Below are 144179 nucleotides of genomic sequence, written 5' to 3' on the forward strand. Positions count from 1 at the left end.
TTTTGGCTGGAGTACTGCCATTAAGAACTATTTCAAAATAATGTAATGCAAAATGGGTTCATGCCAGAGAATGGTTTCTTTGTTTTAGAGAAAATGGTGTTACTGAAGGTCAGACTAAGAGGCCAGAAACCTCAGTAAAAATTAGTGTGATGCAGGAAAAGGATTGAACCTACTTGTCACATCAGTGTCCTAGCACAAGGACTTTACCTGCTGCTCTCAAAATACATTGACAGCTACTGGGAGAGAAGGACTCTGCAGCCTGGAGGTGAACATGACCAGCTTCTGTGACAAGGCAGCATCAGGCCAGGGGGTTTGAGAGCCCAGCCATCTGAGTATTTCCTGGTTGGCTGAGCAGGTAGCTCTTCTTCACTTCAGAATGTTCAAACCATAACTCCCGTCACCTGAGGGAGGTATCAGATCTGCATCCTGCATACTGAGCACTGAGTGGTCTGGACACTTCAGTAATGATTAAAAGCACTGTCATTGGCATTCACTGTTAAAAACTTAACTGTAAAAAACTTCAAGTTCTTAAAATTCACTCTTAAAAATATGTGAACTACTTGCATGATTTGCTTCCTGGACAGGCAGTCTATATGACTGTCGAAAGAGTAACAAAAAAAAAAAATAAAAAAAATCACTAAATGCAGTTGATCTAACAAATGCATACATTTTTGCTTTTTTTTGTTCAACAGAAGTTAAAAATACTTTTTTTTTACACAATATAATTAATGTTTAATTGGTATAGTGTCCATCACCTTGTTTCTCACATGAATATCCCTGCCACTGTATTCTTAAGTCTAAATGTAATACCTTTTGCAGTCACTGTTCACAAGCCTCTCTAATATGCCACAGAGTATGAAATTTACTTTTGCACATTTTGTGAACAAAGACAAAACCCCATCCTTTTTGAGGTTCAGTCACTGGACTCTGGCAAGATGCTTTGGAGGAATACTGTTTCAAAAGAATGTTACAAAAAATGTGAAAGCTTCTACCCTGGCATAACATGAGAAGACCCTACAGAAATTGAAATGCCAGACTAGTGAGCTGGAATTTGCCTGTGTTGCTAGCTGGGAAGGGAGCAGGGGGAAGAACAGCACACATTCCTACTCCAGAAGGAAAAACCTGGTTGTGACTCAGACAGGGGATAATTTTTCCAAGAACAGTTCATCCTAGTGAAACTAAGACACTCAGATCATGTTGCCAAGGTCATTGACATTTTTGTTTATCTGATTCTTAAAGGCAAATTACCAAGTTAAAAGTCGTGGGCTATATCCTCCATAAGGCAAACCACTGCACTCCACTGGAGCCACTTAAGGAACACACTGTGGGTTTCATGCTGTTTCTTAGGAGGTTCCTTTCTCATGTTATTTCAGTTTTGTATTACATCAAATTTTCAAAATCTTTTTACAGTTGATTTCTGACTTTTAACAGTCTGGCTTCACTATATGCAATCCTATAGCTGCATGGTCATAAACAGAATAGTGGAATGAAAACTTGCTTGAAATCAAAAACAGTGTCTAAAGCAACACTGGATCCCTGCCACTTGCTATCTCCTACCTGTCCCATTCCAAATCATCTCTTGTTAAATGTCTGCCTTTTCCCTCCTTTCATGTACCTGCTGATAAAAAGCAGCTGTCTAAGCCTCACAATTAACCATTGCATTTATTAAATGTTGAGCTCATGATCTCCCTATAGAATAAGCTGCTGCCCTTTTACAAAGGGCAACTCCTTTCTGGAGGCAAGAATTTGAAAATAACTTCTGCTCTAGGTAGTGCCATTTTTGTTATCTCAGTGTGATGAGTTCCATTCATAGTTTGAAATTGTGGGATTTAACTCTAGCACAGTATAAGTGCTGAGCTCTTGTTACTTGTCTTCTGAGTGGACAAGCACCCCTTGCTGGCCAGTAAGGCAGGTGTAAGAGTAGTCCCAGATTCACTGGGCATAAATTAGACCGAAGGCAACAAATTCTTTCTTGCTTTTGCTTCAGGCATTTTGCAGGCATAGAGTGAGCCAACACTCAGGCCAGATTCAGCAGAGTCCTGGGATCAGAAGTTATTAAACTTTTCAGTCGGATAGGTGAGTTTTAAGAGCAACATCTCTCTCTGACAAGAGTTCTCCACTTGTACATTTTGTCTTTAGTCACACCCAAACTGTGAACTTGAAAGGGCATATCTTCTCTCTACTATGACCAGGGTATGCAGGGACCTATTTCTCACTTGAAACTTGTGGATGACAGTGATATGATGCCATTAGTAAAATATTAAACGACTGTCAATAAGGAGTAACCTCCTGTGCAATTGTCTGCCTGACCAGATCTGTGAAATCTGATGTCCTTTTGATGAGGTTCTCTGGAAATGCAATCTTCCCAGGGGTCCCTGGCAAATACAGTGACACTACAGAGAGTGTAAGCAATACAAAAATATTCCATGTTATAATAGGATCAAAGAGTGATTATTCTCCGTGTGTTTGAGTCACTTATCCTACAGAGTGCAGCATGATAGTTCCTGGCAATACTCCTGAAGGAGAAGTATTGTGTAGGTTATCACTTCATCTTCTCATCAAGAATAGGGTCCAGATTTCCTCAACCACATAAAGCCAGTCAGTCAGAAGCCACTGTCATTTCATGTCTGACCTCAGCATTGCTTAACAAAACATTTTTCTGTTTTGGAAAACACTTGTCTATTAAAAGTACGAGCTGAGACCCTTGTAGTCCCTTCAAGCAGTCTCACTGTGAAAAGAATACTCAAGAGAAAAGTACTGAAGGTTCAATAACAAACGTATTTAGAAAACTGTAACTAATCAGATGGGAAACTACATATTTCATTCATTATGCTCTGCAAGATTTTTTTGTTACAGAAGAATTACTAAATCAAACTGTTGATTATTAAGAGAAAGACTTCTTTTATGACTAAACATTCTCCTTAATAAAATTACATATTCATCTACATGAAATACAAACTTTATCAGACTTCTTTGTCTACAAACAGCCTCTGCATATCCCTAAAAGATTCAATAAATTCTTTTCTGAATTTATTAAAATGCCATGTCCATTAAGCAGTCAATTTTTGTTGTTCCCCTGAGAGACTGCTTGCAGCAAATTTTACTGTATTTCCTTCCCTCCTGGTATTGACTTATAATAAAAGAAAAACATTTTTTCCCTGTTTAATGCATTTTCCAAAATTACATCAGTATCCATCCACTTCAAACAATTTCTAACAAAGGCCTGGTCCAGCTGGATAAACAAAATGATTTTACATATATTTCATTGTGCATTTTTTATCTTTTTTACTATGAAATATTAGAGTGAAACTTCTTGCCACTACTCAGACAAATAATCATTTGCATGTTTAAGCTGAGGTGTAGGTATTTTTACTATCACATTGAAAATTAAGAAAAACATCCCAGTGTAATGAACTTGCAACCTCACATGAAAATGGGGCATTAGTACACAACAAGGATATCTCTGGAACAATAAATACTGACTGAAAAAAGAAAATAAACTTCTCATGCACCTGTCGTAAAGATGAGAAGCATGTGATATCTGAGCTTGTTTTCTTTTTCGGCAGATTAAACACAGATCATTACCAAAGTTGATGGACAGATTTCTTGAGTGCAAAACTATTCCCAAACAAGTAGCAACACAAGCTGCCTACCCAGTGCCCCCTAAGATAAAACTGTTTTCATCCCCAGTTGTTGAGGGCACGTACCTGAATATGCTTAGAATGAAGCTTTAAGCATAAACTTTTGAGTTTTGTTTTCTTTTAATTAAAAATATTAAATCTAAGGAAACAAACCCAGTAGGAGCCATTTTTTCTTTCTTTGGTGCTTTGAGAAGTTTCTGTTAAAGCTGCATTGAGTTTCATTTGATATTAAGGAAATGAAAGCCTTTCCTGAGGACAAGCTGAGTGTCAGAATGGGCATGGGAAGAATGCCACTGTTTATGGATAAGTTTCAGAATCTCTGTTCTTCTTTTTTTTTCTTTTTTTTCTAAGGACATAAAGATAGCTGAAAATTAGTTGACAATACAGAGGAGTTTTGAGTTACTGCATAATCCTGAAATATTCTTCAAATCCAGCCTTCACTTCCATTATCATGATGTCAGTGGAGTCAAATTTTCTTGCAGTGTTCTGCTGTTGACTAGAGAAAATTTAAGAAAAGGGATTTTTTTCCTGTATTGAGGAATGCTCATAGCTGCCAGAGTTATCCTGACTACAGTGTCTCACCACAGAATGTCCGTGGAGTCCAGTTTTTTGAAAGCAGCAATGTACATAAGTAATTACTGGTTATATGAGCTACCAGTTAAGCGTGGGCGTTTTCTTTATGTCAAGGTTTCATTTTCCCCCAGTGACATGTATTTTAGAGCATCAGAGAAACTGGTGACTGTGTAGCTGATACATAAGCTTGTGGCACAGGAATTCTGGGTTTTGCTCCAGGGTGGTCTTCCTGCATAATCTTTACAGTCAAGGGTCATTCCTTGTCTAATGACAACTGTGACCTGTGCATGCCACCACAACACAGTAATGCATTGTGGTGGGTTAGCTCTGGCTAGCAGCCAAACTCCCACCTGGATGCTCACCATCCCTCTGCAGAAGAATGGGAGAAAAAGTAAGTTGAGAAAGTTTATTGGTTGAGATAAAGATAGAAGATTGCTTACCAGTTGCTGTCATGGGGAAAACATACTTGAGGAAAATAAATTTATTTTATTTTCAATTAAAATAGATTCAGATGGTGAGATACAAAGACAGTCAGTGGAACAGCTCTCCTACCCTCCATTCCAAGGCCCACACTGACTCCTTCACTCATGACTTCTCTATTCCACCCGAGTTGCACAGCAGGGGCTGCAGTAAATACACAGCAGTCAAACTTCCACCCAGCTGCTCCTTCCTCCTCACAGTGTTCCCATGCTCCTGTGTGGGTATTCTTCATGGACTCCAATTCTTCAGGATAAACCTGTTCCAACATGGGTTTTCCATAGTCTTCAGGGAATTTCTGCTTTGCTCTGGAGGCTCTCCTTCTCCTTGTCTGATCTTGGTTTTTCCCTGTGCTGCTTCTCACTCTTTTTGTTCTCTCCTTCTCATTTTGCCCTTTTTAAAGTAAGTGTTCCCTGGCACACCAGCAGCATGGCTGAAGGGCTCAGCCATGTCCTGTGGTGGATCCATTGTATCTGGCTTGAGCAAATGTGACCAGCATGAATCAGCCCCTGATCTCCTCTTGCAGAGACAGCTCCCAAACCTTGCTTGGACACAGTGCTATATTGTATTTCCTAACTGTACAAAGAAGTGCCTGCCATAATACTTGTTTTGTCATATCACTCTGTGCTGTGACATTATGCAAGGCAAAGTGACAAAAAATTGTGACTGGAATGTGGTATTAGTTTTGAAGATTTGCAAACGTTTTTGCAAAAAAAAAAAGCTTTTTTCCCCAGCAAATTTCATTTCTCTGCATCCTTCTCTCAGCTTCCAGAAAATATTATGAAAACTCATAGATTGAACCAGATTGGAAGATTAAACAGAGAGGAAATACTGTACATATAGCAAATATACTGTACATATATATATGTGAACAAATATTGTCAGCCAGTTATCTGTCTGTGTGCTTATGTAAAAGAAGAGAGGGATGATAAAATTAGACTTCAATGATCCTGATGGGGCCCTTCCAACTCAGCATGTTATATGATTCTGTGGTTCCTGAGGAGTGGCTCTTTCTTCCAAAGTATCCACATCCCCACTCAGTTTAGAGTCATCAGCAAACTTTTTCACATTGTACATGGTGCCATTTTATCAGTGCTATTAAATAGAGCATTGGGCCCAGTATTGATCCTTGGGGAATCCCACTTGTGCCAGGCTTTTGTTTTTAAAAGGAACTATTTGCCAACACCCCCTTGGTGCATTCAGGCAGTCCCTCAGCTTCCACATGGACCTCTTGTCTAGGCCATAACCTATCAGTCCTCCTCTAGGAGCAGTGCAGCAGCTACCTGCCACGACCTCAAGCAGTCGAGATGCGCCAGCTAGCACTGTCTGTGTGAAGCCGGGTGGCCGCCACGTGTGTGGGCACTCCAGGGAAATGGCGTCTGCCACCCTGGTAATGCTGAGTGCTGCGGTGTGGGTTACATAGCTTTGCTAGCTTCACATGCTGAGAGGAGATGAAGAGACGAGAGAAGGACACTTGTTTGCAAGCCCAAAGAGTCTTTATTCCCCCAGGTGGGACAGGAACAAAGATGTTCTCGGGGTGGGTGCAGTGACAAATGCTGGAGAACAAAAGATGGCAGCAGGTTAAATTGGGAGTGGGCGGACAGGGGTGGAAACCTGACTCGCCCAATGGGGACAAACGAGAGAGGGATGACATCAATTATAACAACCAATGGTAACATAACAGAGGTGGGCACAAAGTCAGTGGACAAATAGAAAGGCTAAGGTGGGGTGATTGATACAGAACTTTCTTGAAGAAGCTGGGGGTGGTTACAGGATTGACACTCAACAGGGAGTGAACAAACCCTGACTGATGGGACCAAATAAGGAGAAAACAGGGAGAGGTGAGAAGATTGACAGGCAACTGTGGAGCAGAGTGGCAGGAACTCTCGGGGTAAACAACTTGGAACAAACCACTGTGAGGGGAAAATGAGGGAGTACAAGGAACAAACCTAACTAACATTAATAAAACAACTGACTAAATAAAACCAAACCACAACAGAGTAGGCTGGGGAGACTATGATTTATTCACTTTCTTTAGATGTAAAGTGACACCTACTTCAATAAAAACTGAGCATTTCATTTTTTCTAGTTTTCCTGTTTTTGTCTGGTTTACCTGTTTTTCCCTTATTCAAAGAAATACGCATACAGCATCATGTCCTGTCCTAAAATGAGGTTAAGAATGACAGCTCTGTGCAAGACTGTGTGCTCCAATGTTTCTTGCTTCATATTGCTTTCTGGAGAATTTCCCCATCTCATCCTTGTAGATCTAGCAACTTATCCCTTACATCTAGCTGAAACAGTGTGTTTTGGTTCACAAATAATAGTTCAGCTTTGCTTTGACTCTAAATTTCAATGACATTTGGGAATAATATTCTCTTCCTGTTAACTTAGGCAGTCAACTGAAGTAAATACTACTTTTGTTTATATTTTGGAAGTGGTTCATACTGACTAAAAGCCTAGAATAGCAGAGCCACCAGCTGTGGCACCCTTCATTGTCAAATTGTGGGAATCACAGTAGTACAAAAAATGGAAGAATCATGTCCATTTAGCTGGGATAAAGTTGATAGAGGCTGATAGAATGGCTTAACAGAGATGCACACTTGGAGTGTGTTATTGCAAAGATTAGCCACAGGAAAAATGAGTGATGGAAAAACATAAAATGTGCAATACATTATGCCCCCAAAAAGATGAACAGTTCAGAGCAAATTTGCATTTTGAGCCAGGAGTGTAGAATCATTGAGCCACGGGCATAGAATCATCTTGATGAGAAATCACAGACCATCACATTGACTGCAGCTCCAGAAAAAATCTTAGTACCTTATTTACAGGTATAATTAAAGCTTTATATAGAGTTTTGTCTGGTTTCAACTCTATAAAAATTCTTGAATTTAATTTGGACTGGGGACATTTCAAGATGTAATTGAGAAGTGTTCTTCTAACTTACTCATTTGAATTAAATAATTTAGGTGACTATTTAGGTACATTTGTTCAAGTTGAATAATTTAGGTGAAGACTAATTGAAATATAAATACTACCATCTCATCAGCCTTGCAAAATTCTCTTTGTCTGCTTATACCTGATAAGTAATTTATTATTATATACATGTTATTCTGATAGGAAAATAACTTATAAATAGTTTTTTTGCATCAATGAGAATGATGCAAATATAAAGGGGAATTTATGTGGGTGTAGTTACTCATTCACATTATCACTTAGCTTTTATGCCAAGGCTAATATCCTTTCTTTCTTGAATACTTCTCGACATACAATGGTTGCAAGTTTTTTAAACCCTAATTCTCCCCTCAACTCATGTAACATGCTGTACCTTGAACAACACAGCACTTCCTACCTTTGCGCTGGACAGCAAGGTTAGTTAGCAGTGACCCAAAAGAAGGCTGTTTGTGGTAAGCACAACATCTACAACAGCTGTTATCACCATATAGTGTGGTACTTTCCAGCAGTATACTTCCATAGAGTCAGAGAGACGTGACCATATATTGTCTGCCTTCTTCTGGGCTACGGATAAGATATTGCTTCTCAACTATTCTCTTGTATTGTTTTAGCTAATCATCAGCTCTTTTTAAAATTGCTGTGCATTTATGGTTTCTTAAATACATTTAAAACACTTTTTTATCATAAAAGTATTTGCACTCTTCAATGTGTAGTGGGCTTCCTGATCTTAATTAAATAAATCATAACACTTAGAAATGAGTCTAGAGTGCAAAATTCTGTTAAAAATATATTTTTAAAGTATGTTGAAAATCTGTGCCTGATTATTAATTTGGTGCTACTATTTGAGAAATCAAATTAGTTGGTCTTACACACATGTGTGACCCTGAAGCTATCAGGAGAGTAGCAAGAATCAGTCCTGAAGGATGAAGGAGTCCAGAAAGGCTGGGTGTACTTTCAAAGAAACTGTTAAATACTCAGGAGCAGTCCAAATGTGTGGAAAGACAAGTTGTCGGGGGGAAAAGACCGGCCTGGTTAAACAGAGAAGTTAGGCTAGTGTTTAGGGGGAAGAGAGACTCTTATGTCTGTAAGGGGATCAGGTAGCTTGGGGGAACTATAATGATGTCCTGAGGTCACACAAGGAGAAGATTAGAAGGGCCAAAACTCAACTAGAATTTGATTTGGCAGCTAGAGTTAAAGATAACAAAAAAAGTTTCTATAAATACTTTAGCAGCAGAAGGAGGCTCAAGGAGAGTCTCCATCATCCGTTGATAGCAGAGAGTACTGTAGTGACACGGGATGAGGAAAAGGCAAAGGTGCTTAATGCTTTCTTTGCCTCAGTATTTAATATCAAAACCAGTTGTCCTCAAGATACTTATCTCCCTGAGATGGAAATTGGTGAAGATCAGTGAAGCCTGCACAGTCTGGGAGGAGATGGTAAGTGACCTGCTGTGCCTCCTGGAAGGAGGTTGTGGTGACGTGGGGATCAGTCTTCTGCACAGTGCCTGCAGTGGGAGGATAAATAGAAATACCTTAAACTAGATCACAGAAGATTCAGATTAGATATGAGAAAAACATCTTTCCCTGTTAGGTGGTCAGACACTGGAATAGGTTGCCCAGGGAGGTGGTGCATTTGCCATCCCCAGAGGTGTTTAAGAAGGTTCTGGATCTGGTGCTGGTTGTACTCCTGAAGATTTACTAAAGGAAAGACAAAGTAAGAAGACAATTTTCATGCATTAGATCTCCTTAAGAATCATGTAGTTTGTCATAGATTTGGATTGGTCAGAAGTATGTAGTGACATAACAAATACTCTACATATAACCACTGCTGGAATAGCTCCTTATTTTCAATTTAAACCACAAGGCTCTCTCACCTTGAACCCCAAGACACAGATGTGCCTTAGATAACACTCCCTGTGTGTGGCACATGATATAACCTCTTGTATACTCTGGCTATGGATCTACCTAGAACAACATAGAATATAATGTCTTGTGGATAGCATGCTAATAGTCACTGTATATTTTAGCTGTAGAACAACCAAAAGTTTTAACCCCTGTTAGTGTTACCATGTTATATAAAAGCCAGATTCCAGGATGTAGACATTTCCACTAAAACCTACCAGAACGTCTGTTAAAACTGGCAGACAGATTATTTTGGGAGCACTATGAAGTTTAGACAAATTCTTTAGTCGAAACAGTCAGTTAAAAGGCTCATCCATTCAGAAGTTAAAGATTTTTCTTACTCCTGGGAGGTCTTGAAACCACCAACATACCTCCTGGACAATTTGGGATCTGAATAGAATTATCTTCATATGTAGATTAATACATAACATAGCTAAAGGAAAAGTGAAATTTCATGAATGTCCCAATATTTTGGCTTTCACAATAACACTGCATCTGCAGGTTTGTGAGAATGTACAAATTTGTGATATCCAAAATTTTGCTTAAATAATTGTAGATGTTCATGCAAGTTTTCTGACAGAGCTGACTGGGGATTTGATGAATTAAAAATGCTGATTTTGCATTATAAAACACAGGGCCTTGCCTTTCAAAGGAGGAAAACTGGGGATGATTCACTACTATTTCTCTGTTACACCCCTAGGCTTACTGCTGATGTGACCCTAATGAAGCTGCCCTTGAAGACACCTGGTTTGCTCACTGTCGCACTTCCATGCCTAGGTGTGGGCCTTCAAAGGTTCCCTCAGGTGTGGGCCTTCAAAGTCTCTTTTACTACTTCAGCATTCTCATTTCACAGGAGCAGGACAGCAGGTCAGAGAGAAAATTTCTAAGTTAAATGTACTGATTGTGTTTACATTTTATATATGCACACTTGTATGTGTAACATACACACACACGCACAAAAGAAATGTGTGTAGAAATAAGATAACATTGTGCCCTCTACATTTCTCAGAAGTTCACAGGTAAGTATATGCTAGTGTAAAAAAAATTATGTTTTAGTATAAAATTGGCAATGGTCATATTTTTTAGTACTAAAAAAATATCTCCCTATTGCCCTTCTCTGCACCAGTCATGACTTTTAATTTGTATTGTTCCTCTGAAAATATCAGTTTTCTCCTCTATGAAATGAAAGGTCCTATTCTAAGGAACAATCTCATCAAATTAAAACATAGGAAACTTAATATTAAGAAAAATTATTTACTGCAGGCCCAGAAAGCAGGTGGGGTCTTCATCTCAGAACCAGTCTGGGCACTGACCTGAGCAAGCTGCTGAGGCTGTGCTTCATATGCTTCATGAAGAAACAGACACCTCTGCCCTCTGAGGAATCCCTACCTATAATGAGCTGTTATCTCACAACAGCTTCTTATTGTTGCAGATATTTAAGGCAGGATGTTTCCAAAAGTTTTTCTTAAAAAAAAAAATCAAGTATTGTCTGCATGCCCCAAAGTAAGTGTTGCAGACAGGTGTTGCAGCAGCTCGGGGAGCAGAGAGCTCTCAGTTGTGACTCCAGTGAAGCCTTTTAGCCTGGTATCTGTACCCTGATGAAAGGAGTTGTTTGTGCTACCTGAAAAAAGGTGTTCATGAGTGATACTTTTGACTGGCAAAGGCAAAAAATCTGTCCAAGGAGTGCTTAATGTTCTTAGGAAACCCATTTTGGATATATTAAACCAGAAAACTTACCAGAGGAAACCAGGAGAGGGCAATGAGCACACAGCTGATAGCTAGAAAGGCCCAAGTTACTGAATGGTATGCCATTTTTTTCTATCAAGGGATAAATATATATTTGCACCATTTGGCCCTGAAGAAGCTGCAGTTCTGGGGTTAAATATTACCACATTGCACACAATAGGTCTAAGGGTCTCTCAAAGCAAACCAAAGGTTTCCTCATTCATCTTGCTAAAATAAAAAACAGTTCAGAATTGCTGCTGAGAATTTCCTCTTGTGCTAAATGGAAGAATATGTTTAACTGGAAAAATTCCCAGAATTAATGCCACAGAAATTTGTATTAGAAAACAACAACAAAAAAACCCCACCCCAACAATCTGCATTTAGAGTTGGAAAACACATTGAAAAAGATCTGGTCTAAGAAATTGCTTTCACAAGAGTCTTCATATGAATGCACTCTTAAGTTGCTTCCTTCCCAGCACATATTCTTTTTAAGAGACCTATTTTGCTCATTTTAGTTACTTTCAGGAAGTTTAACTTTTGGTGAACTCTGAAAAATCTATGTGTTCATTAACAAAAGGAGGACAGCATTTGTTTGGTTTCCCCAGAAAAAGAAAAAATGCTTGCTGCTCTATGTGTTGCTGTTAAGTCCACTACAGACATAAACAACAATAAATTGTACTGCTGGATTGAGGCATATAATTTTCTTAGTTTAAGAAGACAGGGTAACTGTTAACTTCAAAGATGCTGTAATAAAAAAAAATGAAAAAAAAAAAAAAGAAGTTGCTTCAGCAGAAACAAAAATAACCCTCTCCAAAAGCAAATGAATAAGGTACATCATTATTCTCAGGCATAAACAAGTGCAGGGGTTTAAACTTGAGCCTTTTTATAGCTGAAGTGGAAAGATGTTCCACCAAAAAATATTCTTCTGAAGCTCAAGTCCTGACTTTTTATTTTTCAGCCTTAGTAATTTAGGTGGCATGTGTTGGATTCTGTTTTTGTCCTAAAGGTATTGGTTTAATATTTTATAACATAATATTTAAAGTCCTGAGGAATTCAGAATACTTTTAGTGTCCACAGGAGCAAACAAACACATATTGCCTGCATACCTAATAGTCTAGTGGTTTACTGCAGTGAGAAACTGCCCACCACTTTTTATGGTTTAACCTCAGTGCTTACTTTTTTATTGGTTCAGATGAGTTGAGTTCATGTTTCTCCAGGATATTGTTTTCTCACACTTAACCTGCATAGTTTGCTCACTGCTTGGAACGTCCTTCTGACATAATGCATTTTAAATACCTGTTTATAAAAACATGATTTCATGGGCTATTAAGAACAACATGACCATTTTTTAGTCACAGAAAATGACTTAATTAAATCTTATATTCTTCAAGAGGAAAAACTTTATTGTTTATGAGAGCATTACTTTTACAATTGGGGTGCTGCCACAGGGAGCAAAATAAAAATGAAGGCAAATTTTTCTCAACAGCATTTTAAAACCTAGAGATAAGAGATGCTTTCCAGATGCTATACAGTCACCAACAATTCAGAACAGGAAGGAATGTACCAGTAATCTCTATTTTGATTTGCAGGCTTTTTTTGGAGAAGTACTTTCCAGTAATGGTTTTATCACAGAGGTGGAGGTGCAACAGACAGGTGCACAGGACTCAGACAGGAATGCACAGGCAAGACAGGACTGCCTGGGTCACACTAACTGCAGTGGAAATCTGTACCTTGTTTCTGGCCTCTGTTTGATATCTTTTGACCCCAGAGAAAGGAACCTGGTCAATTTCTTCAGGTATGTTCAGATACAGTTTACCTGACACCTTTTAGCCCAGGCAAAAGCTGCAAATCATGATGTAAGACTAAACATGAGGAGCTCTGTGGTCCCCCAGTACAGGGTGGGGGGTTTTTGAGATGTCCCTCTACCGAGTATGCCTTTTGACTACAATGTGGATCCTAAATGTAGTTTTATAAACTACATTTATAAATGTATTCTGAATATAAATTTTGAATGGTGAAGGAATTTGAATTTTTTCAAGGGATGCAGTACTCATTCTGATTGCAGTGTTCAACAAGCAAAAGCCATGTAATAAAAAGAGAAGACTTAGCAATTTCTCCTAATTAATGTCTTTGATGACTCCTTGAGAAAAAGACATCAGAATGTCTTCAGGTTCATGTATATGAGAAATTCCCAAAATGCTTCTGGAGGATAAGTGGATCTCTTCCTCCCAGCTGACAGTTACTAGTGGTTTTCTCAGCCCAGTAGTACTCCATCATTTGGTAGGAAGAATGTAAAATTAGATAAATACATTTTCAGCACACCAGAGTCTGCATCAAAAACCTCCTTTACAGCAACATGCCCCTTTCTCAGTTAGAAACCCAGGGAAGGACAGTCAATCTGAAGACCAGATAATGGCAGGAGTATTTCCAAACTGCTGCAGCTCATTGTCAAAATTCTGATCCTCCCTCATGAAACAGGCAGCCAGGAGGGAAAAGTGAGGGACCTTATAAAAATGAGGGAACAAGAACAGTAAACAAAACTTTGCTTTCTTTTTCTTAATTTTCTAGTCAACACTTATCATGCTTAAAACATTTCTATTCATGCTTGTGTTAACAGATGTTTTCTTAGTACAGGTGCTGTCCTGAATGACAGCTTCAGTGAAGGTGTTCAATTCAAATTATAAACAAGGAACAGTTTGTTATGTTTTGTAGGGAAGGGAAGAAAGTATTGCATCAGCTGACTTTGGGATGTGGTGTGCTCTCTATCATTTGACCTCTTTAATCCAAGACTGTCTTTCTAAAAAGGATATTTTAGCTTAGATAATTATGATCTTTATGCAGAAATTGCTGGGTGAAATTCCATGGCCTGTGTTATGCAGAAGATCAGACTGTCCTGACAGGTCCTTCTTGGCTTTAAAATTTTGTAAATCCAAATTCTAACACATATAATCTTACTTACAGATTTCTCCAGGGATTACTATAAAAGGATATTCATTTTCTTTCTGTCCAACACTGCTCATTTACATTACTTCAACAGAGTTAACATGCTCTTCCTTGGTGTTGTGCAAAGATCAGCCATGGGATATATTTCTGTAAAATGCTTTTGAATCTTTCATGACATGATGCAAACCAAAGTTTCGTCTTGCTGTTTTTCAGTCTTTGACAAATACTAACCTGCAAGGAGAGTGCAGTAATGATGGAAAGGCAAGTAGTAGTTTGAGAAATACAGTATCTTGCCGTTGTAACTCATGACTTTTAGATTGTGCTCTGGTTTGACTTCCTATACATTTAAACTTAAATTAACCAATGTTTTACACCACAATTGTGCTATTAACCATTATAGTTTTAATGAGAAGCCAAATCCAAAGCTAGACCTACAAAAAATAGTTTTGGGCACTACAATATAGGAAGACATTGAGCCATTAGACAGTGCCCAAAGATGCTGAAGGGCCTTGAGGCCCTTGAGGGGAAGCCGTGTGAGGAGTGTCTGAGGTCACTTGGTCTGTTCAGCCTGGAGAAGAGGAGACTGAGGGGAGACCTCACTGCAGTTACAACTGCCTCCTGAGGGGAAGAGGAGGGGCAGGCGCTGATCTCTTCTCAGTGGTGACAGTGACAGGAGCCAAGGGAATGGCCTGAAGTTGTGTCAGGGAGGGTTTAGGCTGGTTGTTGGGAAAAGTTCTTCAACCAGAAGGTGCTGGGCACTGGAACAGGCTCTCCAGGGAATTGGTCACAGCACCCAGCCTGACAGAGCTCAGTAAGTGTTTGGGCAATGCTCTCAGGCACATGGTGTGACTCTTGGGGTGTCCTGTGCAGGGCCAGGAGCTGGACTTGATGATCTTTGTGGTCCCTTCCAGCTCAGCTTATTCTGTGATTTTATAATTCTGTGAAATAAGTGGAAAATACAATACCTGGAGCAATTTACATTATTTTAAAAGTACATCACAGGACACATAAAATCATGTTAAGTGCTCTACTCTCATCTGCAAAATCTCATGCTGGTGTAACTCAATTAATTTCCATGGGAGTTTTTCACTAGAACTCAGTATTATCCACAAAACTTTTAAAGGGAATCCAGACATACTGTATTCCTTTCGTGTCTGTGGGGGAAACACCTGCTTCTGGAACCAGACATTCATTCTCCTCAAGCAGCATCTTTGCTTCTTAAACCTGCCAATGCTTAATCAGGTTCTGTCTTTCTACGTGGTCTCTTCTGCTGATATGATTCCTACAGCAGCCCTATAGCAGTTTCTTAGTTTCTGCTCTTCATTCCTCAAGAGGTCCATGAGAGTGAGTTAAACAATGCCACCAAGTCAAGGTTTTTGTGTTCATTGTTGATTTCTTGTTACTCTTTGGAAAAATTCTTTCTGGCTTGCCCCACAACAACTTCACTGGAGCAGGCACAGAGATTTCCACTTGAAAAAACAGAAAACCTTGGAGCAGACACACCTTCCTAAAGCACTTTTACACTGTTGTGCTGTAAGGTGTAGTCCGTCATACTATGACTCCTAAGACACCCCATGCTGCAGAACAGCTGCCACCCTCCTGAGTTCCCTCTAACAAAGGATGGAGGTGATCAGAAGTATAAAATCTCCTGAAGGTGAGGATTTTATGTGGGTTTTTTTGATGGTCTATGTAGATCCAAGAATTTGATTTTGTTTGAGCTATGCCATGAAATTGTACTTGTACCTAGATACAATGTTATATATACAAATGCATAGAGAAAGTTGTGTTAAACAAAAGCAAGTAAGGAAGAAATTACTGTGGTAAAACTAGACTAAAAGAAACAGCACAATGGGTTTAACTGTAGATTTATTGGGGAGGATAAGTAAGGGGTGTAATTGTTCCTGTTTTTTCCCATCTTATGTCCTCACATCGTGCTTCCATGTCACCACACAGATAACTCATACAAACCCAGCCACTGTGTAAAACCACAGCTTTTCCCCAGAGCTTTCAATGCCACAGAGAAGTCAGTGTTGCACCAGTGTTGTCTGTGCACTCCCACAGCCCATTGCCTGTCCTGTCATGGGTCCCATCAGCAGCACCAGCCCAGCCCAGTGCCTGACCTGCTGCTGCTATCACGCCACCCAGACCCAGCACAGGGAGACGGCACGAGTCAGCTGGAGAGATGGAGAAGGGGCTTTGCTTTCCCAGTTAAAGGCAGCAGCCACCTCTGTCACTACAGTACATAGCTGGATGTACGCACTTTTAAATAAACTACCTCTTTCCACAGGAACTTCTGTTTGACTACATGACATTGAATGTTGAGATGATCTTGAATGCTCTAAAATGACACACATAAGAGCAGTTTAAACCAACTACTGTGTGAGACTTCAACTCAGAATAAACACAGTGGAATCAGCTCAGCCTACCATACATGTTCTGAGCTTGCCCTCAAAGAATGGTCTTCAATTAGGATCTGCTTGAGTCTGTTCACTGTGAGGGAAAAAAATTGTTAAACATCAACTTTATTTTAGCTCATTAAAGTCAAACAAGTTCTTTCTAATTATACACTTTTCTTCTACTCTTAATTGGTAAAGCAAATATTACAGTCATTGCCCTGATATACCTTCAGCATATTTTTATAAACATTCCTTTCAATCTAACTGCATGACTTAATGTTTTACTTCAAAAAATTTCCCCAATCACTGAGAATATCTAAAGCTAAATCAGATAATTATGTGTGGATGAAAATAGGGATTAGATTAGGAATGTATTTCAAAAAAGATCTACTATAAAGCAGAATAGTAAAAGAGTTCATAATATTGGTATGTAAGACAAAATATTATGATAAATTTAGACCAAAGGGAAAACCACCATGGGTGTTTTATTTGAGTCAGAATTGCTGAGTGTCCACTCTGTTCAATAACACACACAGCTGCATGAGAGTTTTCACATGTTCTAAATGTCACATTTGTTCAATGCAGCATTCTGTATTTGGGACTGCTCTTCATATTTTTAGCAGAGGCCAAAAGTAATAGTCAGACTCTCTGCCCTACTGTGAGCATCACTGAGCTGACACATAGGAAGCTGTGGTCCCTGCCCTGGGGAAAAGGGGACATAACAATTGGAAAAAAACAGGAGTAGCAAAGAGAAAATATAACAGAACCAGGATCATGTACTTGATAGGATGAGAATCTGAGCAACAAACAATTTCTCAATAGTTTTAGTGTTCTCTTCATCTTATAAGGAAGGTAAATAAATAAAGTCAGTTTTTCCCAAGACTTAGTCAATTAGATACTACTTATTTCAATTTTCCTGAAATAGTTTAATTAGTTATGCCTAGACAAAGAAATGCTCAGAAGCCAAGAAATACTCACCAGTCCAGACCATCACTTTAGGCAAACTGGCATATCTCTACTGTTGAATGCAAGCTTATTTGTTTCAGTATTGGAAGTATGTCTATTTTCACGACTCATATAATGGTTTGGATTGGAGGGGACCTTCAAAGATCATCAAATTCCAACTGCTCTGATATGGGCAGGGACACCTTCACTAGACCTGGTTGCTCCAAGCCCACCCAATCTGGCTTTGAATGCTTCCAGTGATGGAGCATCCACAGCTTCTCTGGGCAGCTTCTTTCCATGTCTCGCCACCAGCATTGTAAAAATTTTTCTTCCTTGTATCTAACCTGTATCTACCTTCTTTCAGTTTAAAAATATTCCTCCTTGTTCTGTCATTGCAGGCCTCAATAAGAAGCATCCCTCCATCTTCAGTACAAGCCACCTTGATAGACTAAGAGACTACTAGATCGTTTCCCTGGAGCCTTCAGTTCTCTCGGCTGAACAACCCCAACTCTCTCAGCCTGTATTCAAAAGCAAATCATCCAGCCCTCTGATCATTTTTTTGTCCCTCCTCTGGACCTGTTCCAACAGGTCCATGTCTTTCTTGTGCTGAGGACCCCAGAACTGAAAGCAGTACTCCAGGTGGGATCTGAGGACAACAGAGCAGAGGAGCAGAATTGCCCAGGATCCCATTGGCTTACTGGGCTGGAAGTGCATGTTGTACCCCTTCTCTCCACCAAGGAAAAGTACACCAGTCAGAAACTTTTTCAGGATGCCTTCAACCCCACTGCTTGTGTCATTAATAAAAATATTGAGCACTACTGGTCTAAATATGGACCCTTGGGGGACACCCTTTGTTACCGATCACCATTTGGACACTTTGCTGTTGATGGTAGCTCTTTGGATTTTGCCCTTGGTGAAGCCATGCTGGCTGCCTCTAATTAACTCCCTGTTATCCACATGCCTTGACCTATCACCCAGGAGGATATGTTTATGTAATCCACACAGAAAACCTTTTTCAGGGTTTACACATAAAACTTTCTGAACACAGCTGTCTGATAAGCAAAATAGAAATAATGGGTGTTAATAATATCAAACATTTTCTTACCAATACTATGCTAGTAACCAAGACTGAATTGCAAATGTGAGACATTTATTTTAGAAACATCCTTCCCCCTGGTCAGGTATTTCCATTTTGACATCAGGTACATCAAAGCACTGCTGTAGATGTTCAGGAAGGATAGATGCCTAAACAATAATATTTGTTCTGTAGGAGCTTGGCTAATAAAACTCACAAGTCGGAGCCTGCCTCCCTTACCAGATGACCTTTGTCAGGTTCCTGTGTCCTGCTAGAAGCAGATCTCACTCTGGAGAAGTTGGACCATTCAGCTATTTCTATTCTACCCTCATTTCTTTTTGAATACAAACTGCAAACTCTATTTTGAATGTCCTTGATGCCTCTAAACATTCTCCCTAATGCAAAGACACAGGGGGGTTGCTTGTTTCTACTGTGTACATATTCTCCAGTGAAAACAAAGTAGACAATTCAAATCCTAGACATAGGAGTTCCTCTGCCAGATCTTTATTTACCACCATCAGTGTCCCACTTTTTATGCATTCACATTCACATTATGAAGGGTAATACTGATCAGTGTTTTAATTGAGCCTTGTCAGTATAACACCAATTTTTTTCTAATGTCAGTTATGGAAATTCACCTTGGGGTTTGAAACAGACATTTTCTGTGGCATTTTTCCATTAGGCATTGAAGTTTTACAAATAAAGTCACCTGTCTCTGTGATGGCCATGCAAATTTGGGGATGGTTATGAAGACAGAGTCACTATTAAAAAAAAAATCACATCCAGATATTTAGGAGAGTTTTTGATGAGATGCATAGTAAAATCATATTCCAAAATTTCTGCTGACATGTTCTGTTCTTACATTATGTTGGGCAGTGTTCCCCTTTGTTAATGATTTACAGGCACTCATCCTCTGCTGAAGATGGAAGGAGAATGACAGATTTGGAAAGCTATCCATTTCTCTCCCTTCATACATAATCTCAACCTGGTGAAATTCAAAACTAATTATTCTCTCAAGCCTTCCTCGGTTTAGGCTTACTAGATGGGTTTTCTTGCTTTTGTGCAAAATATGCATAAGTAAGGACTAGTTTTGGAGCACTACCACAACAAAGATGTGCCTGTGTATAGAACTGTTCAGCCAGTTTGTGTTTTTCACAGTAACTTCTCCTCAGTATCCAAGAGTTTCAATAAAATAAAATTAAATTAAACACCTAATAAAAGTAAGTGTTTGTGCCTGAATGGTGGCAGTCCTTTAGCACCTGATGAGCTTGTGGAGATAATACAGGACTGAACTCCCTAAGCAATAAGGCACTGTTTACCCATGCACTGTTTAATCTAATCTGAATTTTATTGACCTTGCTAAATGAAGCTAACTCTAGTTCCTATCACAGGTGTTAATACATAGATCTTTACTTTGAGTGTCTTGGACTTCTGTTCCTTTTTATGTGTCATCAGACAACTTATATAACACTGCAATGAATACTACATAGAAAATAGGTAGGGAAGGTTCATTACAGATGCTGATGTATAAGAAAAGAAAATGCTTTGGTGGATTTTCAACTCTCTGAATAAATTTGCAGTAACTCCGTATTTATTTATCTGTTCATTTCACATATTACGAAATCTTGCTTTTATAGAAATCTTGAAGACAGAAAACAAATAGGAAAGTTAGAAAAAATATACAGAGATGGAACACATAAATTCAAGAAGTGAAAGGCTTTTTGTTTAATATTCACTATTCTCTTTTAAAATCTACATTCAAGAAAGAAACCATGTGACTGCATCCTGTGAAACCACTAATGTTCAGCTTTAGCAACACTTCAATATGCTAGGCTTAATAATACTGCTATTAAAACCTCATCGTAAACCAGGGATTTGAGAAATTCACTGATAGCAGAAGGCTTTGTCTTCAGCCCTCACCATGCAAGAAAAGAGCAGCATCTGTCTCAGGTCCTGATCAAGTTGTCAGCTCCTGAAGAGACAGACAAGTGCAATTAATTTACTTCATCTGGTGCAGGTTGTCATGGTTGGACACTGGCGCAATGCCAGCGCCCCCATGAAAATGCACCTTCCCTAAATAAATGCTGTGAGATGTTATCAGGAACAGAGCAGAGCAGGCCCAAGCTTAATAACAAAGGAAAAAAACTTTATTAAACTACTACTAATACAGAAAACACATAAACTAAATCTAGGATGAAGACCCTTTAAAATCCTCTTCCCAATTCCTAAACACTCAGCCATGAAACATCACCCGGGATTCTTGATCAAATTACCACCCTTCAGGTAATCTATACTTAAACTATCAAGGGAGAGAGAAGTCTCTCTTGCACCACAGACCCCCCAGGAAACACAGCTGCCCCCCTGTGTTTCCCTGTCACACATGGCAACCGCCCGGAAAAAAAAATCTGCCAGTGTGACACTCTCCATTTTATGTCACAGTGCTCTCACCACCGTGCATGGACAGACTGCTCATAGGGCTCCTTTAAGGATGCTTTGCCACAGACCCAAAGATACAACAGTTCAGTTTCTCATCCTGGGACTACAGTCCCCCCCATTTTCCCCTGGGGCCGAGGGGTCCAAACAGGACTCATCTTCTTCCCGAAGACAGAGGGTATCACCATTCCCTCTTCAGCTTTCTTCGTTTCTCGCCATTCTTGTGCTGTTCGAAGCTGAAACAGGTCTCCCTGGGTCACCACTGCATCCCCCTAAAATGCAGTCTCCATTGCAGGAGATTTTGGTTCAGTCCATGGCTAACAAGAAAAGTCCAGCCAAAAGCTACTTCATCATCTCCTCCCACATAAATATTTCTTCTTCTAACATCTCAGGTCCCGGACTATCTCTCTTCCACTACAAATCAAGGAGGAGTAATACTTTTAAAAAAGCCCTCATTTCCTGGAAAGGGTTAAAAGTTCAGACTCCCTGGACGGCTGATATCTCGGTCCGGTGTTCCGCCTCCCACGCTGGACATCCCCCCCCCGCCTTCTCCTTCTCCTCTGCCGGCAAATTTCCAGGTGCCGCCAGGCTCTCTGTCTCTTTCCCTCTCGGGGGGGGGTGGGGGGGCAAAGGCATCTCCACTTCTCTCCACCCTTCCGTCCACAGGAGCTGGCTCGGTTCCAGACCCTCAGCCCCTCGGCCTACCTGGACAAGGCCGCGTGGCTTCCCCTCCCCCACCCAGCCCGTGGCTGGGCAGGGGAGAGTCTGCACTCTCTGACGACCGGAACCAAAAGAGACAGTTCTCCTGGGAGTTCTTGCTTTTAACCCCCTGTGTTCTCAGAGGCGTGTCCATACTTTCAGTGGTCACTCCAGGTGCCAATATCCAAACCTGACCACTGATTGGTTTGACCCAACTTCCTGGAAAAAATTCACTTCCATGTCAAACCACGACACAGGTATTTGTTATTCAGCAGTTCTACCCATGGTGCATAAAACAAAGCAACCACAAACTGCTATTGTAATGCAGATAGATAAACCCAAAATATTAGATAAGAGTCAGGTGGCTGGTAACATTTTGGCTGTTAATTTTGATTTAAAGACATTACCTGATAATAAAATTATAATAATTTTCCTTTTTCAACAAATAGACAAGTTCATTGAATCAACAAAAATCTATTTGTTCCTTTATAAGTTCAGAGCAGAAAAAAAGTCTGAAAGTTTACTTTTGCATTTTACTTATGGTAGTGGAAAGTTGTCTGATTAGAGATTTCAAAATCAGCCATACAAAGGGTAGCTAAATTTAACTGGAAGACTAACTTTTGTAAAAATAATAACTGTCTATTCCAAAGACTACTGATGTCAGAAAAAGTCTATAAACCTTGCCTCTAATTAAGTTGGTTTGTTAAAAAAATCTCATTACAGACCTGAATCTGAAAGTGCTCAGTGTTCTTAGTTTCTAGTAAAGTTCATGTACCGCAAAGAATACCTTTACATCTTAATCCCAGTTGTTAAGGGGAATTCATTAAAATTAGGAACCTTATAATGCAATGGACTTACAAATGGCTTCCTAAATAAAGATATCTGGACCTTCTGTAAAATATGCTTCAGAAAAATCCACAGTGTTCTGGTGAGCAACAGAATTACACAATTTTTAATATTTGAATGCAAAAAAAATGGCGAGTTATAAAAAGTATTACAAGTAAGATCTACAAAATAAGATAAATTTGAATCATCTAGTTGCAACTCAGTGTTTATGGAAACTGAAGGATCAGAGCAAGTTCTTTGTCTATTCAAGCATAAATCAGTTTAGTACACTGAATATTTCCCAGGTAGAAAAAGCTGAAACCAACCCCTACTTTTCAAGATTTTTCTTGTAGTGGCTCCTCAACAAATAACCCTTCAATCCCAAGTGAAAATATATCTGTTTATAAATATACTTAACACATATTAAGTTTGTCTAGTTTCTTGTTAGTTAGGATTTTATAAAATTATTTCTATTTCTTGGTTTATGTGCGTGACCCTCGTCAGGTTTTGACTAAACAAGAACACAAATTATCCAACCCATAACTACAGAGCTGATATTTTTAAAATAATATTAAATGTAACAAATAATGCAGTTAATGTAAATTGCTTTCCCTTTTTTACACTACCATACTTTTTTCATACATACATATCAAATAGCAAGCTTAAAGAACCTTAAAATGTGTGTCTGAGGACATGTATTAAATTCAAATAGCTTTGGTTCTGTTTGGGGTATTTTTGTTGATTTTTTGTGGTGAACAGGTTAATATTTTTCCATTTCCAAGATTCACAACTGAATTAGCAGTTTAGCAGTAGTATACACATTAAAGTAACTCCAAATGGTGCTAATGCCATTGGAGACATTCTTCTATTTGTAACATCTGAATGAGGACTGCTACAACCTTACAATTAAATGTAAATTTAAATGTAAGTTACCACCTGATACCAGATTCTGAGACATTACTGCATTTACTTACTGACATCTGCTTTAACTAGTGTCATTTTTTAGTGAAGGAAGGTTTTATTTCTCAGTTGATATACACTGTATTTATTTCTGTAGGTGGCAGAAATCAAACTCCCCAGTGCAACAAATACCCAGGCATACCAGTCATTCCATACAAAAAAGAAAGGGGTAAGCAAATGCTTATGTAACTAAATTAACTGTGATCAGTATCAGACTGGACTTTACAAAGTAGCTGTATCAACCTCATGAGAAAGTTTAATACCAGAGTGCTTGATAGTTTTTGGGGCAGTCGCAGCACCTGACTTGTTTATGAGTCTTTTTAAAATATTGCAGAAATTTTCACCTCCACACCTCTGGTCACAGAGTTTTTTGATGGTCTTTTCAGACCCATGATGTAAAAACCTGGTGTAATTAGGCAGCCTGTTGGGAGAGAAAAGTAGTTAAATGGACACGGGCACCTAATGCTAAGGGAAGGACATGACTCTCTAGTGATACAAATAATGCTTTTCAGGCATTATGAATCCTAAGTTAATTAACAAATGAAACTTGTGGTATGGAAAAAATGGCAAACAGTGTGAATGGCTGATAGATGGGTGAGAATACCAGCCTCAAATATGCTTTCTTCAGTTTCATGAAAAATAGTAACTTAATCAGGCATAAGAAAAAATGGCTGGAATCCCACTGTGTGGAAACATTGTCTAATATCACACATTGGGCAACAACCTGCTGTTTGTAACATTAGTAAGATTTAGAGGAAGATTAAAAAGACAGAAATCTCATTCCTTCAGAGTTGCATTTTCCCTATCTTCAACCTTTCCATTTTACTCAGCTTGAGTCACTGATTGTTCCAGGCAAACCCTTAAATGGAGAATAATATTTTCAAAGCCACAATGAGAAAGATCATAGGGGATAAGCGCCTGCAAATGCAATGAATAAGAGAACCCAAACCAGACCACCTCTGCAGCAGATTGCCCAAACTAGCACAACATGCTTGTTGAAAGACACCAGTTACTCTTCTGGTAGGGGGCCCAGTCCAGCAGTTGCTCCCCACCATCCTGATGCTGGCTAGCAATGGTAACAAGTACCCACCCAGCTATTGGATATGTTTTCAGGTAAGAAGACTTTGCTGTCTTTGGAGCACAAGTGCCTTGTGTTCTGCAAACTGACCATTTTTATGGTTAGAGCACAGCCAGCAAGCCTAGCGTGGCAAGCCGCCGGTGCCAGTACCAGTCAGAGCCAATGACCCCCAGTCCACAGGGGGACCTTTGACATGCAGGGTGGCACCACTGATTTCAGGGTGGTGAAAGTATTTCAAAGATGAGCACTGCAACTATTAATTCTTTAGCAGTGTAAATCAGCATCCATCACAGCCACAATGCTGGACCACATTTTGCTGGTTTTCGGTTATTAAATGTGCACCATTTAAAGTAATATGCAATTAAAATAAACTACAACACAACAAATGGCTGGAGAACTGTACAAAACCATCAAAATCCAGTTGCAATATCCACCTGGCCAGTAAAATGTGGCCTGTTAACCTGACCTGGGGAAGCTGGCAGTGGTCCTAGGGTGCCTTGAATCTACCTCAGTAAGGTGAAAACCTCGAGCAAGCCCAGACTGATCATCATTGACAGGATTCACTTAAATATTCTTACCACCAAACTTTTGGTGAAGGAGAACTTTTGTGTATTCTCCTCAATTCCTTTGCAAGGATTCATAAGCAAACAGCCTTTAGAAAAATACACCCAAAAGAAGTTTTGGCTGAAATCCATGGGCCTTAATTCATTTGCCTTACTGGGTGATTGTACTTATCAAAACACAGCCGTGATGAACTCTTGTAAAAGCAGGAAGGAAGGGAGAGACTTTCAGGCTGCAGCCTGCTTCTCTTCCCCAGCACGATTTTGGGGAGACACTACCCAAACTGGGTTTATTTGTTCTCGTGATGGGGCTAAGCCTCTCCCATGTGAAATTTCACTTTTCAATGAAAACTTACTCCGAGAGGAGCATCGCCAATATATTTCTCGTGTGACTCATATGCACAAAACCCAAAAGTCAATAGCCAAGAGTTTATTTGATGAAGGTTTTCTCCTAATTAAGAGGTCATCAAGGGCATCCGACTGTTACTCAGCGCTGAGACGAAGGTCACCAGCAGCTGCTCCAGCCCGGGAGATGTGCCGGCCAGTACATTTTCCAGAAACATGTTTCCTCTCTCTCCAGCGGCCCCTTCCCCCACCCCGCCACCCCGTTTCTAGTCTCTCCAGCGCTGATGAGCTAATAGCATTTTTCCTTTGCATACTTTGGCGCTGCCCCACGGCATACTCTGGCAGCCTACGTGTGTCTGAGCGCGCCCGCCCGCCGCAGGCTCGGAACGGCTCGGCGCGGCGCGGCTCGGGGCGCGGGGGGAGGCAGGGCAGGGCAGGGAAGGAGGGAGGCAGGCAGGGAGGCAGGGAGGGAGGATGGGGAGTCTCCGCCGCCGCGCCGGCCTGAGCCGCCCCGTTTCCCCCGAGCCGCCCCCGCGCGGGGCAGGCGGCGGCGGGCGGGGGGCAGCCGTGGGGGGAACTGTCAGGTCCGCACGTTTCCAGCCGTATTACGTGAACAAATGGCGGGGGTGCAGCCAGCCCAGCCAGCGGGGCTTGTGTAACTTTGCGAGCGTGCCAGCAAGTTTAAAGTCCCTGGTCTCTCCTCCTCCTCCTTCCCTCGCTCCAGACACCAGCGCGGGCCGGAGGACGATGAGAGGCTGATTGTTTGCTCCGGCTCCCATTCGCATCCCCTCGCCTATAAATACTGGGGAGAAGAAAAGCCGCTCTCGCCGCCTCCCTCGGGCCGGGTTTCCTTTCCGACAGCCCGACCTGCCCGATGGCACATCCCGGGTGCAGCAGCGCCTGAGACCCCGCTGCCCGCCCGACCCTTCCAGAGGCGCAGTCCTCACCCCTCGGCCTCCCCGCACCGCCCCCCGGCTCCGTTCCGAGCAGGAAAGGCGCCCCTCGCTCTTCTTTCGCCCCCACCTCCCTCCTCCCCTCCCGGTTTCGCCCGTATCTCTACCCGCCGGCGCCCACGAAAGAGGGGAAGATGCGTTTCTCGCCGCCGGGGCTCCTGCTCGCCCAGCTTCACGTGTGCATCTACTGGAGCTGCCTCTGGCCCGCCGGCTGCCAGCAGCAGCCGCCGCGCCGGGATCCCCCGCCGCCCCCCGCCGCCTGGAGGCAGCGGATCCAGTGGGAGAACAACGGGCAGGTGTACAGCCTGCTCAGCCTGGGCTCCCAGTACCAGCCCCCGCGGCGCAGGCAGGCGGCGGAGGCGGCGGGCAGCCCCATCCTGCTGCTGCGGAACAACGGCACGGTGCTGCCGCGGAGAGCCGCCGCCCGCGCCGCCGCCGCGCAGCCGCCTCTGCTGCCGCAGCCCCAGCCCGCCGCCGGCAGCCGGGGGGGCTCCGGAGCTCGGCACTGGTTCCAGGCCGGCTACCAGGCTTCCTCCGGGGGTCGCGCCGATGCCGCGCAGCGGAGCCCAGCGGCCGCCACCTCCGCGGCCCGGAGCGCCTCCTCGGGGGCGCCGCGACCCAGCGCTGCCGCCAGCCCCGCCGGCGGCACTGGGACCGACGGCAACGGGAGCAGCACCGGGGCCGGCAGCCTGCCGCCCCTGGGCAGCTTCAGGCCCGGCCGGGAAGATGTCATGGTAGGAGACGACCCCTACAACCCCTACAAGTACACGGACGATAACCCCTACTACAACTACTACGACACCTACGAGAGGCCCCGCCAGGGCAGCAGGTACAGACCTGGCTATGGCACCGGCTATTTCCAGTACGGTAAGTGCCCTCCTTTCCGCCCGTCCCGTCCCTCCCCTGCCGGCGGCCCCGGCCCCGGCCCCGCCGCACTATCCGCTCGCTCCGGGCACGCCGGTCCCGGAGGGATAAGCTGCGGGGGTCGCCGGCCCTGCCCGGCCCTCGCTCCAGGCAAAACCTGACCGGGCAGGCGTTCGCCTGGCTCTCGGGCTGCGGGCAGCCCAGTCCCAGAGTCTGGGAGAGGGGCGAGCTGCGGATAAGCCCACCGGGGGCTCCGAGCGTCGTATTTGCGGTGGGGTGTTTGGGACAAGCCTGAGCAAAGCGGAATGCGAGGTTAACGGAGAGCAGGGGTCCTTAGCAAATCGACGGCTCCTAACGACTGGGATGGTTGCCAGATATTTTCAAACGTGTCCTGGGTTGATCTTACTGTTATATGGTTGGTTTGATGAACTGCAGGTCTCCCTGACTTAGTCCCGGATCCCTATTACATCCAGGCGTCCACATATGTCCAGAGGATGTCCATGTATAACTTGAGATGTGCTGCTGAGGAGAACTGCTTGGCAAGGTAGGCATCGTCCCGAGATTTTGCCTGTTTGCTATGGGTTGTTGTGCTCCTGTTTCCACCTGTGAACACGGTGAAGAGTAGAGAAGGGTGAGGCTGGAGTGCTCACGGAAACACAGCCTTTTGTAACCTTCTTCCAAGTTTGTGGCAGATGGTAGAGTATGCACATCAGAAAGCAATCCTGCCATATTAGAGAGAAAAGCTGCAGATCTCCTGAAGAACCTATGGAAACTTGTATTACATGTTTTTATTGACAGGCTCACTTGAACATTTCTGAATTTTGTGAAATGGAGGCACCTAGAAAACCACTTCATTCTGTCGATTTTTATCTCCCTCCTCTACTCCCACAAGACCATATGTTACTTCATTAAAAAAAACAAAACAAAACAAAACAGAACAACAAAAACCCTATTCTTAACCAACACAATTTACTATTAAGATTATAGTAAGCTAATTGTTTCTGGTCCTATGCCTTTTAATGTCTCCTAAAACTAAAATCCCTCTGAAAAGTGCTTCAGAGTCTCTTAAGGGGTTGGAATAACAGCTTTGTTATGAAGTTAGGTCTTGTCCAGTTGGCAAAGAGCGATTTTTCCTGTTTTGTTTGGAAAGAAATCAACATGGCCGTTTTTAACCATTTTATCTTATTTGATTGATAACTTATCATGCAAAACAGATTTATTTATTTATCAGCATCATTAATTTATGTTTCAGGGTCATGCTTGCTCTTCACTTGCAGAAAAAAGAAATATGACATAGCAGGGTTGTTTTTTTTTTTTTTTTTGCTAGCTTCACAGTGAAGACTCATTGAAGTGTTCTTTCTGGCTATTAGTTGATCAAAATATTCCAGTTTTTAAAAGAGTGTAGATAATAGCTACATAGAATAAGAAAACACAGCCTGATTCATATACATGTTAGTTTTTGGGTTTTTTTAAACAATGGAATCAACATCTGTTGTGTGATCTTGCATACACAGGGAGTTATTTTGTTTAACAACAACTAATAAAATTATGGTTTTTGTTACCAGAGTAATTTTATAGCTCAGCAGTGATCTTCTTCATAGAGGGACTCAGTCAGTGGTCAAACTTCTACTTATAAAGTTAAAACCAGGTCTGAATCTTACTCAGGTCTTGGTCTGACACCAGGCATTTCCATACCATATGGAATTCCTGTGTGAATCTCCACTGCATCAGGCTTATGGGGCCTGAAAAGATCTCTGCTATCAGTTACTTCTAAGACAATATAAAGCATTCTTAAAAGTATTTCTTACATATACGTATGACTTTTTCCTTTGTTTTCTTTGATTTGCATCATTGCAGTTCAGCTTATCGAGCAGACGTTAGAGACTATGACAATCGGGTGCTCCTGAGATTCCCCCAAAGAGTGAAAAATCAAGGCACATCGGATTTTCTGCCCAGCAGACCCCGTTACTCATGGGAGTGGCACAGCTGTCACCAGTGAGTGAAGTGCTCAGTATGGCATCTTCTAATTATGCTTTTCACTAACAAATTGTCACTTACAAGGCGGCATTTTCTAAAACTAAAGTGATGTAGAGAGAAACCCTGGGGAAACTTTAGCCTTTTACTATCTGATTAATTTTATGTTGTGGTAATTACTCTTTGTATGTAGTGATAATTAATCTTTGCACTGACACATGAAACAAAAATGGATACAAAGCTTATCCATATGTAAGAAACTCTTACAATGTGTAGATTAAATACAAATACAAGTCTGAAATGAGATTTGACAGTAGCACTTTCTCTTTTTATTTTACATATAATCCACTTGCATTGAAGTGTAATCAGTAAAAAAAGTCCCAGCCATTTTAAAATAAGTAGAAACCCTAAAATGTACATTTACTAGCATATTCCCTATAATAACACCTCATTTTAAACAGTGACCCATACTTCTTGAGCTGAATTTAATGAGACAGTTCTTCACAAGGAATGGTCTGATTAATTTGAAAAAGGAAAGCTACTGAGTTTACTGATCTCATTATCCATAATATACTATATATATATATGATGATATTTTGACATAGCACCATTGCTCTAGTATTTTTGCTGGAAACACAGCAAGGGAAATGTAGTAGAACATTTTCAACATTTCGGGAGCAGGTAACACTGCAAACTTGTACCCATTCAGAAAACTCATATGCAGGAGTTTGCAGGTTTGTCCCAGTTTTTGCTCCTTCTCAGCAGGGCAGTTTAAAATACTAGGACTAATTACTCAGAATACTTACTTCCACCTTACTTAAAATACAACTCTGCTGCTCCAGGTACATAAATGATAACTTAATCTTCTTAAAAAATGGTAGCTGATTTCTTTATGCAGATTTTCTCTTCACCAATGTTATGAATGTGATACATTGTCTGAGGGCCATGGAAATGTGAAACCAAATTGTTTTGCTAGCAAGTAGCAAACTTCTATGGAATTTATAGTATGTAAGGTGAGCATTTTTAGCAAACCTGTGCTTAAAGGCACTTATAAGATCTTCAATTCAAATATGAACTACTTAATACTTGATTTGTTATCGGAAAAGAGGTGAAACAAAATTTTGGAAAAACACTGCTGCTATGGAACCTTACCATAACAAATTAAAAATATTATTTATTTATAGGATGACATGTGGTACTTGAAAATTAGAGTAAATTGAGTGGTCAGTAGTAGGAAAGTATACTAACACACGCATTTTGGGTAATAAATAAAATTTGTCCAGATTTAACGGGACGTAGATCAAATCTGAACATGTGAAAATGTTATTGATAAGATTTGATCCATCTCTAATAATGTATCAACGGTTTAACAGACATTATCACAGCATGGATGAATTCAGCCACTATGACTTGTTGGATGCGAGCTCACATAGAAAAGTTGCTGAGGGACACAAAGCAAGTTTCTGCCTTGAAGATACTTCCTGTGATTATGGATATTACAGGCGGTATGCATGTACAGCACACACACAGGTAAGAGCTGCTTTGGAGACAACCATGTGTTTGTGTTTGGATAACTTTCCTGCCAATCACCCAATGCCCTAAATTAGCTGATGCGCTAACTAGCTTCTGGAATTCCCCATTATAGAGACAGGATACTGCCCTGGAGACTGATAATTCACCCATGTGTTGTTAACTGTGGGTTTCTTATTAAAGGGCAGTGACACTCACTAGTGTAGCACCACTGGTAACTGAACTATATTAAAACACACCACAACTTCTCATGGCAGTAGGACTGGTCAGGCTTGCTAAGGGGCACTCAAGACACCCCATAAAGAAGCTGTTCCCAATGTTCATCCCCCCAAACTGACGTCCTTGGCTGGTGCCAGAGTTCATAGCTGGTGTTTTCTCCCTGAAGCTGTAAAGTGCTGGATTCCATTAACACCTGCAGCTGCTGGCTGGCAGCCTGGCACAGAAATCTCAGAGTGTTCTGTGCCTGTACAGCAGGAGGTTGTTAAAGAGAATGGCAGTTGTGTGGATGTTATGATGTGCCACATACAAATGTAAAGCCAGGTGCCAGGGCTTATTTCCAGGGGAAAATAGAAAATGGAACATACCTTTATGATAGACAAATCCTTGCAAGACTCCTACCTTGAATATTGCATCACCACCTCTCAGACCTGCTAAAGAAAAGCTTAAAAATTCCTAACCAGCCAACCCCAGCAGAACAAGGTTGATTAGCAGGGTAGTATGGCTAAGAGATTTCATAGACTATTCAATTTGGAAAACCAGAAGTAAGACCAAAACTTGACTGGTTCTGGATTGAAAGAGGAAATTTTTGATATTTACTGACAATTGTTGATGTTTCTGTCAATGTATGAATCTGACAGGTCTTCAGGTTTCTGAAGACCTGTCAGGCAACAGTTTTAAAACAGAGAGGTGTGCTCTTTGGACACATGAAGTATTAAATTCCTTGCCATTGGATGTTGCAGAGATCAGAAATCTCCATGGTCTCAAGAAGAATTTAGATAAAGTAACAGATGTTATTAAACACAGAAATGTGATGGTACCCCGTGCCTTAAATACAGTTAAATCCCTGGTGGAAGGAATTTGCCTGACATTACACATCCCAGTCCTTATGCTGTTTCCTTGTTAAGCATCTGCTGCTGACCACTGTCAGAGACATGACACTGAGCTTTGATGGATCTGTGGTTTAACTCAGTGTGGCCATACGTACACATAAACCTGTATCCCTTATTCTGCAGCTTTTAATCTAGAAGGTAGTTATTCTGTCACAGAGAAATGACTGCTATGTTTCACTGGCTGACGTGTCCACATTTGAGTTTTAACTATAATGAATGATCTGCAATACATAGAGGCTTTGAAGAGGTTTTATAAATACCTTTTCTACTTCTGTAGACTATGACATGTAACTAAGCAACATACATATTTTACAGCTGGAGTATTTGTGTCACTAGAATCACGGCTGTGTCAGCATTTCCACTGGAAGCCTATATTTCAGGGGTTTGTAATTGGACTGTACAACTTTCCTCCAGCCTCAGACTTGGCACAAACATGCAAAAGTCTGACCTGACCACCAGCTAGGTCAAGAGGGAATTCCTGCAGAACTTGGGTTTTCTGCACTCTGTGTGTTGCCAGAACAGATCAGCTCTGCCTAGAGCAATCTGTATTGGCCACAGCTAAAGACACTAGCTTTGAACCACTGATACATTCATATATGGAGATTCTTACTCATGTTCCTAATAACAAAGAATTTTTCAAAAATATGCATCTGGAATAAAGGCTGCATTTTCAGTTCCCTCAGATTCTTGTGTCACTATTTTCCTGAAGAGACACCATTTCCATGGAAAGCTCAATGTGAAAATGGCCCTTAATCCTACTATTCAAACACAGCACATCCGTAGCAAAAAGTTGCATTATTCCTAAGGGTAGAGAGACATGGTGATCAAGTCCATCTGTACTCATGACCTCAGAAGATATTCACTTGATATTTACAGATACTTACCTCCAGTCTTTGGTCAATTTTTATTGTATTCTGATCTTATGTGAAGAATGGAAATAATATCATTAAGAGTTTTTACATAAAAGGAATACTGTAACAAGTGATTGTAAGAAAATACAGATACCTCACAGATGAACAAATGTCAATATTATAGGTGTTTTTTATCCACTAGTAATAAAGGACTATAAAAGTCTATAGAAGTGGTGCATTAGACTTAGGTGTTCTATTTTAGACACACAAATAAAATACCAACTAAAAAGAAGATTCATTTTCTAAGTTAATTTTCTAAGTGAACTGTGATAGTTAAGTGAACTTCAGTATGAGTGTCCCTAATGTCTAGAATATCACTGTTTCTAAAGATTAATGTTTTTTCACATCCATCTTAACTTCATTCTTAAGGGTCTGAGCCCTGGCTGCTACGACACTTACAATGCTGACATAGATTGCCAGTGGATTGATATTACTGATGTAAAACCTGGAAATTACATTCTGAAGGTAAGAGTATTGGGAATGGGGAGGTTTGGGGTTTTTTGGGAGAGTTTGGGGTTTTTTTTTTCCATATTGAAAGAAGCAAATAATTTGCATACATCCTTCATCATGTAAGTTACCAGATGAAGCGTGGCAGCAGACAGCAGTGTGCTCTCTCCCCTCCAGGTGAGTGTAAACCCCAGCTACCTGGTGCCTGAATCCGATTACTCCAACAACATTGTCCGCTGCGACATCCGCTACACGGGCCACCACGCCTACGCCTCTGGCTGCACAATTTCACCGTAAGTGCCTCCCCACTTGTGGTTTCTCTGCCATTGTGCCCCACTGTCAGGATTTTGTTTTGTGGGTTTTGGAAATTTTAAAATTTGTGGGAATTTTGCTCTTGTGCTTGTGCCGTTGGAATATGTAACACTTTCCAAAATTGCTGCTCCTGTCTGGTCTGCCAGATAACAACCTCTGGCTCACATACCTTCTTTGTACTTGCATTAGGACCTTTCTAGGATCATTCAGTGCCCTTTCACAGCACCCACACACAACTGAGCAGCTGCAGTGCTCTTTAAGACATTCTGCAAAATCCCACACATCTGTGTTACTTTGCTGCTGCTGCTTGCACAGCAGCCACTCTCCCTGAAACAGTTCTTTCACATATCCTCCGTTTAGTTTTGCTCTTTAAAAGTTTGAACAATGCCAAAATTGTGCCTTTTTTACATTTTTTCCTCCAAAAAGGCAAATTCATTTAATAAATGTCCTCATGGTAGATCTACTGTACCTTAGTATCTGTGAAACACACACAGAGAAAACAGTCTTCTGTAACACAGAGGTAAGCAGTTCTCAGAACACTGTGCTAGCTGCTCATATGAAATATTTATCAAGAGACTTAATTTGGATTGTATAAGGAGTATTAACATTGTATAGAGGTTCATATGAAACAATTTCCAGAGCAGTCAATGAAAAGTAAAACAGACGACCAGTGTAGTCTTCTATAACAGTATCAGTGAAACAGATAGACTGAATTAATGTGACTTGCTTAATTAGTCTCTAAAATATTCATGCCTCACTTTGCATTAGGAAACCAGTAATTAAATGAGCCAAACTTATGTTTCACGCTTTTAACTTCTAATTTCCCCATCTTATCTCTGAAAATGTTACTGAGTACATATAATGATAGAATAGTTAATGTTGGAAAAGACCTTTTAGATCATGAAGTCCAGCCATCAACCTCAGATCACCACCATGCTCACCATATTCTCAAGTGCCATATTCATACAGCTTCTGAACACTTCCAGGGATAGTGACCTCACCAGTTCCCTGGGTATTCTGCTCTAATGCTTTACAACCCTTAATGTGAAGAGTTTTTTGTGATATCCCATCTAAACCATCCCCTGAGGCCATTTCCTCTCATCCTGTCTCACTGGTTATGTGAGAGAAGAGATCAACCCACACCTCACCACGGCCTCCTCTTGGGGATTTGTAGAGAGTGATGAGATCTCCTCTCAGCCTCCTCTTCTCTAGGCTAACACCCTGTATATATATATGAATGTATGTATGTATATATGTACACCATACTTTATATCTCGCTCAGGTACATGTTCATGCAGGGCTAAGAAACAAAATGTCTGTTACTGTTGGCTGACCTGTGCTTCCAAGCTGACAAGTGGGCATTCAGCAGTTCCTCTTTCTGTGCATGCCTGCTCACCTGCATAAAATTATTTCTCCTCTTTCAACAGATACTGAGAGAGATGCAAGAAGTGGATGAGATGGTGCCAGATGTTTTGAACTGAAGTATCATTATACAAACTTCACTAGGATGCAAACACTATAGAAACAGAACTACAGAACATACACAGATACACCCACACACCTTATGTGACTTTGAAGCAATTCTGCTGCTTCTTAGTCAAAACTTAACTGGATTTTAAGAATCTAAATTGGCATTACTTGTATTGGTATTGAAATGTGTGAAACTGGTGCTTCATTTAGACATATTTTAAATTTTGATAATCTAACTCATTCATAAAAACATGGGACCATTTCTTAGCTCCTTCAAATTTGGAGTTTACGTGATAGTGGATTTCTGTGGGAATATTACTGGTGAATGAGTTGAACATATTTTAAAACACAGAAAAAATATATGCAAAATGAATTAAATAAAACTCAAGAGAAAGTACTAATATCAGCGATCTCAGAAAAGACCATAATGAAAAACCGATTAAGAGTGATGATACAGTACTATTAAAAATTCTTGCTAGGACACATTGATATGAAAGAGAGAAGTATGTTCAGCTTTCAAGGAATATTAACATATAACAGAGAAATACACATATATTATATATATCAGTTATACCCCTGCAAGAAAAGTTATGTTTACATTTTTAATACATTAGAAGTTTTTCCATTTCCTTAAGTGAAAAACAGATGGGGTTTTGAAATACAACTTTCATCTGTGAAAATTAATTGAAAAGCCTTACCCATCTTTATATGTTCAAGAAATTTTTCAAGGTGGGACTTTTTAAAAAAGTTCCAAAAACTTAATGTGGATAAAAAATACCTGTCAAGAAATGGGCTCTTGGAGATGATGAAGAGTCCCTGATGTGGTCATCTGTGAAAAACATCCAACTTGAACAGGTTAACCATCAAAATAATACAGGCAATTAACTCAGGTGGTGCCACAAAGAGAAGTAGGTCAGAATCTCTTACAAAGTATTTTTAGTGTGAAGAAAACCTACTACCTGCTTCCCCCTTAAGTACTGTAGTTGACTTTAAAATGTGTATGTCAGTATTCAAAATAACAAAGTTGAAAATATACTATATAGAGAGGAAGAGCAAAAGTCAGTGTATTTGACATCCTGCTTTAGGCTGTTCAGGAACCAAATGCAACATTGTTAAGGGGAAAAACTTCCAGCCCAAATTAATGTTTTTGCTGAACTGCTTAACTGGTGCTGGGTATACTACTCCTCCTCCCATCCCCAAATTATTTTGCTTTTGCAGTGCACCCTGCTGTAAGCTACAGTAGCTGTGATTTTTGTTTTAAACTGTGAAATGACAAGGGGATCTGGCTTTTTTTTTTTTTTCAGAAGATTTCTGATCATGTAAAATGAGAATCTTCTTTTGGAGCAGTGGGACCTAGAAATATTTATTGGTGTTCATGAATTTGATCAGCAGTTCAAAACACCTAATGAAATTTTGGAAGCTCAATAAATTAAAAAAAGAAGGAAAAAAATGTGCTATTCAATAGTTAATAATTAAAAATCTGAGGAGTATGGATAGGTTTTATTATCACTATTGAGAATACTTCAGGTAGTATTTGGAAATATTTTATGCTTTAGAACCCTATGGATTTAATTTGGAAGTTTGATGAATTACCATAAGATCCTTCACGGATCAGTTGTTCTTTAGTACATTTATTTAAGTTTATTTCCACCTTAATCATAACTTGGGTACAAATTTGCACAATCAGAACTTAAAAAGAACCTGGGAACCAGCAGCCTGGTGATTACTACCCACCAGTGGGAGAGGGTGCGGAATAATATAATTTATACTTGCAGGTCCCTTTCTGTTTGCTGCAATATCCATTTTAGCAATCTGTAACCAGTACAGGCAATAAACAGAAGCAAAATTTGGAAACTTGATCTATGAGACCATTTGTAACATATGTCTGCAAAACTGAGGGCCTGTTTAAAGTCTAAGCTTCTGAAATCTCAGCCCAAAGAGTTCTTAGGTTTAAGAGGTGTTAAGGGATGCAAGCACATTCACCTTTCTATAGACTTAGGTCAAAATTGGGATCAAAGTCCTGAGAGCAGCTTGGGCAATGGACACAAAAGCTACTGAATGGAAGCCAGGCTGTGGGCACGGGCTGCTTCCTGGGAAGAGGTGGTATGCTCGTACCTCATGGTGCCTGATGCTGAATGTGGGATGTGAGAGCACTAACTGGAGACGGAGCAGCCGCAGGAAGAGGGGTACCCCTCGTGCATGACACACTCACCTGCTCACATGTCTGTGCCCAGACTACTTGCAGAACTCCACTGAAGTCAGCAAGGAGCCAGAGGGCCTTGAGCATCTGTGTAGGTGGAACAAGTGGGAATGGCCTCGTTTGGAAAGGTGTTGAATGCTGTAACTTTGAATATTGGGGATACTGGAGCTACGAAAATGTAGCTTTTCTTTCCGTAGCAAAATATTTTATTTGTTTTGAAATTGTGTTAAGCGACATGACATTGATGTACAATAGCACAAAAATTGCCTATGAAATTTTTGAATGAACCGAAAAACAAGGAATTTTAGGATTAAAAAAAATGAAGGAATGTGACTTCAACCCTGTCTAACCCTGTAAATCACAACACAGTAGAAGTAGAAGAGTTTATTATATAGCATGTGTAGAAGTAGTTCTAACTAGGGGAGCGCAAACCAATATTTTCAGTATCTTGGCTCTGTAGATTTGACATCTTACTTTTTGCATACTGGAATATGTTTTTGAGATTATGTGCATTTTTAAAAACTGTTTTGGAAAAAGTTTTTATTTTTACAACAAATTATATTTGGGTTCCATTATACCCGACATCAGGCTTATTCCCTTATCTTTGAAAAGTGTATTGACACTGGGCTCAGTGGAAGCAAAACCAGATTTAAATTTTGTGGGATTTCTACTATGAATTTGCTGTTTTGCAGTCTCAAATTTCTTCTGAAAAGCCAGAATGTGTGTGAAGCAATAACACTTCAAATCTTAAGAATTGCACATAAGGAACATAATGTATGTCAGGCTCATTAGAAGAAGGGTTTGTTATATATTTTTTTTTTAATCCTGAAATACATTTGGTATTTGTGTATTTCTAGACGAAGTGTAACAAAAATGACAGACTGGTCACAAATAGAACCAAAATATTGTGTAGGAGAAATCTACTCAGTTTTTTTTCTGCTCCAAATGAATGCACATATCAAATGTACCTTCCTATTGTCATTCATGCATTGTTTTTAGTGTGCTCATTCAAACCAGCAGGGTGGTTTTCATAAATGAGACACTGAAAGGTAGTTTATCCTGTGTCTCACATTTATGCCAAAAAGGCATTTTCATTTTCTCCAAATCCTAAAAGGTGCTGAAAGATTTTTAACTTGAATTAAAACCAAAGAGTATGTAATTGGGAGGTTTTTATTACGCAACTAAATGCTACAGATACAGTGAAATGCCACTTATTTTTGCAACTTTCTTGAAGACTTTTTCATTATTTCCTTCACTTTTCTTCAAAGAGTCTTAATTTCAGTAACTTAGCATCTTTATCTGAAGAGCTCTAATTTATAATATTCAGGCACTAGCTTTGTATTCTTCACTGCACTTTCATATTCTTGTGTTACCTGCCCATATTATGGTTGCAAGTTTATGTGAAAATGACTTGAATAAAATGTTTCAAGCGTTCTACTTGTCAAAGTATTAGACTTACTGCACAGGCCAGATCCATCCCTCAGTGAGAAGGCTTCAGTTAAGGTTGTTATATCTGCATGAAAATGAAGAAGATTCTGTCTTGCTGACACATCTCAGAAAAAATGCGACAAGAAGGTAGAAACAAGACATAAAAAATTCAAGGCAAGATAAATTACCCCTCATATTACACAAAGGATTAATGTGTCAAGGCTTAAGAGGAGGAGGCATATGGTTCATCTGGACACTATTTCCTTACTGTATCTGTCTTGGTAAAAACAAGAACTTAAAAAGCACTTTCAGAATTTCTCCTCCAAAAACTATGCCTTCACAGAAAGAACATTTGAGGGGTACATGGTAGAAGTCTATGTACTCTAGAAAACTGACTAAAAGATTAAACATGCAGTTACTCCAAACACTTTTTATCCTGTTATTTACAACCTCTGTGTACAAGCCAGTGTCCTGCTGTCTCTAATCTGTATGCTAAACTGATGAAACCTTCTGAGTTGTGAAGCATTTCATGTCCCTTCACTACTACAGAAGAGAATAATTAAAAAGAGACTTCAATTCTAAATAGTTTAATAGTTAAAAAGAGTCTTGTTGGAGTCTTGTTCCAATAAGAAGTCATCAAACACATCAATATCAACTAATTGGGACTCTTGGCTTCACGTAAATGGAGACAAAACCAATGTAATATATTTTAAAATTTCACAAAATGAATGTATAATTATTTCAGATATAACCCACTTAGTGTAATGTTTCTCTATTTAAAAAGTATTTCCTGTCCTACTACTTATTAGAGCTAAGAGCTTCAAACTGAGAATTTCTCCAAGTGCTATTCCTAGAGCACAGAACCTGGAGTGGATCAGCTTCTGTGCAAATAAAAAATGCAATAAAAATGGCATATAATAATTGAAGAAAGCATATTCAAATCTGTTGAAAATAAAGCATCTCCTAGTTCCTATGTACCTTCTACCTCCATTCTGCTATCTCATTTTTACATTAGACCACCTGCCTAGTATCACAAAATTATCTACCACCAGTAGATCTACCAGCATTCATAAAGCAGCTCAACACTTTCACTCCAGAAAGTATTGCTGGAACTGAATTTTCATTCAAGCCCCATTTTTCCTGATCTATATTCCATACAACCTGATTAAAGAAGTATTTATGCCTGTTTGGAAGTCTACAAAGTGGTCCCATCAATAATACACCCATTTGCTATGAAATAAAACCCAATCACATTTAAACTAGTGATGACTGTCTTAGAAGATACTGAAAAATCTGAGATTGATTTGTTGGTAAGCCTGAAGTGAAAAAATGGTGCACCTGAAGTAGCCTAGTAGTATCTGACAGCATGTACCTGGTTTAAGACATTTCTTCTATGGTATGGTACTGAACAGAAAAGAATGGCTCTCAAGATTTTAAAATCTAATCATCACAGAAAGAAATAATTTCCCATGTCATTATACAAATAAATTGCTAGTACTTTGTGAAAGGTCTCTGTCTAAACAATGCTACAGATATGATATAAGTTAAAATCACATATATGCTGAAAATGTTATGTTGTTACTATGAAGAGAAAACATTCTAAACTTTATCAACAACCTCCAGGCAAGTTCACTGGGTTTATCAGTTCATAAACAAATTGCCCAGTTACACATAAAAGATATTATCAAGTCTCCACCATCACTACTCATTTGTATAATGTATTGAGGCTGTGATCCAGGTGAGTCACTAAGCACCAGCAGAAAGTAGCAGTAACTTATTAAAATATGAAGTAATGCCAGTATCCTAATCCCTCTTCTCCCATTCATGTTCAGTGTATGCTATCTTTTTTTCTTTTCATTAAAGTAAGAGCTCAGAATATTTTTGAGAAAAAAAAAAAAAAAGAAAAAAAAAAAAAAAAGGATGTTTTGTTAAGTCAGGCTTCCTTCAGGGAGAATTCTGTGGCCACAAATCACAGCTGTAATAACGCAGTAAGAAACTTGCTCTAATGCCAAGATAAACCAATGCTCCTAGATCTTTTAAGCACACGCAAAAAAGCACTTTAGAACATTGGCTCCTTAAAGTCTTGAGTTTTTTTCCAAACTATTTGCAATCTTTAAGTTTTTGATCCTCATTTGCTAAAAGAAAGGTAAGCAGTCCATGAAAAACTGTTACAACACCTACCAAAAGACATTTCTCTTCTCTTACACTGGAAGTAGAGAAGTCACATACCAAACCTTTGTTTGGTGTGGCATTCATCTAGGATTTATTTACTTATTTTACTTAAAGATTTAAGGATTAGCATTTGCATCTGAAAATCTTGAAGTTTGTAGAAAGCAGGTCAATGCATGGCTTCTTCTGCGAAATATAACCCTACAAAACCACCGTAAACACGTTTCTGTGCTTTATTTTGAAGCTTTTGGCCTTCATTACTGTTCCATATGGAACAGTGAAAATAACAGCAACAGAACCACTTTGAAATGAAAGGTCGTTTGCATTTCTCATTCCTCTGGGAGGCAATGCCATTAAAGACAGTATTACATAAACTGACATTTGTTCAGTATATAGAAAAGAAAGCCTAACCAAGTGGGGCAGACCATGCCTAAATATTAATACAGAACAGACCAACTTGAAGGTTTAGTCTTCAAGAACTTAACACTAGATGGGACATGTATAATGTACCATTACCTGTGCTTAGTCCAGGGTAAGTATCCTCATTCCTCATACTGCTGGCAACATTTTCTAATGCAGCCCATAAGACTGATGGCTTTGGCTGAGACACAGAAAAAGGCTTTTTCAGATTGCAGTACGTTGGAAGGCCATCTACACCTTAAGGGATGACATATTCTATAAGTTTGCAGAGATTTATGAGCAGACAAATATGAAGAAAGGAAACTGATCAAGAATTATTAGACACCATAAGCTACCATATCACAAGATGTTGCTGATCTGTAAAACTGGAAGCTTGAAGAGATGGATGTTGCATGATGTATCACTGTGTGCTCCCTCTGTCCTTAAAGCTCCCTTTTTGACTGCTTTCAAAGATACTAGGTTAGATGGGCTTTTGGGGTGATGCAGTGTTTCCCTTAAGCATCTCAAAATACTACATGAATAGTACAGTCCAGTCATTCATTACGTTTATGAATTAATTTGATTATGAAAGGTTAACTATATTTAAATAAACAACACTATTAAAGATTAATTACATGTTCAGAATTTCTTTCAAGGAGGTAGTAGGAAAAGCAACTGTAGCATATTCACTGAACTTTTTTTGTTATAGTCTAATCAGATGAACTCCCAGTTCAGACTGGCACTTAAAAGTCAAATGTTTCTTAGTGTACAAAGTTTTTTCATGTTTTCACATTCTTTCAGAAAGTGCAGACACACATGTTGAAGAATCCAGACATAACTACCAGAACAAAGTATTAAAGACACCTCTTCATTTCTTCAAATTGGCAGTATAATCAGAGGACAGAGATCACAATTTAAAAGCACTGTATTTTATTCTCCCCAGAATTTTTCATATTATGCTTAAAACTGATTGACTTTTCCAGCTACCCAATACACTGATAAATTTTTGAAGTCTCTTCAAGTTCAAGAATCTTTAACTTTGTCTCAGTTGAGATGTGACAATATAGAACCTTTCTTTTGACAACCAAATTCTCATATAAAGTACATTTTTTTACATACAAAAAAATGCCTTCCAAACCCCCATCCAAAGAATCTGTACTATTCCTACAGGGCACAAATTATGTTCCTAAAAAACCCTTTATTCATGTTAGGGTATATTTCATGAATAGTGGCACTACATAATGGGATTTATGAACCAGCACCAAATGGCCATTATATTAATCAACAGACAGCACAAAGAATGAACGAAACAATCTTGACATTCTACGATGGTAAATAATAGTTGCAAATTTGTAGGTTGCAAAGGATATGGACAGTATAACAAAGATGTTCAAACAGCAGTTGCAAAAAAATTGTTTTCTGAACCTCCATTTACACATAGTCTAGTCATCAAATTTAATCTTTTTCCCTTGGAATGCTGTAATTTGAGACATTTGCTCTCTGCGTCTCCTGCTTGCTTCCCATGAAGGATGAAGAGGCTGCTCCAAAGATGCTTTATTATTGTTGCATTTAATACCCCCTGAAGCTTTTACAAATGGTTTCTTCTTGAGCTTTGTTTCATTTTTAAGAAAACCTGTGCAAGTACAAAACAAAACATTAACTACTTCAGGAACCTTTATAAAAGTATGCAAACTACCTTGGGATTGCAGATATTTTCAAAAATTTCATGAGCCATGGGGAACAGTCATCTGAATATTCACAGCAAGATTTCTTCATCTTGCAGCCTGATAAATTGCCACTCAGTAGACTGCAGATAGTTAAGATTTATTAATACTGACTACACTCTAAATTTGTGTAGACAAACATTCAACAGAATGTAAACTTTTTCTTCACAATAAACCAATTACTTACACAATGTAACTCAGTATGACTGGAATTATATCCTCAGTCTAATGAACTCCAAAATGGTACCACCGAATATAAACTGAATAAAATATTCCATATTCAGGAGCTATTGCAGAAATTACTTATGAGATAAGGTACTAGTTACATACAACAATCTGGTACCTTTACCTGTGCACAAGTAATACTAACTTCTTGACAGACAGAAAAGCACTTTCCAGTGTAAACATTATGTTAAGTATTTCTAATATGAGAAAATAGAAAATAGCAGACAATATCTACAGATTAAAATGAAAGCTGAACAGTTTTACCATTTTAACAACAAATGTTAAAATATGTGCCACAAACTTGAAAAGAAACAAATATATCCCATCATGAATAGACTGCAGAGGCAACAAAATTTCAAAATGTTTTTTCTCTCCTAATTTTACCAGGTTAAGTAATACATACCTGTTCTTTCCTTTTTGAGAGGCTGGTCTTTAGTATTTCTAAAAAAAAAAGATTTTTCAATAAAATTGTAAGATTACAAACACCTGTGAATAAAGAATCATCATCACCAAAACACTCATGGAATAACTTCAAACATAACATGCAAGCTTCTTCAATACTGCTCCATCCATGTTAATAAAGAAGTAGAAAGAGAAGTATCCAGAAGTGATTGAATTTGAGTGTAGATCTAGTTAGGAATCCTATGCATAAATCAATGCTACTGTATAAGAATATAAGACATTGTTTAGAAAGATTAAGAAGACTAGTGAGTAGTTTCTGTGAAAATGTTCTAAGGTTTAATGGGCTGAAATTCTCTTTATTTAGTAAGGATTAATAGAAATCACAACCCTTTCCACTGCCATGAAGGAGGGAATGAATGGAGAACATAACATGGGGAAAAGCTTTACCTTCTGTTCTGAGATTTCTGATTGGTGGTAGACAAAGAACTGCAGAACACTGACTCTAGCTTGCTTGCTTTTGCAAGTGGTTTTCTCTCTTCCATGATCAAATCTTGTGCTGTCCCAGACACTGTGCTCTTTTCTGTTTTCATTACATTTTTCTGAACACTACCCTTGTCTTTTATTGAAGAAAAATTATTAACTGCTGCTACTTTTTTCTTCTTTTTTACTTTTCCAATGAAGAAGTCATCATTGCTGTCACTGTCAGAGTCTGATGACTCATTATAAAACCTCTCTTCAGTACTATCATCAAAGTATTCCTTTTCATTGGGATGCTCTTGATCACTATCATCAATTATTTCTTTTATTTTATTTAATTTGTTCATACTCATATTTTCTTTCCTTTTTTGATAGTCAGGTTTCTTTTCTGTTTTGTTTTGAGTAACTGTTTGCATTTCTGGAGCACACACTCTCTCCACTTCCAGACTTTTCTGTTCAGATTCACTCTCACAGAGCTCTTCAACCACCTTGTCAGTTTCTACTTTCATGCCTGATTTTGTTTTGCTTTCACATCCTTGCTGATTTTGAGGCCGCTTATAAGTTTGGTCATCCAAGCTGTTATTGTAATTTTGTGCTGATTTAGGCTGTTCTTCTGACTGATCCTTTTTCATAGGAGTGTCTTTGTCTGGGTTCTTTCTTGCATCCTTAAACTCTTTAACAGCAGCTGTACAAGGGGCAGAAAAATATTTTGTTGCAGCTACATATGAATTTACGTAAGTTATTTTTATATAATAAAACATTTTTGTAATTTCTATGTATTGTATTGAGCATATTTTGAATGTCCTTATGAAGTATTTACCAAACACATGGGACAAGAGATACCTTAGAATACAGTATCAACAAAAGTGAAGGAAAAACCCTGAAAATATTATCAATAAATATACTATGAAATTTGGATTAAACCAGAACTTCTCATTCAAAAATAATCTGCAGCTGATAATCATGTTCACTTAGGGCACTACTTTGTGTGTAAAATTGCAAACTAATATTAATTAGTTCATATATAATTAAATGTGTATTTGATATGCTCTGTTATTAATGAAGTAACTTTGTGACATTATTACTAATAATTTATCCTTTTAAACATTAATTTTAGGTGGAAAATTCCAATTTCAAGAGAACAAGAGAAATCCTACATAACCAGGAAAGATACCCTAAGGATTCTGAGGACAGTTTTCAGGGAAAATTAAGAAAGTGATTTGTAAAACCTTTTAGATGCCTTTGAAAACCCAGTCGAAATGATCCATTTATGTTCCTTTTTAATTTAGAAACATTCCATTACATCTATTTGATTTTTAGAATTCCTGTTATAAGCTCTGTTTGTTCAACACCCTATATTAAATAAATGTCATATTGTATACTGTCACATATAAACCCATATAAATGGTTTGAAGATTATGGCTTGGTTCACTGCAGCTAGTTAGGCTAATTAGAGAAGCTTTTAGTTTTTGTGGGCTTTTTACTGTTGTTCATGTCAGAAATATACATTAACAAGGTAATAGACCAGTAAGCTATAGATAAAAAAAAAAAATCAATAAAATGTTTCATACCTTTAAGTTCAACAAATCTGGGCTTCAAGGTGGGATGTGTTGCAAGTCTTGCCATGGCTCGCTCAGCTGCAGTACAGTTTGGCTGCACAAGAAATATTCAAAGGCATGAAGTCAACAGAACAGTCAATCTACACAGGTGTGTGTCACTTATGCTACAACACATTCTAATGTGATTCTCACTAGGAACAAGAGGAAAGCTTATGACACTAACAAGTATTTTATTTTCCATGTATTACCATCATTCTAAATGCATTAAAATCTGGCTGCCTAAACACTGACAGAAACATGGCAGATGAACAACATGTGATATTTCTCAGGTACTGAATAGGGATAACATGATTTCTGTTTTCTTTAAAGCATAACAGACATATCATTCACTGATTTTATATTTACTATTTCATATAAGAGCAAAGAAAATTAATGAACTCACTGGATAAAGAACATCATACTGGTAGAAGGCATTCTGCTTGAAGGAATGCAACAGCTTGCAAGAATTACAGTATTGATCCCATAAAAGATGGCAAAATGACATAACATGACATTGAAGGAATACTACTGAAAACCAGTGGTAGGAAAACCACTGAAAGGCAAGGTCTAACTTGACCATAAAGACAAATAACCTTAAATTTGACGTGGTAGAATACTGGAACTCTGCAAACTCACTCAAACAAGAAATATGATCTTCTTGCTTAAATAAAAAAAAAAAAAAAAAAAAAAGAGAAAAGAAGGAACTGATTCTTTTCTGACTTCCTCTTTTTGCTACTGGAAATCACAGATATGACACATTGTAAAAGGTCTCATTTTCAGGTTCTTGTCATCACTCTGCTTGAAAAACAAAATGAATGGTATCTAAGACTTTTCCAAAGACAGCTGTCTTCTGTTCTGATTTTTTTAATGTGTGATTGTTTGTTTGTTTGTTTCCTTTTTTCTTATCTTCTTTTTTGAAAGGAGGAAAAGTAGCTCCAACAGATTTGTAAGACACACCTTTATCAGGAAGATTTCTTAAAGCCTGCAGTGGAATTCTCTGGAAGAGTGGAAAAGACATACAAAAGACATACCTTTTTCTCTTACTCCTGGTGGTATTGCAATGGATTTATATTCAAATTGTGTCTGTGATTTCAGTTTTGTGCTATGGAAATATCACAGCAGAAGCCACCAGAATCAACAGAGGATGATATTCATAAAGAACCAGACAAGTGCCCTGTGACCCAAACTAAGCTGATTTTGGTGCCATCAACTCAACAGAGCACGCTGCCTCTCCTGTCCTAAGCAATCACCACTGCAGATGGAGCCCAAGCCACAGGTGTTACCTGGTATATAACAATGAGTAGAAGTGGTACTGGCTCTCTCCTGGGATGGAGTTAACATGCTTCCTAGTAGACAAAATGGTGCTGTGCTTTGGATTTGTGACTAAAACATTTTAGAGCTGGTAACGCATCAGTGTTTTAGTTACTGCTGGGCAGTGTTTGCAAAGCATCAAGGCCTTCTCTGTTTCTTGCTCTGCCCCTACCATAGGTAAGGAACACCCCTGGTACAGCTGATCCACATGGACCAAAAGGATATCAAGTCCTTTTCAAGTCATGCTTAGCAATAAAAGCTTGAGGTAACAAAAAGGTATGGGGAGACGTTTGTGGTTATGACATTTATCTTCCCAAGTAGCCATTATATGAAGTGAAGCACTGCTCTCTGGGATGTGGCTAAAGATCTGTCTGCCGATGGGAAGTGCTGAATAAATTCCTTCTTCTCCTTTTCTTGCACATACAGCTTTGCTTTCTTCCTTGAACTGTCTTTATCTTAAGATAGAAGTTTTTCTGACTTCTGCACTTGGGATGCTCTCCCCATCCCACAGGGGTAGGGTGAGTGATCAGCTGCTGGGTGCTTAGTTGCTGGCTAGGGTCAAACCACCACGACACACACGATACCCAATACATCAGCAATTCACACTTAAAGCAGCTGACGTGATCCAGGTAAGATTGCTCAGTAGTGAATGTTACTTGTTTGCATGTCCATTTTCTTCCAGCAGAACGATGTGACTATAAACAGTTACATAGCCATTGCATAAAGAGAGATGAGACACTTCCCATGAGTCACTCTCAGTGCTGTGCTCTGAAGGAAACAGAGCAAAAGGCAGCACTACAAATACACCAGAGTCAGTATTTCTAAATGCAGAAACATTTAATTGGTTTGTCAGCCATAGATCTTCTTCCTCAACCAGTGGAAAGCAAATGCCATTTTGTAATTCTTTTGCCATAGTTTTAGAGCTTATAAAATATAACTCTGTGGTCAGCCATATTTCAAGTTTGAAGTGTAGAGCATCTGGGAATTCTAGTACTTTCCCCTCAAGTCTCTGCTACATTATTTCTTCAGGTCAAGAGAAACTGGAAAAATGTTCTCTCTGAAGACCGTCTACAAAACTATGAACACTGGCCAGAGGGGACAGGTCAAAAGATGGGTTCATTTCCAAGGGCCACAAACTGGCTTATTTCCAGGCTAGTTTAGCTCTAAGAACTTGAAATCTGAATTTTGATTCCCATGTGACAGTGCTGCATGCTGCCACCAGATTCTTAGGACAGAGAGCTCACATTTTTGAAGATCATATGGTATTTTCTTTGGAGATTTTCCTATAGCTGGAAAATCTATTTCTGAACTTAATTAATACACTTTTCCCCTCAGCTACTTCCTGTGGGTTTTGAAAGAATATACCATGACGTTCAGAAAGCAGCAGCAGCTTCTGTGCAACATCTGGTGTCTTTTAATTCAAGTATTTATAGAAAGGCTTTAAGCATATATAGGCCAATCCATATGGAATAACTACATTTTTTTCCTTGGAGCAAAATACTTCACAAACACTACTCACACTGATAGCCACCAGTTAACAAACACACAATACGATATTCACATTCTCTCAAATTTCTCATTTTTCTGTGTATGGGTTTTTTGGTTTTGCTTTGGTTTGGTTTTTTTTTTTTTTTTTTGGCACAGCCCATGCTCAATTTATTTTCCCTCAAGTATTTTCCAGTATATAAAACATTTTAGAAATACAGACAATACAGAAAAAAAACTTAACAAGGAAATGCCAACTGTCAAAGAAATGCCAACTGTCTTTACAATCAAGAACACTTTCCCCCCTTCTTGTATTATTTTGCACTACTTATTTTTTATGCAAGAATGTGCTAGTACTTTCTACAGGAACATTCTTCCTCCTTCAGTGTGCAACCGAGGCGCTGGGAAGTGAACAAAGCAACAGAGCAGTGTACAGTCACACTTTGCAGTGAGAAATTTTAGAGTTACTGTGCTGGTTGAGGCTGGGGTAGAGCTAATTTCCTTCACAGAGGCCAGTATGGCGCTGTGTTAGATTTGTGCTGAACACAGGGTTGATAATACAATGTTTTTGCTATTGCTCAGCAGGGCTTACACATAACCAAGACCTTTCCTGCTGTTTGTACTGCCACACTGGTGAGGAAGGCACGGGAGGTTAGAGGGAGACACAGCTGGGACAAGTGGCTCCAACTGACCAAAGGGATATTTCAGAGCATCTGACATCATAGTCAGTACATGACATGGGGGGTAAAAAGAGGAATGAAGGGGACATTTGGAGTGATGGTGTTTGTTTCGAAGTCACTGCCACATCTGATAGGGTCCTGCTCTCCTGGAGATGACTGAACCCCTGATTGGCATAGGAAGCCTGCATTCATTCCTTGTTTTGCTTTGCTATTGTGCACAGCTTTTGCTTTCTCTATTAAACTGTCTTTATCTCAGCTTGTGAATTTTATAGCTTTTATCCTTCCAATTCTCTCCCTGATCCTGCTGGTGCAGAAGTGAGTGAGCAGCTGCCTGGCACTTGCTGTTGGCTACAGTTAAACCACCTGAAGACAGTCTACTCTATCTTGGTAAATAATGCATTATTTCCGTAAATAATATAAAAAACATCTATTATCAAACACACATGTAAGCCCCACATAAGAGAGACAAACTTGGCAAATAGTGGCAATGACTGTGAAGAGAATGGGCATTACAAACTTCTGAAGATAAAAGCAGATTCACAATCCAAGTTTTGAGATTCACAATGCAAGTTTAGAAGCATATTCTGCTGTAAGGACAACTAGAGTTTAACCAGGTCGAGGATGCTACCAAACTGGTAATGCTTTGTGGCTCTGCATCGTCATTAGTCACTTATTTAAAACAATGACATTCAAATGGAGACAGTAAGACACCCCACTGGGAAGTAAGCAGTACATGGAAAAAACATGCTTTAGAAACCAACCTTGGAGAATGTCATACAAGTTTCTAAACTATCTAGAAGTGGAGTTTAATTTCATATGTTAACAGCACCCTGAATTTAAGAAGGAGGAAAAAAAAAAAAAAGTCCATACTAACTAGAGAAAGGATAGAAAAGGTAACACCCAATTCTGGGCCAAAGAAGATGTCATTGCAATACCCTTTCTTAGCAGCTTGGGAGAAGACCGCTCTATTAAAAAACAGCAAAAACCAACCAAACTAACAGAAAACCTGTTAATACACACATTCTTTACAAAACTCTAACTAGTTACAGCTGTCCTTCATAACAGCAGATGTAATTAATGTGAAATCACAGGGTGATTGAAGATGCCAAATCATGGCTGCCACCCAAGTCTATACCATGACCTCATACTACTTTGGAACAAGACTTTTAACAAGAAAGAAGTTACTTTCTGACTGTGAAACTTAGACTTGCTTTATGTCTAAGGCATACAGCATGTGATTTGTGGCCTCAGACATGGTGAAGATTTTGGTATGGGAAGCAACTGTTTAATGGTATCACTCATGGCAGCATTGCTATCTCAGGTCCTGACAGCAAGGGGTTGGTAGTTGATTGTGTCTCACATTAATGATGACAAATGATGACAAATCTGCCAAAACCTCTCACTTTTATAATAATCTACTACTTTGTTTTCACTCAAGCTTTAACTATTTTCAACATAACACCAAAATGATCGTACAGGTGTTACAAAGTAGCAGTTATAAAAGCTTAATAGCATGACAGATGAAAAGTTCTTAAGGAAATCAATTCTTTATGGATCTCAGGAAATTGTCCAAGTTTCAGTAGATTTTTTTTTAATTGGACAATATACAGTTTTTAAAGTAGGCTGATGAAAAATTTTCATTAGAAGATAAAAAAAAGTCTTAACAGATCTAAAACCTTTGCAAAAACTCATCACGACAATATTCTGTGATAGAACTACAGAATTAAAACTGAACAATTTCTTACAAAACATCAAGATACACAAGAAAACTTGCTTATTATTCTTTTCAATGCTTGCCACAGCTTATATTAATTTACATTGTTTTCTTTTATCATGGTAATTCAAGCATGGAAGTATTTGGATATTTACTTTATTTATCTTGAAAACCATGGTGGGCCAACATCGGCTGGGTGCTAGGTGACCAGTGAGCTGTTTTCATTGCTCCCCTTCTCAGCAGAACAAGGGAGAGAAATACAATGAAAGATTCATGGAAAGATTCATGGGTTGAGATATGGACAGGCAGAGATCACTAACCAAGTACCACAATGGGCAAAACAGACTCAGCTTGGGGAAGTAATAATTTATTGCCCATGATATAAGAATAGGGTAACGAGATCTAAAAATTAAATCTTAAACACCTTCTCTCCACTCCTCCCTTCTTTCCAGGCTCAATTTCACTTGCCATTTTCTCTACCTCCTCCACCCCAGTGGCACAGGGAGATAGGGAATGGGGGGCCTTTCACACATTGTCACTGCTGCACCCTCCTCAGCTCCAGTGCCTGAAGCACCTCCTCCCCTTCTTCTTCATGGCTATTTCTCCCATATATTCTCCTCTCTTCCCTGTTTGCAATTGCTCCTGTGCATTCCCCCCCCCATTCCTTTTTAACTCTGTTATCCCAGAGGTGCTGCCACCATCACTGAAGGGCTCAGCCTTGGCCAGTGGTGGGTCCATCCTGGAGCTGGATGGCATTAGCTCCATCAGACACAGGGCAAGCTTCTGGCCCCTTCTCACAGAAGCCAGCCCTATAGCCCACCCATTTACCAGAATCTTGCCATGCAAAGAACATTATGAAGAACATTATGAAACTGAAGACATGGTAATATGCACAATTGTTTTGCTCATATGTAAAACTGCACAGAGTAGAAGGCAGAAGTCTTGAAAATCTATCTGAGCTTGGGCTGCCAGCAGCAGCACTGACTCAACTCATCACTGCCTACCACAGACTCTTGAATCCAGCACCAGAGAACAGCATGAGAGTCTTCTAAATACTATCAAGGTACTTACACTTGCTGTAATTTTATTTGAATGTCTGGACCAAATAGATTTGGGACAGACATTCATTTGGTCCAACAGAATGTCTTTTCCCAATAAATTTGTTCACTTCAATTCATTTTTTTCCACATTAAGTTTGTCTTGTCTTGTTTTTTGGTTTGTCTTTTATCAAAAAGAAGTCTGATGTATAAACATGTTTCTATCATTCCTCCTCTTCTTTTAAAATAAGATTCCAAATAGTTAATTGATTCAAACAAAAATAGATTATTTGCTGTTATTTACTATGATAAAAAGTACCTACTATCTAAGCATTTTAAGATGTTCACATGTTAATATGAGTATTAATGGGTCAACAGAGTTCCTTTGGACTAACCTGTCACAATTAATTGAGGCAGGCAAAGAAGTGTGAAGTAAATGCTTATTTTTCAGATTCAGAAATGGTCAAAGAAAAGTGTAGTCTTTCATCCCAAACTACCAGAGTGATCTACAGCAGAGCTTGGCATAAACCCCAGACCTGCCCAAGTACAAATTATGTACTTAATCTTCTACACTTCTTTCCTTTTTCCCTTTATGCAAAAAAACAATTCCTATGATTTTTTCAATAAATAAAAGTCAGAAGAAAAAAGTCAAGATTAAAGTAGGCATGGATTCTTGATTATTTCCTTATGGAGAACAGGGTCAACTCTAGGTGTAAGTAGAAACAGCAAGATTGTGAGAAAATTAAAATGCTTCTAACTCATATTCATTTTTTCCAAGGCTAGTAAGGCTATGTGTCTATAATCATCTCAATTTGGCATCCCACACAAATAATGCTCACATTAAAAAAACAAACAAACAACTTCTTAAGGTTATGAAAGAGTAGATAAAGTGAGCTCTGTGACAACTCCTCCCTGAGTTGTGATGATCTAATTCTTACTAACACTGAAACCACTGCTAGCGTTTAATAAAACCTAGGAGAATGCTGATTATTTTATGCTGTAGAAAACTGTGGACAAATTCCAAGTGGAAAACAGTTGTGAAGGGAGCACTCCCTAAGTTAGAGTCTAAAAAAATTACATAATTTAAATTGTACATCCAGGACAATCGACTAGGATAAAATTCATGCAGTTCTGACTTATACAAATGTAAAATCAAATACGCAAAGTATAGCAGTATAAAATCTACAAGTTTTTGCTTTTTTAAAATACATAGCTTTCTATAAATACATGCCTTTCATATATTTTGACATTTGAACAATTGAGGCACAGTACTGCTATACAATATGGCACCTTGCCAAAATGCATGAACAATTTTGGGAGAGAGCACAGATGGAACAAAAAAACCCCCACCCAAACCCCACATAAGAAAACCATGCAAACATTCCAACCCAAAAAGGCAAGAGACAATCATACTGAGAGATTAAACTGTAAAGCAAAGTAAAATGAAATAGAGGCTCTGAAAGAAAATATGTACTTCAGGGGGAATAGAAATAAAATACATCTTGGAAACAGGCAGTAGCTGTGAGAAAGAGAAAGTTCTTTGCCACAAAATTCACATAGTCTTAAGAGAAGAAAATGAAATTTGGAGAAAACATCATCAACAAATTACTTGGACACCAACTATGTATCAGATCTGAAACCACAACTGACTTCCACAAAAAAGTGAAGTTGAGATAATTTCTTGTAATTTGCCATCTTGAATGAGGGTCTGAAAAAGTAAAACAGGCAGTTGTTTATTAACTCTGAATAGAGAGTTAAGCTAGATAACATAAAATAAATCTGAAAGAACAATTTTTTTAGAAAAATATTTAAAATTTATTATTTATATTTATTTGTTATAGAAAAGAGAGCAGAAACACAAAGGACAGCAACAACACTCAGGCAGTGCTGTAAACACATCAGCAAACAGTTCTCTGACTTCACTTTAACCTGAATGCATCTGAACTCCCATGAGTCAGCTGTGTACCACGTGCTTGTCCAAAGATTGAGTGGAGCTCATGGTAGCAACTAAAATGGTGATACAGGGATGAGCTCTGTATTATTAAAACTGTTATAATGAACCACAAAGTTCAAAATATTCTATCTTGGACGAACCAAAGAAGTTTCAGAACTGAGATATTCGTAACTCTCCCTATGACATCAATATGCTGACAAAACTCTGTATCCAACTATAAGGGATGTAATCTTGAGATATCCTTAAAATATTTCACTTTAAAACAGATGCTCAAACCTCAAACCATTCAGATGCAGCCTGATACTGCACTGTAAGTAAAAGCACATATGAACTTAAGTTTATAGCAGAGAAAGTAGACATACTTGAGCTCTTCAAATTTAAAACAGATGTAATGCTTTAAAACTAGCTAACATTTCAAAAACAAGTGCCACTTTAATCAGGTATGTTTCAGATAATTTATAACATAAAGGAAAAAAGTTATCCCTGTGGACAAACCTTGTCTTGCTCAGACCTTTCCATTTCCAAGTACTACCACCAGGGAGTACGCCTATATATGACTAAAGTATTGTCAAATTAATGTCTTCAGATAAAACTCTCAGGAGAGACGTACTTCTGTTCAAAGCACTGCTGAAGGAACTAAGAGAGAGGGAATTGGAGGTACAGATGACTTAAAAGACTTCACAAGCACTGCACACAAGAACCAGGGTTAGGCCATGTAATAATATGCTACTCAAGACAGCATTTCTTGGCATACCACATGGCAATTTGCGTGCATGATTGAAAACAGATTTTTTTTTTAATATATATGTCTTTCAGACTTTTTCAGAAAAAGACAATGGAAATACAAGTTCAGTTTACTGAAAAACTATTAAAACATCAGAGATAAACATGCCAGTTCTCTGGCACCAGAATGTAGATTTTCCATCATGAAGTCTATTGACTTAATGCTTTTGAGACCTACTCTAAGATAAATACATGTCAGATACACATGTAATTCCTGGTATTACTTCAGCATATCAGCAGAGAATGGATGTAAAATGGATGGCAATCCTGGGTGTTCACATTTTGTAGCTGGTATTTCACTATATGGTACACAGAACCTTTATGCTTAGAGGCTCTCTGGCACCTTCTAGGCTATTACATTATTATTACTTAACTCTGGCATGCTGTTTCCCTAGTGCAACCACTGAACCACTCCAATCATTTGGCAGTTATTTGAATTTCAAACCCAAGAAAAAACAGATCATCACCACTAGAAATTTAATGTCATTATATTTCCATTAAGTCACTAGTTACCTCCAGTTTCCAATACTTTGTCTTACTTACCAATATTGCCAGAGAGGTGCAATGTGCTGTAAACTTATGCTGTCATTTTACCAAGCTAAAACCTTTTCACATGGATGGTCTTAGCAGCTATGTTCACTGGCATCCCAATACATGAGATTTTTTTTTAAACAGAATTCCAATAATTCAGGAACATCTTCTACAGTTTCAGGCAACTGTGGCTCTAACACTTTTCTTCTAACACTGTTCTCCAGTGTTAACAACAGATTGATGGGCTTCCTAATGAGCTGAAAGAGCCTGCTTAATTTCATAACTTTTGTTTTATATTTTTGATTTTTGTAAGTATCAATTTCTTAGTACTTAGTTGGGCACTTTAAAAACTTACCTGGACAGGAGAAATGGAAAGAAATCAGAATAATGTACTTTATTTTTACATTACGTATATAATGAAAAACTGACAGAGTTTCATTTGTAAAAATAAAAGGAGCATAAGACACCAGCAGCTGGTTTTCATTTTCAGAAATATCACATTTTTTTTTGATTTTGCAATGCAATTCTGAGTCACACTACAAAGCAAATATACAGAGTTTTTCCAGTTAATAATGCACACGGAACTGTTAGTCTTTAACATAAGTAATCACACTTGTTTATTAAAGACATCTTAACACTTACAATTCTCTAAGCAAGCAACCAAAATAATGTTTAAACTCATGTAAATTCTACCTTATGTTGTCTTCTTGCACTTTTCTTCTAGATAGGAGTGCATTCACTTGGCACACTATCATAGAGTCCCAACTCTATTGTGCTTCTCAAAGCAAGATCAAGACATAATAAACTATAGCCATTTTCCCCTCCAGGATTCACTGATTTCTCATATTCACAAACACAGAAAAAAAGCCTTCCTGCTGGAAGTTAAATCTCTCAAAACCAGCTACATGAAGCTTGGTTGAAATTGGTCAATGAGTATGAATTCTCAGAGGATTTAGAGATAGATGACAAGACAGAGGAAACATTTTGCTTTGTTATTTGGTTGCACAAATCCATCTCCCTGCCCCTTCATGTGGATCAACTTTACAAACTGATTACTTTCCCTATGTATACATAAAAGATACAATTTAAAGATTCTGTCTTCAGTATTCAAAATAATTAAGAATAACTGAAAACACTGACTCTTATTAGCTGTCCTAAATCTATAGCTTCTCTAGCCTCATTGGACATTTTCTGTTCACCATTCTCACTGGGGCCTGCAGTACTTAACTGGTATCAGACTTTTGTAACTGTTGGAACTTCCATTCAAAACACTTGAGTGCTTTTTTTTTTTACTGGTAATACCTTTGAGCTGTTAAAATACAGTGTTTCACAGAAAAGTACCACTCTCATGCGTGTACCTCACACCCCATTATCCCTGTAAAGATGGTAAATGGCATTAAGTATCTTGAAGACATGGTGGCAGGAGGGCATCTTTATTATATGATGATGATACATGTCAGGAATTCTAGTTCCCTGCCATTATTGTTTTCAGTGCAAGGGTTAATACTGAAGCATTCATAATTTACACTCTTTCCCAGTACCTTAGTATTGGAGGTGTCAATCAACTGTCACTGTAGCCAGTCTGATTTACCTTCATTACTTATTGGATCAAGCTGTTCTGTCCTTGTAAGAGCCATCCTGAAAAGTAGCCACATGGTCCCTGTGTGTCACATCACTGTTAGTTTGAGGTTCCTCCATGCATATAACCTTCCCTGTGCTTTTAAATATTCCTTTATGTCCTTTAAAATTTTCAGTGCTGAGAGCCCAGTGCAATACTGATTATGCTGCAGGTCATCCTTCATGTCCAGCTTTTCCTGCCCCCAAACATACTACAAATTTCTAAGTGTCTCATTTTTATACCATAGACTTATCTAGGCACTGATATACTGCCTCACAGGCATTGTATGTGAGCCTGGGCAATATTCTGAAGAAGGAGATTGTGGCCATCAGTAACTTGACCTTCCTTTATTAAAAAAAAAAAGAACAAACCACCAAAAACAAAAATCCACCAAAACAACAAAAATCAAACCAAACTACACCAAAAGGTTGCCAAATCAACCACAATATCTTGAGAACCTCTTTTAATGCCACTTTTCCTGTATTTTCTTCAAGGAAGGCATAGAAACAAGACTACTTCTAATATTCTCCTCCATTATTCCTGTGGCAACTCATATCCAGATACATACTGATCACTCATCACTCAAATACTCATTTAAAATAAGAATGAAAGTTGTGAGTTGCTTGTCTTTTGTGAGTGCTGTAACATAGAGCTTTCTGTGAGTGAAGAAGTACAGCCATGTGTATGTGCAGCATAATGAATCACAACACCATTACCACAGGCATATATGACTCTAACAGCACTGTTCTTCCCATCCCGCTTTTCATCCATCATACCCTCACAAGCATATTCATTTTGTTTGAATTACCTGGAGATCCAAGCCAAGTCTCACTCACAAAAATGTGAACCAACTTCCTCTGAGCTTTACTAAATATGATATGCTTGCCCATATTCTGGTCTGGCATATCAAGTAAGCGAAATGAGCACATTCAAATCAAAGGCAATCACACCACTTCTGAGTCTGAGCCTTGTCTAGGGACAAGACTGTACTTTAACAAACTTGAACTGTTCAGCCAGGCAACAAAATTAAGAAATACAGCCTCACAGGAATGCAAATGAGTGGTAGAAAGATTCTTGGACTAGCAATTCAAAATCTGAAAGGAGACAGCCCTTTTGTGTCAGCGATAAACAATATCTCTGTGAAACACTGCCAAAGTTACTAGCAGTTTATTTCAATACGGAACTTAAAAGAAGACTCCTTCCAGAATGAACAAAATCAAAACTCTGGTTAAACTGAGCTCATTGCACTTGCTACTCTGATGTTGAAGATGATGCTAGCTTTGGTCTAGCCTACCTCCTTGCTCTCAAACAGTGCCACTACAGTGTTTGGTAGCCTAGTTTGAATGTGAAGGGGCAGCTGGAGAAGATGCATAAGGTGGGAATGACATGGACAGAACCCAGTACAACTCTCTACTCTCCCACTGGAAGCCTGGGGAGGGATTGATACTGGCTAGGCTAGCAAACATATGGAAAATTGCTAAGCAAATTAGCTGGGAAAAAGACTGGATAGAGGTTTGGCAAAAACTGGCCAACTTCACTAACACTGACATAAAATTTCAGTTGCAGCCACAGTAATGGATTCAAGGCTCTAAAATACAGCCTGGTATATATAAAGGCCATACTAAACGGCTTGGAGTTCAACTGATCAAATTTGGAAGATGAGGAACTTTCAGGAAAAGAAAACAAAGAACAATCAGTCAGACAGAGAGAGTATTTACACCTGAATGTGATATTCATCAGTGAATGCAAAATTCTTCACTTCATCAGTACTCTTTGGAAGACCACAGACATTCCTGTTTAACAGTAACATCTGGTGTTTGACATGGAAAATTCTCAGGAAACTGTGGCTTCATACATTTAGTGTAACTTCCATTCAAACTAAGGAAAAATAATCAGGACAAAAAGAATTAAACTCTGTAACACTGATGACCAGCATAAAGAAAATTATCTTAGTCTGTGACGCAGGAAATTGTAATATTAAATGAAAGCAACATATTTCCAAAAAATATAACATGTTGACAGATGCTTTTATTACAGAGAGAAAAGTCTATCTGGCATCTAATATACAAATTAATATCTATTGTTTCATACTGAAATAAGATGGGAAGGTAACATTTTAACATGTAGGAAAATAAATTGACTATTATTATTTTACTATTTTCAGCATAAACACATTGTTGGAGAATAGAAATATCCATGTACCTAGTAAGGCAATACATTCCTTCTGGAGCAAAAGGAAATAAGATAACAATGTTTCCAATACTTAATACTTATAGAGAAGGGGGCAGGGAGTGAGATGGAAATTATCTATTAAATCCGGGTAAATTATTAAATCATCAGTGTGTAACAATCAAAATTTAAATAAAAAGGAGAATCAAGTTTTTCATGGGTTCCCCTTAAAGCACTAGCCATTTGTCCCCACATAGCCAAAATCAAACCCCAAAATTGCAACGTATTAATGATAAGCATATTATACAACACTTATGGACTATCACATCAGTATTACAAAGAAAATTGATTCATAAAATAGTCTTGTCTCCATGGTTTATGTACTGCAAACAAAGTATGTACTGCAAACAAAAGAAACAATGTTAAAAATCCATGTACATAAGAATCTACTATTAACGGCACTAACAACAGAAACAATAGTTTTACATCACTAATAACATCTAGACTAATTAGTATGTTTGTGTTGTGAGTAGAATTCTTCAGGAGGGCTGGGGGGGAAGAGGAAGAAGGAAGTTGTGGAAAAATCCTTGAAACACTAAATGAAAGACAGCAACTATTCTGTGTCTGATCCAAAGCCTTTGAAGCTAACAGCAAGTCTCCAATTAAAATGGAGGAAGACCTTTTAGGGGCCCTTTTTATGATTTAGTACATTTCCTTAGATTAAATCTACAGTGCATGCAGAGGGGTTTGTTTAGATATTTTCAACTAGGAAGTACATTTTTAAAATAAATGAAGGTAAAGATCACAAACATACATTTAGGATTATCAGATGAAAGAGAAACCTTTATATTTTTCAAAATTAGGAAGGACAGATACGACTATTCCTCTATAGATGTTGATGTGTTTAATTAAAAATTCTACTTGATTCAGAAACTACATCTTTCTTATACTGCCAAAGTTCAAAAGTATAAGGAGTATTAAATTTGAAATTTCCTTAATAACTGAGTGTATTTAGTAGAACAATGTCTCGTGTATTCCTTCAGCAAGAATGATGTCTTGTATCCATCTAGTGAGTTATTCTGGGATACCTGGTGCTCCAATTAATTACTCATTATTAATTAAAGCCTCAAAACTAGCAGCCTGTCATAAACTGCCTTTCACATATTCTTGACGTGAAAAATATTTTCAATATAAATCTAAAAAGAACAAAACTAGTATTAGGACTACTCCACCCTTGCTCTTTTCTTGTTTACTTATGACAGAGTGGACTTATGACAGAGAGGCTGTGAATTGATAGACTAATCTCAAGCCATCACCTGAATAATATAATATGGAGATGAATCTGACAAATGCTATTTTGATAATAGCATTTAAAACACTTTTAAAAGAAATAAATACATATTTAGCCCTATAACTTTGTCATTCTTCTTCCTGTCTGTCCTGAGCAGAAACACCTTTCTAACCTCTTTCTTGTGTCCTTTTTGCCCAAGGACTGAACTTCCTTAGCCCCACACCAGAGACTGACTGAATTCAAGGAGAAGTCTGGGAGATGAAACAGAAATGTTCTTCTCACATGTGAATAAGTTGAAGTCCTGTTTGATAAATCACAGAAAATCCTTTCACATTACTGTTAGTATTTTGGTTGGTTCCCCCATCCCAAGTTTATTTAAGCTGTATAGGTAAAGTGCCAGAGATACTAAATTCACTCACCCCACAACTTCTAAGTGTAATGTATTTTTGGGCATCTGTTAAAATTATTGGCACCAGAAACCACACAGCACTAATGTCAACCCTCCAAAATCATGTTAAGCTGAGCTGTCCTCATCAGGCAGCTTAGATTTTAAATGACCAAACTCATACTGTGTACTCAGTTGCTCAGTTAAATCCTGGCATGTCTCCCTATGGCTTTTCATGAGCTGCCTGAGATCCTATTTCTAAAGCCTTTTAAATTCCTTTTAAATTCCAAACAAGAAAAAGTTGGTTCCTGTACATGAAGCAAACCAAAACAAGCTTGCCAGACCTTAAATTAGGGGAAAAAAACAAAAGTGCTTCAAAAAGCTACTTATGGCTTACATTTCTGGCCTGCAATTTTTTTTTTTTAACATATTTAGGAACTGTGGCAGGCTTTTCAAAAATCTTGAGATTCAGAGGAATGTGGCCCCAAAAAGCTCTGAGGATCATAATATACTCAGGATTTGCTGTGCAGAATCCTCTTTGCAGACAAGCATCTGCATGATTCAAACACAACAGGATTTGAACAATGGGTGGAAATACAAGACTTAATAGGAAAAGGTGGCATTCTTCTCAAAGATCACAGATTGAAGATCAGTGTAAAAGAAGGGAATATTATGCTCCTAAGGTTATGTTAAGATTGCATCTGGAAGCAAAATATATAGGTGGTATTTATCATCTGTGAATGCTTGTTCTGGAAGTCAGAAGCACATGCTCAATCCAATCTCTGATCATAATGCATATTGGTACTCTATTCTTCACTCAAAGTAAAATGAAACAGTTAATTTCTGTTTCAACCCTGCTCCCCAAATCAGACAGTTGCTGAATTTTGAAACACATAGAATTTATTCTTTAGAAAAAATAAGTATTTTGACTTAAGGCAAGATGACATACCACTGCTTGTAAGCACAGTTCCATTATGCTGCAATTTTGTCATTCTCAAGTGTTTAAAACACAGGCATTTCTTCCTTATGTGCTATACACCAAAGACTTACTGGAAGAAAAGCTAAATGAGATGCTACAGTAAGTTAGTCAACATCTTCTAGCAAAGGCAACAAAACCAACTGTGGTTATGACAAATGCGTTTGCAGGTGGACCAAATGTCCTCTTTTCCTGAGGAAACAGCCCAGATATAATTTTGTAATACTGGAAAAACATGAATTCATATTAACTTATTTATCCTGCCTATCTCCAACTATCTGAATTACCCTAAATCTCTGTTAGCAACAAGTTGAAGATAACAGTTAAAACTTTGCCAGTGTTCAGTTCAGTTTTCTGCTTGTAATGAACAGCATTATTAGGATTAGCTTCCAATTTATTTCCTGGAGCACAATACTGATGAATCAAGCTTCCTATATACTGCAGGAATATATGCTGTGTGCAACAGTTCAAAATGCCATCACAGCTGCAAATGTGAGTTTAAAATATGAGCTCTATGACATGTTTTTCTAATTTCACTAATGTCTGTCAAATATATTTGTGGCAGAAAATGCACAATTTGGAACAAAAACTGCACAAGGACTTGGAGAAAACCTACAAAATACAGGTTCTGTTCTTCAACAGCTGTAAATAGAACCAACAATATAAAGCCTAGTCAAAGTAGCATGGTAACATATAGTGCAATTTTTACAATAGGATTTATCACCCGTTGGTAACAATGGTGCTAGCTGCAGCAGTATTCAAATGGATTGAAAATACTTCAGCAGACATACACAAAGAATTGTTCATCAGCTGCTTCTTGTAATGCTTTTATAAAAAGTCTTGCGTCATGGGGCTGGTGACTCTTGCCAACACCCCCTGCAACTAGACCAATCTGATCTGCTTATTATCAATACAGCCATATGGAAATCTAAATCACAGTAACTCCCAGTAAACTGTCACCTGCTAAACACTTAGCACAATTTTATTGTACTTGACGGAAATATATGCTAACTCTTTCTGAACAGAAAAGTATGCTTAACTTATTCTGAAAAAGGCTGGGAAACAGTAATGGAACATAAAAGCTCAGTGAGCAGAAGCAATTAAAAAAGTATCTTGACTACATGACCACTATGCAAAACTAATATTCAGCATTCCACAGTGAATTAAAAGCAGATTGCCTTTTGTCAATGAAAACAAACCTATTCTGAAAATGAAAACAGCCACGGGATGTTTTCCTTCAAATATTTTGAAACTTAAGTTAATGAAAAGGTAAACAGTGTGGTCTGTATTTCATGAGACTACAGAATATTGGTAGATAGAAAATCAAGATTTTTTAGAATTGGATGTTTAATGACTAACTGTGGGAAAATAAGAAATAAGATATTGAAGAATTAACTTCTGTTTAAGCACAGAAGGCATGCCTTCTTTAGATGGGGACATGCTATGGCCTACCAAAAGCAAGCAGTGAAGTTATGATACATATCGTACATATTCTTCTACTGCAGTGTGGTTAAAACCCTCTATGGATTTAAAAAAGCATCAGCATCCATCCATCAGCTTGATCTGAAATATATGTTCCATCCACTAAAAACTGTGCGATTAACAGACTTCCATTTCCTGGAAACACAGGACCACCAGCAGAAAGGAACAGAAACAACAACAGATCAAACTCCATGCATTATACGTTTTCAAGAATTAAAGCTAAAATAAAGCCTATTTTAAGACTTTAAGTAAATATGAGAAGCACATCATCGGTCATGACTATGAATATATAAAAAAATAACGGGGTGAAAGTAAGATTAATTAAATTCCTTCAGCATTCTTTTCAATAAAATTGCCATCTTAGAAAATAAAATTCCAACTGTAAACCTACAGACTCCTTTAAAAATAGCATCCATAATTTCATTTTGGTGCTCCTTCACTTTATGAAATCAGCATAAGCCTGATGAATTTGAAATCTTGGCAGAAGAATCTCCTATGGTTAAGTGACAAAATGTCACTGAATTTAGCATCCCTCTTCAAGAATGAAATCCCTCTCCATGTGTCCTCACGCACTCAAAATCTTCATGTCTGCCCCATTTCTGTATCACAGTAACCAGTTTCTGACTGCCTCATCTTCACACTGGAAAATCCTGGTCAAATAAATTTAGAAGAAGAATGCTTTTTAGCTTCATGTCAGTCTATCTGTGACCTTTTCCTTACTCTCTTCTATCATTAAGAGAAGGAAAAGCAATTAGGATGCTTCTACCCAAACACTTCTCCAGAAATACCAAATTCCTATGGTATTTTCCTATTAACTTGAGTCTGCTGACATAAAACATTGAAAAACTTGCTGCACACTATGCTAATAACTGAACTACATCACACATGACTGTAATATGCAACAGCAAAGTTATATCACAAACTAATGATGCCATTACAGGAGTAAATGACCCAATATCTACATTAAAACTTACCCTGTATACAACAAACATTTCAAGTTTCAGCCTTCCTCAGTGGATCACCCATAGGAATTAAGGATAAAGTGAAAAAACCCAAGAAACTTTGTGCATTGACATTTTTAAACTCAGAATTGCTTTCTGGCATCAAAAATGTAACATGCTTTTTGAAATAGGAGTACTCTCAGCCTCAGCTGCTTATTTCAGTGAGTGTCTTTGCACTTCTATGTCTTCATTTAATCTCTGAAGATTAAATCTTTAATCTCTGTTTACAGACATCACTAGTTAGGCTGTTAATATTTGATACTGTACTATCAGCAGGCTTCAAGAGAAACATTACACTGAAACGAATGAATCACAGGGATGAAAGGGGTAGAATTCCACCTTTATTTCCAGCTAATATTTGTCCTGTTTTGTTTACACATGGAAACTTCTCTCTACATTTAAAAGTACTGAGAACCTTTTTCCAATTATTGCTGAAAACTTACTTAGATTATTTATACTAATTGAAAAGTAATTTATACTAATTAAATTTATACTATATCATGTATATATACTACATAAACAAAACAAATATAAATATAAAGACTAAGAAATCACTACTGTGCTTCCTGGTATTCTGTGCTAATTACTACGGACTAGCCCACCTGATTAATGACAATTCACACTAGATAGCTATTCATTTTTCTGTAGACATGTCCCAGTGGATAAACCTCCTCAGAAAAGGAAGCTCTACAATGAAGATACAACACAACGAACAGAACACACTGTGTCAAATCCATGTACTTGCACCCACACATGCACCTTTTCGCACTCAGAGAAGCAGGGTAAGGAAAACAGAAACCAGCAAGTCTTACCTTTTTGCAGACACTTTCAAAATTAACTTCTGTCCTAAGAGCAAGTCTGGAAACTTCATCTGGTTTTATTTCCTGTAGATGAAAGATAAGTTTATTCTTGTTATGATCAGACGTATGAAGTCTTTCTAAGGTTCACCTTCCTTATAAACATTCTAATCATGGCACCTCCCTAATCTCTTAAAGGAAGAAAACCAGTTTGTTATATGGTGAATTTTTTGGTGTGTATGTAAACACTTCATTCATACTGACTGACCTTTTTAAAACACTACTTTATACCTAATCTGACTGTATATACTAGTGCTGAAGGCAACAGGGATTTTTCAACAGCAAAGTATGCAGAATGGGTGGTTTTATTTGCAGAAATATTTCAATTGTCTATATTTTTGTACTACAAATAAACTTTGGAAGGCCTTAAATTCCCGACTTATCTTCTGATGAAGTTACATCTTATCAATGTACATGAATATATAAGTTAAAGAAGAAGCTGATGAGAGAAGCTGAGATGAAAAAGATACTATATTGTTTCTAAAGAGACTGACTAACATGCAGTTTGCATTCCTGGACTTAAGCATTTGCATTGGCAGCTAAAATAGAGGAATGAAAATCCTGGACAAGTGGATTTTGTTAAAAGCTGAATATTTTATGAAACATGCTTCCATGACAGATTTCTTGCTATTTTAAGACACATGCTCTATGTAGGTTGTATTACAAAATGCTCTATTAACCTAATCGAATGAATTAATTGAACATTATTTTCCTCCTCGGGCAGTGCAACAAAGAGTCATGCTACATACCAGTTGTTTCCCAGATAGCCATTTTAAAAGCAATTTAACTATTCTTATGCCAGACCCAAATAACAATCACACATTTTGAAAAGTTAAAATTCTGTACAAAGTAACTCAGTTCTTCTGACAGCTTTCATGTTCAACAACTGTATTGTATTTGTTGATTTCTTTCTTTTCCTGCTTAAGCATTCTTGAAACCTATTCCAATACCTTCATTTTAACTCCACTGTTAAGTTCCATATTCTATCCCTTTTCTGTTGTAAATCTGGAGCAGTCTGTACACTTCCTTAGACATAATTTCAGGAAGAACCAAGTAGCTTACCTTCTTATAAAAGGTCATACCTTGCATCTCAAAACCTTATGTTTTCTTCTTTGTATAGATAAGATACTTTACAGACACTTGCAATTTATCTCTTTATTTATCATGAATCGCATAAGACTTAAAACTAAACAATTATGTACTAATGAGAAAAAAGTAACAGAACTCAGTTAAATTAACAACAACAACAACAAAAAAAATCTTTCTGTGAATGTCAGAAGAGCTTCCTGACAATGAGATCTAGAACTCTGCAAAATCATCTCCTAAAGGTACTAGTGGAAGCCCAATCAGTTAGAGGACAGGATCCACACTGGAATAACACTGGTGGATGTAGGAAACAATCTTCTACTGGCAGATGAACAGCTGGATGAGCTAACAGAGATGGAAAATACCTATGATTCAGTTTTCCATGACTTTCCAAAGTGCTTTACAGATGGTGAAATTAGGACACGTTGGTTAAGTGACATGCTTACTGTCACACAGGAGGTTAGGGGTTACGAATGAAGCTCGGGAACCCAGTATTATTCATTAAATCAAGCTGTTGGATTATAAAAACAAAACAAAAACACAAAAAAAGATAATTCCTATGATCTTCATCCCAAATAAAACTGCCCACTTCCTGTCTCCTTAGGATTTAAATGCTGCAACAGGGTTCAGGGCAGAGGCAGAAAAACTTCAGCGATCCCTCCATGAGAATGTCAGAAGTTTAATTTTCATATGACAATACTGTAGAATTCCCAGGGCACTGCAGAATCATGAATAATACTGGAGAATGAATTACACTTTGGAATGTGAAGTCATTAAAGCCACACTGAAATGCCTAGGATACAAAATGAGGCCAAGAACCTTCCATTCAGGCTTAAATCCCCAACTTTATAAATTGTCTTCTTCACTTCTCCTACACTTAAGGCAAACTAAGCATTTTTGACTTAAATATTCTTCCACAGAACCTTGGTTTTGTCTCATAGTCATATGAGTCCAATTACTGTAATAAATACATGTTTATTCTGTCTCTATTAATGGTCAGCAACAGACACTAAAACAGAAAAAAGAGATAGTGATATTTTTACCAGTACAGTTTTCTCAACTTTGAGACGCACCTGAGTCACAAGAAAAATCTTAGTACTGATCATCTGTTATGGAACCCTCTTTCCAACTATGCTAAGGGATGTTATAAATGGATGCCCCCTCCAGCATCTCTGGGGTCCAGGGGTTTCTCCTGCCCTGATGCTGCAGCTCAGCCCTATGTGTGTGTCCCACATCCATAGATGAAGCAGTTGCTTTCTTATTGACAGGTTCAACCAGTACTGAAGATCAGCTTTGCAGCATGTAGCACTCTCAGGACTCACATGAACTTCCACAGAGCCAGCCAAGACCTCTTCCTTCTTTTCTGATCTGAAGTTCACTATTGAGAGCATGCCACCTCCCAGCCCCTCAAAATGCACAAACATATGAGCACTTGTGGATACCTCAGTATCAACACAGCATATGCTTCTGTCCATCTAATACCCTTCATTCAGCCTGGGCCATAGCTCTTGTGCCCCTCTCATGGTCTTCCCACTTGCTGGCTGGCAGCAAATCACCAGCAGGTAGATGCACCACACACTCACCTTACAGGCACCAGTAAGGGCCCTCTGGCCACCTGATACCCCTTCCCAGATCACAGAAGCGTAGAAACACAGAATGGTTAGAAGGGGTCTTACAGATCCTCTAGTTCCAACCACTGCCACGGGCAAGGGACACCTTCCATTAGACAACGTTGCTCAGGGCCCCACTCAACCTGGCCTTGAACATTCCCAGGGATGGGGCATCCACAGCTTTGAGTAACATGTGCCTCACCACCCTCACAGTAAGGAATTTCTTCCTAATATCCAATCCTAACTTATCTCAGTTTAAAGCTATTACCCCATATCCTATCACTACAAGCCCTTGTAAAAAGTCCCTCTCCCACACACTGCTACTCCAATTTGAGGTTTGCTAGTGAACTGCACCTGCCAAAGAGACATGCACATGGGGTCAAAGCACATGAATATTAGACAGTCTGCCTGTCCCGTCAGCAGTAGCACGGGCACACAGGCTGTGACCAGCAGCCCAATCCAGATGTGCCAAGAGCCTCACTGGTCTGACTCACCCCAGTCTCATCTGCAGATGCATGTAGGACACACACTGCCTGTCCGCCCTGACAGTGCATATGCTGTTACTGTCCCTATGCCTGGAAGTGAGACCCCCACCCACTGCTGCTGACACCACAGGCTTGGGGCACCTACACTCCTGCCCTGACTCCTGTTGCTTGCCCCATACCCTCAGCAGCTGGCACCTAGTCCTTATAACACTTGCAGGCAGGGGACAAAGAAGTGAAATTACGAACAGGTAAGAAAATAAAAAAAATGTCAAGATGAAACTGGGAAGAGGTGGCAAAGGCATGGCAGCAGTAGGACCAGCCTGACTCAATTTTTCCAACAGTGTGGGGACTGATGCTCCTCCAGTCATTCACTGCCCAGGCAGCTGCTCCAGTGGGTAGTGGAGCAATATCAGGAGAACTGACCTGTCAGCCAGTTGGATCCTGGCTGCACGCAGATGACCAGGCCTTGGCCTGAGATTAACATGAATAAACAAGATGGGGAAAACTACTGGACATAAGAAAACTGTTGGATGTGACAGACAAGGCAAGAAGCTGCAGAGTGGCCGTACAGATCATCAGGGTGGAGCTACACAAAAACCAGACAAGCTCCATGGAAAGGTGGGATACAGGGCAGACTTCAGGGGTGGATATTTTGCAAGGTACTAAGGTAACTCAACTATTAATAGCACATGAAGGCAACATTGCATACAAAGTTACAGTGAAACACCAAATTTGTGGAAAAAGTAACTATGGGTGGGCAAAGACTGGCCTGGCCTGGGAAAAGTGAGCACTGGGGCACAGGAAGGGGGTAGCTGTGGGGGAGGCAAGCTCACGCCAGTACTTACAGAAACTTAGAATACTAATGTTGAGAGATTTTTTTTTAATAAACCATAACTGCCTGACTGTGGTAGATAGGGACAGGCGAACGGAAAATCTCGGGATGTGACGGAAAGCTAGACCCTTCCCCCCTCTTCCTGCTATAGGTAATCAATCACCCCTGAAGCATGCAGCCCCTCCTAACTCTGTAGTTTTCCACTCCTTACTAACCCTAGCCAGACCCACCATCCCCTTTTGACGTAGGAAAGCCCCCTTGACTATTTAACCTCACGAGATGAGATAATAAACGCCATTTGACCATCCACCACATTGGTGTCTGTGCATGTCAGTGGACCGAGTGACCTGGGGGAGGCCGGGTCGCCGTGCTGTGTCTTGAAACCAGGTCGCCCGCCTTCTCATCAGAAGGCGACATATGGTGCCGAAACCCGGGAATTAAAGAAGAAACCCTAAGGTAGTGGGTATCTCCTGGACGAGAGACAGCGGCCAGAATGGCTGGACCGATTCTTGGCGGGGGAGACGTCCCCGGACCAGCGATCGTCATGGAGGCCATCGCGAAGGTCGTGAGTTCAGTTTATAAGCAGTGGGGAATTAAATGCAAGCTCAAGGATTTTTACCTCGCTATTGCGAGACTCTTAGAGCTTGGGACGATTGAACGTCCCGTGGAAATATTACACCCAGAGGTGTGGGGGAGATGCACGGCCGTGCTAGCCGAGGAAACAAAGACCTCAGGCAGCGGAAAAAGCCTTAAGGCTTGGGGAAAGGTCGAGCGGGCCCTGCGCAAGGCGCTAGAGGAGCAAGAAACATGGAGCGCGGCAAGCACATGTTTATTAGCAACACCCAAGCTGGGGGTAGGAGCGGCAACGCAGACCGCCCCCGAAAGCGAGGTACCCGGGAGCGGGAACCCGGGGGGATCGGGCGCGTTCCCCCCCTCCCTGAGTGGTGGGAAGCGTCCAGAGACCCGGATTCTTGCCAGTGTGCATCCGCGAGGAAAAGAGGAGGAGGGGGGCAGCGGAGAGCGCATGCCCAATCGGGAGCCGCACTCAGCGCTGCTGCCATTTAAGGGAGAGACCTCCCCCTGCGGGCAGCAGGGCAAGCCCAGGGGGCGGGAACGGCACCACCCCCGAAGGGAGGGGGAGGGACGGGGCCGGAGCCGCACGAAAAGGCACCGGGACCCAGAAATCCGCAGGCATTCGACTTCCGGCTCTGAGACCAGCTCCGCCAGCTCCGGCAGCTCGGGAGAGCTGACGGATGCCGACAGGGACTCAAAAACGGAAAAAACGGAGCTAACGCGGTTTAAAACAAAAACGAATAAAGCCTTAAGCCACATCGAAAGGCAAACACAATGCGAACCAGCCCAGTTTACCGACTGGGCTAGGATAAAGATAGCCTGTGCAGAGTGGACTCCTTCAGGGGCGATCCAAGCTTTCCCGGTTAGGATCACCGGGCCAGAGGGGAATCAAGAGAGGATATATAATCCGGTAAACCCCAAAGACATACAGGCAATTGTCAAAGCGATCTCAGAGAAAGGGATCAACTCGGCTATGGTCTCCACCCTCGTGGACGGCCTCTTTGGCAATGACGACTTGCTCCCCTTTGATATCAAACAAATAAGTCGCATGATACTCGGTGGTGCGGGAATGATCGTGTTTAAGCAGGAATGGGAAGATAATTGTACAAGAGCTCTAGCCCAGGCTTCCGGGGCGGGGCAGCCACTGCACGGCTCGAGCCTATCCAGGCTGCTGGGGAAACACGACGAGATGGTTACACCTCAGCAACAAGCCGCACAGATGCGGGCTGAGGAAGTCAGGACCACCACTCGAGCTGCTAGGGAGGCTATTCGGGCTGCCTCTCTGGTCGTGGCCAAGCCATCACCGTGGTCCACTATAAGACAGGAAGAGAGCAAAAGCTTCATGCAGTTCGTAGACCGCCTGCAGGCGGCAGTAGACTCCTCTACCCTGCCTGCAGAGGCAAAGGGTCCCATGGTGGCGGACTGCTTGCGCCAGCAATGTAACTCCGTCACCAAAGACATCCTGCGCTCCCTGCCAGCCGGGGCCAGCCTAGCCGATATGATCAGGCACGTCGTAAGAGAGGAACACCTAACACCCGTCCAAGCAGCCGTTCGCACCCTAACCAGTGCCATGGTGTGCTTCAAGTACGGTCAGGCAGGCCACATCGCAGTGAGCTGTCCCCAGCCGGCACAGCAGTCTGCGGCGGTGCCCCCACCTCAAGCACGCCCAAGAGGGCCCTGCTGGAGCTGTGGGAAGAAGGGGCATTTCGTTAAGGACTGCAGGTCCCGGCCTCAGGGAAACGGGAAAGGGAGGGGGCGCACTGGCCGCACTCAGCCTCCTCCCACTGCGAATGCAAAGCGGCTCATTTATGTTAACCCCCAGTGGGGCGTGGGGCCCTCATACCCCATGCCCCCACAGGAGGCAGCCAGCTTCGCACCCCCACCAGCGACACAATCGCAGAGCTTTGCAGTGCCACCAGTGGCACCTTCGTATCCACCACTGCCACAAGCCGCACCTGTGCCACAGGGCCAGCAGGGGACGCCCCAGAGCGGGACCCCTGGGTGGCCTTGGCCATGAAAATAGGGAAGGAACCCCTGAAGATGTGGGGGACATGCCGCCTTTATGGCAGTCAGGATCCCCACGTCATAGGGCTTCAGTTCTGGGCGGACACGGGATCAGACTGCTCAGTTTTTCCTCAAGCGCTTTGGCCTCAGCATTGGCAATGTAAAGAGGTGCCCCCAGTGAACGGAGTGGGAGGGCCATCCCGGGCGTGGAAAAGCACCCAGTTGGTGGCTATAACACGCCACACGAAAAAGGGACCAGAACAGACGGTGGCAATCTACCCCTACATTCTACAAAGCTCTCCACCCTTGATAGGAAGGGATGTCCTCGCTATGTTAAGAGTCAGAATCACAAATTTATCCTGAGGGCCACTGCCGTAAACCCACCGCTGCCAATCAGACTGACCTGGAAATCATCAGACCCCATATGGGTCGAGCAGTGGCCCCTGTCAAAGCCTCGAATGGCAGCCTTGCTGGAACTGGTCAGCCGCGAGCTGCAGAAGGGTCACATAGAACCCTCCACCAGCCCGTGGAACACCCCTGTATTTGTAATCCCCAAAAGGTCCGGAGAGGGTCATCGCCTCATCCACGACCTGAGGGAGGTGAACAGGGCAATCCAACCCATGGGTCCAGCTCAGACACTGCTGCCCATGAACTCAGCCATCCCCAAAGGGCAGCCATGCGCAGTACTGGACATCAAGGACTGCTTCTTTTCAATACCCCTGCACGCTGAGGACAAGGAACGGTTCGCCTTTTCCATCGTGTTCCCAAACGGCGAGCGACCTTAACCTCCGCTTCCAATGGAAGGTGCTGCCGCAAGGTCTCGTGGACAGCCTGACCATATGCCAGATCACCGTGGACAGAGCACTGACGCCAGTCTGACAATCCTACCCCGCTGCGACCATCATTCAATACATGGACGACATCCTCGTCGCTGCACCATTGGCGAGCCAAGTGGATCACCTGATGACCGCGATCATGGAAACTCTCCAGACCAATGGCTTTGAGATCGCGAACACGAAGATCAAGAGGGGACCCTGTGTGACCTTCCTGGGAGAGCGCCTTGTGGGTTCTCTGCAGTGGCTCCGCAACATCATCCTGATTCCCCCCGAGGTCATGGAACCCCTATATGACCTCCTGAAAGGAAAGCATCCCTGGGACCCCAAGGAGCTGACGCCGCAAGCAGCGAGCTCCCTCGACTTCATTGAGCACCAGATGTCTACTGGCACGCTTGCCAGGTGGGACCCAGATGCGCCACTCGATCTATATGTCCACTTCACACAAAAGGGAGGAGTGGGAGCACTGGCCCAAGGACCTTCCGAAAAGTCCCGGCCGATCCAATGGGTGGTCCTCGGAAGACCAACTCGTGCGTTTTCCCCGGGAGTTGAATGCGTCGCCAACCTCATCATGAAAGGCAGGAGACTCGCCCTGAGACACCTGGGAACCGAGCCGACAAGAATCCACCTCCCCTTTCGCAAACGGCCAACCACGGACTCGACCGCAATATCGGAGCACCTGGCCCTTGCTCTCACCGGCTTCGGAGGAGAAATCTCCTACGCCACCAGGCCACCTTGGACTCAGCTGCTGACTATCGTCGATATAGACATGCCACCAAAGGTCATGGACCGACCGCAGCCGGGACCGATGGTCTTCACAGATGCTTCCTCCACGACTTCTACTGCAGCAGCAGTGTGGCAGGCAGGAGAGCAATGGCATTGCGTCAAAACAAGTGACCCCACACTGTCAGTGCAACAATTGGAAGCAGCAGCAGTGGTCTTGGCGTGCGGACTCTTCCAAGACGAACACCTCAACATCGTAACGGACTCTATATTCATGGCAAGGCTTTGCCTGGCCATGTCAGGACCAGGCGTGTCAACGTCAGCAGCGGCCTCAATGCTGGAGGAGGCGCTCTCCTCGCGACGGGGCACCGTGTCTGTCATTCACGTCAACAGCCACAACCCAGTCAAAGGCTTCTTCCAGACCGGCAATGACAAAGCGGACGCCGCGGCAAAGGGAGTGTGGACACTGCAGGAAGCTCGGCAGCTGCACGAGTCGCTCCACATCGGAGCCAAAGCACTGGCGAAGAGATGCGGGATCTCGACCGTGGATGCAAAACATGTAGTGGCCACTTGCCCTCACTGCCAGAAGTCACCCCTGTGGACCAGTGGGGTCAACCCAAGAGGTCTCAAGGCCTCGGAAATCTGGCAGTCGGACTTCACCTTATGTCAACTGCTAAAGCCCCGAGCATGGCTTGCAGTGACGGTGGACACTTACAGCGGAGCAATCGTAGCCACACAGCACCCCAAAGCTAACTCTAAGGCCACAATACAGCACTGGCTGACAGCTATAGCATGGCTTGGTATCCCCAAGCAAATTAAAACTGACAACGGTTCCAATTTCATTTCCAAACCAGTGCTGGAATTCGCCTCAAAATGGGGCATCACCTTAGTACAAGGTATCCCGTATAACAGCACTGGGCAGGCCATAGTTGAGCGAGCAAACCAGACCCTGAAAGCTAAGCTAGAAGTATTGGCAAAGGCAGAGGGCTTTGCCAATTCCGTCACCCCAAGAGACCAAGCGCGTATACTGGCAACAGCTTTGCTAGCACTGAATCAGTTCCCTAGAGGAGATGAGGCAGACAGTCCTGTTCGAAAGCACTGGGCTCGCAGGTTGTAATCAAAAACGAGCTGGGCGAATGGGAACGGGGCTGGAGACTGGTGCTCACGGGACGGGGGTATGCGGTGGTTAAAAAAGAGGGCAAGATCAGGTGGTGCCCACTTAAGTCAATCAAGCCAAACCTTCAGGATGAGACTAACGAGAATTGCAAGTTTCTGTTTACAGGACATGCTCGTGGGTCGTCCCCGTAACGCGTACATCCCGGTTCTGGAGGAAAATGACGAACCACCAAAATGCCAGACAGCACTCAAGAGTCCTACACCGGTGAGACCCAGACAGCAACGGTGGCTTTGTGTGATCTTGCTATTAGGGCTCATCGCTGAGGGGCGAGCCAACCCAGGCTATTACCCCCATCAGCCATTCAGGTGGGTCATGCAGCATCTTTCAGGTGACAAGGTGTTCAAAGAAATCACCACAGCAGGCACCCCATCCTTCGTGTTCCATATCGCCGACCTGTTTCCAGGACGACCAAAAATATGACCCCAGCACCCACACATCATGCACATGTACCTGTCCTACTGGTGTCCAGCCTCCAACCCTGGGAAGAAGTACTGTAACTACCCGGGGTGGGGATATTGCGGACACTGGGGCTGTGAAACCATTGTCACAGATGCCAGACCATCGGGAGAAGGGTGGGAACCGCAGGAGCCCGATAGATTTTTACAGTTCACCTGGGCACCTACCGGCTGTAAAAAGCCCGCCATCGTGAAAGGGGTCTATAGCAACCACTATACACAACCCAAATATCGGAAGTGCACAGACTGTAACATGACGGTTCTGCAGCCAGAACACCCTAGTTGGGCCACAGGCAGAACGTGGACTGTAGTCCTCAAGGGGCCAAAAGAGTGGGTGAATGTGCGAATTATCAGGCTCCAACCACCAGCACCCGACCAGTAGGATCCAATAAGGTCATTAAGGACGTGCTGAAAGGGAGAAACATAACCCATCCCAAACCACTACCCACAAAGGCCACTGATATCCCGACCGGCCATGCAGATGCCTTCCAAATAGGCCGCTTAGCCGAGTCGGACTCAGACCCAATCTTCCGCATGCTAGAGGCTACCTTTCTATCCTTGAACGAATCCAACCCAAACCTAACCAATTCCTGCTGGCTTTGCTACGATGTTAAACCTCCTTTCTACGAAGGAGTTGCTCTAAACACCCCCTTCAGTTACTCCACAGCCGAAGCCCCTCACCAGTGCAGATGGGACACTCCCCGTAGAGGAATCACCCTGAGTCAAGTCACAGGCCAGGGCAAATGCTTTGGCAATGCAGCCTTGGCAAAGCAGAAAGGCAACTTCTGCACCGAAGTCGTCAAGCCCAACAGAAAGATCAACAAGTGGGCGGTCCCATCCGCATCTGGGATGTGGGTTTGTCAGAGATCTGGGGTGAGTCCTTGCCTGTTCCTTGCCAAGTTCAATGACGCTATCGACTTCTGTGTCCAAGTTCTGATTGTTCCTAGGGTCCTGTACCACTCAGACGAAGAGGTATACAACATCTTTGAGGAGCCCGGCCGACTCCACAAAAGAGAAATAATAACAGGAGTGACTATCGCAATGCTGCTCGGCCTGGGAGCAGCTGGCACAGCCACAGGTGTCTCGGCCCTCGCGACCCGACACCAAGGGCTTGCTCAGCTGCAAATGACCATCGAGGAGGACCTGCAGAGGATCGAGAAATCCATCTCCTTTCTAGAGAAATCAGTTTCCTCGCTTTCGGAAGTGGTCTTACAAAACAGGCGAGGACTGGACCTCTTGTTCATGCAGCAAGGAGGTCTGTGTGCCGCCTTGAAGGAGGAATGCTGCTTCTACGCGGACCACACAGGAGTCGTTAAAGACTCCATGGCAGAACTCCGAGATAGACTGGCACAAACAAAGAAAGACAGGGAAACCCAACAGAGCTGGTTCGAGTCCTGGTTCAATCAATCGCCATGGCTCACCACTCTAATTTCCACCCTAATAGGTCCGCTAGCAATACTGCTTTTAACCTTCACATTCAGACCATGCTTGCTAAACAAGCTGGTCTCGTTTGTTCAAGCTCGCCTAGAACGGGCCAGTATCCTGTTTATAGGCCAGCAACAAATGCTGTGAACCAAAAACCAAGGACACTGCCAGTCGCAGAGGTTCTCTAAACTTGCCTTGCGAAGATTACTCAGGTTTACCAAAAACCCCTTTTCCCTTATCATATTATAACTTTGTACCTCACCTTAGTGCCTATGTTTATAACTACCTCATTCATTAGTAAAAAAGGGGGGGGGAGATGTGGTAGATAGGGACAGGCGAACGGAAAATCTCGGGATGTGACGGAAAGCAAGACCCTTCCCCCCTCTTCCTGCTATAGGTAATCAATCACCCCTGAAGCATGCAGCCCCTCCTAACTCTGTAGTTTTCCACTCCTTACTAACCCTAGCCAGACCCACCATCCCCTTTTGACGTAGGAAAGCCCCCTTGACTATTTAACCCCACGAGATGAGATAATAAACGCCATTTGACCATCCACCACATTGGTGTCTGTGCATGTCAGTGGACCGAGTGACCTGGGGGGAGGCCGGGTCGCCGTGCTGTGTCTTGAAACCAGGTCGCCCGCCTTCTCATCAGAAGGCGACACCTGACACACAAAGACAAGGCTATATCGAAAAGAATGTCATGCGTAAATAGTATGTGAAAAGAGGATTTCATGCTTATATTGATTGTGGCTGCTCAGATGACACTTTATCCGAGTGATACTGAATAAGATAGAGGTTATAACCTAAAAGGCATGGAAATGTAATTTATTGAATAGCCTCTGGAAGACAGAAGAACCAAAAAAACTTGCTGTCAAATGAGGCTTCAACATATCTCAGAAATACAAGATTTTTCACACAAAATGTATTCCCAGCTATGCTGTCTCAGGCAGTTTTAGATGACTCAGAAAAAAAAAAAACCCAGTCTGCCAGTGGCCTGTGGAAGCAATTTGAGTCCTCAGACTACCAAAAACAACACAATTTCAATTCTGTTTTGACTAGTATTTTTTTTTACCTTTATCATAAAATCCATTACTTATCATCATTATTTTCTCACATTTTCTTAGCTGTGCAAGTTTTAAGCCCTTCCATATGAAAAGATGATTTTCATCTTAAAATGTTGAAACTTCTACAAAAAATAAGTAATATAATGAAGGTATATAGAAATAGAAACAAACCTTACCAAAAGTCATATTTCTAGTGAAATCTAAGCTATAATTTGCTACTCATTTAATACACTTTCAGTTTTAAAACATAACCATAATCTTTACTCTCAAACCTGTGTTTGAGACTATTTCCTCATAAAGTTTCTTATATTTTTCCAGAGCATTCAGTCTGGTTTTGCTACTTTATGTCATTTTTCTAGGTTGTTTAGTGAGGAGAAAGGTATAAGAGAAAAAAAATCCAGAACATTTTTTCAGCTTTTTTTCCCCTACAATTTAATCCCTGTATGTCTTCTTGTCATAACCAATTTGCTCCCCTAAGTTTTTAGAAGTTCAGTATTTTAGTCATTCAGAACAAAAGTAGTCTTAGACTTATGGGTAAGTATTACCATTGTGAAAATACACAAAAATGGGGTATCTTCAAAGTAGTGAAATAAATCAGCCATGTTTCATCTGAAAGCTTATCCAGCTTCCAAAAAGAAACGAAATCCATTATAAGAGCACAAATTTTTTTAAGTTAGGAAGGAATGTTTTTCAGAAATGCAGTGCTGTAAATTATTATCAAACTGATTATGAAGAAAAAGAATACCTTCTTCCCCTAGCAGTTCATAAATCCAAATCCCTTTTCAGTAGCTGTGACCTAAATAAACGCACAAGAATCTCCAGCATTAAGTCACATTAGTGGACTACCCCACCAAAGTAAATGGCACTCTGCCTATATTAAAAAAGAAAATAAATAAATCCCAAATGTCTATCTCCTCAAGTCCCCATTTTACTAGATGTACAACCAAGATGAAAAGTACTACAAGAATTAGAATTTGGATAAAATTAATAAACAGAATAAAAAAAAATTTGATCTGGTAAGTAAAATATGACATTGTCTATTTAAGTGTGGCTTAAGCGTGTTAGCAAGTTCATTAAATAAATCAGTGCTACATTGACCTACCTGCTTTATTATAAAATCCCTATGTAATTTTATCAGAGACAAAGCTAAGCATTTTCAAGTTGATGACTGACTTACTGCCAGTGTTTATAAACTATTAATAAAACACTTCTCAAGCTCTCTTCTGAGTAATTAGAGATCCTGAACGTCACCTACCACAGAATAAATGTTTAAAGATATGTAAGGTCTCTAAGTATCATTTGTATTTGCTCTCATTTTTTAACAACTTTTAAAACAGGAATAAAATGGGAGGTAGTATCTCTCTTGGGAATATTGCACAAGAAGAGAAGTCTGATCCTAGACAAAGAGTCTGTAGCCTTAGCCCTGGAAATTTCATCTTCCATTTGGCTTTAGTTTTTTTCCTCAATGGAAACCAGGCAATCCAGGTCACTCTCATCTTTATCCATCACCTGTAAATGACATGAAATCCTTCCAGAGAGGCCTGCTGATTTGTCCCAAATTTCCCTAACTGTACTCCGATGATAGGTAAATTCAGAATACTGTACTTGCTACTTCTTTGCAACTGCACCTTCTACAGTAAAGCATTTTTCACCCGAGAACTCACTTTTGTTTTAAAGATTTCCTGCTTTGCTGACTGTAACAGTTCCCAGTAAAAAATTATCCTCCCGGCTGAATGATAACGTCAGAATGCCCAAATGGTGCAATTGCTCAATTTATTTTACTTGGTGCTAAGAAACAGACTGGATAATCAGTAAGATGGTGCATTCATTGCATTTCTGAAGCAATTCTAAAAAGACCTGCCATTGCTTCCTTTTGCAGCAGACACATCTGTTGATGTGAAAGCATTACACATTTACCAAGAGTTTCCTGCTGAGAAGGACTGAGGTTTTCAATCCACACGTGAGAATCCATTGGGGGCCAGTAACAGTCTCATGAGAGATAGATTGATTTGACAGGAAGTACAGGATGGTGCTGTTAGGGCCATCCCTGTCATAGGTCTGAAGCTGACTGATATCCAGAAAATTATGAAGACTGACAGGTCACTTGTTAAGAATATTATAATCCTTCACGAATCTAGTAAATACCTATGCATCTCCATACTAAAAACTTTCCTGTTAGATTTTTTTTAACTGCCATTGGGAAAAAACCAGCACTCACCCATCCTGAAAGTGTCAGGTGACATGCTGGCACATGCAGCTGAAATGGGGACAAGTTCTTGGGTGAACCACACTTGGGGCTCAGGGCAGAGGATGCACTGGGAAACTTCAGCACTTCAACTCCCCTCTGTTACCACAATCCAATCACACCACATAGGGAAGGACCTTGCTGTGCCTACTAAGACACAGTTAATGCTGGATTTAAATAAAATGCCATTAAACCCATTTGTTTTTAATACTCAAAAAAGACAGAAACAGCTTAGGAAAAGAAAGAAAAAACAAGCTACACTTAATTTACTCATACTAAGGTTAAAGATCTCTCTGCCTCACTCACTTTGACTTACCATTCTTCCTGGCAAGACAATATTGAAGATTTTCAATGTTTGTGCACATTTATGCCAGAGCCTACACCTTTCAGATAGAAAAAGTAAAGGAACTTATTTTTGGGAGCTATATTCAAGATTTCTTTGGTGACTCACTGGCATAAATTCTTACTTTTCAAATTACAGAAGGATACAAAATCTAAGTGGTGCTATCATGTAAATCTTCTTAAAAAACACAGGACTCTACTGTGTGGTAAGAGACCATAAAAGATAGTAACTAACCACTGTGGGGTGCATGGGTTTGGGAAGACCTATTTATCTAATGGAATGTAATATAGTGACAAAGTTAAGACAGCCCATTGAGGCGCATGTGCACTCAAAGTTAACATAAACAAAACAAATCAGCATATTACTAATGTACTCTTTATTCTAAGAAAATTAGATGGCACATTACAATGAGGGTAGGAATGTCTTTCCAACTAGCAATGCTCTGCATGTTGTGGAAGCTTCTCACTATCAAAGAAATATATGTACTAACAGATTTCAAATGGGAATCTAATAGTACTTGAATAAATACTATTTCAGAAGTTTGCACATATTCTTTTAATAAATAACTTTAAGAAGCCTTTGCCTTAACTTTGCTTAGCATTTGCTAAGCTTACAATCAATGCAGCAAATCTTATAAATGTCTGAAAATATATGTATGTAAAAATGTAGCTTTCTGTGGAAGTCAAGTTTTACTGTACATACTTGTGTCATAAAGGACAGACAACTACAGCAAAGCAAAAACATAGTAAGAAAAAATATTCCATGGATTTTTTAAAAATTTGTTTCATTGGTACAGCCAACACAGTTTTTGCCAGTGACCTGACTGGATGACTTCGTTCTGTATCACCATATACTGAAAACAGAGGTTTTATCCAGTAGAAATGAAGACATTTTCTCTCTAATTGGAGAGACAGGTAAAGTGAATTATAATTTAAATACATTCCCCTGTATCACTTGCGTTTAAGATTTATTATGATGTTCAAAAGTAATCAGGTAAGTAAGAGGTTTTAATTAATAACTTATCTAGGATATGTATTACAAAGAGGAAGAAAAACATAAGAAAAAATGGTTCTACAGTTTCTGAATTTCCCGATGTATGCACCAAAGACATTTCATGTATTTTTTTTGCATGTTTTATCTACTGCGTTATATTTTCAAAACTTGTATTGAATCTTATGTTGTTTTAACTGGTCTTTGATTTTAATATAAGACATCTCAAAATAAAAAAGTAATCCTTCTTGAAATCATTAATTTTCAACTTTGTTGTATTAATAAAAACTGGGAGAGAAATACTACAAAACAGATTCAGAAAAAAATGGTAAGATTTAATTCATATTTTAAAATAACAAAACCAAAGATGTCACTAGAGGAAATTACTAGAATACAACTTCCCAAAAAAATCAGAAGCTTAGGAATCACATCACTTTAGATGAACAAAGGACAAATTATTTTGATGCGAATTAACTATTCCTAACCAGTCAAAAAAAGAAAAAAAAGAATAGTCCAAAATCACAGGTAATCATTGGGAATTTATGAATGTACTTCAAGGGGAACTTGTCTATCAATTGTTCTTTTTGTAAACTACAATGCTGTCAGGCTTTTGCTGGCACCAGTTTTAAACATTACTAAATGTCTACAGTATTGCTGTCTCAGTTTATATCCAAGTGAAATTCAGCGTCAAACTGTGAATTTTCATCTAATAAGTTTCACAACAAAAAAAATTATAGTTTTCTGGATTTATTTTCTGGAAAATTAAAGTTGCAAAAATACCCATCTAACCAATTGACACCATATTCTTATAAACACGGTTTTGCACAAATGGTTACCTTCCTCAAGCTAAATACCCCCATTCTTCTGTGCTGCATAACCTCTTCTAAAAGCAGAACAAGCAGCTGAGGGAGAGACTACTTATTCATGCTTTAATAACAAGACAAAATGAATAAAACAACTCCCTAAAAGAACAATTAACATGGCTAATTGTTTGAGCTCTTGTAAAATACCCAAACTTTATTTGGCAAGTATAGGCCGCTCTTTTCTGCCACGTTTATAAACTAATTTAATATTTCAAGAGGTATGCAAGTCAAATGCCAGCAATTACATCAGTCTACTGAGATGAACACTGTGAACTTGGCATTTTATTCCTTCAATTAGATTAAATGAATTGTTTCATTTTGGAGGTTCACATCTGATTCAGTAGTCACATTCAGAGAGCAGTCACTGTTTTCACCACAGCATACAGAAAGCAATTAGCAGGTCTGCAATCTTGTGACCATTTCAGAAGTAGAAGGTATTATGAAAGTAAACTACAATTACAAGCATATAAAAATGACAAAAAGAAGCAAAACAAGCTTAGAAGGACAGCAAGCATGACGCCCAAAATTATCATTATTTGAGTATTCCTTTTTCTTCAAACACGCCTTAGTTCTGAATGTCAGTGTTCACTTGCATTGTAATGCAATCTGCAATTTCATTGTACTGACATGCTTTGTTCCACAGCGCTCTCCTAATATTAAATAACAACCACATGCGACTTGAGGGTTAACGTACTTCCAAGCAGCCCCGCGTTGGCTGGAAGTGCCGGGGGTTTTGAGTTACTATCCGCGGTATTTGGCGCGGCTGCCAGCAGCGCGGCTTCAGCGAGAGCGGCAGGAAGGCAGCGCTACCTGCCAGGAGAGGGCGCGGAGCAACCCGGGCGCGGCGCCCCCACTCCCCCCTCTCCCGCCCGGCAGCAGCGAGAGCCAGCAAGGCGCCACCGAGGCAGCCAGCAAAGGCCATGCTGGATGCTCACAGCATTCCCAAACAACAAGATAGTGACTGACAAATGGGTGCAATCCGCGTAATAACCCCCCACCCACTATGTTCGGGTTTGAAATAAGAGACTGAAACAGAAACAAATAGTGGGGACAGAAGAACGCAGAGAGATGCAGCGTGAAGCAGAAGCACGTGAATACACAGACCCCATATTCACAACCTCTTTGTCTGCTTCCAGAGGGCATAGGAGTTCAAAGATTAGACATCATGCAGGAAAAAAAGAACTTCCTATTTTCATTCCTTTTCCCAGTATGCACTGTCTCCATGAAAATTACACCTCCTCCAGTCCTTTTTTCAAGCTCCACAGAGGAAAAAATGAATTAGTTTTTGTCCTTTCCTAGTGTTCTTGAAACTTCAGCAAGAGAAACCTGTCACTCGATTTGCCCAGCATAAGGAGTAAAGGTGGAAAGAAGAGATCGTAACAAAACACAAAAAACGGTTTTGTTTTTAATATATGTAGAATTTCAAATAGGCTGTTAAAACCACCTCAGCAAAATATTAGTACACAAGACAAATACGTGACTTGCATAAAACTCCAGCATCAGTAGTTCACCTTGTATCCTGGAGAGTACAGATGCTGTGCCATATACGATCATTACTGAAACTCTTCTTCATACTTTTACTAGTTTATTTGGTTGTTTTTTACATGCACAAAGATGATTTATGCAGTATACAGTAAGACAATTTTTATAGGAACAGACTGTCTTCTCTTGGAAGACAACAGCAATCTACCATTTTCACAGATATACATGGTAACTCTAATATCTACCTCCTAGCGGTATTGGCAAAAGCCAATTTCTTTTAATCCAGTAAAAATGAAGTACTCGAAATGTAACTCTCACCACCACCACAAGTGCTACTTACCACTGATTTTTTTCAGTCATTTAGCTGCCCAGTTGATCAGTTCTGCAGTGTTTTAAGTATTAGGTATCTTCACTACCCCAAAGTTCTGGAATCATCAAGCTCTGACATCAAGCTCTTCACTTTTTCTGAATAATTTCCAGCACTGATCTGCACAAAACTCCACTATTAGCTTTCCAACACTACAAAAGCCAAGCATTTATTCTTCTCTTTCGCCTACTATGCTTAACTCTATGACTAAAAGAAGAAAATTTATATTAATGAACAGCTTTAAAAAAAGAAAAACCAAACTAAAACCACATAAAACCACTAGAGGCTTTGGTGAAAGCTGGACAATTTTTTTTTGTTTATAATATAAAACTAGATGAAGACTAAATGAACAATATGTATTATATATTTACTCCTTCAAAGACCTTCCACTGATTTGCAAGGCATGACTTTCATCTCCTAAAGGTACCATTATTCTACCTCTTACTATTCATCTATGTGTTGACTAAATCTTCACCTAAACAAAAGTGCCAATACATCTGTCCAGCACTGAAGTCATATTTACATTAGCATTAAGTTCCCAAACAGACTTCATTTTTTCTTTTTTTAAGCAGGAGGTAGCCATGGAGGAAATAAGATTTTGCACACAAAAGCATCAGTTGGAATAAAGAGTCATAGCAGCTGCAGTCGCCATTCTGAATTAATCAATTTCCAAGTGACTATAAAGATACTTACAGTAATCTCCAATTTCTTCCCCCCTCCCACCACAAACCCTTTAATTAGAAGGCATAGGAATAAAACCTTTACCACATATTAAAGAAGAATTTCTATTTGTGAAGAACAAAAGATCTAATTTCTACAGAATATTTCTTCACAAGAAAGAGGACAAAAAACAACAGTTGATTAAGGATATTTAGACAGTTTAGTATTTATCAACCATACTAAGAAGATTCACTATTTATTGCAGATACTATTGTTCACTTCTCCAGAAATTAAGTACAAAGACCAGCTAGTATACAGCAAGAAATTAATTAGAATTGTCTCAGATCTCACAATGACTACTATACCTCAGCACAGGATGATTAAAATATAAAGCAAAAGTATGCAGTACTTACAGAAATGTTCTATTCTTTTTCATGTTTTCATGAAATATGGAGACATTAAAGAAAAGGCCCAAATTGGTTCAATAAAGTGAAATGCATGTTGGGATGATGAAAGAAGTCAAAAGTACAAAAAAAGTACATATCTTGAATACACATAATTATTTTCAAAACGAGTGCAGAAACAAGCTGACACTTCTGTCATTATTTTGATTAATAGTAAGTGGTTTGCTTTGCTGTCACTGGTCAATTTTCACATAAATACATATGAGTTACATCATTTGTTTTATGTTATTGCAAAAATTGCCTCTATTAAAATAAACAATGAAAATATACAGAATTCAGAAAATAGATGAAATTTCATCTGCAAGCCTTATTTTTTCAGAAAGTGAAAATGACTTATTCTGCATCCTTACAAAAAAATGAGATAGTAAAATTCTCATGCAAGACTTGATTAGAAAAAGCTTCATCTGCAAGCTGTATTTTTAAGTCAGTAGACAACCTGCACTTAGAACGTACTTTAATATTTTCCTTAAGCTGTCCCAAATCCAACAAAAAGCTGCCCTTGTAAACTGTTTTGACCTTGTATCTAGCAATCTAATGCATAAGAAAAAAACCACGATAGCTGCTTCTATTTAAGTATCTTGTCAACAGTAAAGTTTGCAAAATGAAGCTGATGATATTTTTGCAGACTTTCATTTTTAAGGAATCCAGTCCATTTTTTTGTAATCCAGGACAGTATTTCAGTATATTAAAAAAGCCAGAGAACTTCTGCTATCATAATGTAATAAAACAGTAAGAATGGCTGTCAGCTATTTTCTTCCTTCAAATTAAAACTGTATGGTACAAGATCCCACACTAATTTTTCTTTCTTTCTTACAATTTTAAGTATTCTTTTATGCTTGCTATCTAGAAAAAAAAATGAAAAGAAAGTATCACATTCTACAGTATTCTCATACTGAGATTGCTCATTCAACATATTTTCACCCTGCAAGAGAAGCAACCAAGAGACTAGCTTAGGAAAACAGTTAAGAATATTAAATATGGAGTTTCTCATTTTAGCATAAATATGAACAGAAGCAATGTATCAGTGAAAAGACTATGAAATGCTATGAAGATTAATCACAGAGCTCAGCCAGTGATTATACCAACCTGCCGTCTCACTATTTTGAGAATCAAAGAAGGCTGTGAGTTGGAATATTCAAGTGGGTACATTGAGGAGACATGTAGGCTCCTAATAAGGCATTTCCTTCCCCATTCTTATTCATCAATTAAAAAATACTAAATAGCTCACCTTTTTCCGTATCTCCACACTAAGCTGTGGACTTTTATTTTCCTTCAGCCTTACTTCTACTGCAGTGTACCTACAGAATCTATTCCTGCAGAGCATCACATTCCTCACTAATTGAAAATCCATCAGAATTTTGTACTTACTAACATCATCTCTGCAAATCATCAGCATTGTCTTCTACATTCCTCACAGGCTGTCTGCTCTTGCTTCCGCTTTTGGTGGACTTCCTGTTTGTGTTTGGGCACTGTTTATCCACACCACCTTCTCCATTATGTTAAGTGGTCTTCAAATTGGATTCCCTACTTGGAGAGCTTTTGCTTCAACCTTGACATAATTTTAGATAGTCACTGAATTAATATGCAGTTTTTAAAAAAAAAAAATACTCCCCAGTTAAGGCATACATTGTCCAGAACAGCCACAAACTGCCACTGGCAATGAAGAATGTGCTGTTGAGAGCACAAGCAGCAAACTTTTGTGTTTCTGAATAGTGTCTGACTCCTTGCACATCTATGTCTGTCCACTATGTATGTATCTGCCACTCGAAGTGGCAGATACATTAACGCTTCCTGCATTAATGAAGCGTGGAACATGCATTTCTATCATGCATGGATAGAAAGTCAGACACCTGCACCAAAGCAATGATCTGGACTGCTCCGCTGAAGGAGGGCTGAGTAACATTAAGTTCTACCCCTTCTTCCTTTCCTGAAATTGTCTGTAAGTGGCATCTAGCCCACACCATTTTCGAAGCTGAACCACCCCTGCACCTGCCATTTGTTGAGAAGCATCAAGGACTGCTCCTAGGCTGACTACATGGAAGTTTAAGCAATTCCCATTACTCTTACAAATACTTCTAGAAGTTGAAGATTCTACAACATCAGGTTTAACATTTACTATCTGTTTTAAAAGAAAATATGCAAGCCTGTTGGAAACACATGACAGGAGAAAGAAAAAGCAAAAAAGTGCATTTGTTTCCACTCTGACTTAAACCAATTTTATGATGAGATGTTAACCAAAAGCCAGGTTACAGAAGATGAAACCATTAACCAAGAAAGAACACACTACTGCTAGAAGAAAATGACTAAGATTTACAAAAAAGCCTGATATTTTAGGATATAAAAATTCCATAAAAAAGGTCATACTAGAAGAAAGACCTACCAAGTTTCTTAAGCTGACCTACTACAAAAATCATCAGTTACCCAGCCCTGTCCTCAACATTACCACTATTCTGCATCTATTGCTTTCAGGAAATTGAACGACTGTTGTTCCAAGGACAATGAGTGTGAAGACATCCTTCAAACTGAGGTTCTACTATTATAAAATAATTTGGCTTTCAAAACCTTAGTAATGGAGTTAATATTTAAGTCTACTTCTGTTAACATCTTGCTAGAATATAAAACTAAGAAAATAATGCAAAGCATTATTTTTTCCTGTATCTCTTGTACTAAATTCATTATTCTGTGTTATTGTGGTTTAAGTGTACTAAAAAACCCTCATTTTATTAACTAATCTATTTCTCCAGTGATTTTTCAGGATAGAGAACATATCTTTCTAAGACACTTGAAAACAGTTGAAGCCAACTGCTACTCATTCCTGACAAATGGAAAGCATTTTCCTTCAAGCACTGCAAATTGCCTTTTGTACATATTTCCTTAACAGCCATCCCTCAAACATGATACAGCAACATCTTGCTATATCATGACAAGATTTTTGTTGCAAGATAGCAAGATAATGACAAGATATTTGTTGCAAGATAAAGGCAAAAGTACTCCTTGACATATGGTAAAGAAACAATGTTTATATTAAAATCTTTCTTCAGCCAAGAAATTCCAGCAACTCAAGGTAAGCTACCCATTGCTAAGAAATCACCAGACAATCTGCTATTTTTGTGTCAAGAAACTTTAAAAAAATAATAGCTTCTTAAATATAGAAAGTATTACTCTACCATGGATAATTAATCCATTTTGATAGTATCATCAAGCTTGACAAGTAAAGCAATATCTGTAACAGTACACAATTTTATATTTCATATAAGTCTAGAAAGGATCATACCATTCTTTCCCCCCATCTTTTGTGAATTCTGGAATAAATATTTATACAGTTTTGGAAAAATGAAAACTGAAGAACTCAAAAAGCAGCGTATTATTACAATAGCTTTGAGAACTCCTGCAACTAAATAACCCAGTTCCTGCATCCACATAGCTGAAACTTTTAACTGCTCTCATTCCTTACCATGTTTACTTCTGATTGTTGTGCCTGAGACACGTTTAATTATATTTGCCAGTTAAGATTTTTTTATTCTTCAGTTCTAATAATGAAACTATAGACAATAAAATATTAAAATGTCATTCTAATAATAATACAATATAGACTATTAGCAAATTCAAGTAACAAAAGGTTTTTCAACACAGCCCAGCACCAACACTTCATAGATTTTCAATATATATGCAGAACTGTGCATGAGTGACTATGTAAAGCCTATTTAAAAAAAAGACATGGATACTCCATTAAACCTAAAAAGTAAAAGCATCTTATACCATCTCACTCCTAGGAAACAATGTGTTTAAAGTGATATTAAAGTCAGCACTGTCTGTTCAGAATTTACTTGAGGACAGGAAAACAGAATCCCTGAGAGTTAGTAATGCAACTGTTAGTAACAGCAAGCATTTTGTCCTTTGTGTTGTATCAAACTGCAATTAGTACAGACACAAACTAGAATAAGAAGTTAAAGAAAGCGAAAGTTAAAACCTAGAAAATATCTAGAAAGAGAAGTTAAAATCTTGTAACTGAATGTTGAAATTTGTTTCATTCAGAAAAGTCCTGCTGAACTGCAGGCTCAAAAAATTTGTGAGTTTACAGGCAGCTGAACTGAGAAACATAGTTCTTAAGAAAGCAAAGAATTCTCCCTGATTAGGATTTCAAATCATTAGATTTTTTTTTTTGGAATAAGAGAAACTTAAGGCATTGCATTAAAAACTTCAGTAAACAGACAACTGTGTCAAGGTTGCAGAATTTCAGTCTTTCTTCCCTGAGACTGAACCCAACTCCATGTAAAATGGAATCCACCTATAACACCTTCTCAGGTTATCAGAATACATAAAGTCCTTCCAAAGACTTTGCTGCCAAAGGTGCAAAGTCCTCAGGTGGCTTTTTGATTTCTTCTGCATATATGATAAGGAGAAAGGAGGTCTGAGTCTGTTCTTGATGATGGAAGAAAAAGGACTGATGGTTTAGAAAGAAGCATCTTTGTGCACTGGCTTAACACAATGGCTTTTAGTGGGGATGGGAGAAGCCACAGAAGTGGCATCTGAGAGAAGCTCCTCAAAGCTTCTACAATGCCCAGCAGAGCCAATCCCTGAAGGCTCTGATGACAGACGTGTTGACCCAATTAGAGAAGTTGGTAATGCCTCTGCAATGAAATATTTAAGAAGGCAAAAAACATGCTCAAGTCCTTCCTCTTCTTCCGAGGGGTGGGGAAGTGCCGGGGCCATCCTGGTGCTGTGAGCAGCTGCCAAGGCCACGCAGCACGCCATCTTGGTACAGCTTGCAGTGAACTTTGTCTGCTTAGCTGCTTTTAGCCAGCCATGCTGCAGGCAGAAGGGCAGAGGTGGCAGCAGCAGCTTTTCCTTTTTGGCTCCCCACATGAAGAGAGATGTGGAATGGTGCCAGCACTGCAGTGGCCGGCACAGCATATGTGCTGCCAGCGAGGCACCGATGTCCAACAGCGAGGGGCATAATGAGCAATTCCCTGATTCCCCAGGTGAGATCAACCTTCCAGCATTGCAAAACCCTATAAGAACTTTTCAACTGACAGAACTTGAGAACAAAAGAAACTACAGACGACAATTTTCTTCCAAGTCAGAGAAAAGGAAAAGGTGAGGGCACATGAGGAGAACAACATGGTGACACTAAGGTCAGTGAAAGGAGGGAGGAAGAGGAGGTGCTCTAAACATCAGAGCTGAGATTTTTCTGCAAGCTGTGATGAGGACTATAATACAACAGTTTCCTGGTAATTCATGGCGTGCATGGGGGAATCCATAGATCCATTCACAGCCTGTGAAAAAGGGTGCTCACGTTGGAGCAGATACATGCTGAAAAGCTGTAGTCTAGTAGGAAACCTGAACAGAGAGAGCAGACCCTTACTTCCAGAGATAGAGGAACCTTGCTTCCAAACCAGAGCAGCTTATCCTTAAAAGACTTACATACACCCCATGAACTAAAATGACCCAAACCATGTAGTTTGGGAAGACTGTTTTGCCTGGGAGAGGGACTCACGTTACAGCAGGCTGGGTGGGACTGCTGCTCATGAAAATTAGAACCATGCTGGAAAAGTTCACAGAGAACTGTCTCCGATGGGAAGGACCCCATGGCATAGCAGAAAACACCCTAAGCAAATCAAAGAAAGATTTCAAGTGAAAAACTGACCAAAACTCCCACACCCTGTCTCCCTGTACTGTCAGTGGGAAAGAAGGAGAGGCTGGAGGGAGGAAAGTGTTCTCAAGGTTTATTTTAGTTCTTATCAACCTCTTTTAATTCTGTTACCAAATTTTTCTTTATACCTTTTAAAGTTTTGAGCCTGTATTGCCCTTGGAGTGTTTTCTCCTAATCCTTATCTCAACTCATGAACCCTTGAGTTTTTCTTTCTGCCTCCTCTGCTCAACTGTAGCAGAGGAATATGAGTGAATAGTTTTTCTCGTGGGTGCCTGGTGCTTAGCCAGTGTCAAACCACAACTTTGGCAACTGGGAAGAGCTTGGAAAAAAATTGTACTATTTTCTTCAACCTACAGAAAGTCTTTAGGTCTCCAACCAATAAAGAATTTCCAGAAGTTGTAAGCTACCACTTCAATAAACCTTTTATCCTGAAAATACACACCCTATCAGACTCTGGAGCAACATCCATTTTCTGGCTCCACACCACTTTTGCTGCAGTAATTATTTTGTTGCATTTTTTGTCTTTTCCATTGAACTGCTCTTTCCAGTTTGCAGCTCCTCAAGACTAATCATTCAGTAAGAGAGAAGAAGCATTATTTCTTACAAAAAATACATGGGGAGAGGTTCATGGACAACTTCTTGATGTTAACAGAACATGAAAAATTGCTACATCCTGCACACAATCCATCAATTTTGAAAGGATTTTAAATTTCCTCTGGCATGTGTTTGAGATCCACACACTAAAACTGTTAAAATAATCCAGAATAACTCAAACCTTAGTTGCTCTAAACTGCAACTTTATAGATCACTTTCTATTTCTATTGTGTCCAATCTTTCCTTAAAATTCCCAAGTTCGTAATTTGAGTTATGTGAAGGTGTTTTTTATAAACCTTATAATCAATAACTTAGGACAAAAGGTTGCTGGGAGTGAGGTTTCACCAATATAAAAATTTTCCAGTCATCTGAAAGAACATTACCAGTTTGTGTGAAAGCTGTCTTTTTTACTTTTTCCATGCTGAATGAGGAATATATCTATGTCAACTCTAAAAATCTCTGTTAGTACAGAAATCAACAGTGGTTGAAAAAATACATAAACAACTAGGTAATTGTTAAAAATACGTAAACAATTACCTTTTAGGTTGTGATTCATAAGAAACAGGAGTTTTTCTTTCTTTTAAGAAACAAATGTACTGTAGAGCTATTAATTGTCAACTTGTGCATTTTTGAAGTCTAAAAATCTCCAAGTAAACAAACCTTTTTCCTATTAAATATTAATATAAAGGTGCATTGTTTTAACAATAAAGTCAACTTACAGCACTTAAAATTTCAGATAACCAAGTGCATTTACTAGCTATCTACCCAAGAGGCAGGACAGTTCTTTCTTCTCAAATGCTTATTTTGAGGACTCCGCCCTTTCTATAAACTATTTCAGAGCAAAATTTGCCTTCAGCTTTCTAGACTACAAATCTATCCTCCCCTGACAGCCACTCTTAAAGCTATCACTTACAAGCCCTGTACATGTTCATGCCAACTGAAGCCACACCTGAACGTACTTGGCCAATAAAGTCCTGAGTGCACGCAGGCTTTAAGATGTCTGCATGAGCTGATCCTGGCAGGAAAAGCAAAATGTGGACAAAACAAAGACTCCTAGTGAATTCGTGCAGAACAAATCTTGCAGTGAAACCCTCTTAAGAACACTCACAAAAGCTCCATAAAAAAACATGGGCTTCTGAGCTCAGTGCTCCAGCACACCTGATCACTTCATCATTCTCTTAGAATCTGAGACACACATACTTAGCATTAAAAACAATTTTAAAAAATTAAAAAAAAAAAAAAGGAGAGAAAACGGAACAAATACAAGACCAATTTTAAGACTGATGGCAAGTCAGTAATGCAGAGTGCCTCAGTATTACTGCCATGGTGATTGAGCAGTGCTGCCCATTTTCTTTTCCCCTTTGCTGATTTATGAAGACTCTGTCTGGAAATATTACGCTAAAAATCCCTCTGATTCTACTTGATCAATGTGGCACAAAGAACATATAAATTGGACAATGGAGCCTTTCCTGTTATTAGCCTTTTCTGAAGACTAAGATCTCTGCAAGGTTGAGAGAAGAAAGAGAGAAATGTTAAAAACAAACAAAAATATTTTGTGTCCCAGAATAGAATGATATAATCACTACAGTTATCAACTACACTTATCAAGGAAACAATCAAAACAGCCTTATTGTGAGAAAACATTTGTCACGACCTATATATGACTCATGCTCAAGTCCTATGATTAGAATTCGTAACTCATTTCACCACACATACTTTTATGCAGTATCAACCAAAATTGAGAGATTAGCACAAATCATTACAAAGTTATAAAATTTCTGAAGCATTTTCTTGATGTCATAACATATAAGATACAAACACTGTATCATTTAACAGCAAGGGTGAACACTAAAAAAAGATCTGACTCAAGTGTAATCAGTCCCTTGCCCCTACAACTTGAAATTATTACAGAACCAAATACAAATGGCGTGATAATTAAAGCTTGCAGGACATTCAATGAGGATACTGTACAGTTAGACACACAAAATGCCTCCCCATACTCCTGAGTGGCACAAGAACTTAATATTCTGTGCTTCAACTGTTACAGTAAAAACTTCAAACACCACACACTGCTAAGCAAATTCATGTTTAGCCTGGAAAGCTTAAGACTCAAATTGTTTAACACCTTGACAAATGCAAATACTCACAATTTGCTAGCTGTGTTAATGTTCAAGCTTACTCTGAAAATATTTAAAAGTTACAGTAATGCAGCCACAGAAAACAGACCATTTAAAATAATTGTCTCTAATATTGAATGATTATCTAAACATGGCATTACCTTCATAGCATGGATTTCTTCTATTAATCTCTCAACTCGTTTCTGGTTCTTCAATTTCAAGTCTTCTGAACCCCTGCAAGTGAAGTCTATCTTTATTAAAAAAAAAAATCTCAGTTTAGTTACTTTATTTCCTCTCTGGCAATACTAAGTAGCAAAATTTAAAAACAAATCAAGAGATGGTGCATAAACATAATCCCTTATGAACATTTTAGCAAAGAGCTGAACACAGCCTAATGCTTTTGCTGTACTGAAGAGGAAACACTGAGGATTTAGCAGAACAATGTGAAAAACAGATGTTACTGTATCAGAAAATACAAAACCGCAATTCCTGTCAAGATCAGGTGACATCAGTGTCTCAAATATATTTATATTTTAAGATCTGTAATATTTAAATATGGAAGTTCATTGGACTTGCTTCTTATTTTGGACAACTTGCTAAAATTGTGAGAGTATCCTAAATTTACAGTATGAACACAGTAAGAAATGTATCTCACACTGTCAAGACACATGCTAAGTTATTTCAGGCCAGTAATCTTTAAAAACATAATCTATAATATACTGTTTAAGCTGTTCATATAAGAATTAATTAATAGTAATTACTAAAAATCAAGTATGACCTGTATATCTATACAAATGAAGTATTTTTCGCTACACAATCCTGAAGACAGCTACAGTGAGAAAACTTGGTGCAACTTAAATTCAACAGCAGAATAACCTAATATATGTAATCTGACACGTTCAGATGTGCTGTAAAAGGTCCTGTAACCGATTCAGATTACTTTCCAATACCCTAAATCCCATTAAAAAAGTCATCCCAATTCTGCTTTATGAAACTCCTTTCACTTAGTATTTTTAGTCTCAAATTATGTTAAAATAAGACAAAGATGTGGTTTACTGCCGTAAGTTTTAAATGTAGTACATTTTTCTCCACTTTTTCCATTTTTGTGAAAACAATTAAAACACTACCTTATTTATAAACCACAAAAAAAACACTATTACTTAAAACTGACTTTTTCAATTTTAATTTCCCAATGTGTCTGGTTAGTCTCCGAATAGTGAGGACTCTGGCCTTCTTCACATCTTTTCTCATCTTCACAACCTATGAGAAATATGGAAGACATTATAAACTGTTTTCCTTGATTATGTTCCATACACAACACTTTTATTACATTGACTTAAATTTTAGAAATTAGTTTGACAAAGAGAAATATTTTGAAAATAGAGTGCATTTCCCTGCTAACCAAATACAATTTCAAATGAATTCAGATTTCCATTAAAATCAAACTGCTTCCATAAACATCAGAGGAAGAATAACCAATGTCTAAAAATGTGTCTGAGGTCTAAATAGAAGACAAGACATTCCTAACTAGCCATACTTTAATATTATTCTTAGAGCTAGACTGAGCTAGCGATTTGAAATGTCTCACCTTTTGCCTTTATTTAGCTTATTTTTGTCCCAGAGAAACATCAGCAGTACGTTAAGTCCATTGGTGCATAACACATAAAAGCATTTTCATTATTTAACATTCTTTAAGTGTTAAGGAAAGACTCTCAAAAATTAACATTATTTATTATGGAACAGAATTTCAGATATTAAATTCTTTTTACATATTTGAATTAATTTTTGTTGAAAACAAAAATCCAACTGATTTCTAACTTGCTACAGTCTGTCTCAATCTGCCATCCTACCCAGTAGGTAGGATGTGCCCAATCTGTTCCAAAATTTAAAGCAGGCAGTTTTAAAGAAAATTTGGCAATGATATTTTAAAGAAAATTTGAAAATGACAATTCTCACCCCAATAAAAAAAGAAAGAATTCTCATTATTATTAGACAGATAGGATGAACAAAGAAATCTTTCCAATCTTTTGCAATTAAATTCCATAATGGAAAACCTTAAGCCCAGGTACTGTCTAATGATGAATGTTTCAGATACAGGGAGTCAATAGTGATCCTTTATTTTTACAACTCAACTTCCCCCTTATTTATTCATATATATATATTACTATGTCTGTTAAAATTTTGTATTTAACAGTTAAACTTAGAATAACATGAAATACTAAAACCAAAAGAAAAAAAAAAAAAATCAGTCTTCCTGACGAAAGCCAAATTTATCTTAAATTTATCCAGTGGGATAAGTTTCAAAATTAAGTTGGCACCTCCTTCTCAGTAAAGTTCTTTATATCAGATTTCGATTCTAATTCCTCAGTGATAACATCAAAATGACAGATTGATGGAGATTGCAACACCTAGTCAGGTTAATGAAGAATATTAGTACTATAAACCTACATCAAGTTTGAACAAAAACAATAAAAAGAAAAATCTTCAAAGCTCACAGAGCAGTACTTCACATCTGGGATGGGGAGTCTGGCTAGTACATATACACCCTGTGCAGAGACCATAAAGATGATACTAAAACCAAAACAAAAGTAAACCGAACACCCATTTTGCATAACTGATTATGTTTGTAGCTTAGATTAGTGATTCAATCAAGTTGTTAAGCCCTGAATGGTATTCACCAGTGGCTTAACTGAAGGCTGAATCAGAGCAAAACAATTTCTAGAGAGGGGCATGTACTGATTGTCAGCCTTACCTTTGCCAGGCAAGCAAAGGAACTTGTGAAGCAGTGCTCCTCTGAGAAGCAAGGGAGGGGAATTGTATGGGGGGACAGCGTTAGTTACTTGCACCATGAAAAGTAAAAAGTTAAAGGTTTTTGGAAAAAAAAACAACACTGACCTAGAAGTGGTATCCTGTTACAGCAAAGGTCAGTACTTACCTTTGTTTCACTAGTAAAAGTAACTGCACACACAGATCTACCTACAAAAGCATTTCTACTTCAGTTAACAGCAGAAACCAAATGACAAAAAGCACCAAGTGCCAAGTTTCTGCTACACAGCAGCACTGTCAGAGACTTTAACATGCTAAGGAAGAAACCCACTGCATCACCATTTGCCATCAAGGCATGCAGATATTTCTTTTATATAAGACATTGAATGAGATTATCATAGGTCCCTATAGAACAACTTCTTTTAAAAGGAAGAAAGAAAAAAATGCAGCTTCTGTCTGAACACCTTTTCGACACCATACATACATACTGGTACATTCAATGGAATGTTTGGAATGTCAGAGGCAAACTAGGTATGGCTTCTTAGAACGTCTGGGATGGGGAGGTTGTTTTGAGTTCAGTTTTTTTTATTGTCTATTTTTTCTAACAACCACTAAAAACATCCACAAGCTAGAAACATACTGGAATTTAAGTAACTCATACTTTACGTATTAGTTACTGTGTATGCAAACATGAAGTATATTTAACTTTCTCTCAAAAATATTTTGTCAGGTATTCTTTAATAGAAATATTAATGCACACACAGCATGTTTCCAGGGCCTACAAGAGCCAAACTTCAGCCTCCTCTGCTGCCAGCCAGTGAAGGCTGTATAGACATGACAGCAGGAATGAGGGAAGGTATTCGCTCCTTGGCAGACTAGGAATATCAATTTATGTAATCCAGTCACTTCTTTCACATGGGACAGTATGCATCAACTCTGTTCTTGGAAGTACTCATAACGTTCTCAAGAAAGCAGTCAGCTCTTTGGGAAAGAAATCAAAAATGTTTAGCTTCAAATTTACAGTGTGCCTGAAACAATGGGGCTTAGACCACCAGGGTAGGCCCTGGTCTCTTGTATTACAAAGTGAGAGAGGCAACTTTGCCATCAGTAGGAAAAAAAAATAAACTAAGCCAAACCAAACAAAAAAGCCCCCACCAAGAATAGTCATTACTTTCAAAAAATAATAACAAATATTTATTCATAATAAGGTTTTTTAAATAAATAGTTCAAGAAAAAACAGTAAGAAAAGGAGAAGTCTTTGCACTGAAACATAAAAAGGCTGCCATCTAGGTCAGGATGACACTTTATGCTTTAAGACTAGGCAATAAGGATTTTTAATCTACTCAGCAGTGATAGTAAGCACTAAAAAAATAATTATAAATAAGCAAAACATAAACCAAACATTTTTTTCGGTCAATAGGATCTAGGATTCCTGGAAATTAAGGAAGTCTGCAATCATATGTGGAAATAACCACTTCAGGGATTTCTTTGAACAAAGAAAAAGAGATGTTTTCCTTTGTTGAAGACACTTCTTTATTTTGTTGGGAAATACTATTTATGAGACAATTAAACTATTCCTACTCATTAATGCTACCAAATGTCTCTGTTCACACATTATTAATAATAGATAATATCAAAGTAAGAGTAGATATAGACAACATATCAATTATTAAATACAGAAGAAATCATAACAGAAATGAACTTACGTTTGAAAACAAGCCTAGGTAGTAACATATAGAATGCACATAAGCATATTTCAAAAGCTATGGTTATGAACAAAAATCATCGATTTGGTGCTGTGCCTTTTCACAAAACAGTGTATTTGTATTATTACTGATACTAAACAAAGATGAAGTCCAAAAAATTCCATGACTGGTGGTATTCCACAAAGAGAGGCATCAATCAACCCAACAGCTTTCCACCTGCAGTAAGCACTGCCACAAGCGTTGACATGTACCAAACAGCTGCACCCAAACCATTTCAAGCCACAGGCAGATGGTCGCTGCTGCTGCCCTTTCAAGAAAGGGCAAACAAACAGCACAGCAGGGGATCAGCAGATGACAAGCCAGACAACAACTAGAAATTCTCAAGCCATTCACCTTTTCCAAGGAGTGCACATTACTGAGGGAGATTGTAACAGGAATTGCTAGCTTCAGCACAGCCTACATTAATGTGATACTTGGCACAACGATCCTAGTACTCATCTGATAATGAAAACAGCCCCAACTTTAATGTATGGGTACCACTGACACAGTACAAAGACACCAGAGTGTACATATCAAACCAAGAGGGTGATGTCTAGGAAATAATAAAGAACAAGTGTGTGTTTAAAGACATCACAAGAACTGTATTTAACACAGACCACACAGCTGAAAAAGGGAGAAACTAATAGCTTCAACTACTTTGCTTTCTATTTCAGGTTATACCTGGCTCCAAAGACTAAAAAGCCATTCCCAGAGATTTGTCTTTTTGTGTGGTAGTTCAATCAGACCTTCCCAATCCTCAGCATATCCAAGCCCTTCTTGTACCCAGAAAAAAAGTGACACAGGATTTCTTAATTGTACCTTTGATCTCTTAGTCTTCTCTAGAGCTTTTCCATGAAGTAATTCCATTTTGACACTGGTATTTCACTTGTAGTTACAAATTAATTTTGACTAACCAAAGTCTTGTTAAAAGGGCTGAATCAGTTCCTAAATCAGTGTTAGACAGTGTTAGGAAAGGGCTTCTGATCACAGACATTATCCCTTTTAAATAAATGGGACACTATTATTGTACATGTACCATAGAATAGGAAGTGATTTTAAGAGCCTCCCACATAATTAAGCTGTTACAAAAAACTTGTTTGAAAATTTTCAAGTTTCTTTAAGAGTAACATAAGGCATTGTTAGATAAAACAACAAGAAATCTAGTTTAGGTTCTGAAAGTCTGTATTACTACAAAACAGTCCTCATATTAGGGATGACAAGAAAAACACCAAGGAATGTAGATAAAATGACAGCATAGGTACAATTATACATTCAAATTCACATGACTAGTCAAAGATATTTGTCTTCGCATTTTTAAGACAACAGCAGCAAAGTTCTCAAACAAGTATTACATTAAAATAAAATGTTATACTTGGCCACTTCTGAAACTTGTTTTGAGGTCTGTACAAGCAACATGACTCCAAACTAAGCTAGTGTTCAGCCAATTAGAAAAAAAAAGGAAAGTGTGACTAAAGATTTGTAGATGTATCAAGAAAGGTACGTGTCTGCTCTGAACTATAGTATCAACTGTACTTGACAAAAAAAAAAAAAAATCCCAAAACCAAACCATTATTAAAAAAAGAATCCAATTGATTAAGAGAAGCAATAATATGTTTCTACATATGACTTGTTTGAATGTATTTTATTCAAACAACACTGAAATACTAGAACAACTGTGAAGGAAAAGCTTTTTTTTAATATTACCACATACAAAAGCTAATACCGAATATGAAAATATCTGAAGGACTTAGAATATTTTAAATTCTTCTTAAATAAATTTAATAGAAGTTAACTTACACAGCCAGCCCCAGCTATCCAAAATGCACTAAAGCCAATAAACTAATGGACATGTCCTTTTCTTCAGAGCAGTCTGAAGCACATACAACTGTTCTTCTTGGGCTTCAGTCCATGAGGTACTGAATATTTTGGTCCTGACCCAATAATGCACTTACATTATTAAATCCTTAAACAACCAGCACTAGACAGACCAGAATTTCTTCATCCACTTCTGTTTTATGCCAGCACACAGTCTAGTCCTAGTTCTGGTACAAGCAGCAGAAAAGACAAATCATTCTGTTCTCTTCAAGGAGGGACACTGCATGTAACCTCATCTTGTAAAAAAAACCCTTATTATAAGAGTTTATAGCATTGTGAAATATCTGTAATGTTGAGGAAACACACACTCATTAAACAGAAGCCTCCAGTCTCTCCCCCGACATAGTATGGTGTCTATGAAAACTGTCTTCAACAAGACAATTTTGCAGACACAACTGCAAAAATATTTCTTTTACAATTTGAAGATGTTGTTCCTAAAGCAGTGTTCTGAAATTTTACATAGCACATCCAAATTCACCGTGCAATGTAAGGTGTCTTATGTCTTTTCTATCACTTGATGCCTGGAAAAAAAGACGGTAGTTCTGAGCTTGCTTTTCCATTTCAGTTTCTTCCTGTACTCTCTGGGCTAACAGGATTTATTTGACATGAGGGTCACACATGAGAGTGGGATAACAAAGAGAAAACATCAAGAACTAAGGCTATTAATTCTGTCCCAGGAAGAGTCTATTTTAAATATAGCCTATCATATTGCTATTGACAAGCTACCATTTACCATGGTCTGTCTAGTGAATGAATGACAGGAAAAAGATGAAATTGCAGGTACAGGATATACTTGAGCTCTCATACATTCCCTTCATGCCAAGAGAACCCTAGGAGGTTGAAATGAGAGCCTGATCTACTAGAATCAAAATTGCTCAAAGCAAAAGGAAAAAATTATTTATATATGTCTGTAGGTATACAATAGCTTTTAGATTTTACTGTAGTAAGATTTACCTTTAAACTCCCTCAAGTTTAAACAGTGCTGCTAAAGTAGAAAAGGAAGAAGTCACTAAAAATACACCAAACTCACTTGTTTTTTGTACAGTGGCCTTTTCTATGAATTTTTACAAATTGCTTAAATTACACATCAACAAGTGTCAAAGCAAGAAATCCAACTTAAAAAAAACCCCAAATCCAACAATAAAAAGAAAGTTAAATATGTTTAAGATGAATATTCTAGGTCTCTCCAACATCAGCAAAAAGCCATGGAAATCAGCAATGTTTCAGTTCTCACTGATCTTCTTTCCCTTCCTCATTTTAGGGCACATCAAAAGCACTGGTTTTACTTTATAGTTATTTGGCAGTCTTCTAACAAATAAATTACCATGGCAACAGAGTATTCTCAACGTTAATTTTTGGTGCTATTTGGCAATACAGAGTTTTAAAATTCAAAACACCTGCAGTTGGATCACAAATTAGCCAGAACTAACAAGAGTACATAATATTTTGAGTGAATAATGTAAGTGAAAAAATGTTTCTGGAACTTCATTATAAGTATTTCTCTCTATTATCTGGAATGCCAGCTTGAAAGATCTAATGATTTTTAGATTCTTAAGAAAAGCTAGCAATTGCCAAGTTTCCTTTTTTCCTTTTTTACAAAAAGAATCCTTGTATTACAGTATATATCTTATACATGTCAAAATAAATGGAACTAAGCAGAAAGACTTAATACAGATTCATACATTTCATTATAAAAACACATATAAGTAGGGTGGCAAAGGCAGCAAGAAACAACACAAACACACATGTGTGGTGTATCAGTGCTCAGTTCCAGAACAGTTTTATACAAATATATACTGAAAAAAGAATATATAAAAAAAAACCAAAACAAGGTGAATTTTCAGACAGATCCATTTCCTGAACTGTTTTCCCTTATGGTCACATGAATGTTAGCTAGTTCCAGCACAAAAATGCAAAGTAAGAACACACAGAAGACAGAGATATGAACCGCAACAGATCAGACTACAATAAATTAGCTATCTCTTCATTTAATATAAAGATCAAATCCCAACACAGAAAGTGCTAAGGAACACAGTTTTTCAATTACTGTTTGTGCCAATGTCATGTTAATCAACACCAACGTCATGTTAGTCTTGCCTTTGCCATCTGCAGCTACATGAGAACAGGTTTGAGTCAAGTGGATTCAATTCTATCCCAACACAACTATCAGAACGTACAAAAATTCTTGAAATATGAGGTAAATTCTTCTGAATTAAACTATTTCACCCCGCAGTCCAAATATGACAGAAATCCCACTGCTGTCTAGAGCATCCAGAAAGCAAAACACCTGCAGGTTTTCAGGCCTCTGGATACTCACCTGTCAGGTTTCCCAAGGGATTAATTTACTAAGGATGAATGAATAAAATCACACCACCAAACTTAGGCAAATTTCCAACTTCCTCACAGGAAAAGTAATGCACACACTCCTGGAGAGTTACTGTCAAACCCTTCCTCCACAGTTTGCCCATGCTGCTTTCTTTGTATTTTCTCAACTGAAGCACTGAAATATGAGCTTCTTTATTCCATATAGCACTGTATTTCCTCCTGCATGGAGAACAGTTGTCATTTCTAGTGTAACTTCTCCAAGTGGAAACCACAGTGAGTACTCGGAAATGCTAGAAAAGATCATTTTCATCTAAAGGTTTAGAAAAGCAATTCCAAGTATCTAAGACAGTTGGGTAGAAGTAAGGCTATCCTAGAATTACTTGATCATTGCCAAAGACCAAAATTTAACGGATTTACTGCTTCAAAGTCAGTGTCTCAATGGATGGAGTCAGACTCTCTGCAGTACTTCAGAAAGAATTCAAGTCCAAACCAGGATCATGAGATGGGCTAGACATATTTCTAAACTCTATATACACATCAGTAGTTGTAAATGTCCAGATAAGAAAAAACTGTTATAAACTAGCCTCAAAATGCTATATTAGATATATCATTGCATCCACATGGAAGTAGAAACTATACATGTTTTCCAAAACAGAGGAATACCTGAAGGTAATTTCTAACTCTGTATTTAATTGATCAGCAACTGGGAAAAATCTCAGATACCACTCTGCTAAAAATATTTCTATGGAATGTTGAAGGACGATGTGATCAAGGCATTTAATACAGACAAGCTCAACTCAGTGGACTTTGAGGTCTAGGACTTCTTAATCAGACCAGAGTTCTAGTTAGAAGTCACGCATGAATTTCATGCCTCCTTATGCTTTGACTTTACAGACAGACAGTAACACCAGAAGCTGCAGTAGTGACATAAGAATTACGAGGGTGAACACATATGAATAAATAGAGTGTTGAGGGCTTTTATCCCTCTTCAAATGGTGAACCTTTTAAAAGCAGCTGGAAAAGAGCACTGATTACAAGGCAACATTATGAATCTCTACGTTACTTGCATAATCTGAAGCATGACATCACAGCTTGACGACAGTGACTCACAATCTATGTAATTTTTTACATTAATTAAGTAGGTCACATATATGATGCAAACCTGTAGAGCTGAACTGCCATCAGTTCAGCTGAAGAAAATTCTGTCAAAATTTCCCCCTAACAAATAAGAAATTCAATCACAGTGATTCCAGTATTAATTTGGAGGTCTATGTTTGGTGGTGTGACTGCTTTGGCTTGGGATTAAAAGATGCTAGTATAAATGGTAGTATGACCTCCTAAGTCACCACAAAAAAACTTCAAGTCTTGAGTGCTAATATGTTGCAACTTTTCTCGGCTATTCTGAAAGTGCAGAATATCAAAACTGTGTATTTTGGAATCATATTTGTTAGCCTGGTTTCTGAGAAAATTAGGTTTGTCAGCACACTGTCTGTCAGTATCTATCTCTGGTAACTTTTGGGCTTATTAAATTGAAATCAAGGTTGACCAATCATCACAGCTCCTACATGTTGCATCCTGGAGTTTGGGTTTAGATTAGGGTTTTTAATTTATGTTAAAATAAGTCAAGTTCTGTAATCCCGCGCACCCCCTGTGTCGTTTCCTCCCCCGTCCAGCCCCAGGAAACCCCGTGACGGCCACCCCAATCCCCACGATCCCGCTCAGCCCGAGGCTCGGTGCCCGCCCCTGCGGGGTTCTCTGGTTGGTCGCTGTTGCTGGTGTCACCGCCATGGCAGCCGCCCCTATTGGACAGCAGGCCGTGGATCCTCTCGCCCCACCCCTCCATAAAACCCTATCCCGCCGGCACCCAGGCACCATTTTCTCCCATGCAAGTGCCAGGAGCGGTTGTGTCCATCGAACCGCGCCATGTGACCAATAAACCGTTCCTGCCAAGCACGGAGTAAATGGACAAATTCCTTACCTCTTTACCGGATCCCTAGCACACGGTAACAGAGGCTGGCCAGCCCACGCGCCTGAGACACGGAGCCGTGTCTGGGAACCCGCGGCAGAAAACCCCGCAGCACGTGGAAGCTACGCCACAGCCGGGCTCCCAAGAGCTGCGTGCAGCCGGAGAGAGCGAAAGCTAACCCCACACCTACATGTTTTGTGAAAACTGGTAGCCATGTAGGAGTTGTGAACTAACATCAGCATGGCTAGCGTGGAAGAAATACACAAGCAGAATTCAAGTATTTTTCGTTTTGGTTGAGATCAGTACATGCATACTCATTCACCAGCACATGTGGCTCTGAACCAACCACAGAACACTCTCTCCTGACTGTCCAAACAGGAGGGAAACATAGGCTATAACTACAATTACTGAGAACACTCCAAAAGCATAACACATAACCCAAGGATAACACACTGAAAACTAAAAAGAGACAGAGGAGTAACTGATGATATCTATATGAAGTTTTATGGAATACTGGACTCAAAGCTGTAACACGCCAGGCATCACTGGTTCTCAACTTACACACACAATACATTTTATTTTTATCACATTGTTTGTACAGATGATTTAATCTGGTGACTGAAACTTCAAGGGAAATTAGAACAGACAACGTGCTGAATGGGATAGAAGAAGGACAGTTTCTTCTGTGCAAGACAATTCATGAAAAAAATACACTTTTCTCGTTACTTCAACTGCCCTCAGCTTGTACTAGTCTCACACACCAAGAGGCCAGGAAAAGAATGGGAAGTCTGTGCAATGTTATAGCATCACAATATTTGACAAATATTTGTATCTTAATATTAACAGGAAAATACGTAATTATTATGATGTGTCATTCAACACAAATATTCATTTTGTAGTAAGATTCATCAATTTCAAAATTTATATTTCAATGTCACTATATAGTTGTTATTATTATGCAAGCATAAAGGAATAATTAAGGAAAAATGGTTTCAAGTTCATTAAATGAAACAAAACAGCACCAGGAGAGGAGTGATGAAGCTGGAGAAATACCTACTAAATAATTTTCTATTTCTCCCTAAATCTGAATGATGAAAAAGCTAGCTAAATACCACAATTTTTAGATTGACCATAAATACACATTTAGCCTGCATTATGAAATCTTACTACTATGAGAAAAATTACTTTTGCTTTAAAATTTAAACTAATTTTTCTTCAGACTCCTCCTCTGTAAAGTTAGCCTCTTCTTACTTGTGTTGACAGAGGACAGAGTACTAGAAAAAGGCTGGAAGGCTATTTATGTATGTGAAAATTCCCCTTAAAAAGGGGGAATGATCAACTATCAACAAAAGGAACAGCAATCAACTTTGGCTGCTCATCTATCCAGAAGTCAATGTTCCGGATAGAAGCAAACCACACCTCAAGTTACATCTTGCAACAGTTACAGCTAATTTTCACAATATGAGCAAGCATCACCGGGATTCATACATTTTGGAGGGATAAGCAGCTCTCCCTATTATAAGCTCCTCATAACCTGAAGAAATTTCAGTCGCGCAAGTATATTTTAAAATAAAAACAAAACTTTCTCCTCTCGAAGCTTTAACTTTCAAGACCGTGCTTTCTTGTCTGATGTTCTGATATGATAATGTTTAGAAAGACAAAGAAATAATCTATAAAAGTAGCATCACAAGACCATAACAAAAAATCTTGACACAGGAAGTAAGTAGAGTGGAATGTCATGGACTGACACAGCATAATAGGAATGATGTTAAGTAAAAAACATTGATCACATAAAAATTAGTGAGTTGAGTTCCAGGAGGAAAAAAAAATTAAAAAAAAAAAATCATAACCACTTTCTTCTTATGCCCGGAAAAAAAAAAAAAACAAAACTATTGAGAAACAAATAAGAAGGATTTAGTATCCACATTTTTGAAGGAAAAATCCCTTGTTAAAAAAAGAAAAGAGAAGAAGAAAACAGGGAAAACAGAAAAGATGAATTTGTGGTTTATGACTTTCAAAATATTCGGTACTTGTGCCTTTCTTCTTAAAAAACAGAAAGGCACAAATCTTTTGTCTTATTCAAAAAATTTTACCAAAGTCAAATTTCTTTGAAGAAGCATGAAACTCCTTTTACTAATAGATTATCAAGTCTAACTTTTAATACTTTTCATCTGTCTCATGGTGCCCCTAGCACAGACACCTGACATGCATATAAAAAGTAAGCATCAAAATGCATCCAGTGAGTACAAGTAAGTACAACCAACCCATGTTCAGACCTGGGGTATGCCAGTGACCAGCAAAAGCCATGGCCTCAGGAAACATACTCTGATAAACGCATACAAGGGAAGTCCAAATTTGCATCACAGATCTTTCTGACTTACACTTCCATACAGGATGAATATTCAGCCAAAGACTACGAACATCACCAGAACATGAGGTAAACTTCCACTGGCTTGAAACATACTGCAGTATTATTGACCTGACAAACTGAAATACTATTCTACTTCTCACAGAAAAACTGCTCATCCCTTAAGGTGCTGTCTGCTGTCATGTCTCTGTGACTTATATTTTTTGTGGGAACTTTCTCTCAGTCAGTAGTTATAGATTTATTAAAAAAAAATTAAGTGGCACTACCATATAAGCTACTCTTCCGTCTTTTTGGAAGGATGTTAAGAATTATTTCTAGTGGGAATGGAGAATTACCTTGCTACACCAGTTAGTGTTCCTCATTCCTTCAAATCAGTTAAAAAAATCAATTTCATGATAAAAATTTTTCATAAACACAAACAAATGGGAAACAAATGGGTTGAAAAAACCCCAAAAAATCTAATAATCTGCATTCTTCTTAGAAGTTTCTTCATGATATCAATAGAAACTGGGGAGAAGGACAAGTATGAAAAGTAGAAGGAATAAAGCGCTTAAAATATCCCTGCCACATGTTTGACATCTATTCATTAATTTAAATACCTTTCCACAAGTTGGTCTCCATCAGTTGCCAAGATGCCAAATCTACAACAGATTTGTACACAACTATTCCAGTACTACTTACTAACAACTTGGAGCAATGCTTAAAGTTTCTTGCAAAATTTTCTTTGTTGCGACAGAACAAGTACTCTTACCTGTCTGTCCAATAATATGTTCATTGTCCAGCCACTGACAACTTTTCTTTCACACCAACTGCTCATTCTGTTGGAACATTTCCTTCTTCTGAAGCTTCTACCTTCTTCAGTCTCTAGGTGCTTCTTACCAAACTGATTACCCCTTTCCTGTCCTTATAAGCTCTCCTCATTCCTCAACCTATTTCTTCTTGTTCAACACACTCCATCACCCATCCATCATTTTCGTCTATTCTAATATTTAAATACTTTCAAGCCCACCCCTCCCTCCCTCTGCATGAGCAAGTAATCAACTTAACTGCCCTTTTGTTTTATATTGTTTGGAATTCCAAGCTCATCTATATAAGGTATGCTCCCCTGTGCTATTCACAACCTCTGCAGCATTTCCCCAGTGACACCTGCCTCTGGATGAAATCCACCATTTATTCCTTTAAACTAGTTGTTATTCAGAACAGTTCTTACCAGCCTCTCGTGCAAATAGCTTTTATCTGCTCCCCTCTTGCTACATTAACGTACCTGTACATGGCCTTATGTTTGTTCATATGTGTCCTCATTAAACAGCAAAGAGGATTCACAGAATCATTTACATTGAAAAACATCTTTAAGATGATAAAGCCTAACCATAACCCAAACACTGCCAAGCCAACCACTGAACCATGTCACTAAGTGCCACATCTACACACCTTTAAATTCTTCCAGGAATGATGACTCATTTAATGATGAGCCATTACTCTGAGCACCCCGTTTGACAACCCTTGACAACCCTTTAGATGAAGAAGTCTTTCCTAACAGCCAGTCTGGCACAACTTGATGTCACTTCCTCTTGTCCTGTTACTTGGGAAAAGAGACCAATCCCCACCTAACTACAATCTCCTTTTAGGTAGCTGTACAGAGCAATCTGCCTCAGCTTCTTTTTCTATGAACAGTTTCATTTGCTATTAAATGCCATATGAATAAACAGGTACCATTGTGACCCTTCTTTGCAAAGGAAATAACATAATGGTATTTTTTTTTTAATACAAAATCAGTACAAGAATTTTAAATCCCTTTACTTTATATGACTTGAAAGACATTCAAAAGAGTCACTGAATTTAGTAGTTGGCCACTTTACTTCTCCATTAATTGCTCTTTACTACTGCAGCACAAGACAAACTGAAAAGAATTTTATCATTGCATACCAGTGAGGAATTGCAATGAATTCACAACTGGCTACTATTCTCTTCTAGGAACACCTCCTCCCCCAAGCCCCCAAATTCTATTATGAAAATGTCTAACACCACATCTTCCCCTCTACACCCATTTCAGCCTTGTTCTCTTCTTCATTTAGCAACAGGTTCCAGACCCAGCAATGTAAAGGCTGCTGAAAGACCTCTCCAAAGACAGCAGTAAGCAATTACGCCCATTTACAGTAACAGAACTATTTCTAAGTTGTGTTTTACTTAGGCATATATAGCCATAAATTACATTCAATAAAAAAAAAAAAACAAAACACTACACTGTGTACTGCAAGTACCTCACAATTCCCTTAAAATAAAAGTTACTAAGTTTCCCATGACCGTTTGCATGTTTTTTTCATTATTGTACACTACCACACCAAGGAATCACAGATGTTTTTGTTTTATGAGAGCATCTTACTAGGCTACGTGGCCTACCACACACACTTTATATAAACCACTTGAACTAAGAAAAAGTTTTCATTCCTTTCCTCAAATACAGTAGTCTAATAATGGCTGTATACAATACTGTCAGAAGTAAAAAACTGCCTTGTTAGCCATAGTTAATTGCTTCAGTAATCTGCTGAAAAAAAATCTGTGTGAAGAGCAAGCAGATCAGTATTTGCTGCTAATATTAGTAAAACTGATGATGTGGCAACTCTAGAAACTTTAGAAACAGCTGCTGGAACAGTTCCTAGGGGGAAAAAAAAGCCACAATTCCTCAGAATTTTATCTAACAGAGTATAAGTTTGGAAATTTCATAAGCTTTCAAAAGACTTTTTCCTTAGGACATTTACATGGCCTGTAAAAGAATGTCAGCAATTTAACACTTGAACTGTCTTAAGCAGAAATCAAGCCCTATGTAGCACATCTTTTCCTTCTTCAAGAAACTGTTGTGCCTACAAGTATTTATTAGTAACACAACTAATGCAAGAATTTTTACATGCATTTCCATCGAGCTAAAATGACTGCTGCCAAGTATTCCAGAGTTTAAAAAGAAAGCCATGTTTGCTTTCCAACTTTGCATAGACTTGTAATATACAGAAAAAACTGAGTGATTTGCCAGTATACTAAGAAACGAACTGATGGAAAAGATTAGCTATTTAGTTTTGAATAGTGAAGAAATTTATCTTTTCTCAGTTCTCATAACTTGTTTATATGCCTTTCCAAAACTTCAGACTGACTTTAGCGACATTTAAGAGAAAACAGAATAAGCTTCAAGGAAGTATTTAAGACCATGTGCGAGCCAGGGATACACAGACCTTGGCAGTGTCAATAGTTAGCCACAGCTTCAATTTGACCACAAAACATCCTAGACACCCATACTTTTTCAAAAGTATCCAAGTGCTAGCCACTCTACCTTGAGAGTAATTTTGATGTGGTCACACATGAACTTCAAGCCACCTTAAGCTGACCAAGAAGCAGAGACTCTGTGATACATCCAAACCATACTGGCAGATAGCTCAGGAGAATACAAGAACTGGTGTCCACCATCTGAGGAATGGTCTAGATGCTGGGGCACTTAACAGAACTGAAAAACCTGGTATAGGAGTCTAGGGTAAATGTTCTACTTCAAGAAAATGGCTTGGCCAGCATACTGTATAAGTGCTGGATGAAATACAGCTCATAAACCACAGAGAAAATAACAAGAGAACTTGTCTATAGACCAGCAAGAATTTTCTCAGGAGTAAAGAGTTCTGAGTTCCAGTTTTTCCTTTCAGGGAGCTCATGTATTTTATGCTAATTGTTGGATAAGCAGCCCTTGGAGCACAGTCAAGGACTTTTCCTACGGAAATGCTCCCACTGGTGAAATACATGACCAGGCTCCCCTCACTCCATAAAATCACCCTTCTTTGCCAGACAGTAGCCCAGCAACAGTATTTGTTAATATTTGTGATTAGTGCACTCTGCTGGTCATTGAGATTCACATGAATCAACTCACCTCAGACTGAGGGAACCTATACATCAGCTTTCTCAATCATTGGAAAGTTTTATAACAACTAAGCCATTAAACTAAAAATTTTCCATCCTCAGACAGCTTCATGCCTTAAAGGAAAAGACTATATTTTGAATTATGAGCAGTTAAGACATCTCACAGCTCAGTCCAATACCAGGTAACTGGTAACTCAGTCTAATACCAGGTAACTGGTCAGATGCCTCACCTCAAGTCTCACTTCCCCTTTACAAAAAGAGACCAGACACAAATAGGAAATTGCCCTGAGGAATTCCTCAATTACCACATAGCCCAGGGGCTAGTATAAAAATAGATCTTTGGGGGCAGCTATTTTATTTCAGTGAGATGCTGGATCACTGTACTGGACCGGCTGCCCAGTGTTTCGAACTGTCTTAAACACAGTAATGTCTACAGCACTCTGTCAGCGTTATTTTGAAAGTTTCCATCTAGAGATCTTTTTCATCACTGTAAGAAAGGCTTAGGAATATACTTTAAAATATCACAACATACCTTAGGTCATAGAAGCCATTTGGATCCTCGGATCTAATACACAAAAACCCTGAATGCTCACATCAGTTTGCCCATGATAGCAAAAAGCATTTTAAAAGAAAGCCCATTGAAGCATCGCACTTCAACAAGTCCCTAAGAGCAACAAGTGTTAATTTCTTAATTACTGTTAATTTCTTAATTACTCAAATACGACATTTTCCTCTACTTATTACCAGACTACAACTTGTTTTGCAACAGCTAAGAGATTTTTTTTTTCCCCATAGTCACATTTCCCAAAAAATAAATACAAACTTAGCAACATACAAGAGACTGTATGACCTGGTTCAAGTAAGTATTTAAGAACAGGAATTGTCAGGGATAAACAGATCTTGGCAGCACCAGTATCAACCACAGCTTCAATCCTGACCACAGAGCATCCTAGGCACCTGTAATTTTAAGATTCTTCTTTAAAGTCTCCTATGAACTCATTATTTAAAGCTATCAAGATTAGACAAATATAAGGGCTCCTTTGGCTTCCCCTTTGAACTCTCTAGTTCTCCTATCTTTACTGCCTTGACCACTACTTAATTTCTGTAACAAAACACCTGCCAGACAACATAACTGCACATTACGTATCATCCTATTGTAGGTTTTTCTGGTTCAATACCTTCCCTAAATTCTATGTTTATTTCACAGATAGCCACTGCTTACAGAGAAACATGTAAGTGAGATGAAATACAGCACAGCTCTAGCAGCCAACCAAACAGCTCACTCATTGTGGTAAGACAGTCCATCTCTCTACCTCTGTGCCCATCCCACTCATCTCAGGTCCCACATTGCTGCTGCTCCCACTTGCTTGTAAGACCCTGTTATCATCAATCTGTAGCAGAAAACTACTCTAGCAACAAACTTCTTATGATTACAGAAGCGGGAGGCAGGACCACATGGCTGGAATGGGTGAGTGAGAAGCCCCAGATTCAGAAGCAGCAAGTCCAGATGCTTGTGAAACCACAGTTGGAGAATCACACTCCATCAGGGGCATGTCACATCTCTCTGAACTGCAAAGCAATTCTCCACAAAAAGCCTTATATGAAGGTGCTTCAATGTCAAAAACTCTCTTGGTTTCTACAGAATAAAATGTGAGTAAAAAACCAGACCATAAATAAACAAGATTTTGAATTATATGTCTAATTTATCATCCTAAATCAACAAAAAATACAGAGAGGTATATCATATTTGAGTGACAAGGTAGTCATACATAATGCTGAAGAAGGCTGAAAATATGGAAGATCTTAGGTAACTGCAAATAAATACTCACTTTGTACAGAATGCTTCTTGCAAAAATGGCAACCATTCAAAGACTAAAAAACTTTAAGTTAATTTAATTATCAATTAAAAAAAATTATACAAGCACATTAGAAGTACTGTATAAAACCAAGAAATATATAATACAGTAAGGACTTGCATGGGTAAATACTCAGGTCTTTCACATTTAGTGCACCTTACAAAAATCATGAGGCAGTTCTTGGTTATAGAAATCAATTCAGCTTCAGAAAGAATGAATGACCCTCTCAAATTTCCTTCTCCCTAATATTTCCTGATATTCCATTCAGACCACATTGGCTGTACTGTTATACAGAAACTTTGGTGACCAAAAATTATTTACGTATAAAAGGATGCACTTGAACTTTCTTCAATTTCTGAACGAAGACATGTATAAATGCAATTTCAATAGCTCTTTCCTTTTTGTTTTTTTTCTTAGTTGTGTCTGAACACCTAAGGACAAACACAACACCTACCCATGCTACACCAAGACAACTCAGTCTTTATATAAGCATCTCCAAATATACATTTGTGTCTGTCTGTACGGTGATAAAAGATTAAATAATTACAGATATAGTCCTGTACAATTATTAAACTACAGCTGAAACTCAAGACTGCAGTTTCAGACTTCCGGAGACTGTATGTTAGTCTTTTTCCCTAAGTTAAAGTTACTCTCCATGGCCTTTTGTCTGATTATTTTCATTATCAGCCACGCTACTCATACTTGACTTTGCAATACACCAATCTAAATTCTTAACTCATGTGTCCCGACTGCTTTCTAAATGTGCCATTACCTAAACTGCTGCCCAGCTAAATCTGAGGCCAGGATGTCAGCCCTAAATCTAAAGAGTAGAAGAGCTGAGTGTTGCCATGTAGAGTATCACAACACAAAGTGTTGGGACCCAAAATAACATAAATGGAATTTATCACCTTGAGCTTCATTACTAAGCTCCTTACATAACAATTTTATTTCTGAACTTTGCTTGGCAGGCTGAAAAATATGTGCACACACATCATTCTCAAGGTATGGTTTTATCTTGATCCTACCTTTTAGGAAAGAAAAAGAACAATTCTATCGCACATGACAAGCATTATGCAGACATCAGCTTTTATTATCTAAAATCTCTAGTTTTGTAAATACAGAGAAAAATTATTTTGTCTACATGAGATTAATTATTACAAATTTAAGAAAAAATTCATCTGATAGCAAAGTTTTGACATCCAATTAAGTATGGAAACTTTGATTTGCATGTCCCACAGACAGAAACAACTCTCAACTCTAAGAAATTGCTTTATATAATATGATGCCTTACTAATATTCAACTTTAGCTATTAACAGCACTCATGGAGGTACATATTAGAACACTTTTTTTTTAAATACTGCATACAGACTTCATTTGCATTAGCTTCATGAGCTTTCTGCAGCATAGCTCCTTGAGGTAGCTGCAAACAGAATACCATTCAAAAACAAAAAAAGCGGGTAGAAAAAACTAAATTTGTTGCAATAATTCAATAATGATAGCAGATTAGGACTGTAAAAGCAGAACAACATAATTTAAGAAGCACAGGTTCTGAAAAAAAAACCTAGAAATCTGTAGGGCTCACATTCAACAGCTTCTGTTTCATACTCATGTGTACTGCTGATCAACAAGGACAATTTTCACATTAAACATGAGCTATCTCCCTTTAAACTTGCCCTTATCCATGGTAGTTGATGATTATGTGCTGCCATCTAGCAAAGGTTTCCAGAAAAGTTTAACTTTGGAAGCTATTCTGTGGCAAGACACCTGAAATTTCTTAGAAAGCTTTTTAAAATAGGAAACATATTCAAGACAGCAACTTGATTCCTTCAGCCTGCATGCTTGTAAGAGTAACCATAATTGGAGAATACAATTAGGCTTAATACAGACAAGCCCTTCAAAAGTAAGACTATATGCAGTGAATATAGAATTGCAAAACTGAAATTTTCATTCTATGACTTATGATTTCCTTTGTTTCAGTGAACGCAATGAGCAGAAGATGGTAAGAAATACTGCATTTTCTTCTTTCCCAAAAACTCTAGTCTTCACTGTTTCACTTTGTTCCATCATCCTTTGCACCCACCCTCCCTCCTTCCCCTACTCAATTCTTCCTTGGGCAGTAATCAAAAAGCAGCAATCCCATACAGTAATATGACACCTGCATTACAAAAAAAATGTATTACTTAACCCTTTTCAATCTCAATTTTTCAGTCATTCAGTCACACTGAAACTGTACTATGCTATTTACCAGCAGCAAGAGGCTTCCTAAAATTACTGGACCTTGCTAACTGTGGGTTCTGCCAAAACCTTACTTTTTTGTTATTATCTAGGTATATATTCAATTAGAGAAAACCAAAGAAAATATTTATACACTTTTGGCACAAGTCCTACTTCTTAACATGGAAATAATTCAAAATTAATTTTGAAGCACTTACACTGCTACAAACAACTTTTCATTAAAAGAAAGATTAATGAAATGTCTAAACTAATTATTTGTGAATATGATTGGTTTCTTATTATTTTCTGTCTTATTTCAATAAGAAATCTCATCACAATAATTGCCATTTCCTCTTTTCACCCTGGGTCCTTAACATTGTACAGCTACCTTAAATCTCTCATTCATCCAGTCACCTAAACAGTACAACATTTTCATTCATTGCTCCCCATAGATCAGAACAGTTGGGAAACTATTGGTCCATGGAGGTATTATTCTTTAACCAAATTATATTTTAAAAAACCCCAAAGCCCAACAACTTTTGAGGTCTCCATTCCTTTGCAATGTCTCTGAAATTAGCCAGTGAGTTCAAAAGCTCTCAGAAAGGACATAGGCATCACAGTCCACTATTTGTCTTATTTCCACAGAGCATTTTCTTAATCATCATCATTAAATCACCATGAAATTAAATGTCTTTTCGTTTCAAAGCACATATACACTTCATGTATATGTGTATACCTCAAGACACTGCAGAACAAGTAAGCTTTTTGACACTTATAACTATTTGTTAGCTACTAATATCAAACATAAACCAGTAAGCAATTAACATAAAGGTCAATTAACATTAGGATAAGTGCCAGTTTATATCACTGAAAAACAGTCTTAAGAATATCTGTTCTTCCTGTAAACAAAATGTGAATTGGTAAAAAAAAATTGAACCATTTAGCAGGACCTGGTATTTTATGTAAATTAAAAACAGAAGTGTTTCTTTGCTAGAATTAAAACCTGAAATATATAATATCACAGAATTTCACAGAATGGTTTGGATTGAAAGGGACCTTAAAGGCCACCTGGTTTCAACCTTGCTGCAATGTGCAGCCATCTCCCACTGGACCAGGTTGCTTGGAGTACATCCAACCTGGCCTTAAACACCTCCAGAGACAGGGCATCCACATATGCACCGCCCAACACACTAGTGCCTCACCACCCTCAAAGCACAGAATTTCCTCCTAATACCTAATCTAAATCTACTCTCTTTCCATTTAAAGCCACTCCCTCTTGTACTATCTCTACATGCCTTTGAGAAAAGTCTCTCTCCAGCTTTCTTGTAGACTCCCTTCAGATACTGGACTCCTGTAAATCCAGCAAAGACAAGCAAGTTTATCAGCTATATAAGGGTGACAAGGTTGTCTCTGCAACAAATACCATCATACCACGTATATGGCCTAATGGGAAAAAACCCATATGATCCATATTATTGTCTGATTGTGAAAAGCTGAAGGTGCACAGAATAGAGCTGCTCCATAATTTGCTTTCCCTTTGCAAACTAGAAGAATACATGTGGGTATTCTCAGCTCAGTCAGAGAGAAAGAGAAAGGTTTTCTAACCAGGTGACAGCCTGGGAAACAGTTGGGAAAGAATGTAAATAATTCTCTAATCTACCTTGTTATTCACATTGTTTATAGATATGTTCTGCCACTGTGCATCATTCACTGCACACCCATGGTGTGAGGTGTTTTTACTCTAAGACCAATGAAATTAATCTTCTCGATGTTCTCTATATATAGAGCGGTACATTTGAAATAAAGAGAGAGTTCATTTTCTTAGCCTTCTGATCTGGAGTTCTTTGTTCCTGTCCTGCTCAACCGCATCAAATACACAAGAAATACTATTAATAGTATTTCTTGTGTATTTGATGCGGTTGAGCAGGACAGGACTATTTAATAGACTGCATTTTCAAAAGTTATTGCTTTAAACATGGTCCTAATAAAATTCCTCCATTTCATCCCTTATTAGAGGAAGATATGCTTTTTACTCTTAAAATGTATTCTTTCAAGGGCATCTCTGTAACAAATACACAGAGGGTATCTGTTAAAGTGATATGAAATATCCAGGTATTGGTAAATAATTTATTTTACATTTTATAACTAAAAACCACAGTAATTAATATAGCTCTGACACTTAAAAAAGGACATATGCATAGAAATGAAAAACACTTTTTAATCGACTCATCCTACTCTAAGCCAGACTGACCTTCTGTCCCTCTTGAAGAGATGGCATCCAGAATTTCAGTCTCTCTCCTACCTTATATCTCAGATGGACCTTTTATTACAGAGTGTCTACTTTTTGTAGAAACTGGTGAAATCTACCTCCTCCAGAACTTTCAGTTTCCTCTTAACAGAAAGTTATGTTTGAAGTGTAAGATGAAATTACATTCCCAGTGTCCTTACTGAAATCTTCCAATGCTTTGTGCAAAAACTTACTGTACTCTTTTTCTGAAGAGCTCGCCAGTCAAAGAATGTTTCTGTTTTCATCCCTTGCTATATTAGCATTTTTGTGGTGAAAGACTATGAAACATCACCCAAACATGAATCAATCACAAGAAGTCCACACTACCATAATGAATGGTCTTCTTTCCTTGGTGATTTACAGGTATGTTTTAATGTCAAATCACTAATTTCTGACCTTACACTTGTTAACAGCAAGAACCAAAAACTACTGAGTAAATATCTTGATTTTATGTACTATCAAATATTTTTCCTGATGAAGAGGCTACACTTCACTAAATTCTTGAAATCAACTTGCAAATTAACCCTTCTCCAAGTAACCATATGCCTAAAAGTAAGTTCTGCTGATAACTGTAATCAAGTTGTTAGTTACGTAGGAATTCTGGATGTGCACAGTACTAAGTGCAGGTGCTCATATCACACATGCTCAGCAGAACTGCCAACTATTCTAAACTGTTGGTGCAACACCCAAAATGAGGTTATTTTAGTTGTGCCAGGCTTACTGTGCACAATGATTTGCATATATGTAACCAAAACCCATCGCAAGTGAAACACACAAAACGGAATTCACACTATAAAGAGGAAAAAAATATACTGAATAAATATGAAACACCAAACTTCTTACAGAACAGGAAGAATTACCCATAACCTATTAATTTTTCATTTTCAGTCCCTCCATGTCCAAGAAAATAAGGTAATGTCTTTGTCATCCAGAAGACAGGCAGCTGGGGCTTTGGTGGGTCCGCTAGATCACCTGCAAAACTCCAGTGTGAACACAAACACAGCAAGAAAGGCGTGATGAAACGACACTTAGAAACAGGACGTCGTACCGAGGCACCCGTGTCGAAATCGCGTGGCACCCCCATACAAGCAGCTTAACCTCACCCGACGGATGTTTGTTTTCATCATGCTGAGCTCCAGCACGATGGGATGCGTTTTCCCATGCCGGGGGACGGCGGCAGTCACCTGCGGCCTTCCCTACGCCTCCAGGCAGCCGCGCCGGCTGCGGGGAGGGTCGGCCCTGAGCCGGCTCGCTCGCAGGGCGATCCGCCGCCGCTGACCGCCGTCCCGGCCCTTCCCCTGCCCAAGATTCCCCCGGCCCGACCCGGCCCGCCCCCACCGGCGCCCCGAGGCCGCGGGTGTCTCACCTCGTTGTTGAGGTTCAGCACGGGAGCCATGGCGCCACAATCCCCGCAAGGACCTCCGAGCGCTCCCCACGCCGCCGTACAAAGCGAAACCGCGCGCAGGCGCCGAGGGGCCGCTCCCGCCCCGCTCCGGAGCCCTCGTTCAAAGCTGGGGTTAAAGAGCTTTGATTGGGGCTTTGTCCCGGTACTCGCGCGTGATGAGTGGCGTGGGCAGGGGGCGGATCCGGAGTCCGGCCTACTCGAGGCGTCTGGGCCATTCCTAAAGGTGAAACTTGGAGTGGCGCGGCTGGCCGGCTCAGTCCGGGATGCGGATGTAGGTTTGCAAATCCTTAAACTGAAGTGGCCTCTGCCTCCACGACTAGTTCATAACAGAAATATTTTGGGGTTTTTGCTTTTCCCGTCTTGTTGCTGCTGAGTGGAACGCGTTGCAGGAGTAAACTGTGACCGCTGCCGTAGCTCTAGACTTTGCTCTATCCCCACCATGACAAAACAGCCTCCGTTTTCAAAATGCTTTACAATTTTCAGATTGAGTTTTCCATTTATGCAGAAGGAAGATTTAGGGCTGTGTAGAAATTATACGTCCTGAAGCTTTGGTTGTCTGAAATTTTATATACATAATTAATTTTAAATAGCCGTGGTGAAGTGTGGCTGAGCATGTGTTTTGGACTGAGTGATGCCTCAGTCTGAAAATTTTGGCAAAGTTTCATCAGATTTTTCCTCATCATTGCCAGTGTCTTTTGCTAGAAGGATTTGTTGATTTAAATTGTTACAAATATTTTTCTATTGAAACTCTTAAAACTCTTAAACTTCTGCAACACCCGTGCTTAAATGTAAGCAAAGCTTAGTATGTTTAGAGAATGAATCCGTTTTTTTTTTTTTTTTTGTTTGTTTGTTTGTTTGTTTTTTTTTTTTTTTTTGCATTCCTGTTTATCTGCTGCAGTATTTAAAAGAACAGAGGTCATATTTGAAAATACTTGGGGAAATTGTTTTAAACAAACCAAGTTTTGTTTATATCTGAAACAAAACTAAAAATAAAACAAAACAAAAAAAAAGACAAACAACTCAAAACAAACTAAACACCCCCCCAAAAAGTTTCAGGAAATTTACCAGCAATTAGCTGGCCCCTGGATGGCACTGTTGCACCTGGAATTCTTTGAAGTCTGAATATTTAGACAAATACAACTGTTGTCAGCTGTCTCTGTAATACATTTTATCTGCAGGACCTAGCATTTGGATCTTGTTATATTTTAATGTTTGCTTTCTAACTGGTACTTAGGCATCTCCTGTGAGTGAACTGCAACAAAATCACCCTTGACTGCACTTTTTATTAAGCCTTACATGCAAGTGAGGTTAGCCCAAACTAGTCCTTTCAAAGCATTGCTTTTGAGTTCCATTTAGGATCTTTCTGAAGGTGGTGCTGGATGTTCAGTAGCAGTCTTAGGTGTCATCTGGATTAGTAAATATATGAAAATACTTTGACCTCATCCCTTCATCTTGTAGTAAAGGAATTCAGCTCCAATAGGAGCTGAATTTCATTTAAAGCATGTTTGCTGAGAGTGCTTTGAGCCTCACTGCAGGTGACGGGTGTTTACCACAGCTGGTGCTTCATAAAAGTTCTGACCTGGACAGTTCTATCCAGTTTAGCAAAGGTCAGCCAACCGTCATCTAGTGAACTTTTCTTTGTAGTACCACCAATGTCAGGCAGCTACAGTGATCTATGCAAGAAGGAGCTGAATTTGACTGTATCTGAGTATGGATTAGTATGGGAATGTGATATACACAATGCTGTCAATATATGTTTAAGAATTACTGGATAAAATCTCACAGCTAGGCTCTCTTTGTTTGCAGTGAGTGTAAAATTGGATGCAAAAAATCCAGAAGGAAAAATCTTCCAGGGAAAATAAAGAGCTCCTTCCTTTTGTCTTGATATTTCATGCAAAACTAATCCCTACATATGCCAGTCTTAGGTTCTATTGGTGCATCTTAGCAAAGAGAAAGAAAAAGCCAGGAACAGGGAGCCAGCTGCGGTTCTGTGAATCCAACCAGTGCCAGCCTGGCCTCATATCAATTAGAGTTGTTCCATCTGTGTAGCCTATTGGGTCATAACTTTAATTTTCCTTTCCTTTTCCTCTGAACACTGAAATAATTTGCTTTGAAAGTTTCTTGTAGGCCCTGATGACATACTTCTGGCCCCAATGACATATTTCTGTCCCTTCTTCATCCAACAATTTTGTTTTCTTCTCACTTAGTCGTTGCTGAAAATAAGTGCGTTATTTCTTTCATCCTTTTTAAACCTCAGTGGTTGTCCAGAGTTAAGAATCTTTGTGCCTCATAGCTTCCTTGTCAGCCATTTGTCATACTATTTTTTGACTTAAATGCATTTGAAGTCAAGATTTTCTTGTCAGCTTGTCATAGTCAGGATGTTTTGAGGCATTGCCCCATATAACACTTTTGTACTTTGATGCTTTGTTCTGACATTTCTTCCTGTGGTGTCAGTATTTCATTCCAATATTTTGGCATGTGTTCTCAGTGTTGGAATGCATTTTTCTGAACTGTTTTATCTCCTTTGTGAACAGCTGTCTGTGTTTGCACATTGCAGGGAAGCATATATTTATGGGATATGAAGATGGTGAAGGGCCTTGGGGGGAAGCCATACAGGGAGCAGCTGAGGTCACTTGGTCTGTTCAGCCTGGAGAAGAGGAGAGTGAGGGGAGACCTCACTGCAGTTACAACTTCCTCTTGAGGGGAAGAGGAGGGGCAGGCACTGATCTCAGTGGTGACAGTGACAGGAGCCAAGGGAATGGCCTGAAGTTGTGTCAGGGGAGGTTTGGGCTGGACATTAGAAAAGGGTTTTTCACCCAGAGCCCGAACAGGCTCCCCAGGAAAGTGGTCAGAGCGCCAAGCCTGACAGAGATCAAGAAGTGTTTGGACAATACTCTAATGTATGTGAGGTGATTCTTGGGGTCTCCTGTGCAAGGCCAGGAGTTGGACTTGAGTGATCCTGATGGGTCCCTTCTAACTCAGGGTATTCTACAGTTCTATGCTTCTATTTGTAGGACATAATATGTTACAGAACAATGCAGGGGAGATATAATGGAAAACTATATAAAGAAATAGGGGATTATAGCTGGGTCCTATTTCTCTCCCTTTATCTCGGCACTCTCCAGGTTCATGGGATGTGGTAGCAGCTGTGTAGACCATCTTGTAGCTGCAACTGGCCTTGATCCCAGAAGCCATGGATACAAGTTATATATTTGGAATACTTACTGAAATACGTGATTATTGCAGACACTTGCATTTGTATGTTCAGTACAGATGTAATGAAATATGTATGAAGTTTGTTTTGTGTTGAAAATGACAAAAAGTAAATTCTAGAAATTTCAATTAATCTTTTATGTTTTGTGAATCAATTTTAAACTTTAAGAAGTTTCATAGAAAGAAGTGCCAGTAATGTTAACTAGAGACTGAGGACAACAAAACCAGAAGGTTTTCTGCAACTTGGTGTTTCCTATAGCTTGTGCTTCGACTTTTGCCAGAGGAGTTTCTTTTTACTGATACCAAGACATCTGTTCTGGGCTTGCTCCCTTTCTTTTCATCATGACAATTTAAAGATGTGGACACTCATTAAGATGAGTTGCCTCCCCCTAATTTCAACCAATCCTTTTCCACCTATAAGGAACAAATATTAGTATATATAAGTTGAAAACCAGTGGTTACTAACAGTCAAAACAGCAACAAGCAAAAAAAAAAAAAAAAAAAAAAAAAAAAAAAAAAAAAAAAACCCAAACCAACTAATAAATAATTACTTAACACAAAATTGATAAATTTCAGGAACCCCATGGGAGCAAGGAGACTCCCCAAATGGTGGGGTACTGCCCCCTTCCAAGATGGCAGCCCACATTGCTGACCATGTGTAGGAAAACAAAGAGAAAATGATGCCAGCCTCTTCCCCAACATAGGAATTCTTATTTACAGAGGAAAATTATTGAAAAAATATACAGTAAAAAATTCCTTCATCCTCTGTAAACAGGTTCTATGAAATTAGTTGTTTTGACTTCTAAGATAGAATAGAAAAATTTGTTCTTAATGTTGCAGATATTTTCCTTATTACTTTCTTCACTTTTGAGTCTTCATACACACAGAAGACATGAGTCTTCATGTGTCGCTGTCATTATGTACACATTAGAACACACATTTTGGGGAAACTCACTATATTTACATCATAAATGATCATATCCCTCTGTTACTAAGAAAGCAGAATTAACATTGAAATTCCTTCCTGCTTAGAATACATTAAACATTCTGTAACACTTTGAGAATTTAAATTTTAAAAAAAAATCTGAATTTAATGATTATTTTAATGTATATGAAAACAGAGCTTAGAAAGAAGATTTTGTAGTGAACTTCCACCTGGAATAGTAAGTTTAAATGTGTAAAGCACATTGTTTTCTTCTACTATCCATCATAAATGCATTATTTAATAATTCTTATATCCTACATTTTTCTTTTTTAAGAAGATGTTCCAGTAGTTCACCTGGCTATTTCAGTTGCTTTTTGTGTGAGGCCAAAATTTTCTCTTATTACGCATAGGTAAAGTGTTAAGTAAAAAATGGGATCCTAATGTCTGCTAGATTTCTTAAGTATTATTATAAATTAAAAAAAAAATTCCCATGAAAGTGTCATGGGTAACTCAGAACATTCCATATCCAGAAATTGTTACAACCTGGTTGGTGAGTTTGGAGTAGAAAAAAAACAACTCTATGTTTCAGTCCAGAGATAACTGCTGAACTTATGATAGCAGAAAAGACAATTCAAAGACAAGATTCAGGGGGAGAAAAATACAAAAGACCAAGCACTCTCTGATCCCTTGCAGGAGGAACACTTAAAAATAAATTGCAGAAACACTCTGAAGAGGTCCCATGAGCAAAAGGTGGATGGTGGGTTTTTGTCATGGTGCTCAAACTAGAGATGTACTGGGAAAGATGAGAATGAAGTGGTCTGACTCATTCATGGAGAGAGGTTGTTTGAATTCACAGTAAAAGATGCACAGGGAGTGCACATTCGTGGTGTCTACAGTTAGGGCTGTAGGATGAGTCTTTGTAACAAGTCCCTGAAAAGGAATTTGGACATGGATGATGGAGCTTAGAAATGGATGGGGAAGGGGTTTGTGCGATAGTACTGGAGTGATTAATGGGATTAATGGGACTATCTACCGCCTGTATGGCAAAGAAAAAGCTGCAGAGAATGAGTGGGCAAGAAAAGTTTTAGTATGAAATTTTTAGTGAGTGGGATCAGGAATAGCATGGCATCATTACTACAAATGGAGAGATATGAACAGACAAGTAGAGGAGAAACTCCTTGGCTAAAATGGAAAAGAATTTCACATCCATAGAATAATTTTAGTTACTTACGTGAAAATGTAAAACAAAGCATCATTTAATTTTACTCTGACAATTCAGAAATTATTTTGCTCCAGAATTTAGATTTGGTAAACATAAATTTTCTATATAGAAAAGTCTGAAGGCCAAAGTTTGTCACACCCAGTGTTAGGCATTTAAACAAAATGTTTTATCAGGCAGAAGTCAAATCAGGATTATTTGTTACTTCCATTTCCTTTAGAGGGAGACACAGGGATACTTCCAGAGAGCACTTAAGGCTTATCTAAGATCTTGTTGCTGAGGGTAACAGAAGTCTAAGGTGACTAGCTCTTGACCTAAGTGCCTCAATTAAAAATTAGTTTGATAGGATGAATCTTAGCATGGGTGTCATTGTAGGTGTGATGAAAAGCTCAGAAATATGGAGAGAGAAACTGGTAGTTACAGTCTACCTAAATCTGAAAGCATAAACAGATGTGATTTACTCCAGACACAACAAGGTGATTCTTGAGTGCTCCCTACAGTAATTACAAACCTTTGAGTCATGTGCCATGTTTCATCAGGTAAATGGACAAAAGCAGCTGGGGAATTAGAGTCTCAGGGTGTATTCCAGTGGTCACCTGACTGATCAAGATTGCTCTCTATTTTCTTTTCCTTTTGGAACTGATCTAGGAGTTAAATCTGAAGCTGAGCAGAATTCAGGTAGGATTCCTCCCTCAGGAGTCCAGTCCTCGCTTCTAAAACGAAGCTTTAGTTTGGTAAATCAAATTATTAAAGTATAAAGAGTAGTACTTTAAAAATTGCATATTTACACAATACTGTTAAGTGGTGATTAATGAGAATCATGGTTCAGTGTTGATACTAATAGTTTTGATATATGAGAAAGATAAAAGACATAAAAGAACAAATTTTTACAATGTTCTCTGAATTTCTTTCAGGCTACTAGTTAACAGTTGTTTTTACTAGTACATGCAAAGGATTGTGGCATTTTAACCTGAGCTTTTTTAAAGACATTGTTTCCTCATATCCTATTATTGAAGTAAACTGATTTTTTTCTAGAAAAAAATTCATGCTTTGTCTCCATGAAAATCAGCAAAATATAAACAAAAGTTTGGAATGCACTGTAAATTTTCTTAAAGTAATTAGTTATACGCAGTAGTTCTTGGAACACTCAAATTTTCTGTCACTGGTCTTCTGACTTTAAAGAAACAGCTGCTATGACTTAGGTTATGAGGAAGTTCTAAAAAGTTTGGGTAGCCAAGAACATGAGCAAATGTTGCAATATGAGGTGCATATTGCATTTTATTATCTCATATATATTTCAAGCACTGCCCTTATATGTCTTCACCTGACCATCTATTACATCTTTGAATAGGAAAGTACTGGCCAATTTCAGGATACATATAATATATGATAGATTGTAGCAACTTAAGAGCAGAATGTTCTACTTACAAGCATGTGAGTCCAATCAATGGATACTCATTTGTAGTATCAAGTTCTCAAAGATAACTGCATCATTTCTTTCATCAAAATGAGCAAAAAGAAGAATTTTCAATATTTTCTCTTCAATATGTAGTTTAAGAAACAGGCTGATTTTTGTTTTATACAATTTATAGGAACAAAAAAGCTAGGAGATTTTATGCTTTAAAGTTGGACAGTGTTTTCTTAGTTCTTTTTTTTTTGTGTGTGCGCTCCTGGCTTAGAACTAGTTTACAATTAGTCTTAGAAAGCTAATGTTAATACCTAAACATAATTTTATGGCTCAAATTTGAGGGTAAGAGTCTGTGGTGAAAATTCTGACTAATGAATCTGTAGCTATAGCACCATTAGCAGAATTGCACTTCAAGATTTTTAAAAGTGGAGTTGAGAAATACAGATGAAAAATTAATGAATCTTTTTAATTTACGAGGTTGTTGAACTAGCACAAACAATCATTTAAAAGCACTCCATGTGCAAGAGAGTACATTATGTGATATACCCAGAGTTTATGTAACATGTGATCCTTGGCAAAGATTAAACATACTGCGCTTTCAAGCCACAAAATGATGGAGAAAATCTGGTGTGTTTCCAATGTCAAAGTTGGTGTTGAATGTTTGCTGTAAAACCACTAAAAACAAGATAATTTTCTGAATTCTAAAAGCTTGGGGCTGTCATGGTGGAAAGCAACTTGGCAAGAAAACACCTTGGTGTCCTGGTAGGCGCTAGTTGACCATGAGCTAGAAATGCACCCTCATAGCAAAGAAGGCCAGAGGTCTGCTGGGTTACATTAGGAATGACATTGCCTGCTGGTAGGTTGAGGATAGTGTTTCTTCCCTTCTATCACATGTGAGACACATCTGAAACTGTCAGTCCAGCTCTAGGCTTGCCAGTGCACGAAGTACATGGACATCCTCAATCAAGTCAAGTGGAGAATGACTACAGGAACATATCTTCAAGGAGAATGCAGGAGAGCTCCGACTGCTCAGCCTTGAGAAACCTCAGGGGGATCTTACTAATGAATATAAGTCTGTGATGAATGTAATGGTGCCTGCTTGATATGACAAGAGGCAGCAGGTGCAACGTGATAATAATATCAAACCCCAGTGTATAAGTAAGTTTTGGTGTTTATTATTTTATATTGAAACAGGTAAGTGATGGGAAGAAGAGTAGGCCGTTCCTAACTGATCAGTATTTATATCTCAGTTCTTTGGATTTTTTGAGCAACTTTGTCATATCTTGAGGGAGCACATCAAGGGTAGAATGTTGTATTTTGGTCAGAAGAACACTGCTAGAGTGATGAAAAGATGTTAGCCAGCAGACTTGAATGACTTGAACAAAAGAGCACTCTTTTTTTGTTTGTTTGTTTGTTTGTTTTCTGATGTGATTTTGTAGGAAGGTGGACTTTCTTATTGTAGCAAGCGAGTAATATGCTAGAACTTGTAAGACTCTAGGATGTTGTTACTGCATAAATATATTAGGCAAGGTTTTTGCATGGTTTTCTTCACGCTCTCCAAATTAGGCCTCCTTTCAGTCCACTGAAGACTATTCTGAATAGATTCCACCATACAGATTCTCAGGGACTTCCTGGTTTTTCTTCCTGTCTCTTTTTTCAAATTGCCTGCATTGTATACATCTGTTCTTGTTTCCAACTTGATCTAACTTCCATTTCTGAAATAAAATCCTGTCTTAGATGCCATGAGCTCTGAAACAGAATAGAAAAGTAGTTGTGTCTGTTGGCTTGGATTTTTTCTTTTTTCTTGCATTTCATTGATGCTTCTAATAAGCACTCCAGCAATTTTATTAACCTCTGTATTTTAATTTATTATAACTGTAGGAAGAATATTCTAATTTTTTCTTTGCTTTTTTTCCTTGATATTTTTAGCATTAGCGAATTTTTTGAGCTTGCTAATAAAACATTAGCATGTTTTTTCTCTGCTTTGATATTTGTGTGTGTGTGTATGTGCACATGTGTGTTGTGGATCTGTGACTTTGCTTTGATACTGCATGAGAGAATAGATAGAAAAGTCTTTTGCACTACTGAGAGAAATTTAGAGGAATTAATTCACAAGGCCTCCATAGGATTACTGCAGCAGCCTCTACATGGCTTAATGCAGACACAACTCTTCACAGATTTTGCTTCTTTCAAAGCAAATAGAGCAGGAGAGGAGCTTAGTGAATAACCTGGCTTTTCTGTTGCATCTGTTGCAATAGAAAACTCTAAATGGTATTGATAACAGTGTCAGGTAATGTTTCAGTTGCAATATTTTTGGTGTTTATTAGTTTTCTATAGGGATGACAGGCTTGTAAATTTGCATGTGAATTCTTCTGAAAAAGGTCACCAGAAGTAAATATTCATAAGTGGGAGGCAGTTGGGGTGATTACCATTCTGAATGAAGAGCAGTTATTTTAGGACGAAATGCATGTACATAGAGAGCTTTTCAAGTTCTCTGCTATTGAATGTACTACAAAATCTCTACAACCCTTAATAATATCTTGATCAATACCTGATTGTAATTTTTCCATTCATAGCATCATGCCTGGAAAATAACAAATGTATTCATGATGTTTCAATCAGAAAGAAGCATGTTTAAAGTGCAATTTTCAAGGGAATATATGAATAAGAAATTCTGTGAAATTATTCTTGTCATCTGATTTCTTGATGATCATTGATGAATACCCACCTCTGGAAAAAATTTCAGAGAGAAGGACTGTCAAGAAATACATGTTAAGGTCTTTTAAGACTGCTTAGGCTTGGTTCATCAAAGTTCTTGCTCAAATTTCTATCAAGCAAGGAAATTGGTTTATGCTTTTATCTTTGTTGCCTATCTACTGCATTAGCAACATTTTAGGCTCTGGTTTCCGAGGAAAAGGTTATGTCAGTCCTTTTGATTTCTCATTCATTTCGTTGATAGGTGAAAGACCTAGCATTTGTGCAGTGCAGTAGATTTGGAAGGCAGATAGAAAGTTGATAGTTTAGCCTCCATAAGACTTCTCTGCACAGCTTCTGGGGGTTAATTAATGGTAATGGATTCTGATTGTACTCCTCACCCTGATGTGGGAGCTCCTTGGGAAAGAAGAGAGGTCAAGATAGTCATTAGCCACTGAATTCTTTTCTGCAGTTGCTAGCAGCAGGCTATTAGGATGCTTAAATTTATGTGAAGGTCAAAAAAGCCAATTGCAGGCCTGCTGGATGTCTGAAACTGACAAAAATTCCTTGCTGAGCATAGACAACTGTGAACCAGAAAATCTAGGTTGAAATCATATTGGAAATCTGCAGTGCAAAAACACCTTTGTGCATAGGCTTCACGCATAAAAAGTTTGGCTTCAGCTCATGTGAATAATTCATCCACTTAGCCATATCTTTTTTATACCAGTTAAATTCAAGTATCTCATTAAAGCTCAAAAATAAAGATTACGCTAGAGTCGAGCTGAGGGGTTTGGGATGGGCAGAGGGTTAGTCTTGTTATAATGATCTGACTGATAGGGATTTTTTTGCTACCACAAGGAGATACTTTCAGAGATGATGAGGTCTTTTATGATCCCATTAAAATGAAAAATTGGTGAAAAAGACCAGAAGCCAACTTCCACAATGCTTTTTGAATGTTTATATAGTCATTTAAGTAATACATGGGCATCCACAAATTGTGCAAGTGCAGCAAGAAGAATGAGGACATTCACCTTGCACACATAGCCTGAAAAGCACTCTCTGAATAATTTATTTTTGTGTCCTGGTGTCAAACCAGAAACCTAAAGGAAAAGTTCAAAATCACCTGGTTTAATTTAAAGTAATGATTATTTATGGTTATTTATACCAATTTTCCACTTACCACTTAATCCAACTTTCATATTGTGTAGAACAACACTTGGAAGAACATCTAGAAGAGAAAAATTTTCCTGCTACGCTTTTCTGTGTATTATTGTCTGGCAGTTTAGGGAAAAGTTATCAATAAATTACGACTTCTTTATTCAAAGAAGTTTCTCTACAGTCTTTGTTTGGCTGTGTTGGTTTTGTACCAGATGTCTGAATGGGTAAAAATCCCCATTTCTTCCATGTGTGATGCTTTGGATGATTCTGTTATTGACTCGTAAGATGTGTGCTCCAACTGAGAACCCTGATTTGGGTTGTGTATGGTGGAATATGCTTGTAATATAATTTCTAAGGGACAAATTCTCATTTTCTGATTTTCTAAAAATTCAGATATTTTCAGCAGGTTTCTTTCTGCATCTTGAATATTAGAGAAAGACTATGTGTTCTTTATACACAAAAAGGTAGCACCTGACATGCATAATTAATGTTAATGACATAAATATTACAGTCATCTGAATATTTTCCTCAGCTGTGTTATAGCAACTTAATTTTAAATTTGACTATGTATTAGAAATTGTGTGTTCTCTTGGTTAGCTCTTACAGATCTTGTGTATGAGCTTCTAAGATCTGCTATGAATTGCTTTGCCTTCTGAAGTTACAGAGATTTGCTGCAAGTAAAGTGAGTACAGCAAGGTCAAGAGTTCAGGTTATAGTATTCTCTGTGTTGTAGACTGAAATAGCTTTTCTGCTGTCTATGGTAAAAGATAAAGTAGAAATAGACCCAACCATTGGATTTTTAGTAAACGGTATAATCTCTTCTCTCTTAATTTCTGAATTCCAGTTTCTATTCCTCTGGTTTACTTCTTTGAAATAAGTAAGTTAAACCCAATGGGATTTGGATTCTTTGATAGCTCTGGGTTGGCTACTGCTGGACTTTTTAATAAATACTTTAATAAAATTTGTTTATCCCCAGAGCAGATAATTTAGACCCTCTATAACTAAACCTCTTTCATTGTTACATTTGTCAGTTCAATGGCAGGAAGTGTTACATGCATTTTGAACATATACAGTGAATTGAGGAATGATTGTACTGGCAGAAGATGTCAGTACTTCTCTTGATAGTCTGAAAGATGAAAAAATGCACAAATCTTGAAAAACATTAGTTTATCTGGCTTGCAGGGGGCCTATATGCAGTTCAGGATAATGCATGTAAGTGAGGAAATCTTACAGTTTGTTGTTGGCTATAATAACTGGGAGGTCCAAAACCCACTAACATTTGCATGGATGTTCAGATGTATTGTAGCATACTTTTAGTTGTATGTTAACCAAATAAATTTTCATTCTGCTTAAGTCAGGAGAGAGAAAATAGTTTATAGAAATTTTAATGTAACACTGACCAAATTCTGTCTGTTTTATGAATACAAGTCCATGCAAGTGCTTGCTAAATTATGGTGAGCAGATTTTAAGTCATTTGTCTGATGTATGTAATTCCACATAATAGTCTGTGAATATAGTTAGGCACATAAAACAGGTGGTGGGATGTGTCACGTGTATGGGAAGAGGAGGTGTTTTCTTTCTCTAAGAAAGAGTGAAAATGTAATCATATTTGTTACTTTATGTCATGCAACTACTAATTAAGGTGGATATGAAAGAAGTTCAGCTTTTAATATCACCAAGCAATGCCTTCAGACATCATTCAACAGTCAGATCTGATCATGTAATTTCAGTTATTTTTACAAATTTTGCTCACTAATACATAAAGAGCCAGTCTTCTACCATCATAACCTAGAAACAGTTTTGGGAAGTGTTCACTGATTGAAGGAAACTTCCAGGTGTGTACTATCTTTTGTTCTATTGTTACCAATATTCCTTTATTTGTAAGAAAGAAAAGTAAGACTACTGTTGGATTTATTAAAATTTATTAAAAGTTTTTATTTATTAAAGTTATTAAAATTTTCACTGCTAAAATTGACAGCTTTCTAAAAGTTCACACTATTTTTTCTGAAAGTTCACACTGGTTAATGGTATTGTTTTTTGTCTACTTGACAGCAGGGGCAATGTGTAGAGATATTCACGTTGAGAGAGAGATGTTTTTCACAATTACAAAACTCTTAGCACATGTGCATCAGTAGCTGATTTTGCTGCCATGGAGTTTTTTCTCTTAGCTCTGTTTAATGTCTGAGACACAGATAAGTATGCTAAAAATCTATGAATATTTTTTTTTGATATTTAAATTCCATCACAAGATTCTTGATATTGCTGAAAGTTATGAGATACTGGCCAGGACATTTTACTCCAGTTAAAAGGAAATACTCTCTAGTATTACAAGTTTATAACATCTGTTGTCACAAAATTTAGGCTCTGATTTATTTAGAATATATATTATTTGCATATTATATAATATTCACCGGTATAAAATGCATATATGCTTACAATGTAATGCTTTGATATAATTTTGACTTAAAGGATATATTTCAAAATTTTTATGAACAGCAAGGGACTTAGTGGTAAAACAGCTTTCTTACAGAATACCGTGGATCTTTGTATGTTGGTAGAATCAGTTTTATCAGTTTAAATACTGTGCTTTCCTTTTAATTAAAGAATGCACCAAGATTTGCTTAAAGGTTACTTTATTATTCACCTTCTTATAAGTAAAAATAAGCTGCAGTTCAGAATATGATTTTTCAAAATATTTAAAATAAATCCTTCTATCTACAGCCACTGTTACTCAGTATTAGATGCAAAGATCAGCTCATGTCTGTAATCTCTAATTCTCAACAGAATAGGAAATGTGAGGAGCAAAGTTGTACTAATAATATGATTGTTCATTCATTCTTAATTGCTTGATACCAGGGTGGTTATTGCAGGAGCTCTCCGTAGGAGAGCTGCCATTACTAATGGTTGTTTCCAGTATGGTTTGTGGCTGTAGCTGAATGCAAAATTGCAGCGTCAGATTTCTCCAGCGGAAGTTAGAGGATAGTGTTCTTCAAAGACCTCTTCAGTACTGCATAATAGGTGGCAAAACTCCAGATTACAACATTTGAAGTAGTGGGATACAGACTTTAATACAGCTTAGCCAATATAAGAAATATATGAATCTTATATGAAGTATGAAGTATATGAAGCAGTCAGATATATAATCAGATACAGCTCAACCAAGGTAAGATATGTGTTTGTTCAGTTGTTAACTTATGATATTATACTTTCTCTACAGGTACTAACCCCATGATAGTCACAAAAGGTCCCCCTGGAGCTGCTGGAAAGTTAGCATTTAATTGTTAACTCTCATAATGTTTTTACCTTTGAATTTAATTTCAGAATAATTTGTTGTCTAATATTTAAAAAATAATATTATCAAGCTCTGTATTGTTATGTTAGAATTCAGTTATGTAAATCATAAATTAATTAGTTAATAAATAGTTTTTAAATATTAAATGCTGTTTTCAGATACTTTTTACTTCATGAGGTTGCTTCTAAAAGCTGAGGTCTTATTAGTCTCCATCACTGTACTGATATATGTGTTGTTATAATATATTCTTATTATATTCCTAATTCCTATATATTCCTATATTCCTGGGGTGTTCAAGGTACTGAAGCAAATGGCTGCTGGGGCATTGAGTATTGTTTCAACGCTTGTTCCCAACATCTGTTTCTCATTTGAACTTTCTGTACTCCTTTATTTTCCTGCCCTGTCTGGGCCTCAGAGCTGCCAAAAGGAAAAAGAAAGAAAAAAGAAGTTTCTGGTCCCTTGAAACTCTGGTCAGGCAGCAATGTTCTGCAATATTTTCTTTTTACACCATCAGACGTGAGAACATGTGCTCTCTCTTACTCTACATTTTTTTCATTGCAGGAAAAACTCTAGCCAACTATATAACAGAAGAAAAGAAGCAAAAAAGGCTGATACATGACTCCAGGTTCCAGAAGATGTTTTAGAAATTGTGGTCTGCAAATAGATCTACCAGTCTATTGATCTGGATGAAGTCATCCTTCAAAGGAAAATAATTTACCATGACTCAGTGGGCAGCAGTCCTTCTGAGAGCACTTACTGTGAAGAACCAAAATATTCCAGAGACTTGTGTCGTGAATATGTGTTTTAGGGTTGCACAAAGAATCATTGGCAAAGGTACTGCAAAAGCAGGGTTAGTGTGAAAGCAAAAGCATTACAAAGTTCATTGCTCAGGTTCACCCTGCTTAGTAAGTTCACCACTTACTAGATGGTTAAAGCACACAGAGAAAAAGCAAACAAAAATATAAACTCATTCAATCTGCAACCAAAATCAACCCAAAAATTACCTGTGACAAGGCTTGGGGGCTGAGGGAGGAGGAAGGAGAGGAAAATAAATGGTTGGAAAGGGTGAGGATCAAAAGGAAAAAGGAATAAAGGAATAAAGAAGGCCCTTCTGTTGACTCACAAGATTCAGAGTAGACCCACTTGCAAAATGGAGCCTATGAAATTTTTGGTCTAAAGATATAAAAACAAACTTAACAGTAGTTAGTCTATAGCTTAACAAGTTAAGCGGTTGAACAATTCATACGGAATTTATGATCGCCCAACAGTAACTCACAGGCCTAACTTACTTAAAAATCTGAAATACTTAAGAATCCAGAAGAGCAACATTCCCAGTACATTTGCTATGCATATTCACATTAGCATGCACACAGATGTCAAGGAGTGCAGGTAAGATACATACCTCTGAAAAAATTCCGTTCCATTTCATTGAAGTACTTATGTCAGATGTCTTCACATCTTCTCAGTAGGCGCAGGATTGAGTCTGAAGGAGGGCATATATCACCATCACTGTTGTTCAGTGATCTTCCGAGTACAGTAGGTTGGAGAGTTCGCTGGCTCTGAGAAGCCCTGCTCAGAGGGAAGAGCTGGTCACTGCTGCTGCAGTTCAAGAGAGCTCCAAGGGTCTCACTTTGGATTATGGTTTATAGGGTTACAACAGAGTGAGCTTTGGTCATAATGATTTCTCATCCTGGCTGCAATTCAGGTAGGTAACTTTCTTCAAAAAGTGTTATTTCCCTTGTGCAGTTCTTCAGACATGAAAAATAAATTTCCAGCACTGTTTGTTGAAAACCAGCAGCTTGTTGGACAGTGCTAGTTCCTGGGAACAGTTTTTCTGATAAGCTCAAGAAAAGCTGAGCACAGGTTCTGTTCTTCAAGGCCAAGGCCTAATGAGCATTTCTGAGATCATAGTTTAGCCTGAGCGGGAGAGGGGACGCACCACCACAAGCTGTCACAACATGGCACTCTACTTGAATTGGGCCAGGTTTCACTGGAAAAAAACTTGCAGTACTACCCAAATCCCACTTGAACAAGTGTCCGGTGGAGACATTTTAAGAACACATTAAGGAGATTTAGTGAAACTGACATATATTTGGATTTTCATTTTTTTCTTTTAAAGTAGACAAATATTTTCAGAACATTTATTTACATATAAATGGGCTGTGAGAATAAAATTGTATAGGATATTTTCGTAAAAGGTGGAAAAGTTTTCTTAGAATTCTGAGAAACTGAAATTTGTCTAGAGCACATTGGCAATCACTCATGGGATGCAGTAAAAAGGGACTCTGACATAAATTTCTTTGTCACTAGAAATGCACTTCAGTGATAGAAAGTTGGTGCATTTGCAGCATGGTTCAACACTGAAAGTGAAATCTGCTAGGAGTTAAAATGCTATGCACGAAGTATGGTAAGGGGAGATTGACAGAGGCTAAAATATGGTGATTTGGTTTTGTTGGGTTTTTGATTGTTTGTTTGTTTGTTGGGTTTTTTTTGGGTTTTTTTGTGATTTTTCTTTTTTTTGTGCGTTAGTGTATGATGGCATTTCAGTGTTCCAGTAGTTGATGAGGGAAGAAAAGACTGCATTGTATGATCTTCTCTGCTTTCCAGTTCCTTCTATGATGAATTCAAATTTTTCAATCATGTAGCCAGGTCAAAGAGAGAGAAGTTCACATTGAATTGTGGGACATGGTATTTGGAGAGCCTTGGCTGGAATGGATGCCTGGCATATAACTTCCTTAATGCAGTATAGGGCCTGGGAAATTATACTTAACATTTTTTTCTGTCAAAGGGACATTTCCTTTTGGTACATTATAAGATATATGAGTCAGATAGACTTAAAATGAAATATTTGATTTTGACTTTACATAAGGAAAACAGTTTTCCTGTGGGAAATTCACAATGAGCTTTAGTATTAATATTAGTTAAGCAATTGCTTATTCACTTAATATGTAGAACTGTACTAGCTCTAGTAAATTATTTTTAAATTTGTGTCCAAGAGCCTTCAGGAAGACACATATTTCAATAGAAACTGGTGGTCTAGCATCAGTTTTGTTCTTTCTAGTTAAAATTAATAAGGAACTTACTTGTAAAGACTAGATAAAATTTCTGTCATAGATATATTTGTATTACAAGCAGTGTGAGGAGTTACACTGAATGGAAAAGAGTTTCCCATGTAAACTATAAATGTACAAAAAACAATGAATCACAGACTTTCCTTTCCCCTCTGCTCACAGCCCCTACATACAGGATTCAGTTGTTCCAAATTTTGATCTTGAAGCATTTGTAGACATAATTTCCTCATCAATTACTTAGTCTGGAAATGTTTTAACTAAAAACTTATGTTTTCTGAGCTGTTATTCAGTCAGCTGTTATTCAGCTGTTATTCTGTAGATGACATCTCCCTAGTTTCACTCTCAAATGTGGATTGATTTATACACCTTTACACTTTGCAACTTCTTTGTCACAATTCTGTCTTGCAAGCAAGCCAATACTCCCTTGTGGAGAGGTATGTTAAAAATCATCTGCATAGTTTGAAAACAATATCAGACAGGGTTAAAGGATTTTAGTAGTCAATAATCCTATGTTACTTTTGTAAAATAGAGAAAATGCTATGCAGGTAGGGCCTTCTCAGACAGGGTTAAAGGATTTTAGTAGTCAATAATCCTATGTTACTTTTGTAAAATAGAGAAAATGCTAGCAGGTAGGGCCTTCTCAATTTCTGCTCAGAGAAGCAGAGAACTTATGAGATATTTAAAAAAATTGTTAAAAATAAGAGAGGCCCAGGTGTCAGACTTAAATACTTGTAGACATGAACAGGAAGGAAAAGTGGCCGTGCTGAGATCATAGTTCTTATAGTCTGCTCCATGTGAAAGAATAATGTTGTGTATTTCATTGTCTTATGACAAACACTTCATTGTTCCTAAGAGTGCTGAAGAATAAAGCACCACAAATACTTTTTGAGGCTGCTAGGTAGTTATTATCATCATTTTCAAATGCAAAAAACATTCCAAGGTTATTAAAGGCCTGAGACAGAGCTAGGGAAAGGACTCAAAATTCTTGAATTCCTTTTACTTAACCAGATGACCTTTTCAAGACTGTATCTCCTATTTTTGGGTGTTTTCTTAATACACAGTGGAAGAAAGAAAGTTTGATTTGATATCCATTACTTCAAACTTTTCCTGTTCAGTCTGAATCTCCTGAAGGTAATGTGTGGGCTGACAGGTTTATCCTGTGTTCCTGGATGAACATCAGGAGAAAAACACTAGTGAAAAAATGGTAAAAGGATTTTAATAAGAACTTGCTTCAGAAGTTCAGATTTCAGTAGCTCTTGTGAATCAAAGTAGCAATGTGATCAAAGTCTGTGGGTTACCACACCACAGATTCTAAACAAGCGGCATGTGCAATTAAGCCTCCTGTTATGGGTGCAGGAAATTCCTTGCTCAGTGCTGTAAGTGTAAAGTTACAAGACTTACCATCTGGAAATTCTGAATTTTACTACTGCTTAATGAAAACTAATAGTACTTTCACAGATCCCATCATTGGTTCATCTCAGGCAGCTTTCCACATGGAATCATAGAATGGTTTTGTTGAAAGAGACCTTAAAGACAATCTAGTTTCCCCCTTCCCTGCCATGGGCAGGGACACCTTCAACTAGACTAAGCTGCTTAAAGTCCCATCCCAACCAATGGGATGCCCAGGGATGGGCATGAACAACTTCTCTGGACAACCTGTTCCAGTACCTCATCACTCTCACAGTAAAAAATTTTTTCCTGAAGTCTAATCTAAACCTACTCAGTTTAAAGCCATTTCCCCATTTCTGTCACTACATATCCCTGTAAAAAGTATGTCTCCATCTTTTTTGGAGGTTCCCTTCAGGTACTGGTGATACCTTGAGAGGCTACCTAGAACAGAGGCTAGACAGTGTTAAAGGAATAAAGTAGGTATTTATTTAAAGGCCTTCAGAGGATACACCTTGGGCAGTTACAAGAGCCTGGCTGAGGCTACACTCAAGATGGACACCAGGTTATGAGTTTTCACACTTTTATAACTTTCGGTCCATTTGCATATTGGAATTAATTTTCCAAATACAGCTTCAGGTTATGAAGTCCCATCCTCCTAGTTTGCTCCCCTCAATTTGCTGTTGTTTATACTTTCTTAGGCTTGAAGATGAGACGGTGACCTTAGTTTTTAGGCTGAAAATGGATTGTGTTGTGTAACTAAAACTGTGAAGAGAACTTGCTAACACTGTATATGTAGTTCAGAGTTATACTAATGCAGTACAGAATCTGAAAAATATGAGAGCTAAGACTTAAGGCATCACTGGAAGGCCTCAATTAGATCACTCCAAAATTTTCATTAAAACCATAAAATTCTTACACAGGATCTGAAACACAAATGAAGACTTTTCCTACTTAAGCATTTTTTATGATGTGGAAAGAATGTGATTTTGAAACAAGATCTGCATTTCAAACCAAACTTTTGTGAGCTAGGGCTGTGGAAATAGGTTTAGCACTATCACCTAGAATTTCTACTAGCCTTCCTACAGCTGAAGACCTGCTTTACTAGCTTTTGGAAGGAATTGAACTGGCAGCCCTGTAGAGTCTGGATGAAAAGGTATTGCTGAGGCTAGCCAAATGCGGTCTTTTTATTCAAAGAACTTGGGAGTTTGTGATTTATTATTAAGACAAATGAGTGTTAAAAGGAGGTTGCCCTCTGTTCATTTAATGAAAACAGAAAGTGCCGTTGAAGCAATTCTCTTTTACTTGGGCTAAATTATTGAATTTACACAAAATAAACTCTTAAATGTCACATACTGTAACAGCTTTCTAATTACAAATTATAATTTTTTATATGTATCAACGTTTTTAAGTGGTAATTTTCATAAAAAGCTGTTGAATTATAATAAAATCTGGCGCAGAACAAAGATGTATCCATGCTCCTCAGGTTCTAAGTTTTAAAAGCAGAATTTTTTTTGTCTCACTAATTTCCTTAAATACTTGTTATACATTGCTTTTGTTGGAGAGCTTCCAAATAAGCCGAGGACACTGAATTATTTCTTGAACAACAATAGCATATAGAATCTGTCTTTGAAGGCTTCCACAGTCCTTACATTAGTAGGGATTGCAACTGCTGGTGAAGGGAAAACCACTTTTCACTTTCCTCTGCCCTAGTACATAATGATCAAAGTTAGAAAACTGCCTTTTTCTTTAGAAACCAGTTTTAAAAAGTGAAATGCAGTATGATCTTAGTAATTACTCTTAGGCTGCCTGGCTGTGCTGTTTTGCATACCAAAAATCCTTTCATCTAAGAGGCATTAGTGTGAAGTTTAGGCAGGCATCTATTGTTTCTTATGATGTGCCATTAAAAGCTTCACGCAAGCAGAGTATTGAGTCAGCTTTAAAGCAATCCTGAAATCTTTTTCTCTCCCTTTCTCAGAGAGGTATCAAAATGCAGCAATAATAAAAAGCAAAAATATCAAAACTTCATTAATCCCAAACAAATAATAAATCAAAACCCCCAAACTTAGAACAAGTACTTCTGAAGTGTCAAAGATTTCTGTTATTTCAAGGTAGCCAGGATAGTATGCTGCAAGACTTTCATGCTTCAGCAAAAAAATCGTCTATGTAGCTGTGCATTGAAACAAAAGTCATCAAGTCAGTGTGGTTAGCAGATGTAAACAATATTTTATAGCACGTCTCCTCTAATGGTACAGATGGCATAGCAATACTCATAGTATGCTTAGGAAAGCTGATAGAGTTACAAAACATTAAAAGAGAGGAATACCCTTGAATATCCTTTTGAGACCATGAGGCAAATTTATTATATTTTGAAGTGCTAAAGTAGAGCCGTGATACAAATTCTTCCCTGTCATAATACGTCACAATGAGTGCCTTGTCAATTTTACCACTGCCAGTAATTCCAGTATGACATTACCTTAAAAATAGCTTATGATCTCATGGGTACTGGAAAACTAAACTCCCCTGCTGATATATCTATTTTTTCCATCTCTACATTCAATTTATAAGAAATGTATAATTTCCCATAAGTTCCTTAAAAAACAACTGTGATATCTTAGTAATTTCATGTTTCAATTCTGGCTGATGAATTTGAATATAGATTCATTCAGTCTTCTCTGAGTTGTTTGACTGAACATGCTGCATGGGGATAAGCACAAGCAGGGAATGAGCTATTGGCTTTTATTATTTCAGACTGCTCAATTCTGATTAATCTGAGATTTATTGCCACTCTTTTCTGAGGGATGGATTCACCATTTGCTTTGCTTTTGTTTTTGTGTAGAGGATCTAACGAGTACTCTCTGCTTTTAAAGAACACCTTTCTACAAAAGGTTAATCCACAAGTTGTTCCCTGTACACTTCAACTCATTTTGTTTCTTTTTATTTTCTTATTAAATAAGAAGACTAGTTCAAAAAGCAAGCCTAAGAAACAAATCACCATCAAACATTAATTTGCATTAAAATGAAACTTTCTTGCTTTAATTTGAAATAATAAAAGACTGTTAAGTGGAGAAGAGTCTTCAGTAGCTAATGAGCAAAGAAACTCCAGAGCATCAGCTATTTGTGTTTATGTTGAAACTGAGTCAAGAAAATAATTGGTAGATAAAGAGAACCTTGAAAAATATTAAACTTTTCAAAGTAAAACAAAAAATAAAAGTGAAATAGATTAAAATTAATGAACAAATACAGAAATTAAGTAATGACATTGCATTGCCAATTTACCTTTATTTAAGTGAAAATGAGGGAAGGGAAGAAGATATTAGCAATTCAAGGTGAAATCTAAATTAAAATGAAGATGATGGTAAAAAATAAATGGTTGCAGCATGAAATCTAATTTTCCCAAGAGAGAAGCTATGAGTAAGCCATACTGGTTTAATGGGTAATAAAGTGTGGGTGATAAAGGATTAAAAGTGAAGCAGAATAACATAACAACAATAAATGCATATGTTTTTTAAATTAGTGGGTTTTTTTAAAAATGTATGTATGCAAGATTAATGTTTTAGGCTTGCTTACTATGACTTAGTAATGGCCAATGATTTTAAAAGAGTAAGGTTTAAAATGTTGGAAGTTCTTTACTGCGAGGATCATGAGGCACTGGAACAGGTTGTTCAGAGCAGCCAAGGATGCCCTATCCCTGGAAGTGTTCAAGGCCAGGTTGGATGGCACTTTGAGAAATGTGGTCTAATTGAAGGTGTGCCCTGCCTGTGGTGGCAAGGTTGGAACTGGATGATCATTTAGATCCCTTCTTACCCAAACCATTCTATGGTCTCTAGGATTCTGTGATTTAGTTTTAGATGGTAAGAGGAAATGAATGACAGCAAGAATATCAACTAGGAACACATAAGACTGAATAACTTTTCCACTTGCCCAATGTTCATTCTGTGTAAAAGACCATGCATTAGGGGCAAAACTATTTTTTTTTCTGCATATTTACTAGTTTATGCATTGTTGGTTTTTAGCAGTAGTTACAAAGGTTTGGATGGAAAAGGAGGGTTAGAAAAACACCTTAATCTTTGGATATCTACAGCCAAGTCCAGAACAAAATGCTGATTAAAGTTGGCCAAGTGTTAAATTTTGCATTACAGCTCACTGCACATGAAATCAGCTTGAAGATCTCACCTAAGACCTTGGTAAATAATAATGGCTAGCACATCTCGGTAGGGGCCCTATAAATGATAGTTTTGTCAACATGAGTAAAGTGTATGTTGCTTGTTTCAAGGGTTTTGCAATTTCTACAAGTTATGAGAAATAGCTACATAACTCATAACGACAATGGAGAAAATGGGTATGTGCACTCAATTTCTAAGGAACAGAAGAACAGACTGGCTGCTCTAGGTGTTTGAAGCACAGATTTCTTGTCTGGCACACTTCTCTTATGCAGAATGATTTTAATGGCCTGTTCTCATGCACTAAAAATTATGTATCTTATGTGTACTACTGCACCCATTTGTCTGATGTGACATTTTTCAGTAGTTTAGGGCTTGTGTTAGAGGCCTGTGTTGGAAAGCATGAAGTCATAATCAGGCAAAGGTGTAACACTGAAGAATTGGTAAGATGTTGAGGTTCCTGGGGAAAAACAAACAGTAAAAGAAATTAAGGAGGATGACAAGTTTACAAGAAGTCAGAAATTTTGTGACAAGAAATCAGAAGTTGATAAATAGATAAAATAATAAATAAAATAAATAGATAAAATAGATAAATAATAGATGAAAAAGGAAGATACTTGTTTGTAAGTGTGCAAGATGATTCTGACAGTGACTTTCTACAATGTAAAGGAACAAATGAAAGGTAATAATAACCTAGATAAGGGGCACTAAAATTGCTATAGGGGGAGACCAAAGAGAATTTTAATCACCGATATTGCAAATCCCCTGGAATTTGACGACGTTGAAAGCAAACAATAGCAGACTGGATACGATAGAGGAGAGGCCAAAAAGATTGTGGTTAGGAATCTCTACAAAATAGAGCTTTATTAGCTATTTGGACATCTGAAGAGGAACTGATTAGGATAAAGAATTATAAACAACAAAATAAATGAGAACATCCAGCTATTGGGAAAACAAATGTTTCCTGCAGTTAGTTGTCAAAATTGATAAAGCTGAACAGTCTTTTTATTGCTTACATAGCTTCTTCTAATGCTTTAATAGTTCATGGCAGGAGATAAAAATGAACTTTTTTTCCTGTCAGTCACAGGAATTTTATTGGGTGACAGTGTAATAACATTTTGTACTACAATGTCAGTTAAATCTCTGCAAAGTCATGATTGATATTCATCTGATTTGCATTTTTTGACCTTTATTGTGGAGTTTTTTTCCTACAAAACTACTGCGTTTAATTTCTTCTTCATCCAGTATTCTAGCACCTGACCTAATTGTGACACCATGATTCTGAAAGCAGTTACTTAACTGCTTTGGGCAGCCAAGGTCCACAACTGAGAGTCTGAGCAGCCTGAGAGAATATGATGTACACACATTAATTATAGCCCATTATCACCTAGCACTTTTGAAAATATGGAGTTCTAGAATAGCCTAGTTGAACAAAACTATTGCTTCAGTTAAAGGTGTATTTAAGTTTGACATAGAAAAGGTTAATAATAATAATAATAATAATATTTCCATGTTTTCTTTTCAGAACAGAACGGCATTTTAACTTTACCTTCACAATAATACCATTATTTTAGAATAAGAAAACATTAAATAACTGGGATGAAATTTTCCTACATTTTGTAAACACCTGGTAGAACTAGTGCATTCAGTTCAAATTTCTGCTCTTTAGATTCATTAGAAATGAATCCAGCTTGTCTGCTCTCATCTTGCAGAACAGTACAGTTTGTTCCCAAATTTTAAGTTACATATGAATATAGTGCAAAAGCTTTTAGTCCTTGAGATAATGTAAACATTTTAAGTTGGTGTGATTATCAGAGTCATGGATGTGCTATTTTACTCAAATAATTACAACTATGCTCCCTAGTGTGAGGGCAGTGTCCTATCCCTGTGTTTTCTGAGGGTATACATTCCCTCAAAAAAAGCCTGTCATGTCATAAAACTGTGTTTATATTCTGTCACTGTTCTCTTTTCGAGCTCTGATGAACTGCTACATCAGTGAAACTTGGATGTTGTACAAGTGGTGTTTCATGGTTACTACTTTATGCAGACACTGGAAGTATGAGCAGTAGATAGACACCGCCCATTACTGTGTTTGCTGGCAAGGAATAGGCCAAGGCAGTTCTTCTGGATAGACAATATCAACTCTTCAACTACATGTTTCTGTTTATGGAGAGTAATGGGTTTTTCCGCATTTATCTATCCAGTGTTTATGTATATAAAATTTTTTGTTGTGTTGGAATCTAATTAAGCACTGTATGTGTGCCAATCTGGCAAAATCACTACATCTGCATGAAGACTGTGGCTTCAGGAATAATCAGATCTCTAGATGGAAGTTGTTGAGGAACAAATACCCAAGACTGAGACATAACTTTGTGGCGCCTGAATAGAGAAATTTTGTTGTATTTTGTTCAACAGTTTTGTTTCTCATAAATTGGCATACCAAAACCCTTCACAAAACCAGCATTCTCCATTTGGGGGCTCAGTGATTCCAATTATCTGCTAAAGCTGATTTATACATTCCAGTAATCTCTAGAGATCTTTAATTCTGTATTTACACTAAGAGTATCATGTCAATCCACCTTAATCTAGTGTTTCTGATAGCTGTTGAAGAGTTTTAACAGTTAATTCTCATCATAAGCCACCATGACTGAATATTGACTTAAGAATGTGTGTACAAATTTGTTAAGCACATTTTTTAAAGCAGGGATTTCACTAGAAAAGAGTACATCATTCTTTTTCATTCACACATAGGTAAATTTTTCTCAAACTTAGAACAAGGAAAATTCCGGTGTAATTTCTTTTTATGTATCCGAAATACTTAGGAATTGTATGTATTCCTAATACATACAGTATTAGGAGGAAGCATGAATAATGTCTTAAAGAAAAATGTCCTAGGATATATGTTGCTAAACATGTGGGCATTCCAGATTTGTGATTTTTCCATATAGAACACATAAATTTGGCTATAACCATGATCAGAGCAAAAGGGGAAAATATTTAACACTCTGTACTTGTTGTTCACACAACAGCCATGTCAGGTATGGGCAACAAGGAGGCTGACATCTTGTGTTACCTCCCCACCAGAATGACCCTCATATTCTGTCCATATTTTTGTCTCTGGAAAAGTGCAAGGGCAGGGAAAAACAATGAGAAGGATAAACTCTTAAACTGTATCATTGCAAGTTGCCACAGACAATGAGTGAGGCATTTTAGGGAGAAGAGAGAGAGTGTGGACAGGTCTGACTAAGCTTATTGTGGTTTTCAGGGTCAGTGTACATAACCAGTTTCCAAGAGGCATAACCTGTTTCCAAGAGGCATGCCTTCTTCCTGTACAGTGGCGTGGCCATCAGCTTCATGGGCTACATCTTGGAACATCTTAAACTTCCCCTGGCCTTACTTGAAGAGTGTTCATTACTTCTGAAGTCTCTATATACTTTAAATAAAGAGATGAGAGTGTCTGAAAGGCTATTTTTTCCAAAGCAGCCAGAATTTAGGAGGTATGCAGCAAGATTTATGTGGTAACATTTCCAAACCCACCACCTTTTGTCCTCCTAAATGGCAATTAGAAATGTTGACATTCTCCTCTAAGGATGTATGAGTAAAGAGTTACTTTTTCTAAGGGGTTGGAAGTGGTTTATAGTGTCTTTGAACTACATCTTGGGCAGTCTGGATCTTATCAGTGAAGACTAAACTGAGACTCATGCATGATATTTCTAAATTAGTCAGTATTCAATCATCCTGGCAGAGTTATGATGCTAGTAATGATGTTCATTTGTTATATATATATATATATATATATATATATGTCATTGGTTTTGAGGATATCTGATCTTGCATTTGTGTGCTCTGGGGATTTTGAGAATAGTAACTTGCTGGTCAGCTCTGACAAGTAAACAAAAATGTTTCCGG

General features: G+C 38.5%; 2 protein-coding genes across 6 annotated transcripts; one reads left to right on the forward strand and one right to left on the reverse strand.

Annotated features, from left to right (window-relative positions):
• Positions 1 to 26291: 26291 nt before the first annotated feature.
• On the forward strand, positions 26292 to 38730 carry LOX (lysyl oxidase). Of its 2 annotated transcripts, XM_054003645.1 has the most exons (7): positions 26524 to 27346; positions 27779 to 27887; positions 29201 to 29338; positions 30691 to 30847; positions 33237 to 33332; positions 33492 to 33607; positions 35054 to 38730. In XM_054003645.1, the coding sequence occupies exons 1-7, from the start codon at positions 26614 to 26616 to the stop codon at positions 35058 to 35060; spliced, it is 1356 nt and encodes a 451-aa protein (XP_053859620.1). In that variant the 5' UTR covers positions 26524 to 26613; the 3' UTR covers positions 35061 to 38730. The 2 variants fall into 2 exon arrangements, with proteins under 2 accessions (XP_053859622.1, XP_053859620.1); XM_054003647.1 differs by lacking the exon at positions 35054 to 38730 and having other exon boundaries at positions 26292 to 27346; positions 33492 to 33611.
• A 3409-nt stretch (positions 38731 to 42139) lies between these two features.
• On the reverse strand, positions 42140 to 117782 carry SRFBP1 (serum response factor binding protein 1). Of its 4 annotated transcripts, none has more exons than XM_054003419.1 (8): positions 117703 to 117782; positions 94211 to 94299; positions 93201 to 93273; positions 64948 to 65019; positions 45692 to 45773; positions 44091 to 44805; positions 43645 to 43682; positions 42140 to 42925 (listed from the first exon to the last, which is right to left on the reverse strand). In XM_054003419.1, exons 1-8 carry the CDS (start codon positions 117730 to 117732, stop codon positions 42735 to 42737), a joined length of 1290 nt encoding a protein of 429 aa, XP_053859394.1. In that variant the 5' UTR covers positions 117733 to 117782; the 3' UTR covers positions 42140 to 42734. The 4 variants fall into 4 exon arrangements, with proteins under 4 accessions (XP_053859394.1, XP_053859396.1, XP_053859397.1 ...); XM_054003421.1 differs by lacking the exon at positions 117703 to 117782 and adding an exon at positions 117204 to 117224; XM_054003422.1 differs by lacking the exon at positions 117703 to 117782 and adding an exon at positions 117197 to 117215.
• Between the last annotated feature and the right edge of the window lie 26397 nt (positions 117783 to 144179).

The sequence above is a fragment of the Vidua macroura genome, chromosome Z (genome assembly GCF_024509145.1).
Source record: "Vidua macroura isolate BioBank_ID:100142 chromosome Z, ASM2450914v1, whole genome shotgun sequence".
Lineage (NCBI taxonomy): Eukaryota > Metazoa > Chordata > Aves > Passeriformes > Viduidae > Vidua > Vidua macroura.

What these genes read in the sequence shown, in the direction of transcription:
- LOX (XM_054003645.1), top strand. Translation starts at nt 26,614, where the DNA reads ATGCGTTTCTCGCCGCCGGGGCTCCTGCTCGCCCAGCTTCACGTGTGC. An exon ending in CATGTACAGCACACACACAG is followed by an intron (nt 30,848 to 33,236) that starts GTAAGAGCTGCT and finishes TTCATTCTTAAG; the next exon opens with GGTCTGAGCCCTGGCTGCTA. An exon ending in CTGGAAATTACATTCTGAAG is followed by an intron (nt 33,333 to 33,491) that starts GTAAGAGTATTG and finishes TCTCCCCTCCAG; the next exon opens with GTGAGTGTAAACCCCAGCTA.
- SRFBP1 (XM_054003419.1), bottom strand. Translation starts at nt 117,732, where the DNA reads ATGGCTCCCGTGCTGAACCTCAACAACGAG. An exon ending in TGCTGAACCTCAACAACGAG is followed by an intron (nt 94,300 to 117,702) that starts GTGAGACACCCG and finishes TATTTCTCATAG; the next exon opens with GTTGTGAAGATGAGAAAAGA. An exon ending in GGGAAATTAAAATTGAAAAA is followed by an intron (nt 93,274 to 94,210) that starts GTCAGTTTTAAG and finishes CTTCACTTGCAG; the next exon opens with GGGTTCAGAAGACTTGAAAT.